Here is a 132,901-nt window from a genome sequence, read left to right as displayed (position 1 = left end):
ATCCTTTAATATTCATTTGTACGATTCTCGCCTCTGTATTTACATTACATCCTTGTAGTTTAAGTGATATTATAGTTGTGATTAATTTAATACAATATTTCATTATTTCATTCGTAGGTTATTTTTCGCGGAAGCAATTAAAACATTTTTACGAAATGTTATTCAAATTTGATAAGGAAATTAAATCAAAATGGCTTGTATCAAATAGTTTAAAGAGCAACTTTCTACAAATTTCTTTTATGGTGATCTGTTTTTTCGTATTCAATATATTATCCCGAAAAATAGAAAAGGTAACGGATATGTTGCCAGAATTATATCCAGTTGTTTTAAACCATATGATAGAATTGCATTATTATGGACATCTCCTCGGTCTCCTTGAACTAAGACTTCGGACAATCAGAATTTTATTATTATCATCATTTCCTATACCCGGTAAAGATATTAAAAATTTCTCTGAAAAACAATTTATTGACGACGAAGACGTAAATGTAATTAACCTACGTAAAGATAACTCTAATGTTGAAATAAAGAAATTGATGCAAATGTATAATCACATTATTGAAACATACGACTCTCTTTATGTTACCATAAAATGGCAGGTAAATATTTTTATTAATCAATATTTATTATCAAAATTATATTAATATAAATATTCGTGTAATTATAAAGTATGACTTAACTTTTGTTACAGGTACTAACGATACTCGCAACATCTTTCTTGACAATATTATGCATGTCATATATTGCAGCATTTCAAATACTAAGCAATTCAGTAAGTCAATTTTAATTAACTTTAATAATTACATTGTTTTCTTGTTTATTTTAAACAAAATGTGAGGGTTGTTAATAAAAGTCGGACTGTAGTCGAAAACTACAATTATTGTAATAAAATTATCGTAAATAAGCAACTCAGACAAAACAATATAACAAGCATTTCGTTGGTTAATTATATATTTTAGAATAAGTTATTTATTTTACAGTTTATATGGGAGAAAGCTTTATTTCACACTCTTTTATCAGCGTTCGAAATAACACCGCTGATAGTACCTTGTTTTTATTGCGAGAAGATTCGTATTGAAGTTCAGTTACTGAGGGCTTCACTCCATATAAGAATATTCAACAACGTTTTTGGTAAAATACTTATAATATTACAATTTTAAGTATAAAATGACACTTGCATTTTTAATAATTTTTACATGCCTCGTGCCTTGTGTTATAAAAAAAATGACTTGTTTCAAATAACAAGCCGTGGAATACAGTTTCGTTTTTTTTTCGTTCGTTCGTTTTCCCTACAAAGGGTCAGCAAAGTATGACTCTCCCATATGTCTTTATCTCAATCTCTTTACGGCCTTCCGACTATTGATACATTTTGTTTAATATCTTTTCAGATAAACCAAGCCGTAGCATTGCAAGTCACTTCGTTACGCTGACCGAAGTCCGCAGTCTGTCTTTCTCAGTGTTTCGTATGGTTGATATAAACGCATCTCTACCATTCAAATACGTTGGTCTGGTCACGTCCTATCTCGTTATATTGTTACAATTTGAAAAAGTTATACATTTAAACAATTGAATTGCAAAATTGTTTTTTAAGAAGAATAGGAAGAGAAATGGTTTATGGAAAGCTAATTCATTCAATGACATCCAGAAGAATGACTTCATATTTTTTAATTTAAAGTAGAACACTAGTTATATTAATTATATTTAAGTGTATTATAACGTTTCACTTGGTGTTTTAGCATTTCTTCAGATAAAACAGTTGTAGACGCCAGCAACAATAACTTCAGTTGCACGAATTGGCCGGCTCGCCCGGTGAAATACCACGACCACACAAAAGACAGGCGTCAAGTGGAAGTAATTCCGCCTGATGAGTGTGGTGCCAGAGGCCAATACATTGTCGTAGAGATTCGAACATTTCTATATGTCATCGTCAAATCAAGTCGCTCGCAACCTGTTTGTCAAGATTGTTATGTGAAAAGTTGCTGCGATTTTCAACATGGCGGAGGAAATCTAAAAAGTTGACATGTACGAGTATGCGTCGTCGATTCAACGTCGTGTGTACGGAGCAACGCAATTCTCACAATGCAACCTTACAATATTAGTTTCGACTAAAGTTATATTAATTGTGTGTTTTAGTACTTAGTGTTATGCAAATTATTGTGATTTTTTTTTTGAGAAAGCACATTTTATTGTTATCACTTTAGATTTTATCACAACATTTATCTATCCTAATAAAGTGTGAAGTAAAAATATTTGTTCTCTTTTATCATTACCATTAGATAACATGCCAAAATTTTTGTATAAAAACAATTGCTGTTATTAGCGAAAAATAAAACCGCTAATCATGGCTAATTAATTAACATTAGAGGCAATTCTACGTTTACTTGCATTTTAATTATACATTAGACAATTATATTAGACAATTTTACTGAATAATTATCATTGACAATAGCTTTAACCAACAGTGTGTAAAATTGGAAGTTGGTACTATTAATTAATTCAAAATGTAGAACAATAATACAAGAGAAGTTTCGTTTAAATACAATACTTCAAATACGATATTTCCAACTTAAATTAATCGAACCATTAAATTGTACCTGCTGCTGCAAAATGTACCTCAATTGTTTAAATTTAAAATGAGATTGACATAATGCTTTATACAAGTGTTTTCACAATGTAAATCCGCAACAAGGATTACAACTCTTTCTTCAATCATCATTTCTACATCTATATACTCGTATATAAAAGAAAGTCGTGTTAATTACACTATTTATAACTCAAGAACGGCTGAATCGATTTGACTGAAAATTGGTGGGCAGGTAGCTTAGAACCAGGAAACGGACATAGCATAATTTTTACCCCGTTTTCTATTTTTTATTCCGCGCGGACAGAGTCGCGGGTAAAAGCTATCTATGTATATAAAAGAAAGTCGTGTTAGTTACACTATTTATAACTCAAGATCGGTCGAACTGATTTAGCTGAAAATTGATGGGGAGGTAGCTTAGAACTAGGAGACGGACTTAGGAACTTTTTTATCTTGTGTGCATTTTTTTTCATTCCGCGCGGACGGAGTCGCGGGTAAAAGCTAGTATCCAATAATCCTAAGTGTTCCTTTCATCTAAGTGTTCAAATAACGTAATAAACAAAATAACTTCTAAGTAATACCGTGCCGTATATGTACGTCTAATGTAGTCCACGATATCTGTTTACACGTTGTTTGATAACAGAGTAACAAATTACAAACTTAGATTGATTAGCTGTGACGTCTCAGCCCTGAAACCAACCCTGAAATGTGATTTTGTACCGATGCGTAAATGTTTGCATTTTGATAAATGAAATTTTAAACGGAAATAAAAAAAAGAACTCATCTCTGACAACTAAGTTAAAAAATATTTCAACCTCTTCCAAATGAAACTTGTGGTAACCAATTTAAAAACCAAGAAGCTCGATTTTTATGCTCATATTATGCTCACCGGAAAAGATTACGAATCGGATGACGTCTCATACTTTAAACGGTCATGTTCGGGCTACAGTCGGTCAAAATGGAATGAACATAGTACATACAAAACCAAATAAATATTAACATATAGCAACTTTATCTCCGCCCTCCTGTTAATATGGCTACATCGTGAAGAAGCAGCTAACCTAATGAAAATAAATCGAATCTCTACATTGCACTGATGTTCACTAAAGCGATAATATAAAAATGATTGAATTTTGGTCACTTTACAACGTCTTTGTAACGTAATTAAAAATGCTTAACATTATTGCATATAAAACTATATTCAGCAGAGGTTTAAATTCACTTTGTCGGTCAAAGTAAGTCATTAATTAGAAACAAGCTGAAACTCGTCGTGAGCTGAAGAGTATTTAATTTTCAGGCGAATATCAGCAAGCTCATGAAATACCCTTGGGGTCATGAAATAAGCACACATAGTCTAAATACAGAAAGAGCTATATGTACATAAACGTCAAAGTCATTTATTTGGTATTTTTGCGAAAATATAATAGCCTTCTATCGTTATGAAAACAAAACTATAAATGCTGTTGAAAGATTTCAGATTTTCTAAGATACTATGATATGTGAACGAACTATTTTGTATTAATTCAACTCATATTTACGACATAACTATAATTGCTCCATAGTAATAATCAGTATTAGTTAACAAAAAAAAAAAAAACAGAAAAAGAGTTTATAACCAATTTTACCTAACATTTCCATAAGGTGTGACGTAATGGATTATTAAAAAAATCGCAGCCATTTAAGCTATCAAATTGTTCGTTAGCTTCGTTAACACCCTGTCAACGCGAGCGATGCGAAATGGTCAACAAAAAGCATTCACAAATATAATTGGGGCGGAAAAACATATATCTAGTATACTACCTGTCATCCGGGACTTCGTCCACGCGAAATTTAGAAAAGCTGAATTACTAGCCTATGTGTTCTCCTATATAATGTTCTACATCTATGTCTAATTTCAGCGTGATCCGTTAAGCTGTTCTTGTTCTGACAAACATACATCTGTCAAGAAAAACTCCAATTCATTGCACAGTGAATACTTTTATTCCATTTTCAACATTTCTAACGGTAAATTCCACTAGACGACTTATCACATCGACGGATATCCAACGACTGGCCGAGCTCCTGACTCAATAATCAAACGCTGTTTCAACCCCATCACTCTCAATCCATTCGCCGGAAGTTGTCACAAAAGAGTGGCGGGGTCGAGCAGTGCTGCCATCTAAGAAAACTAAAACTACCTTTTATAAAATTATTACACATCCATCAAAACATTCGCATTTATAACATTAGTTAGATTGGTGACATTGAAAACCTACATATAACAATAAAAGTTTCGCCACTTATGTACATTTAAATTAATAAACTATAAAATATTTAAACCATTTGCTGAAAACGTACACACATCATAGAACTTTCAATTTTGCATGCAATTATCACTTACCTGGAATTCCACTAGAAGCTTTTACAGAATCTTGAAAAATATATGATTCTTACGTTTATAAAGCAATATCTTTCATCATATGTTTATGGTCGTAGCAATTTTTGTTCTCTTTGTAAACGAAAAAAAACTACAAAAGTGAAAAACTGTCACCTCAACATATCTTTTGTGTGCGGAACTTGGAACACCAACCCTGCACTAGGTCGGGTTTTACTGTCATGGCCGACCCAGATACCTTTGTTGCAATAGTTGTTATCATTTGCCTCCATTTACTAAATGAGTCTGATTTCAAATAGATCTAATAGTATAAAAATCACAAACGATAAATTCATATTTATTTATAAAAGAAAGCAAAGATGTTTTTAATCACAATGTTGGTAGAAACTACTACATAAAGTTGTGAACTTATAAGCATATTATAATGAACAGAAATTCTCTTGACAACAATTTAACAAAACCAAAAGTCTGCTTCTCATTTTGACTGACCATTTGCCTTGTCATTAAAAAATGTAAAGTGCTTAAACCTTCAAACGTTTTATCAATTTCAGTTACTATTATTGAAAGTAGGTCAAATGTGTACCGCTTGCTTTTATTGTATGAAATACAGAAATATTTTATATCATTTTTCGTTGCGAAATAGATTGAAAATCTCGAGCAACGATTTCTATTCGTTGAATTGACGATATTGAACACAACTTCATTTTTAACGTGACAAAAAAAGAAAAACAAAATCACAAAACAGTATTTTATATTTAAACATTTTATAAATGTACCCATAAACTAAAAGAAACTTTTATATTTTTTATATTACGGTATGCACGCATAGAACGTTGGTTAAGTAAAATAATTAGCCTAAAAGAATGCTTCTAGAAGACAGTATTTCACGCGGACGAAGTCGCGGGCACAGATAGGTACTAATAAACGTAATTTAAAAGAATTCCATACAATACACATAAATTATAAAAAAGTTACTATAATTATTTCCAAGGACATGACTTAATTCTTTGAGTGTCCTTCAGATAAATCATTAAATCAATATGAAAGGATCAGACAGCAAATACAAATTTTGATATTATAAGGTAATACCAAAACGTCGAGTATTCAACCTCTTAGAGTAAATAAACCTCGTATTTTGTGTTAGACATCAAATAACTTTAGCAATCAAATTCGGAATTCTCAGGCGAGGTTAGTATACATATATAAACACAATTTAACTTTAACCTAGGGTTTTACACAAATAAAGATCAATAGAAAGTTTGAAAATAATTAGTTCTCTCATCATTGATCGTGCAAAAATTTAAAAATGTTCCGCCAAAAATCTGAACAGATACACTTTTTCACAAATGCAACTAACAAACTCTCCCAAAATATTGAGACGTAACTTATTACAGAATGAACCAACAGACTCTTGACAAATCCTTACTAATATTATAAATGTGAAAGTAACTCTGTCTGTCTGTCTGTCTGTCTGTCTGTCTGTCTGTCTGTCTGGCTTTCACGCCAAAACTACTGAACCGATTTAAATGAAATTTGGTACACAGATAGTCTAGAGCCTGAGAAAGGACATAGGCTATATTTTAACGCGAAAAAGGGGTTGTAAGGGGTTGAAAGGGGGGGTGAAAGTTTGTATGGAATTATCGTCATTTTTGCAGTTAGAAGCTTGAAACTTATTTTTAAGGCAGCTAAATTGATATGAATAAAAATGAAATAATTTTTTTGTAAAAATTTTACCCCCAAGGGTGCTAAATAACAATAGGGGGTGAAATTTTGTATGGCAGTATGTGAGGTTTTAGTGATTGTTTTGTTTAATATGTTTTGCTACCACCCTTACCAATTTTTAGTCTAGAGCCTGAGGAAGGACATAGGGCACATTTTAACGCGAAAAAGGGTTTGTAAGGGGTTGAAAGTGGGGGTGAAAGTTTAAATGGAATTATCGTAATTTTTACAGTTACAAGCTTGAAACTTATTTTAAGGCTGCTAATTTGATATAAATGAATATGAAATTACGTTTTTGTAAAAGTTGTACCCCCAAGGGTGCTAAATAAAAATAGGGGATGAAATTTTGTTTAGCGATATATGAGGTTTTGGTGAATGTTATGTTTAATATGTTTTGCTGTTACCCTTACCAATATTTAGTCTAGAGCCTGAGGAAGGACATAGGGCACATTTTAACGCGAAAAAGGGTTTGTAAGGGGTTGAAAGGGGGGGTGAAAGTTTGTATGGAATTATCGTCATTTTTGCAGTTAGAAGCTTGAAACTTATTTTTAAGGCAGCTAAATTGATATGAATGAATATGAAATAATTTTTTTGTAAAAATTTTACCCCCAAGGGTGCCAAATAACAATAGGGGGTGAAATTTTGTATGGCAATATGTGAGGTTTTGGTGAATGTTTTGTTTAATATATTTTGCTATTACCCTTACCAATTTTTAGTCTAGAGCCTGAGGAAGGACATAGGGCACATTTTAACGCGAAAAAGGGTTTGTAAGGGGTTGAAAGTGGGGGTGAAAGTTTAAATGGAATTATCGTAATTTTTACAGTTACAAGCTTGAAACTTATTTTAAGGCTGCTAATTTGATATAAATGAATATGAAATTACATTTTTGTAAAAGTTGTACCCCCAAGGGTGCTAAATAAAAATAGGGGATGAAATTTTGTTTAGCGATATATGAGGTTTTGGTGAATGTTATGTTTAATATGTTTTGCTGTTACCCTTACCAATATTTAGTCTAGAGCCTGAGGAAGGACATAGGGCACATTTTAACGCGAAAAAGGGTTTGTAAGGGGTTGAAAGGGGGGGTGAAAGTTTGTATGGAATTATCGTCATTTTTGCAGTTAGAAGCTTGAAACTTATTTTTAAGGCAGCTAAATTGATATGAATGAATATGAAATAATTTTTTTGTAAAAATTTTACCCCCAAGGGTGCTAAATAAAAATAGGGGATGAAATTTTGTTTAGCGATATATGAGGTTTTGGTGAATGTTATGTTTAATATGTTTTGCTGTTACCCTTACCAATATTTAGAGCCCGAGGAAGGACATATGGCACATTTTAACGCGAAAAAGGGTTTGTAAGGGGTTGAAAGTGGGGGTGGAAATTTTTATGGAAGTATCGCCATTTTTACAGTTAGAAGCTTAAAACTTATTTTTGAGGCTGCTAATTTGAAATAAATAAATATGACATTTAAAGTTTGCAAAAATTTTACCTCGACGGTACAATATTACAAAAGGGAATAGGGAATGAATGTTTATATGAGAATATATTATATTTATGTGAATGTTTTGTAAGTTTAATATGTTGCTGTATTTTTTATAAGTTTAAGTCAAAAACCACCACAACAACAAAAATCACGCCTGTAACCCAGAGGGGTAGGCAGAGACTAATGAACACCTGGCACACCTCTCTCTATATTTTTCTTCATCCATACATCAATGAATAGTACGACGGTTAGGTAAAATAATAAGCCAAAAAAAATACTGCCCGAAAACAGTATTTCACGCGGACGAAGTCGCGGGCACAGCTAGTTTAAGATAAATAAATACGGTTACCTATCCTTTTCATCTTGAGTAAAATTCAGCTTGGATTTATTTTAAGATAAAGTATATTACGTATTAAAGTCTTTACACCAGTAAACGAAAAAATTTATAATTCTTGTATAAGTTTTTATTATGTTCATAGTGTTCTCTGGATTTTTAATCTGTATTCGGTATTTCGTGTTTTAATGTACGATGTGAACATAATGAAAAGTGTTTTGATTAGGTTAACAAGTTAAAAAAAAATAGGAAAATATGGATTTAAAACTGGATGCGGAAAATATCTCACTAGTAAGGAGGACGAGTTTCGAATAAGTTGGAATCTCATTAAAATTTAAATAAAACCTTTGTTCTTTATGTGCTAAAAACAATTGTTTTATAACAACGGTTTGTCATATTTAATATTATAAAGACATATTGTCAGATACAATTTTCTACGATAAATAATACGAATTCTCTTAAATCATATTAACAAAAAAATGGAGACCAAATCCATAGGAGAAGAAAATAAATCGATAAGAACTCATAGCGATGAAACAAGGGTACCTGAAATATTTTCAAGCTCTGAAAAACTTACGCTATTTGAATTCGCTAACTTAAAAAAAACCTTTTCCGGTACAGAAATCATACGCACGTCCTCAGATATCTGTCGAATTAACTATCTGAGGCAGCAAGATAGTACCTTCTCCGGTTAGTTGATAAATTTTATTATTTATTTGGTTAGAGTTTTACGTACTTGTACATAAATTCTACAGTATATATAAAAACATATTAGACAGTGGAAATCAACACTAATGTAAATGTACTAGTGATAAACTCGTGACGAAAAAGTCACAGTGATTGAATTTCCAGAAAAAAACAAGGATATAACTATAACAACAACATCGGCAACATAACTAACGCCCGTAACCCAGGGGGGTACGCAGAGTCCACGAACCTCTTGACGCGGTCCTGACATACCCCTCACTTCTTCTACAATGGTACATCTACGCATACATGTTCGTCGATTTTGGGTGCTCTTAACCTTTTTTGAGAATTACATCAATCTAGATCTAGAAGGTATAAGTCCGTCTATGATGGTCCCGACCTACGCTGCCACTCACTTTCGCGCCATAAATTTCCTTTGACAACCCAATAACTGTTAAATTTTTATATATCTTTTTAAGTGTGGTACTCTGATAGGAAAAGTGTAACAACATTACTAATAAATTTAAAGGTGAATTTATAAACCGCTTTTCGATATAACTAAATAAAATAGTGTAGAAACGTTACAAACCTTTTAAAATTAATTATGAACTCAACTGAAGTCGCTTTTCAACATTCTAAAGTTCGTTTTCAGAGGAAAGTATCAAAGGACGCAATGATCTTCTGTTCGGAAATAGAACTCCTTCACAAGCATCAGTTCCACCTCAGACTAAACAAGTAGAAGATATACTCAAAGAGCAGGTACACTTCTTCCTATCAAACTTAAACTTGTGTAGCAATTTTATTTAATACTTGTATGAATACTTTCAAATAAAAATGAAAATTTAGTAAATTAAAAATCGTCTAAAAATAATTTCGTGGGATTTAAATATGTTTTTATTTCTGTCTAACCATTGTTTTATTTCTATTAGTTTAAATAAGGAACAAAATAGAAAACAAGGGTGTGTATTTAATTGAAAAACAAATATTACGTAGCAAATATAAGATTATTTCGTCTTCTCAGTTCTTCCCACACGTGACAAATTTGATGAATGAAGACCAATTATGGGGAAGTTTTTATCCGTTCTCCGAATTATATTCCGACGTGTATTCCCCCGTGGTGCATGTGAAGAAACCTGAGGACGTGCCTGAAGTTCCCGGAGGTGTACTGACACACGAATTAGTGGGAGCCTGCCTCAGCTATTTAAAGCGAATCCCATTACTGGGAGACTTTGTTTTTATAAAACTTGACCTTTCATCAAAGGTAACATAACTATGTTAAAGATTAGCATTTCATCTGAGTCAACGGAAATATGTGGCATGTTTTACGCAATACAAAAAAATTAAATATCATGTAAATATCTAAAGAGAATCTAGAGGAAAGTAAAGCACTGTAAAGGCATAAAAATCCGAACAAACGCAAAAAAAAGGAGGAGTGATAAATAAAAAACTTATTAACTATGACAAAATTTTAATCACTTTAACAAGCTTGTTAGTCTTTGTATATTTATGTTCAAAGAGTAAACAAAGAAAGCAATTACGAAACCCGTTTATTTTGTTTCAGACACTAACTAACATCGATATACTCAAACAATATAAGTTTTTGGTATACCTCGATCTGTCGTCAAACTTCTTAACGGATTTGTCTGTTTTATCATACTTGCCATATCTGCAGTATCTCTCCGTATCTTTCAACAGACTGAATACTGTTCTTAACTATGACACTCGTAAGTTTCCTTTAAGTAGTTACGATAATGCGCCCGCATTTCAATAAATATGGACTAGATTCAGTTGAAGTATTATATCTATTGAGCTTAAAATTAAAGAAAAGGGATGAACAGTGTCACACAGAAAACAAAGTTACTTTACACATTTCAATAAGTTACCGTTGAAAACTTATAATACTACTACTACGCGTTTTCATCTGTAGATATCAATATATCGTTCATAGAAATAGACATTCGCAGATGACTTGATCTTATAAGGTTACTTCTAACAAACGGTGACACGTAATAACGACGTCTTCACGATGTTTCACTGTGGGTTACCACTGTTGAATCAAAAGTATATATTACTAGCACTGTTTTTTGAAGGAGAAAGAAAAGATAACAACAAATGCTGTTTGTGTTCGTCAGCACGTGACGGTGATCGTAACAGAGGGAACTCACAAGTCAAACGTTAATCGTATTTACAGCGCAATGGTTTTTAACTGAAGTTCATTATAAATACAATTCCATAATAAGAATAAGAGATTTGAGTGAGTTTTGGTCGATCACTGTCTTGGACTTGTCGCATAATAATATAAAACGTATCAGTGGATTTGAAAATTTAAGGTATGATTTAAATAACATTAGTACAATAAATTAAACTGACGGTTTACTGTTGTTGTCATCTTATTTTACTGAATGATTTCTTACCCTTTGAAATTCTTGTGTAATGTCAATAATAAATCCATACCTAAGAGTATATGTAATTTGAATAAAGAAGATATGTCGATTTCCTGAACAAAATGGGTAAATTTTCTACAGTAACTCGTTGCCAATTTCCGCTAGCGTTCGCAATCGTCCGTGCACGTCACAAAGTGCCATGCGTTCCACTATGTGCAATAGCTGTGAAATTATTGCACATTTTCATTTAATTTTCTATATATTTTCGTCACCAATATAATATATAGTATATTTTAACCAACAGACATGAAAAAGTGTTAGTATGTAAAGTCTGCACTGACCGCTATAATCGCGATTCAAGTTGTTATCAAAATAAAACCTAATTGGAAGCAAACACATCTATATATATAAAAGAAAGTCGTGTTAGTTACACTTTTTATAACTCAAGATCGGTCGAACTGATTTAGCTGAAAATTGATGGGCAGGTAGCTTAGAACCAGGAAAACTTTTAAAAAACTTTTTTATCTTGAGTGCATTTTTTTTATTCCGCGCTGACGGAGTCGCGGGTAAAAGCTAGTTTTTAATGAATTAAAGTATTAAATGTTTTATTCCAGATATTTACGTCATCTCGACCTATCCTTCAACCACATACAGAGACTTGAAAATCTGAATCACCTCCGATTGTTGTGGTTGGATCTATCCTACAATAACATATCGAGTTTCGAGTTCAGTCAAAACACAGGCCTATGGACGCTTCTAGATCTTAAATATTTGAATATAAGCGAAAATAATCTGATATGCATGAAGATATTTTCAGGATGTTCCAGGTTACTGTATTTTTAGGTTATAAATTTAAAGACCAGAAATAATGTTTTTCGCCTTAGAACGATATTTGTTGTTTTGAAAAAATAATTTACGTTGTATGTTGTTAAAATGTGTTGAAGTTATCAAATCAAAAAGATTTTTATATAAAAAAATACGCGGCAAAAGCCCCCACGATAGGCACTCTAAATTATTTACGCAGAGAGCTTTTACTTAAATTGAAATTAGATCAAATCAATTTTCTTTTGAGGAATTTTCGAAGGTGATGACTTTGAGTATACTTAGCTTATTACATTTTACAATAATTGTGTACAGATACAATTTACAATTTAACGAAACATGTTAAAGAGATATCCATTTCTATTCATCAATTGCTAAACATAGTGAAATTATTTTAAATTAAAAGTACTTTTTAATTAAAAACTTTAATTAATCTAATTGTTTTTCCAACGTACAGATTGCATGAATTGTACGCGCGAAATAACAGGTAAATTTCAGATCATAGTAATTGTTCCATTAACATTTTTCACTTTTCATTTGTCTTTGATTCGAATTCGCCATTCAACTGTGCTTAATCTTGTAAAAGATATCTTGCCTTCTGGAGGGAAACTGGTTCATGTGAAACTTAACCCACTAAAACCTCGGTGTCCATCCTTCAAATCTCCCAAGAAATAAAACAGGATCGAAACTATTATGAAACCAACTTTAAATTTAAGTCAAGGCATAATTGGAATCATTAAAAAATTCTAGACTCGGTGTTCTCCTGGAGTTGGCGGTTTATCTCCGGCAAATGCGCCGCCTGACTATCCTGGACCTGCGCTCTAACCCCGTATGCTCGACTCCTGGTTACAAGGATGTAATCTATATCACATTCCCTTATCTTATCAATCTCGACGGTGAAGCCATCGACCCTATTAAACAAGTAATATTTTTTCTCATACATTGAGTAGAACTAAATAAAAATGAATGAACGTGAATTAAAATTGATTTTCAACCAAATAATGGTTGCGAAGTTACTGAATAATTGTACGAACTAAAAACCATTCTAGTTCACACAGGGACTGTACTGTACGGGATGAAAAACAACCTATTCACTGTTACGGTTTCAAATTTCATCGATATCCTTATAGTTATTCGAGAATTATATTTATCCATTTATACTTTATTTTTTTACTAATAGTACTTTATTTATAATTTATAGCAATATTCTAAAATGCAAATGTTGACTGATGTGAGAATATTCGCGTCGTGTCGTTTACTCCGGCTCTTATACATCGAGCAGTTATCGAAAGCGAAGGTGTCGCCGTTCACGCCACCGGCTGACACCACGGATGTTCCCCTGGTTGTCATTGTGGGCTACGATGCTGTTGGTAAAGGTGATTACTACCGGTCCCTACCTCGCTTAGCGCTTTTTATAGACTGCCTGGAAAACGATAAAATTCTTTGTCAAATTTTGCATGTTTGTTTCTTTATTTGTTTGACTTTTTGACCAAATTTAAAATGAAAACTCGAGCAAACAAATTTGACAAAAAAAGTGTTTTTTATAGAGGCCCAAGTTCTCATTGGGGTAACATAAAGATTGACATTAGTATTGTATTTTTATAACGGAAGGGAGCAAATGAGAGTCACGTAATTTCAATGATTAGACGCCCATCAATATATTAATCAATTATTATATCTAAGGTACCCTCGCACGACGTCTCGCCAAAGAATGCAGCTCTAACATACAATTAGGAAGACAACATACGACAGCTACACATCACTTCTCCGATCATTACATAGTTGTGTCGAGGAAAAAGTTTGATGAAATGATTATTGCTGGAGAATTTCTGACATACAGCGAAAAAGAGGGAGAATCGTATGGACTAAGTAACGTTTATATGTTTATTATCTTGACATAGTTCATTTAGAATGTTAGATAAGAAGTATCTCTTTTCTGTATGAATCTGATTACACTTTGAATGTTAAATGGAAAAGAAAAAAACTGTCTTATAAAAAAATCACCACAAATACGCTTACGTATTTTTATAAATTCAATGCAAATAACAGAAGAATTTAATAAGAATAGAATACAAAGAGTTAATCCCAATTTAGGGGAAATATTTGCAAATGTCCCTTTGACCGCACAATAGTAGACATTTTGAGCGGGAATAATTTGACGTCAATAGAGGTCCGTCACGTTCGGGATGTAATAAGCTGTGGGAAATATGAATAATAATAATAATAATTCTATCTTCATTTAATCCGATTGGGATTAGAAATGTGATGTACTGCGTTAATTAAACCATTTCGTCTAAGTATTTGGTACAAAGAAATTATGCCGAACACAGCTCGGGTCCCGCGGCACAACCGTAGAATAGACGTAAAATTTAATAAATAGAAATCAAATAAATGCTAGTCAATTATATAACACATAATTAGATTGTAAAATTTAATATTTTACATTATTAAATTTTATTGTATTTTATAGCATTATTTTAATTAGATATTAAGCAAAATTGTAAATTTGATTCCATAACATTAAAGAAAAAAAAAGGTGTTTGACCAAACAACGCAGTCGCCCAAAAAAACCACGAAGTGGCACTTACCAGCTCGATGACCCGTTCACTAACTGCAGGTTCCTGGTCACTCTGTCAATGTCACTCAAAACAAATAAGTCACAGTCGAACGGTCTTTAGGCGTCAGCGATGCTGCCTTCCTGATGCACCGCTGCCTTCCTGATGCACCGCTTCCCGAAAGCGCGCTATGCACGCGTCGTCGTCGAACCGAACGCGAAACCGTAAACTTAATAACTCTATACGCTATGAAACCGACGCGTTCGATGTAATACTTTCCGTCCAACTTCCATCCACTCCCGATACTAACTCTCAACTGTCCAATCACGGCCTTGCACAAGCCCCTGCATACCCTGCGCCCGAACATTGCGGTGAGCAATTCCTAACTACCCGCTTGTGTGGAAGAATAAAAACTGAGTCGGCTCACCTACATTAAACCGCTTATGCAATTTCAAAAATATATAATCATCATCATAATTGAACATGACCAACGATCGGTCCTAAAGGGTTTAATGTTTTTAATAATTTCATTATTAAAATTGGTTAAGAATATTGAATTCACCAATTACTAAAGATAAATGCAGAAAAGATGATTTAAAAGTTTTACGTATTAGCACTGTTTTTCGAAAATTTTAGGTCGAGAAGAAGCATACATAAATAAAGGAAAGGTGCGACTTACGACAATGGATTTAATTGGGGCCTTAATGTTGAAACTTCGAGGACGACGGCCATACTTAATTTTAGCATCATGCTCAGATAAATCTGACCTGTTTCACAGGCAACAAGAGAGAAAAGAGTATACACATTTAATTTTAAAACACAGTATTTATTAGAAAATTATTTAAGGAAGTCGCCAGCCTATGTCCACTGGGGGCTAGCCAATGTTCAAAGACCAAAGATCAAAGGGGGCTAGTAGAAAAAAAAAATTTTTTAAAGAAAAATTCTTTATTTTGCCATTGAAGCTATTGACTATTGCATTTTTACCCTTGGTCACATTTCCACCGCTGAAACACAGTTTAATGACAATATGTTCCGACAGTGCACTTTCCTTTTCTTCAGTAATTTATTTAGTTACAGTTGTATTTTTCACCGCAATATGTATAAATGGCCGTGTGTCTGATGAATACGTAATTTTATTTCACAGAGCCCATAACGAAGACAACGTGAAGAAATTATCCATGATGCTGCCACAAGAAATATCAACCCTGCAAATACTGTTATCTGGACGAATTATTATTACCGGAATTCTAAATGAAATCCTTTTAGTAACTTATTTTTAACTAAAATTCTTATGTGAACAAAAAATATTTTCGTGTTTATCATTATATCGTCTTCTTACAGACATTGCCAGATGGAAAAGACCATAGCGAATTTTTATATGCCTCAGAATGTTCGCTTAAGATGGACAGTGATACCAAACGTGGAGAAGAAAAAGGACATAAGAGTGCAAATAAATTCGACGCAATAACTTTGGTATGTTTTACGCAAATTGTTGAACTTTCATTGACAAAGTATTACAAACTAAGGGACGACTTGACATAAAGTTGGTAAAATGTGCTGTTTGTGTTTAATGTAGTAATTGAAATTTTACCTCCTTCCTATCCATTCTACATAATTGATTTATTTATCATTAACTCCTCAACCAATAAAAAATTTATTAAATATTGTCCAAAGTGATTTACAAAAAAAATCATTTAAAAATGAATCCGGAGAGAATCGATAGTTAGGTAACACATAAGTCAATGTTCCGTGAGAACTATTCTTCGATTTTGCTCGTCTTTGACTACGACATCTTTAAGTTGGGAGTAATATATTACGCTCAAATGACAGGTTGTGGTTACTACTAAAACTGTCTCTTGGTAATATATTACCATAAGTGCTTGAACTCAACCTTTCCTTTGTGAACTAATGGAATGACTTCAAATATCAAAATCTATACCCTGATATTTAAATTACTTAGTCTCAAATTAACAGTGTTTATTGAAACCATATGATCATTGGTTTTGGTTGGTTTCGTGACTGTATTAATGTGGAAGATGCAAGAAAGGTATCACCACGCTTAATGGAAATCTCTCGCTATCCCCCCTCTGGGCTACGAGCATGACTTGTTGTTTTTTTCATTGATGGCAAAAAACCAATGCCATTAAAAATACCATAAACTTATAATTCATACTAACCTCTAATAATAGTAAAAAATAAGATCGAATAGCTGCTTGTACTACCCATACTTATTATACACACTTTAGTTACATAACCTACTCACTAATGCCTTTCACATCTCAGTCGGGATTAAATATATTTTTTATTACAGAGCTCATCCTCTTTTAGAGGTTATGGTAAGAAATCTGAAACCAACAACGAAGCAGGTGGCGCCAGCATGTATTCACTGTACAAGTCGCAAGGCACCGGCGAGTACGTCAGTGAGGTAGACGGACAGATCTCCTTCCAGGAGAAGAATTTTAAAAGGTTCTTTTGTTTATCGTAAAATTTTTATCAAAAGTTAAAAATCACATATCACGGAATTCGCCAAAATAGTGAAGACCCATACACCCATAGACATACTGCCCATAGACATCTGTAATTTGCAGATGTTTTACCAACCTCTAAGCAACAGAAAAGTAGACGCACAAAATATATTTCCCTTTCCGTCCCACCCCCGTCAAATGCAGTTCCTCTTCCAATCCATTCCTTGTACGAAAAGGGTGGAAAGGAAAAGATGACTAAAAATAGGCCTCCGCCACACACACTCATAAGATGAAACACGAAATTGCTCCCACTTCACGCCTGTCTTCTGTATTGTCCTGGTATTACAGAGAGCGAGCCGATAAATTCGTGCGAAAAACTTTTCCGGGCTCTACCACTGTTAATTTATTTGAGTTACTTATAACGAAAATCCAATTTTTTAAATTTTTGTTTGCCGCGTTTGTTCCGGGTAATTACCGAAACGACTAGAACCGATTTTGACAGGACTTGGAATGGAAGGTAGCTGATGTATGCGTGAGCAACTTAACATTTTTTCTTTTAATTCCGCGTTGAAGAAGTCACGGGCACCGCTAGTTTAATAGTAGTTAATTTTATATAACTACTAGCTGTCGCCCGCGACTCCGTCCGCGCGCAGTTAATAAGCTTATATGACACGTTCGTAGATTTACCATAGCAGCGCCATCTATTGATTACTTACTCAACCCAGTCGAAAGGTATCGACATCTGTTAGAATCTTTTGGAGTTAACAGATAATTGTGACTGTCAAATAATAACAGACAAATAATTAGCAATAAATTAAAATTGCGACTATAATTTGAGATTTAAACTATCCTATCTCTCAAGTTGGATCGAACTGCACATGGTGTGCGAAATTTATTATAATCGGTTAAGTGGTTTAGGAGTCCATTGAGGACAAATATTGTGACACGAGATTTATATATATTAAGATAATACAGATTTTATTAATTTCCAAAAGTTATTTTTATTAAAGGTCGGATCATCGTGGAACAACACAAAAAGGAGATAAACAGTCGAATATTAATAAAAGTGTGGATTTTACAAAGTACACTTCATCAACTTGGAAAGGTAATCTATTTAACTGAAAATAGAACGGGCAAAAAAGGCTAAAAATATAGAAGGCGTAAATTAAAATAATAAAATTGTGAACTTTCAAACGTGTCTAATCGCTAACTAAGCCATAATCAACCACGCTGACCCAGTGCGGATTGGCGTTTGATATGTACAGATTGCATCACAATATTTTCCTTCAACGTAAGAACGTCGTATAAATGTACATATGAAATTCGAGAAACACTTTGATATATTACACCTGGACGTGTAACTTTCAATCTAGTCCGATCAGGCGCTTAACAAGTACGCCACACAAGATAAAACATGTAATAAGTTGAACATAATCATAGCATTTCATGATTAAATGTAAAATGCTCATTTATAGGAGTACCGGTGATGTACGGTAGCACAAAATCTTCGAAGTCCGTAACATTCACATCTCAAGATATTGACGACTTGGACGATCATGTGCCAGATGCGTCCGGACTTATGGTCGAGCCCCAACCCGACATTGATCGTAACTATTTTAATATACAGAAGTAAAAAATATTTTTCAATAGATAGTGATAGATGCGACCTGAACATACATATTCAAATTCTGTAATAGCGGAATTACAGCAACTGTGCACTTTGTGCCGTATTTTGCGTATTGAAGAGACAGATAATGGTGGTCCAATTCTGAACATATTTTTACTTTAATCGTGCTGTTTAATATCTTGTTCTAAGGGCGCCTACTGTTTTTCTCATATATTTTTTTTTTCATGATAAATATTCCTCTACAGCAGCGGAATATGCAAAATCGGGCAGATCGATAAGCACAAAGATCTGTACGTATTTACATCCCGAGTTGGATGGCCATGACTCTGACATATGGCTCGCCTTCCTAGTCGATGCGGGCCTTTTACAAGCCAGTGAAATAGCTTTGGAACCGTGTTAGTTTTTTTGTTTTTATATCTTCATTTTTAAATTAAAAAAAAAAAAAGAATAAAAGCTGGTTGGTTGTACTAAATCAGACATGGATAAAAAATATATATCTCAGTAATGACAAAACATTTTTTTTTTTCAAAATAGTAATAATTTTGAACAATCCAAACGTTTACTTTTTACACAAGAAAATAATCTACAATTTTGAAAATGTAGCTACAAAATATTTTAACAGCCGAATCAACACTTGGTCATGATAATAAAGATGAATTGGACTACTTGATAAAACAAATAGAACACCACAAGGTAAAAATTGTTATTTCAACTATAAAGCGATTATTTCAAAGAGCTATTCAAAAAATTTAATTTGGCTTTAGATAGCATCGGAATCTTACACTACAAACATCAGAGACGACTACGAAGATATTCATAGAAAAATACCAGGATTGTTTTGGAACACCGTAAGCTTTGCCTTTCTGTATCTTTAGTAGGTTTAACACATTCCTTGCCATTACGATATTTGCCAAGAATACCAATTTTAGACAAAAAATTTGATCGTTTAAAGGACGTTTTTGTATTAAAAACTACGATATTCTCTCCTTTTAAATGTCTTATAACCTAGAAACACATTCAGAAATTGAAATTTCAAAAACTTTAATGGTTGTTCGTATCAACGACCATGGCTAGAGCAGAGCCTGCCCATAGTAACGGAAGATTCCACAGCAACGATAAAAATATGTAGAGAATACGTGATATGTAGCAGGAAGTCTAAAAGATTGGGGCGCACGTAACACACACACACACCTATGAAGATCGTGTAAATGCTCATGCTTGGTCAGGCATCTAAGAACATATATAAGGCGAAATACACATCAAATAAACCTCTTCCGTTACCAGCATTAGGTGGTTTTATTTCCCCGTGCTCCGCATTGGGGGTGCACCATTGATTATTGCCGGTGCACCTCCCGTGCGAGTTGTTCTGTTGTATATCCGCAGTCAGTCCCCTATCCGGGGCCGATTTAGGACGTACATGTTGGTCCTTCGAGCGAATGGTATTTGATTAGGTTACTTTGTAGCATGCCATCATTTAGCTCTTTCAGAACTTAGTTCACCATCACTTAAGTTTTTTAATACATAGGTATCAATGGACAATCCTGATATTGCATTCAAAAAGATGAAGAGAATTATTCAAGATATAGTAAACTCACAGAAGCATCTTGAGCCAATGTTTGATACAGATTTTGGTAATATGGACCATCCTATAATTAAGAAAAGATTAAATAAAATATGCAGTCAAATAGCACCTCGGAGACTTTTCTTGTAAACGAAAACTAAATAAATAAAATATATATACAAAAAAAGATATTTGTTTTATTTCATAAACTGTAAAATAGAGAATTAATGATGGTAATTAATGTACATTTGACAAATGTAATGTAGGTAAAAAATTACTGTGAGACTGTACTCCTTTATTTTACTTTTATTATCACCTTAGCACTTTACAATTAAAAACAATATCTGACAATAATCATTTGAACACCATGGTATCGAGCATCGCTCCCAGATTCTGCACAATGTTGTTTGACATGAGCACATCAACTTTCTCTTCTAAATGCCTCTTAGGGTCCTGTTTACCAACATTTTTGATGGCAAGCTGTTCTGGTGTCATCTTTTCTTCGTCTTCTAGAGCCTTGTTGTAGTTCTTAGCTAACTCTAGCATTTCTGAAACTGTTGTCTCATTAACAGCGCAATGTTCTTTGTAGTCCAACAGGGTAAGACCGTCCATCCAAGACTTTTTGTGTAAATTTAACAACATTTTTTGTTCAAGCTCATTTTTTCTGTAATTTATACTTATAGAGTAGTAATGACGGTTGAGACCATGTATGAGAGCTTGTACAGATGGCTTCTGGAGATGTCCCAAGTTTGATGTTGTCTGTCTCGGCTCTTGACCGAGAACCATCATGTTGGGGTTGATAAGACGGAATGCATCAATGACTACTTTACCCTTCACTGATTGTATGGGATCTACAACAACTGCAACTGCACGCTCTGATAGAGCCTCAAATGACTGCTGAGTGTTTATGTCTACTCCCGACAACCAGCAACCAAAGCCTGGATGTGAGTGGTACCTGTAAAATATTTTTTAATTTTTTAACACAATTTATTAAATTTTTGAACAATTACATAAAATACTTTTATGTGACAAAAAGTCAATTTTTTATAGAATGCACAAGATAAACAGGATGTCATGTGACCAATTCTTAGGGATACAAAGAGATTTATCACAGCGATGTTTGCATTACAGTTTCAAGAAAATTCATCACTTACCATCCAACAACCATTTCAGGGCGACCAGTTTGCTTCAACATATCTAACATTTTAGCTTGGAACACTGGATCTACAGCCTCGACAGACACACCAGTCCCTGTCTGAGGCATTGCAAACACATCAATCACACGTACTGTGTAGTCATCCACAAACTCACCTGGAAATAAGAAACATATGAATTAATGCCAAAAATCATGTTAGATTTTTGGAAAATTTGTATTGATGACAGATGATTAGTTCATTTAATAATCTAAGCTTAAATTACAAACATGACCAAGCAAGTTATCTCAAAATACAAAGTATTAACTTGGTTGTATGATGAATTTAATTCAGAATGCCATGCTTTTTGTATCAAAACACACCTAAATGAATGTAAATATTATCACTACATCTTTTTTGGAATAAAATACAAATATACACAGGTTAATGACTCGCTTAATGTAAAAGTATAATTTAACCGTACCTAACATGAGACCCATGACCTCCATTGGTACTCCAGCCCGGCCATGTTTTAACATTTTCAATAGCGCCAACGAAGAAATATAAACTTGTTCAGCTGTATCAACTGCAGGCGCGTCGGTAGGAGGTGGCGCTTGGGATAGCCCGGTCATTCCTCCGCCAAGACGAAGAAGACGATCCATTGTCTCTTCGAAACTTCTAATTTCAAGAAAGTACACAAAATTAAACCTGTTGTACTGCAAAAACTAATAGTATGTAAAATTTAACGTACAATTTACTTCTAAAATGGAAAAACGAACTGCACTAATTTAATACTATTCACGAACTTCTAAAAAGTAACAAAAGATCTTGCAGAATGCTGAATAGATGACATATAAAATTCTGACAGCTTACGTTGAAAATGCAAGCTCATGAATTGTGCAAAGAGTATGTGACTACTTCGTAGTAAATGTGAATTTGTGTTAAAAAAATATTTTGGTTAATTATTTTTAAGCTCAATAAAATGTTGATAGCAAATTAATAATAATAAAATCGAAATGGTTACTTGAATCCATTTTAAACTTTCATATCTCGTATTTGCTTCATCATCAACCTGCCTGCCCATCTTAAAATCTATTTGTAGGTGAAAACTGTCTAAATGACAATTTATGCACATCTGTGGATCTAGGGTTGCCAGGTCGCCAAACCTACTAGCCGGACAGACCAACCAGTTTGGCCGGACATATGGGTAGAAAGAAAGGTCGGACACCCCATGTTATTTAGGATTTTGTCTCAGTATTAATAGGTACACTCTCGTTTCGGAAATGTAAAAAGCCTAACAAAAGCCGGATAACCGTTTATTTTGGCGGGACACGCAATCAAAAAGCCTACCTATGTCCGGCTTTATCCGGACGCCTGGCAACGCTATGTGGATCCCATTACAGGACTTTCCACAGATATGGGTTGGAGCACTAATTTTTGAGACCTTTTTTAACTTTGGTTTGGAAAAAATATTTTATTTCTAAATCTAGTTGACATTTAGTAAAATTACAGGTAATTTTATAATTAAAATATATTTCTTTAATTTCCACTTAAGCTTCACTATAATGCAGAAATTATCATATCATTGTTTCTGTTCTATGAGAAAGATTATGGGTCTGCTAAAATTTAACTTTTAACAACACATTTATAAAAATAAAACGATAGCTGGATGTAATATTTTGTTTGATTTTTTGTTAATTATTGATGTGAAACATCTATAGGATCACTTGTAAACCGAATCGTTGGCGTGGCGACGCTTGCCGTGGCGACGGGTCGCTATACTGAGGTATACATATGTAAACATATATATTATTATTATCATTACCATTATCATTATTATCATTATCATAACATTATCATCATTAGTATCATATTATCATTATTATCATTGTCATTAACATTATCATTATTATTTATTTATTTAATTATAATATTTAATATTTTATGCATATTACTTGTACACACACGATGTTTCACATCTGCCAGGCGTCCCATGACGGCTCACAATTTTTTTTTTATTACAATTGTATTGTTTTTACAATCTTATAACAAAATTAAAAAACAAATGGCATACCTTACATACAATTTTTTTTCACTGAACCTGTTTTTTAACTTTGGACAAAAAGCACAACTTCAAAAGCCACTTTTTTATAAGAGAACACTAACCATTTAACCACTGAAGTGCAGTGGTCAGTGGGTCTAATATTTCATTAGTCACACATTCCCGGAGTCAGGGACAATGCGTTTCTTGTTTACAATAATTTTAACATACTGCCAAGCTACTTTCAATAACATCACTTTGTAACTTTCGACATATCTTGAGTATGAATCTATCAAAAAGAAACTCATAATTCTTACAAAAAAAATATAAAATAATTTCCTATAACATATTACAGTTTTAACCATTTTTAAACAAGGGTTCCGAAAATATTTTTTTTTATTATTTACTTAAGAATTTTCTACCTCTCGTTTCATATTTGGTTGTAGTTTTAATAAAAAACATATTTTTTTCTTTTTGATTACTGTTAATTACTGCTAGAGCTAGAGCTACCGTTAAAAAAATTGTTTTTTAATATGGACTTACAAGTTTTGAAGAAAAAGCGTTTTAATCTACTTTTAACCAAATTTTCAACATATGCTTATTCGAGAGCGATTTTTATAAAAAAAAAAATGTACTACACTATCCAACTACCAATTTTAAAATGGTATCACAATAGCAGATTTCATTTTAAAAATGCGGGTCTTCTCCAATTCTGCGTAGCATCTCTCTGCAAAATCTTACTCTTATGCGATAATCCCTTGGTAGCAATGACTGCACCCTTTGATAATGGAATGGATCTGTCTTTTCAGTATACGATGCACTGTTTTACTGGATATTCCAGTTCTGCGTCTTAAGACGTGGACTGATGTTGAAGGATCTTCAACGACTAAATACATCTTCACCGGTATGTGTTTACGGTCGTCCTTCACTTGCACCGCCTACTTCTCTGCCAGGTATCTACCCTCTGTGTATGCGTTATACACTCTTCCAAAAACTCGATGATCGTGATGTCTCCCGTCGGCATATCTCTCCCGATAAAGCCGAGCTGCTTCTCTACCGTTACCTATGCATTCCCCGTAAACAAAATGCATGTCAGCATATTCATGCGGTTATACCGTGACATTTTCTTCACAACACAGTACGTTTGACCAAGTCGTTAAGCAAGCTAAACTCACTAGTAAACGTCACAAGTGTCGTAGATATCACCAAAACAACAAACAGAGCTGGGCATTAACTCGTTAATCCGTTAATCGTTAATTAACGAAGTTAACATTTTGCTTAACGGATTAACTTTTAAGTTAACTTCAAAAAGTGTTAACGCTTTTGTTAACTTCCGTTAAACTCAACTTCCGTTAATAAAAGTCCGTTAATCGTTAAATTAGAAACTTGGAGACGTGCTGTCATTTTGTTTAAATAACGTGCCACGCCACGCTCGTAAGTTCAACTATGTTGGGCGACTGTCGGCGACTCGAATGGTGAACCAACGAGTTGATAATTGATATATGTGAAGTTCGCGTGCAAGTGTGATGCATTAGAGCATCCGGGAAAGACGTGACCAACAGGATCAAAACAAAAGAAGGTTCGAAATAGTATATTTCATTACGAGTATATAAAAGCATGAGTATGTAATAGCCCACATTCCGAACGCTCTTCGCCCCTACAATACGCCACTTTTTGAGCAACTGTATTAAAACACTTTTTACTCGTGCCTTCTCTTTCCCAACTGTAAAAATGATGTCTATTAAAAAGAAAAAACCAATCACGAAGTTTTTACAAAAAAAAAAAAAATCATTGAAGTTTTTATGATTCATGCAAATATTTCTAAAAAGAAGCTCCTAATTTGTTACAATATCAGATTTAATGATTTGATTCAATGAATTAGGTTAGGTTTCATTTTATTTCATCTCATTAAATTTCATTATCAATAAAAATAATCTACTGAAACCTTGGCTGTTTGGGCATGGTTCCCTTTGCCTACCCAGAATGGGCGAAGAAAACAAAAAAATCTTTGTTTGTATTCTTTTACGGTTGGCGCCATTTTTCAAACATTTTAGTTAGTTGAGTTTATTGTGTTTTTAGCCGACTTCAAAAAGAAGGAGGTTATCAATTCGACTGTTTTTTTTTATATTATTCTAATAAATTGCTTAATTTTTTCGCAACCGTATTGAAATAGTTGTTTAGTACACGTGCGGAACTGTCATTACAACTGGTTCCTACTGTCAACCCTCACCTTCGGCTGCGCCTCGGCTCGGGTAGACATTTGTCGGAACTCTTTGCAATGACAGGCTTTCCGCACTCGTAATGAAATATACTATAATGCATTCATACTTGTCTCTAATACTAATGTGTTATAGAATAAATAGTCAAATTACTATTTTAAACAAGTGTCGCCACAATAAGTGCGAAATTAGTATGTATAATTTTGGTATGGTTAACTGTTAACGATTAACTTTAACTTGCGTTAAATTTTCGAGAATTTAACGCTTTAACGATTAACGAAGTTAATTTTTTAATTAACGGATTAACGATTAACGAAGTTAACTTTTCGATTAACTGTGCCCACCTGTGAACAAATCCATTCAGTAGGCAAATTTAACAGAGTCCGGTTTCAGGGGCAAATACGACGGAGGCAAAGAATAAACAGGATGAAAACAAAATGCATACAACGCACAAGTGACGAGATCGTACTAAATAATTTGGACATTTCTGGAGATTTCAAAGTTTGAAATAAAAGAGATAGCTTTCATTCACCAAATTACCTGTCCTCATCACTCGTACCATGCCTTATTCGACTAGCGAGAGATCATCAGCTGTTCTTTTGTTTAGAAACAGGTATCAGGTATTTACCCATTTCGCCCATTTTATAGAATTTTATACGTTTTGTAATAATATTAACGTAGGTAAAGTTTACAGTGTATTTTGATGAAAAATTCTTTTCTTGAAATAAAATTGGATAACTTTCGATTAAACAAAGTGATCTGCTATTGTGATACCATTTTGAAATTGGTATTTTCTAGGCATGTTTTTTAAATAAACAAGCCCTGATAGTGTAGTACATGTTTTTATAAAAATCGCTCTAGAATAAGCATGACATGTTGTAAATTTGGGTTAAAAGTAGATTAAAACGCTTTTCATTCAAAACTTGTAAGTCCATAATAAAAAACAAGTTTTTGCTCCACCATTCAGTAGTTATCAAGAAATCATAAATTCAAGAAATCAAAATGAAAAAAATAATGACTTGTTGAAACTATAATCTAATATGTAACAAGAGGTAGAAAAATCTTAAATAAATAATTAAAAAAAAATATTTTCGGAACCCCTATTTTAAAAATGGTCAAAACTGTAATATGTAGGAAATTATCTGCTTTATCGAATCCCCAACGGTGGAGTAATATTTATAACACACTTGTATACATAAGTGTTATAATTATGAATTATTCAAGATTTATATATCTACATGTTAGAAAGAGAAATAACAAAAACCATGCTATTAACATAGTAAAAAATTAACATATTTGCCCCATGAATTTAAATAGTATGGATACGACTGATTTGTTCAATCAATCTTTTGATCATGATCTTTTTTTTCGATTTTTTTTTATCTATTTAATTGCAAGTAAAATTAACTTTACTTTTGTGTTCTGCATGAGACTAAAAAAATCAAATTGAAAATTTAAATAAACAAAACACTCATACAAATGCCATCATTTCAATAGTAATTGTGCGCCTTTTCAACACCATAGTGCAGCATTTTATCTAGTACTTCACAACAATATGAATGGTATCTTATTCAGCCGTTTGTGTCCCATTGCTGGTCAAAGGCCTCTCTCCTCTCTCTCCATACTCAATAATACCTACCTACCTAAATATTTTTAGTACCTACCTACTTAAGCCGAGTGTGGTACGGCTCGTAACAAGTGAAAACACACATTGGCACATTGCAAACTTTACAGTATGTAACCGTACGCTTCTTACAGACTGCGCATTGGCGCTTAAGTCGGTCTGGCTTACCAGGCTTGATGAAGTCATACTGTGCAGGAGAGTGTACTGCTGCTGGGATGGGTGCTTTGGGTGCAGGGGGTTTATGCGCTGCCAACAAATCAGTTACTAACGCCTTCCGAAATTTGCGATGTGTCAATGTCCGATTTTTGTTAAGTAAAATGTAGGAGTTAAGGACACTAACGTTCAACAGTTTTCTAAAAAATTTTTTGTACCACACTCTTGTTCGTTTTCTCTCAATGGGATACATTGCAAGCTGCTGGTCTTTGCGATCTACGCCACCCATACATATATTGTAGTCCTGCACGACAGTCGGCTTCAGCGTATCGCCACACCTGGTAGTTGCGAGACCATGGTATGTTGAAACAAAAGCCACGAGGTTTTTATCCCTCCACAACATAAGATCCACATCTCCCGAGGTGCAACCGAACACTTGACCGACTGTCATGTCTTTTTTTGTAATACTCGCCAATTCAGATGGTACGAATTGGCGGTTTGTGCGAAGCGTTCCCACGCAGTCAAATCCACGGACCTTAAGTTCTCGCGCTAGTGCAGGAGAGTTGTAGAAATTATCCATCCATATTGTGTGCCCTCTATGCTCAAGACCATTTAAAAGTTTGAGCACGAGAGCTGGTACAATCCCAGAAACTGGATCGTCTTCTTGTACTCCCGAAGTATCATGACCAGCGTGTACTTCAAAACGCCACAAATAACCAGTTTGGGATTCACATAATTCGTATGTTTTGATCCCAACTGTCGCTGCTTTGTTACGGATGAATTGGTTTATATCAAGCCAACCCTTCCACATGGTGAGACTCTCGTCAAGAGCCACATTCTGGGACAAATTATATAAACGGGAAAATTTTGTATTGAGGTGGACTAATATTGGTTGGATTTTGTAAAGTTTAGCCTGCGGACGCGTCAACAATTTAGGGTGACAATTGGAATTATTATTGAAATGAAGGCATTTCGACAGCAGCTGATAACGATCAATAGTCATCTCCGTGGAGAAGCCAGGAGTTCTGAAAATATCTTTAGAGGTATTCCAGTACTCCTCTAATCGACTTTTGACCACTACGCCCATAGCCAGAACGATGGCAAAATACGTGTAAACTTCGTTTACATTCGTATCTTGCCAACGAGTAATCCGGCTATTAGGACAGATGGTCCCATTCGCCAACATGATCGTTGTCAGCTGCTGTGCATAAATGTTGGTTTCTCTGACAATAACTTCAATTATTTCACGATCCCATATGGCAGTAAATGCTTCGTATGGATTCGTGAAAGAAACCGCAGGGCCAACATTTTGCGAGAACGGTTCTCGCCTCAAATAAGGGTTAATTTGAGGCATTGAAAATGCTCTCCAGTCAAATTTAAATTTTTCGCTTGGCTCCATTGAAACTTCCAAATTAGGCGTCGGTGAGGCGGGCGACGGCGAAGCAGGCAGCTGCGAAGGAGGCGACGGCGAAGGGGGCGTTGGGTCACAAACTGATGGACGAGGAGGCCACTCCAAATTAATATTGATACAACCATTTTCAACTTCCTCATCCGCTTCGTCCACAAACATCCTTGCCACCCGGGCAACCATTACCGACTGGGTAACCCCTTCTTCTTCTTCGCCTGACTCCTCCTCACTGCCTGAAAGAAAAAAGATACTAGTCGTAGTATCCATTGTAATATAATATTTACTTCCGCAATTGCTGTTTTATTATTTAAAATTAATTAAAGAAAGATATCAAAATGCGCTTACCATAATTAAATAAAGCACTTTTTTCATCATCAAGGAGGGGTGACCTTATTTTCGACCAATGGCGATCGCGGTTTCTGTAAAATAAAACTAATATTTAATAACATAAAATATTTAATAACAAAAACTTATAAAATATGTTTGATTAATTCTTACACAGGCGGCGTGGTATTTGGTGTGCTTGCTCCACTGCTCGCACCACATTCAACGTAGCTGCAAAAAGATGAAGTTATGAAAAAGGGTACAAAAAAAAAGAAACAAGCAAATAGCTACTGAGAAGATGACAGCACCATAACAATATGCGGAGAAAGAGATGCAGCAGGCATGGGAGGTGCGGTTTCTTGTGCGCGAGACGTCGATGGGGTTGCCCCGTCAACCCCATCGATTCTTGCGTACCTGACGCATCGATGGTCGGAGGCTATCGAAGGCAAGGGGCAGGCCCTGGCGGTTAGTTTGGACGTGGCCAAAGCCTTTGATCGGGTGTGGCACAAAGCACTTCTTGCGAAGTTGCCTTCCTACGGGCTTCCCGAGACACTATGCGCCTGGATTTCCAGCTTCTTGGTGGGTCGGAGCATCAAGGTAGTCGTTGACGTGCCTACTCTGAACCGAAACCAATCAACGCTGGTGTTCCACAGGGCTGTGTACTGTCGCCCACCTTGTTTATTCTGCATATCAATGCTGCAATTTAGCAACATTCATTGTTATGCAGACGATAGCACGTGTGACGCACTGTACACGACCAGTGCCAATGTTTCTCAGGCTACTGTCGATGAGAAACGGACTAAACTTGTGTCTGAATTAGAGATCCTATTGGGTAAAGTCTCTGATTTTGGTCAACAAAATCTCGTTGAATTCAATCCCAAAAAGACACAAGTGTACGCCATTACCACTACAAAACACCTTTGTCGTAGATCTTCGTTTTGAGGGCACTCCCCTAGTTGCCTCAGCCAGTATCGGTATTCTCGATGTTGACATGTCGAGTGACGTTCAGTTTCGCAGGCACTTGGAGTCAAGCTGGCCTCCAAAACGCTGGATGTGCTCAGTAGGGCAAAGAAGTATTTCCAGCCGGGCCACCACCTACAAACTACTGCTCGCACCTCTGGGCGGGAGCACGCCAATATCAGCTTCTTCCATTTGACCGCATACAACGGAGAGCGAATCGAATCGTCAATAACCGAGCTCTTACCGATAAGCTTGATAATCTGGCCTTGCGGAGGTACGTCAGTTCCCTCTGCATTTTTTATCGTATATACCACGGGGAGTGTTCCGAAGAACCTGACAGACCGCCAGGTGCAGACCATATCATCTGGACGGCTGGTATTCCACAACAGTACGGTTCTCGCGAATTTTTTTGCCGCGTTGTGGAATGGTCTGTCCTAGGCGGTATTTCCAAACCAGTACAACTTAGGGTCCTTCAAGAATCAAGCATATATCTTTCTTAAAGGCCGGCAACGCATTTGCAGTTCTTCTAGTGTTGCGGATGTCCATGGGCGTCGATGATCACCTTGGTGTTCCCGCCACTCGTTTGCCCCTTCTCTTATAAAAAAAGGACGACCATAAAGTTTCCGATCTGAAAACAAAGCCATAGTTTTTTTGCTATTTGAAGTTAAATATTTAAATTAAAAACATAGGAATACCTTGGGTTTTTGACCACAGCAGCAGGGAGGACCCTCGCCCTTTTAGGATGAATTGCCATCTCCAAAGGTTTGCCCTCTGGTAGATCCTCCAGCATACCACAAAACATTCTAAAATAGTTATTTATATTACAGGAAATATTAGAAACTAGCTTTTTCCCGCGACTCCGTCTGCGCGGAATAAAAAAAAAGAAAACCGGGTAAAAATTATCCTATGTCCTATTCCTGGTTCTAAGCTACCTGCCCACCAATTTTCAGTCAAATCGATTCAGCCGTTCTTGAGTTATAAATAGTGTAACTAACACAACTTTCTTTTATATATATAGATATATCAATAAAAATTACAAAATTAATATGTATGTATATATATATATATATATATATATGTGTGTATGTATGTATGTATATATATATATATATATATATATATATATATATATTATTATATTTAACTTTATTATATATATATATATATATGTAATAAAGTTAAATAAATGTAATATATTTGGGTTTTAAGAGTATTAAGAGATTATTACGGTGCAGAAACCAAAGTCTTGTCACCACGTTGCCCAGCACGCGTTCTCACTCCTCTTATGCTGCTACGGGCTGTCATGCTGCCACGTCCACCACGTACACCACGTCCACCGCGTCCACTACGTACACCCCGTCCACCACGTACACCACGACCACCCCTTGCAGGCACAATTCGGCGCCCTCGGGTTTCGCCATTGTTGTCATTGGTAGTACTATTTCATGCAAATCAAAGCCAACCAAAACAAACTGAGTGCAAAATAAACATATCCGAGATTAAAGCGCTGTAAGCAATCAAGTCAATGTAAATGCATAAGACAATTTAAAAATCATTCATCAATCTAATAAATAAAATTCTCGTGTCACAGTTTTCGTCACCGTACTCCTCCGAAACGGTTTGACCGATTCTCATGAAATTTTGTGAGCATATTCAGTAGGTCTGAGAATCGGCCAACATCTATTTTTCATTTTTTTTTAACTGCGCGCGGACGGAGATTCTGTGCTGAAAGCAGTTTCTTTGACGAATCAATTTACAAAAAAAATGATAGATTTTTAAATTGTCTTTCTTGTGCATTTTCATTGACTTTTCATATATAAAAAACGTAATTTTACTAACAAAATCGCAAAAAATCTTATATAAATTTCAATAGCCTTATCGATATTAATGCAACCGGCGGCCATTTTGTGATGCAAATCTGTGGCAAGACCCAGAACAGGACTATTGAGCGTCTTCATATCTTTGAGCTCGGTATTTTCACATTTTCTACTAAAGTACATGTATTTTGGAATTATTAAATTTAAGTTTAATAAAATAGTGACCTAATATCGCAGATACGTTAAAGTTTTAATAATTGTTCTATCAAATATGACAATACGAAATCCACGTAAAAATTGTAACGTTACTTGGACGTTGGCTCTAAGGCTGTTTTCGACTTAAAAAGCGAAGAATATATCAATATAAGGAAATAAATTGAAATATTAATTACTGTTCCATGGTTATTCCTGTTGAAATCACACAAAATTGAAAAAGTTCAGCAAAACAAGCGGTAATTCGCGGCAATCGCTGACTGAACTGATCACAGTTTATAACAACAAATTTCAAGTTTTTTTGTACTAGACGACGTGCTAAATTATATTTGAGAGTGACAGATCGTTCATTCTAATACGATTTTTCAGTGTACGAAAGAGTAAAAACTATAAACACGTCAAAGTATGCTCAAACACAAAGGACCTCCGTGAAGTTGGCCCCTCACTTCATTTTTTTTTACCTTTTTTACGCAAATCGTTTGAGAATCGTTTGATAGGGTTTGATTCGATTTCTCTTCGATTTTTCTTTTTTTCCGAATCAAATATGACAATCATGCACTTAGTCGATTCAAATTTATTTTGTAGGGAAAGGATGATTATAGAGTGATTGAGAGAAAAGATAAATCGTTTGAGAGTTAATAACTTTCTGAAATAAATATTTCAATTTCGGAATCGAAAGTTGCAAATCGATTTTCCTTTTTTTCCGAATTAAATATGTTATGCACTTAGTCGTTTAAAATTTATTTTTCTTGAAATGGTGGATGTTGATGATGGGATCACTCTCAAACCAAATATACACTTATAGACTGATTCGGAAAATATTTATTCTTACTCAAACATATTGGATATAATTTAGTTGATACAGGATCATTATTAAATATGTATATAAAAGTTAAACAGTTATTTTTGATTACTATACATCTTACTACTTTGATAATAAAAAACGGAATTAATTTATTATAACATACGTCAAACTTAAGAAAATAATACTGACATTCCTAATTCAAAATAATTTAAACATACTACATAAAAAGCCAAGTAGGTCAGAATTATCAAAAGGAGTATGTATAGGTATATTCTGAGATTACCAAATCAACATTTTGTAGGTAGAGAATGGTTAGAGAGTGATTGAGAGAAAAGAGAAATCATTTGAGAGTTAATACTTTTCCAGAAATATTTCGGAATTGAAAGTTTCAAATCTCAAAAATTGAAATATTTTTCCAGAAAAAGTATAAACACTCAAACGATTCATCTTTTCTCGCAATCACTCTCTAACCTATCTCTACCTACAAAATAAATTTGAAACGTCTAAGTGCATGATTGCCATATTTAATTCTGAGTAAAGGAAAATCGATTTGTGGCTTTCGATTCCAAAATTGAAATATTTTTTTCACAAAAAGTATAAACTCTCAAAGAATTTCTCTTTTCTCTCAATCACTTTATAACCATTCCCTACATCTATCTATATATATAAAAGAAAGTTGTGTTAGTTACGCCATTTATAACTCAAGAACGGCTGAATCGATTTGACTGAAAATTGGTGGGCAGGTAGCTTAGGACCAGGAAAAGGACATAGGATAATCTTTACCCCATTTTCTTTTTTTTTTATTCCGCGCGGACGGAGTCGCGGGCAAAAGCTAGTATACAATAAATTTGAAACGTCTAAGTGCATGATTTCCATACTAAATTTGGTGAAAAATAAAATCGTTTTGCAACTTTCGATTCCAAAATTTAAATATTTTTTTCACAAAAAGTATTAACTCTCAAACGATTTATCTTTACTCTCAATCACTCTCTAACCATTCTCCACCTACAAAATAAATTTGAATCTTCTAAAAGGAAAATCGATTTATAACTTTCGATTCCGAAATTGAAATATTTTTTACAGAAAAAGTAAAAACAATAATGAGTAATAAAATAAAAACGAAATGATATTTCTTTTCTCTCAATTTCTCTCAAACGATTCTCTAATGATTTGCATCGAAAAATAAATAAAGTGTGGGGGCCGACTTCACACTAAAATTTGAAATTGTTCTTACGGAGAAAGTAGGAACTTTCAAACGATACTTCTTTTCTCTCAAGCCCTTTCAAACGATTCTCAAACGATTTGCGTAAAAGAAATGAAGTGAGAGGCCAACTTCACGGAGGTACTTGTAATTGGAATATAATATATGCCCTATGGAGGGTCGGCACAGTATGTACTACTCCTTCATACATCTCTATCTCAATTTAGTAATTGCTTAAAAAGAGGAATTTGCCGAATATTCAGAGAAAGATCAACGATTTTCTTTTTATTTTAAGACTAAAAGGAGGTAATGAGAATTTTTGCAAAAATTTATAAAATTGCGTTAAAGACGTGCTTCCACAAAATACCATAGTTCCTAAATGAAATCTTAATTCATGGACTTTTCATCTGTCAATTGACCGGTCGTAATATTGACACTGACATCTGTCGTTGAATGATTTCAAAGTTGAAAGCTTTCGGATTTTTCAATTTTACATTAGAATTAGATAAGTTTCATTGATTGAAAATATTAGCTCAATCCAAGCTATGGTATCAACAAAGACTGTTTTACCCGACAAGTATTCTGCGGGGCCCCATGGACTAGGTAACTTACATGTTTTCAATCTTTATAATTTTGTTTATATGCCAAATAGTTATTTTGTAGTTCTTTATAGGTGATCCTGAAGACAGATCGTTAAGAAAAGTGGAAACAGAAGTGTTAATACCAAAACTTATGAGAGAAAAAGCCAAAACAGAAAAATGTATAATGGAAGTTGCAGATTTTAATCGCTGTTGCAAAGAATCATCATTACTAATGGTAGTTAAATGTAGAGACGAAAATTCAGCTATGAAGTCTTGTTTAGCCAGCTGGTACAACAATGACGACTTTAGAAAGTTATGTACAGAAGAATATTTAAATCAAAGAAGTGAATACAGAAGAACCGGAGTGAAAAAAGCAATGAAAAGAATTTAACGTGAACTTGTTAATAGGTGTAAAAATAAATCTTAGTATTGTACAGTAGATTGATTGAATTTTGTTTGAGAAACCTAATAATGTTTGAGTGTAATTTAAACACAAAATTACTCAATTTCATCATTTATTGCAACTGGATTGTTCCTTGACAATAATACTTCACGGACACCATACTCTCTTAAGTCTTTAGGCAGCTGCAATTCTTCTTTATTAGGTGAAATTACTTCTACCATTAATACTTCCTGTAAAAATGTCATTTCATAGTAAGATGATTTTTACAAAGGATTTGGTGGCAATATTTTAAAATTAACAAGTTTAAATATTTGTAACAAGCACAGGTGGGTACAGTTAATCGAAAACTTAACTTCGTTAATCATTGATTCGTTAATTAAAAAATTTACTTCGTTGATTGTTAAAGTGTTAAGTTATTATAAAATTTATTGCAAACTAAAGTTAATCATTAACAGTAAACCATACCAAAATACGAGCGAACTTCACATATATCTATTATCAACTCGTTCGTTCACCATTCGAGCCGCCGACCGTCGGCCAACATAGCTGAACTTATGAGCGTGAGCGTGTCACGTAGTTTAAACAAAATGACAGTATGTGTCCCAGTTTTTGATGTAACAATTAACAGATTAAAGTAACGGAAGTTAACAAAAGCGTTAACAATTTTTGAACTTAACTTAAAAGTTAATCCGTTAAGCAAAATGTTAACTTCGTTAATTAACGATTAACGACAGACTTTATGTATATAGGAACAGAGAATGGAATGGTAAAAATACACCATAAATTTACTATGAATTTTGATCCGGACCCCATTTTAAAGGTCTTACCTTTACTGTAGTTGATGCTACCCTAAGGTGTCCAAATATTGAAATCCAGTCATATTCATCACCAGCATATCTTATTAGAACAATGAAATCAGCATGGTTTACACTTGGGCCTTCTTTATATAATACTATAAAAGAAAAAATACAATTTAAATCCGAACATTGGCATTGAAATGTCTATGGTGAATTTAAAACTAATCTCTGGTTAAGCTGTTCCCATTGTTTACTCTTGAATCTGAATAAGCCAGAATCAATGTATGGTTTTGATTTGTAACTTTTTATCTAGATTGACCTGACAACCTAGATATTATATAGTTTTAATGAGTTTTGAGCCATGCCTCAGAATTGTATAACTACACTACAAAATACTATTCTGAGATGTTACTGTGACCATAAGAAATCATTGCTCTCAAACCATTTTTCACAGAAATCATTGGGATGAAGAGTAGTACTTTGCTAATATTTAATGATTAGGTATGTAAACCATTTACAAACTTACAATAATCACCCCCAAACTTGATACCGGGCTTTACAACATAGCCTTTAGATCGAAAGTAATGATAAACCACATATTTTTCTAAAAAATATTTATCATCCTCTTGAAACGTTTTCCAACATTGTTCTATATTCAAAACATTGTCATCATTATTTAGTATTTGCAAACAACCCAGTCCATACAGTAAGAAAAAACTCTCTTGTTTTGACAACATTAGCTTCTCTTGCATTTTTATTTTATTAACGCAACACTTAGGTTTAAGATTTGCAAAGTAATCATCATCTTCTGAATCACTATTAGGCATAATTACAACTAAATCTTCTTTGTTGTAACTCTCCAGGCTAAACATATCACAATTATCTTCTTCGCCACTTTCTTCACTGGAAACAAGGTCTATCACATCTTTCTTTAAATGTTTTTCCCCATCACTTAATATTTTCGCAACTAATTTATTCACATCTTTAAGAAATATATCAGACTCTAAAGATTTTTTTGGATCACCATACTTTTTGTACCAACACATCCTTTTAAGGAACTGTCTTTTTCTCATCACAGCAGGAACATTCTGTGATTCCCTTGGCTTAGATCGTGAAGAAGTGCCTTTGCCAAAACATCCCATGTTGTACAGTAAGTTCATCTCATCAACAGATCTAACTTCGACACCAAAACCATTGTAATATCCTGTAAATATGATTTGCATAGAACCATCTAAAGGAAAACGTAACGACGACTCGACTTCCATTTAGAAATAAATATTCGGGTCAATACTTTGACAGATTAATTTTGTTTATAGAGAAGTCAGTCAGACAAAGGAACTGGCCAGTTCCCAAAATTTATTTATAGAAAAATGTGTCACGGGTCCAAAAGCAAATTATGAATCTGTAATACAAAATGAGAAGTTGTTAACTAAAAATTGATTATGAAGCAGGACACAAAATTTCAGCACTATTGTCTCAGTGTTATTACAAAATTTTAAGGAAATATGGCCCAAAAAGCACCAACAAATCCAGATGGCGACAGATACAACCGTGAGTAAAATCTAGATATAATTTGCTGCCATCATCCAATCATAACATAACCTAAGTTATGTTATGATAAACACAATAAATGCAGATAAGAAGAGTGACACTAAGTTGTGCTATTTGTAAAACCTAATATAAAAAAGTGTGTTTTATTACAGAGATTTAACCGCGCAATTTTAAATCATACTTGTCGCTTTAGCTAAACTAAATCCATTCTTTTATTATAGTACAGATACATTTATTTATAGGTATGTGTTAGATTGAATGGATTGAACAGGAATGTCGTAGCCATAGGTAATACATAAGTAACATAGCTTGGCAATTACTTTGTAACATATTTTTATAAACCAACTTATTAGACGTTTATTTTACACAATGCACCATGACTTAAAATATTTTTTAATTTGCGTTATAAGCAGGAATAAGAAGATATGGGCTGTCGATACTTTAAAATAATTTTGCATAGAACTACTATTAGAATTTTGCAATAAAAATTTTATTTTTATAATAAAGTTAATTTTATCTTGAAGCACTTGAGTCGTAAGAACCATTTTTAAATTTTTTTTAGTCAATTTAGGATCGCTTGGAATTAAAAATAATTATATTTGAATGTTCCTTTAATTTGACATTTAATCGTTTTGTCTTATGTTGCAAGACTGTAACGAAGCTGTCAACTACAGACCGGAATATTGTATCTTTCTCTTTTACTTTCAGCGAAAAGAGTCTACATTAGAGAAGGTAAGAAGATTTATCATTTCAGTATTGGCAAACTTCACGTAATATAGTCACAAGACCTCTCAGCTGAGGCAGCTCTGTAAATTTTCTCTTTTCCAAAAAAATAGTTCCAATTTAAAAAGTTTTATATTGCTATCAAGTTTTTCTTCGTGCATTAAAAAAGCCAAAATGGCTAACATTAACGTAGAAAACGTTAGCAAACTTATCCCTACGCTTGGGGACGATAAAATCGGTAAGTAGTTGTAACATGAAAAAAGGGGAAACGCAAAATAAGTTGAAATTAAGAATATTACCATTATTTTATTAATTTAAACAGATATGATTGCGGCTACTAGCGTGTTACAAATAAGGGCTAGTGAAATTCGCCAAACCCAGATCAACTGGCAGTCTTACTTGCAGTAAGTATTGATTTGTTGTATAATTCTTGTCTTATTGGATCTCTATGGTATTAACATTATTCTCTTACGTTAGGTCCCAGATGATCACTCAGCGTGATCATGATTACATAGTGAATTTGGATCAGCGTGGCCAGAAGAATTTACCAGACCAAAACCCTGAAACATGTGCCGATGTCTTTCTCAATCTTATCACCCACATCTCTAAGGATAATACTATCCAGTACATTCTTGTCCTAATTGATGATATTCTATCTGTAAGTATTTTGATATTCAATTGAAACTTAAAAATGTCTATTAAATATCAAAAAATATTTGTTTGTAAAAATTAATGATGTAAATTATAGGAAGATAAGTCGAGGGTGAAGATTTTCCGTGAATCCAGACATGGTAGCGTGTGGCAACCTTTCTTAAACCTGTTGAACCGTCAAGATGAGTTTGTACAACATATGACTGCTCGCATTATTGCCAAGCTTGCATGCTGGCACTCAAGTCTCATGGAAAAGAGTGACTTACATTTCTATCTGTCTTGGCTGAAGGACCAACTGAAAATGAATGTAAGCCTAATTTTTACTACTATTATGTATTTTTGCATGTCTGATTTTCTTGCATGGTTAAAATATGGTTTATAATTCAAATATTTGGTTTTATCCAATAATTACTAATGCTTGGCTGTCATTCTGTAACATCCCATGAAAATAGAGTTTGATTATTTTTCATGTTTTATTTGTTTATTTTTTGTCGATTTATATCTTAATATTGACAAATATTAATTTATTTATGGGTTTAGACAATCTTTACTAACATGGAACTGCTAAGTTTTCCTTTTTTTTCTTTGTTTTTCTCTTAAAGAACTTTTCATTCAAAGGAATAATATTTTTGGATTTTAAATGAAAAAAAAAAATCAAGACTGATTTTTAATTTTATACATAATGAAATTATTAAGTCGCATAATTGACTACTTTAATGAACTTTACATCATTATAGTATGTTTTTAATTTGACATATTAAGTGATCATTATGTAAGGATTTGCTCTTTTTTTAATCTGTTAAACTGAGCTTTCAATGTTATTTAAAATGAAAGTATTTTTCTATATTCTGTGGTATGTTTGGAAATAAACAATGTTTCTTTGAATCATAGTTATGATATGTTATATTGGTGTTTGATAGTACACCCATTAAGGAGAGTACAAAATTTCAAATTTGAAAACAATTAAGACAAATTTCTGTGATGTTGACGCTAGTTTTTTTATATAAGGTTAGATGTATATATCAAAACATTATTTTTCACATACATATCACTCTTTTATTTCTTTTATCATTTGGACAAATACATTGACTGCCTTGGCAATGTTTTCAACATATTTCTATATTGTCATTAAATTTCATTTCACTACAAACATTTTCTAATATTGCTTCTATTAAATTCACTTTACAGGAATAATTGTGAAATTTTTCAGCCATAGACTTTTTTGTTAGTGTTACAAATTCATATATTTCATTATTAAACATATGATTACAATGATTAAGGGTTTCAGATCAAAATTCGAAACATATGCTTTTATATTTGCTATTGTTAATTTTAATTAATATATTCAAATATATTAGAGTAAAAAATTGTGATTTTCCATACATAAGAATTAAAACATTTTGAAAAAATTCTTAGGGATTCATATTATCATATTATTTTTGTAACCATTTCATAAGAAAATGGCTTAAAAATTAAAACACTGACAAACATTTGTCCGGTGTCGGACCAAATAGTTTCGAGCATTGGGGGCCCTTCATCAGGGTGAGTGGGACTGGTATTTTGCAGACGAGGCCCGTCGCTCACTGTATGTTAGTGTTTAGTCGTTTTCTATATTACTTTACGATAATGTCTCACGAAAGTTTGAATAATTTAGTTTACACTTTTATCTTTTGTATAAATCATATTTGAAACTGAATCTATTAGACAGTGACATTTGAAATATATTGTAATAATCATAAAAATGTTAACTGCTAAATAATGAATTATAATGATATATGTTTGAAAGGCACTTGTAATTCATACATTATGCATCAGCGTTTCCAAGTCATGGTTGGAGCATTGTGAACTCGAGTGCATTGTGTGATTGAGAGGTTTGTTTTCTGGTAAGGCGGAGAAAGTGTCTGCCGAGTTAGAGCATGCTGAGCAGGTTATGTTGCTGCACGAGAAACAGCATTTCGCCGCCGATAAGCCCAAGCACAAGGAGAGGGACCATGAGGCAGCCCACGAGAAATATTCGAGTCTTTACAGCTCTTTTGATGAAGCCAAAACTCATGAGGAATTATTGCCCGGTCTACATAAGGTACATCTTGTGTAAGATGAACACAAGATCTGAATGTTTAAAGTCTACATTTAACAATGAAACCGAGTGATTAATTTTATGTTATTATTTACTAATTATTGTATTGATATTACCCTAAACTGATGGACTAACATTTAACCTTTTGAATAATGCATGCTGACATTAAATTTTCCATTAATCACCAAGTCTTGTTTTTTCGCTTCTTGCTTGATAGGTTTATGGCGTAATTGTTTTATACTATTGAATATAAAATGTACAACTTAAGGTAAGTGTAATTCAAGGTATATTTGTGCTTTTATTTAATACTTTTATACATTTTGTGTTAAAAGAGTTAACATAAAACCTATTTTGTAAATGCAATAACTTTTAAACTTGACTAATAGATTTGTAGTATATTTAAAAGTATATAAGTTTAAATAATTTACTCATAAATTAAGATCTTAAAAGCCGATTTATGATTTTCCTTTAATATGCTTTATAGATATCTCTGTGGGTATGTTTGTTATATGTTTACAATATGTATTAGTATCAGAGATGTACTGTATGATGCTACAATAGATATTTTTGTCTAATAAATTTTAACATGTTAAAAACTTTTTCAACTTTAGATTGCTTTTACTAATTCAATTTTTTATTTTATTGTGAAACCATTTTAATAGATTTTCAAATGAAATATGACTGACATTTTAAAAAACAACAATATTAATCAATATCTTAATGTCAAATTTAATATCAGTTAATATTTTTTATTGTATTCAGAACAATGACTACATCCAGTCGGTGGCCCGCTGTCTCCAGATGATGCTTCGTGTTGATGAGTACCGCTTTGCCTTCTTGTCTGTTGATGGCATATCGACTCTACTCTCCATCCTCGCGTCCAGAGTTAATTTCCAGGTTTGTATAATAAATATACAACATTCTTCCACAATTGTTACGTTTCAATTCGACGGCGAAGTTAAATAAACCTTTGATCATTAATTTCCATGTTTTGGCCATTGTGGAGTGTAACTTTCTTTTGGGATTTTGTCACAATTGTCAATGTTATAGGTATACTTATGTGAAAAAGTGTATTAAATATTGTAAATAAAAATTTATAGAATTTTATTAATTTTTGCGAAAAAAAATATCCATTATACAATACACAATTGTCAAAATAATTGAAGGGTTTGAATTTGGAGAAATTATAATTTTTTCATTTTCTTACTAATGTTATAAATGCGAATGTTTAGATGGATGGATGGATGGATGTTTGCAGGAAGGTATCTCGGGAACGGCTCAACGGATCTTGATGAAATTTGGCACAAATATAGAATATAGTCTGAAATAACACATATTACGTCTGTTTTTTAATACCGCGCGGACATAGCCGCGGGCGACATCTAGTAATATATAAAAATTGTTGTTTATTCCAGGTGCAATACCAACTGGTATTCTGCCTTTGGGTGCTGACGTTCAACCCGCTGTTGGCGGAGAAGATGAACAAGTTCAATGCCATCCCGATCCTCGCCGACATCCTGAGCGACTCCGTCAAGGAGAAGGTCACTCGTATCGTCCTTGCCGTCTTCAGGAACCTTATCGAGAAGCCCGAAGATCACCAGGTAAAATATGAACCATTTCATGTAATAATAAGGTATTAAGGTTTAGTTTATTAGTATTTTGATGGAGTTACTTACGTCAAACTGCGGTGTTATAGCATTCAATCTTAAATTTAAAAAATATTTAACGTCACTATAGTAATTTTTTTAATCTTTCTGTTTTTAGTGTTAGAGATTTAACACACACTTTCTTATTTCAAAGTACAAAGTATCTCAAGTGTTGCGGATATTTATGACCATTAGGCGACCCACTGCTTTGTTATTTTACAGTAATGTTATGTAAATATATCAGGTAGCGAAGGAGCACTGCATCGCAATGGTGCAGTGCAAGGTGCTGAAGCAGCTGTCGATCCTGGAGCAGAAGCGCTCGGACGACGAGGACATCATGAACGACGTGGATTTCCTCAACGAGCGCCTGCAGGCCTCCGTACAGGACCTCAGCTCCTTCGACCAGTACGCCACCGAAGTCAAGAGCGGCCGGTAATATTGTACAATGTTATGTATGTTTTTATGTAAGAAAATGTTTTATATGGTCAATTTGCCCAAATAATATGTTTTAATTTGAATTTAGGTTATTTTAACTAATTTCAAGTTTGTTCTTTGATTAAAAGATACTATTTTTATAGAATCTAAAGTTTTTCATCATCAGAAATGGTATTTTGACTCCATTTTAGATAAGGTTATTCGCTTTAAATAATAAATTGCAAGCAATGTTAGGTTAGGTTAGGTTAGATGAGTGAGAGGTGTTTAGATGTAGATGTATATTTTCAGCCTGGAATGGTCTCCGGTGCACAAGTCGGCGAAGTTCTGGCGCGAGAACGCGGCGCGACTGAACGAGCGCGGTCAGGAACTGTTGCGTACTTTGGTGCACTTGTTGGAGAAGAGCCGCGACCCGGTCGTACTCGCCGTCGCCTGCTACGACGTCGGCGAGTACGTGCGTCACTACCCGCGCGGCAAACAGTCAGTATACTTTTTTTTTATGAAGTGATGATTTGGTCTAAACCACAAAGGGGGTCGATATCGAACTTTGCTAATTCTCACTCTGTCTTCTTCTATTGACCTAAGTGAAAATTAATAATAATAGTAATAACAATTATTGATCTTAAAAGTAGATAATTTGGCCATTGGGGACCTGTGGTGACGGTTCATTTTGGAAAAGGGGGTCACTTGTCCAAAATAGTTTGGGGATCCCTGGTCCCTGATAGAGAATCCCTGGTCCTTGAAGACCCCCCACGTCATACTTGGATGGAAAAATTGACGCCGGCAACTTATTCCAATCCCACACATTTCCCATTACTGATTTTTTTGTCTCGTCCTAAAATTTGAGCCGCTGTAAATTTTGAATGGTGTTATAACCGTCCAAATGTGAATGGTGTTTCCACATTCATTTATAACTGGCCGCGTCTAAAAGGAAAACAAGGACTACCGTGGCAGTCTAAACTGAGATAACCAGCAATGTAGAAATTCTCAAATTATAACCAAGTTTGACCAGATAATGGATCCGTATTTTCATTACATAGTGATTATAAAAGTGCTTTACATTGACAGTATTATCGAGCAGTTGGGCGGCAAACAGCGCGTCATGTACCTCCTCAGCCACGAGGACCCCAACGTGCGCTACGAGGCTCTACTCGCTGTGCAGAAGCTCATGGTCCACAACTGGTGAGAAATTTATTTTTTACTTTCGCCTGATTGATTGTAGAGCAATAGTTTTCATGATTTTTGTAACATAATGTACTTAAACAAATTAACTGTGACAAAGAAATAACTACTTACAAAATAACCTGAACTAACTGTAGCAGGAGGACAGTGTTTTTTGTGTTAAATTAAATTGAATGTATGTAATTTTTTTAAATTATGAATGTTCCTTTCCAGGGAATACCTCGGCAAGCAATTGGAGAAGGAACAGATCGACAAGCAGACAGGCGGCACCGCCGTGGGCGCTAAAGCCTAATTTGCTTCGTATGTTATGGATTCAGAGTATTTAATTGTTGTTTGTTGGTCTTCAAAATGGGCTTGGCAATAGCAATGTATCAAATGTAGGCCCCAGATAGTATTACATGTTGTATATAAGCCATTTATTTGAGATATTATGTGTCATACTCAACAGTACTGTTTAAAAGAAAACCTGTATTACATAGTTGTAAATAAACGGTATATAACTGTTGTAACCAGATCACTGTTCAATTTATTATTTTTGATTAACATCTATTTTTGAACGTTTGTCGGCTTTTTTGCAAACACATTCCTAAGCAATGTTTATTGTTGGTAAATAAATATTATTTAACTATAACGTTGATAGATTGTATTGTGAGTTATTTATATTATAAAATTTTTAAAGTAGATGTGATATAGATTTTCAGGCTTGAACTGTTTCCCTTATTAACACGAATAAAATATTATAAACTCATAAAGCAAACTGTTTTATTTAATAATGTTTCAAAATCCTATGAAATTAACATTTCCATTTATTTGATCAAAAGTTGTTTGAATTATAGCTTCTGTCAGTTTATGCTGGCTAATGTGTATCAGTTTTATGATACCAAAAAATCTTGTAAATATAAAGGCTTTTTCAAGCAGACTAGAGTGAACCTGGATTTAAATTGGCCTGCTGGAACATTTCAAACATGCGGGTAGTAATAGTCGTACACTCTGTTTAAAAACTCTTTGCTGTGAAGTAAACACTTCAGAAGTAATCTGTGGTAACTGTTTTTTGCTACGAAATCTGTGGTAAATTTTGACTGACAGACGACAGCTGTTGAAATGACAGTTTGGCAGTAGCGAGAGAGCGGATTTAAGGTTTTGCTTGATTTTGGATTTTAAAGAAATATATATCCCGAATAATGGAAGATGTATTAGTTTTAAAAGACTATAAAACTGTCCCTGACATCGTACATGAGTATGGGCCTACATTAAAATTTGGTCACATACCTTTAGTTATAGATAATGGTTAGTTTCTAATATTGTCTTGCATTGTTTTGCGATTTCTTGAAATAAAAATTAACAATCCTTTCCATAGGTTCATACCAGTGTAGAGTCGGTTGGTCAATATACGATGAGCCACATTTAATTTTTAAGAATTTAATAGCCCGACCGCGTAAGGATCGATGTAAGAAAGATGCCGAACCACCGGTCACTCCGCCTATTCAAATAGGAAACGATATTATAAACATCGAAGCGGTGCGGTAAGTGTTTTTAATAAATTAAATAAAAAACTAGATGATATAATGATTATTGATTTATTATATTACACTACATTTTTAAAGGTTTCAGTTAAAAACTCAGTTTGATAAAAATGTAGTAACTCACTTTGAGGTACAAGAGCAAGTACTTGACTACATTTTCTCACATTTAGGCATTGATAGTGAAGGCAGTGTGCCTCATCCTATTGTTTTAACTGAAGCTTTTGTTACACCAAATTACTGCAGACAGTGTAAGTATAAATTAAGTTTTATCACATATCTTATCTCTTGTATTTTGTGACTATAATAGGCTCTTTTATACAAAGATAATTTAAATAGTACATAAGTTAAATTTCTCATTATTTATATAAATTACAACCTTACACAGGAATTAAACATCAAAAATAATCAAATCAAACATACTGTGGTTACTGGACTAATTGTTGTTAGGCATTCGGATAGTCAAACATCCGGAAAATCAAATGTATGAAGAATAGTGGGGTTTGCGCATATGTAGTAAATAATGTTATGTGTTTATTAAAAATAACAAATACATATTAATGAAAATCAAAGTTTATTAAGAGATATATACAACATACATTGTACATACTAAAATATTTTTACCTTAATCATGAAATTAAATATTTAGGTACATATAATTTCTCAACCTTATGTATTTGGTGATCATGAAATAGAATAAATAATATGTAAGTTTAATTTGGTTTAAAATATTTGGTAATTATCATTTGATGTAAGCCACTTATTCTTTTCATTACTGCTATATTATGAATTCGTTTCAGCTGTAGTAAACTCACAATATCACTCTGTTTCTTTTTCAAACCACTTGAGATCTGTTTCTATAATAATATATTGGTCGCAGTTGATATTCCGGATAATAGCGAAACCGTGTAACCGGATAATGGAGTATCTACTGTATTGTGAAATAATGTTTTGTTGAATGCAAATTGTTTTAGTGATGTCAGAGTTATTATTTGAGGGGTATGGTATACCTGCAGTCAGCTACGGAGTTGATTCGCTGTTCAGTATGTACAAGAATAATATAGGAGACTCTGCTTTGATTGTAAACTGTGGATATCACACAATACATATCATACCAGTTATTAGAGGCAAAGTTATTGCTCATCATGCTAGAAGAATCAATTTAGGTAAGATAATATGACTGTACATAAAATTAACAAAATTTAGATCTCTGAAAGTATAAAAGCTTCATTTATTCTTAGAAATCCTAAACCCATCCCAATATAATTAAAATTGTGTATATAACTTTGATATTACTTTTTGGTTTTGGAAGGCATTTTTGATGTGAAACATCTATAGGATCACTCGTAAACCGAATTGTTGGCGTGGCGACGCTTGCTGTGGCGACGGGTCGCCACGCTATACTAAAGTATATATACATATATATATTTTATGTGTTTAGTTTAATAATATTTAATATTATTTACTATTATTATTATAATATTATTACTATTATTATTATTATAATTGTTATAATTATTATCATTATCATTACAATTATCATTAGGGGGCGTCCATAAATTACGTGAGGTGTTTAAGGGGGGGAGGGGGTCGAGTCAAATCTCATCTAATCTTACGTTGGAGGGAGGGGGGGTCTCGGCAGATATCACGCAATTTTTTTTCTGATTGAAACAAAAAAAAAATATACTATTTTGGTCCATTTAATCCAGATTGTACATGCATAAGATTTAATCTTAAGCGTAATCGTAATACGATAAAGATCATTCACTAATTCGTTCAATAGAAAATAATTTATAAATTTATAAATTAATAAATCTCACGTGAGATTGGGAGATGGGGGAGGGGGTTGAATAAAATCTCACGACATCTCACCAGGGGGGGAGGGAGGGGCAGAAAATTAAAAAAAACACCTCACGTAATTTATGGACGCCCCCTTATCGTTATTATTTATTTAATTATAATATTTAATATTTTATGCATATTACTTGTTCACACACGATGTTTCACATCTGGCAGGCGTCCCATGACGGCTCACAAGTTTTTTTTAATAATAAACCTCTTTAGTGACTATATTTATAGCATTCAATATATGAACTTCTCATTAACGACTTCAGACATAACATTTGGAAAGCAGCTATTGGTATTTATCTACCTCAGGAGGGCTATAAAATATAGAATTTCTTTACTTAATAACTGTTTATCACCATTTTCTATAATTTTGCTAATTTTTGTTCAAGGTGGAAGTGAAATCATATGTTATTTACATAAATTACTACAGTTGAAGTATCCAGTACATGTGAATGCAATCACAATGTCTCGTATAGAGGAAATCCTTCATGAACACTGCTCAATAGCTTTGGACTATCAAGAAGAAATAAGAAAATGGGCAAACCCAGATTACTATGAAGCAAATGTGAAAAGGATACAGCTACCCTTTGTGCAGTCCACCAGTTCTTCGGGTCTTACAGGTATTCACTTTTTTTTTAGTTTTTGGAGAATATATATGTAAAAAACTAGTATTACATTTGCTTTAAGTAATGAATGTAATTTTAACATGAGTTTAGAAGTAATAAAGTGAATTAAAGTTGTTTGTGCTATTTTTGTTGTTTAAATATGCTTAATAAAACTTAGCCTCTAATTATTTTTAATAAAAAATTATTTATTTTAATTATAATTTTTTTAATAAACAATTTATTGTGTAATTTGGTAGCTGAGCAACAAAAGGAACGTAAGAGGGAAATGGCCCGCAGACTTTTAGAGATAAATGCAAGGAAACGAGAGGAGAGGTTGGCTGAAGATGAAGAACAGATGAACCAGTTGCTTGCATTGCAGGTCAGTTTCAATAATACTTGCATACTGCAATACAAATCAATATTTTTTATTTACATATCTTTTATTTACAGGAAATTATGGAAGATGGAGACACAGATGAATTCAACGAGGCTATAAAAGGTTTCGACATAAAGAACTATGAAGATCTACAGGTAAATATTGTAATGAAGTTATGTAAGTCAGGAAATCTATATGGAAGTAGAGTAAAGCTTCAAGTGCAGTTAAACAACAGAGTTATATATTATGCTATTATTAATTTTATAAATTTGTACACAAAGGCATAAAGAGTACTTAAATACTGTTATTGAATAGTTGATGTAAATATGAAGTAAGTTTATTGTATTGTCAGAGGCAAATATCAAATGTGAACGCGCGCATAGAGAAGAACAAGCAGCGCATTGCGGCGGCGGCGGCGGCGGCCAGCGCGGGAGAGCTGCCGGAGCCCAAACCCTCGGGCCGTCTGCAGCCTCCTGCTGACCCTGACGCCTTCCAGACCTGGCTCAATGACACGCGCGCCAAGGTAACTCCTCCACAACATACAACACACAGCAAATATTAAAGGTATTGGGTAGACCTGACCGGCAACGCCTCGTCGTACCACACGCCATTTACTATCTTCAGTGTGTGTAAAAATAAGAAACACCTATAAATATTACTACTGATTATTCTACAAAATTAATGTAAGTAATGCATACAAAATTATTTGTTAAGATGTCAAAAAGCGTTTTCATTAGTGTCGTTTTAGTATAGCGAATCTACACTAAGGGCCTTGTAAAGCATTAATTAATTGACTCTAAGTGTGGTGTGTGTGTAGTACCGCGAGGTGGTGCAGCGTCGCGAGGCTCGGCGCGCGCGTCGTGCGGCCATGCTGCGCCGGCGCACCGCCGCCGCCGCAGAGCGCATGCGCGTCATCTCGCGTCTCACCGCCGCCGGAGACGACTTCGGTACGCGCGACTCAGACTGGGACGTCTACAAGAGGTAGGCTCACGTCGCTCTTGGATACAGTAAACAACTACTGTCGCGTCTAATTGCTCGAATTATTTTGTACATAACACTAACGGTGTTAGTCTACTTAGAATGGTACGCAGAAATCTCGATTTTTTAGCGCGGTATTGCACATTCGGTAATGGATATTTCTCACATGTCTTTTATAGAGAAAGTCAATGTATTTTGATACATGAGAGTCTTAGTGACACAGAATGCTTTGAAGAGTTTTGTCAGTTTATGTTGTGTGAACGCAGCATCAGCCGCGAGGCTGACTCGGACTCGGAGGCTGACGGCGAGCGTCTGCTGGAGCTGGAGGAGGCGCTGCGCGAACACGAGCCGCAGCAGACCAGCAGCCAGCACCACCAGCTGCATCTCGCCATTGAACCACTCAGGTTTTCAACAATCCTTGTAGTCATACTGAGCTGATTGATTCCTCATACTTGTTGCCCCCTTTTTTTTTGTTAACCTTACAGCACCCTAATGACCTCGTACCATACATGTACAACAAAACCATAAATGATTCATTAAGATTAATCTATACTTCTTTTAAATATAATTTCACACATTTTATGCCTGGTTTACATTATCCCAGTACAGTAGCGCTGGCCTAGCATGGACTGTTTTGGCTCACTGGCGTCAGGTAGTGCTTACATTATGCCAGTTGTATGCCAGCGCAGTTTTGAGGGCAGCTGTGCCACTGTACTGGCATAATGTAAACCAATGTTTTTACTAAAAAAATCCGCTCTTTTTTATTAAAAGTTGAAAAATTGTGAAAAATTACCCGGTCAAAGGGTTCAGTTAATAATAAATCCATGTAATGTTACAGAGCTGCAGAGCTAATGTTCCAGCCGTCGATGTTGGGCAACCTGGAGGCGGGGCTGGCGGAGACCATGGAGTACGTGTTCAAGCACTTCAGTGCAGAGGACCAGCTGTTGCTGGCCAACAATGTGTTCCTCACGGGAGGCTGCTCGCGGTTTCCAGGTTTATTACACATTTATTTACACTTAATACGTGTTACAATTGACTTTTTGATACTACGCATTGTAAAACCAAAATATCATACTCACGTTTCGCTTAAATGTCATTAATCGTTGGTCTCTGAGACCAAAATCCGTGTATAAAACATATTATCTCTCTTTTTTCAAAGACAATTAGAGGGATGACGATATGTTTTGTACTCGGGATTTTGGTCTCAGAAACCAACAATAAGAAAACCTACTCTAAAGGGGGCACCTTTTTTGGAATTAGATTTAAAATCTATTTTCTATATAGTAGAATAAAGTAATAATCTCTGTGTAGAATAAAGATCTGATAAAATAACTTTAACTAGTCAGTGTGAACTTATTCGAATAACAAACGCTAATGTTATTGAAAATTATTTTTACTATTAATTTGACAATGATTTTGTATCTTGAAATTCTTGAACCATTTTTTGTTTCTTCGTGTATTAATCGAAAATTTAATTTTAAGGTTTGAAAGAGAGATTAGAAAGGGAGCTGCTAGAAATGCGTCCGTTCCAGTCCACTCACAAAGTGGTAATGGCGAAAGATGCAAGTTTGGACGCTTGGTATGGAGCACGAGATTTTGCGGGTAGTAACGAATTCGAAAAGTACTGTATTACGAAAGAGGAATATTATGAGATGGGAGCGGAGTATTTGAAGGAGCATCACGCAAGCAACATTTATTACAAAAGCCCGGCTCCGATCATAGACAATACCCTGGCCCCGGCAGGGGACGCTAATGTCGTCAAAGAAGAGATTGTAGTAGACTGTTAATCTTAATAAACTTATTAAATAAGAATTTTCTTTTATTCACCAGTTACATTGAACCTTTGAATTCGGTTTTTCACTACCAAAACATACGTTCAGAAATATTTTTAGTTTTTATATATACAAATGAAAATGATGACGATGTTTTTTCAATGATTGTTTCAACATTGGGAACTATATCGTTACACTAAAGGATATCGAGGGTAAGCAGAGATGAAATAAAAGAAATATCTAGCCACAAATATCATGGCACGTTTATTTTTCTCCACTACATGGCGACCTCTAAAAGAATCGTGACTTGTTATTTTGCATTTCATATAGTTTCTTTTTTTTTATTTGAGCCCCGCACGTGGGCGACTAATGAATAAATTTTACACAATGTATATTTTTCATAAAATTAAATAAACTCTGTATTTATTTTGATCTCAAAATATAAATCACTATGAATTGAAAAAAAAAAACATTAGAAACGCTTTGTTAGTTCGCTAATTATATAAGAATGATGATACTAATATAATAAAGAGTACATTTAAAAAATCACATTAAAGCATATACATAATGCTGACTACATACAGATCCTTACAGCCTCTTTACCTCTGTTGGTACACTAAAGGTAAACGATTACAACACCATTTTCAGTTTAAGCCGATGACGACACCTAAATCTTTTTAATTCTACTTGGCTACTTGTTAACTTGGTTGTCAGTCATGGGACTAAATACTGGACCAGCCATACTATTGAAAAAAAAAACAATACTGATTCAAATATGACAAGGTTTGTGCATCACAATATAAAGGGTGTTACTTTATATATACTAATTACATACTAAAATCTGAAATATATATAATTAGATAGTTAATTGAAATGAATTATTTTTTAACCAATGACCAATTACAAAAATGTTACATTTAAACACACAAATGTTTTGTTTTTAATAAACCAGTTTTTGATTATTTCGAATAAAATAGTTTGTAAAATGCTATTAAAATACTCTGATAAAATGCTTTTAACCTTAAACTATAACTAAAAAATAAACATAACACTTTCCAAAAAATAGATTAGTTATTTTTTTAGACATCCTGTAAATAGACTTTAGGTGTAATCAGCTCCTTAAATAAAAACTAATTATAAAATTTATCACATCTTTAGACTATAATAAAAGGAAACGTACGTAAAGGAGGCTGTAAAGGAGCTACTTTCATGTGCAATGTAAACACACCACAGTTAACAAATCTAACTTATATAGAAATATAAACTAGCCTAAAAATTTTAACAATACAAAAAAAAAACAGTTGCAATTAAAAAATATTGGTCATCAAAACTCTGTAGAGCTATCACTAAATGACCGCAAAAACACTATCATGCCATGATCTTTGTTCATTGGATTTTTAATAATAATTTGAATTAAAATGTATGTAAAATACTCCAAAACTTGTTTATCACGGCTCATAGCCGTTTAAAATATTTTCATTACACATATATTATCTACAAATCTTAAAAAATCAGTGACTTAGAAATAGCTCTCAGTATATAAAAAAAAAACGTTAAAATCCTTAGGCTGTACTCACGTATGTTTATGATTGAAGCAACGCAATATGTTGGCAAAGCGGAAGATCGCGTAATTCTAACGGTACAACTAAATATTGTTTATTGTATCTTAGACATAATGATTACATAAGATCACTGTTACATCTTCAACTCTAACACGATCTGTGAACCGCGGAGGCTGCGAGTCCGGCTTACAAACAAGACACTCTATGAGAACAAACATGCTATAGTTATTTTACAAAATGACCAAATAACTTTATAACATTCCAGATAATGATGAATATATACGTTTCAAACAATCAAACTGTTTTTTTAGCTTAGTTTGCTAAATTTAGCAGTTTGTTTACATACATTTTAGTTTGTAAATTACAAACATGAATATATCTCATAAATCATAAAATTAAAAAATAATAAAATCAATTCGAAAATATTTTGTAAATAATATAAAATATGAAATAAAAAAATTTACAATTACAAAAAAAAATTTGCACAATCGGACATAGATTAAAAAAATTATAAATGTGAGATAAATGAAAAATATTACAGTATACAAAATCGTAATATTTTTACAGATATCCTTTCAAAAGCACCAATTGTTAAGTTCACATAAAGTGTCTTATTGCGACGAACGGACATACAACACTGCCAGCAGTAAAACTATACATACACAAGGGTAAGGATATGTACGATTTCTTTAAACGAATTGTCTCATACCAAAACATTACAAGTTAGGTAGGATACAAAAAAAAACGAAGGTTGGTCCAACACCACAACCGATATCAACGACAAAACGTAATTAAAAAAAACAATCCAAAAATCATGCCAATATTATTTTTTTTTCTCTTTACTGATGAGTATTCTTATACGACGGTGTGGATATTTTTTTTGCAATTCAGTCTTTTTCTACGGTTGACAAAAAAATAAGTAGATAAAGTTTAAAAAAATATAAACAACTATAACCAAAATTTTACGATTACGTAAATCCAAAGTTCAGTATTACACTAAAGTAACTACAATCGGTATGTAAAATAGTTGAACAACCAAGATATATGAATCGCTTAGTTTTATATGTTGAAAAAATTATCATATCTTAAGCAATCCATACATCTTCGTAGCTATATAAAGGAGGGGTCCTAATCTTTTACCAAATACACTCCTATCACTACGACCTCACAATGAGGGTACATCGAGAGTTTATCTCGTAATTAGATAGGACCAAGTCACCCCTACTTCCCCTCCCCGCTCCGTTTATGATAAAAGTATTAAAATAATCAAGAATAAACAATGATATAGTGAACATATAACAACAAAATATATTATTTCTAAACATTGCGTATCAACGACCGCAGAGAGGAAGCGAGGCGGCGATGAGATATACATCTATATATTTTATATGTAACTAGTTTGCTATGTTGGTGTTTCTATTTCCAATTAATATCTATGGATAATACGACATCGATCGGTCTTTACATCTATTGACAAAATATTTTGACATAATTTTTCTCTTCAAGGATAGTAAATACAAAATGGTTGCATTACACTACTCATTAAACCGAGTTTTCTCTAGTTTCTCTAAATAATACTGTTCTCAATGGCTTGGTAAAAAAAAAACTTAATAAGAACAAGTTAATTCCAAAGACGCGGATAAATTTTAAACACTAGTGTCTCACCCACTGCTCGCATGTCACATGCAGCGGCAGCTAAATGCATCCGTCGTTTCGACCTTAAGTTATCGTGTACATACAGCTTTATTTAAATGATAAATGAGATATTGGCCTATTTTCTCGTGTTTTTATTCTTCAAATACAGAACTATCAAAATATAAAAAAATATTGAGGACTATCAAACAACATTCATATGTATATATTATTAATTATTATTATCATACTCGTGTATATCTACAAGGAAATTTCGACTTTATTACCCAAAGTATACATCTGCACTAAATACTCTATGATTAATTCCAATTTATGTTCACTTCAGTTCAGATATCGTCCGCACCGCTTTAGGGACGCGCCTTCGTATCGCACTACCGACTATCGATATCGAATCGATTTAAACTTCAATCGAATAAAGTTTCTAGCAATATTTACACTTCCCGCCCGCAGCAAATGGACACGCACACAACATCGCGGATGAAATAAAATGTCATAGAAAAAACAACAACACATTCGGAAACAAAACAATATAGTCATATAAAAAGAGATAAAGAAAACGGCGAATTCAAAAAGTGCAGTTCGCAATAAACATATGAGACTGAGTTCCCTACAATAAACTTGCAACCCTGACCAGCAAACTTAACTAAACTTACACTACCGCATCCTTTACATACAAATGGCACCAATCTATCTTTGATATCAATAATGGCAAACCATAAGGAACTTGGGATAATCGACCATATCCTTGCTAATATATCGATTTCCATTTTGATTTACCTCGAACATAACAAAATTGTCTAAACATAAAGACAGCCAATCGTCAAAAAAATATATCTCATAACCACTATCACTGCAAAGAAATAAAAAATTTTGAAAATAATCGAACAACTATTTAAATTCTATTCATTAATAATTGTAGTTGTAAAAACATTGTTATAAATAAAAATAGTATATAAGCTCTATTTAAACTTTTGAAATTTTACCAAATTATAGATTCGTAATCTTAAATTCGAAAGCTACAAAAGTATCGATTTTCAAACATCAATATCTAAAACTCGCTTTCAAGATATCGATATGGGAGAATCGATTTTAAAATATCGATATCAATCGGATGATTCAGTACCAACCATCCCTATAAGGAACCCCGTAGCTCGTTCGCAGCCCATACACTGGAAGACTACTGCACTATAACACTACTTTACACACTATTCGACACTCTAGTTAAGAAAACTATTGCTTTGAAATGAATTTATAAGAGGAGAACATTAAAACCGTATGCAATAAAAGTTAGGTGTACAATAGTGACAAATTATTTAAGAGCTGTCTACTTATGAATTTAGTACATTTTCTCTAAATTAATAATATGAAGAACTACTTCTTATTAAGTAAATTTAATTAAAAAAAATTACAATCGCAAAGAACGATTTCAAGTAAGGGAATAAAATAATGTTATATACATTGTTTAGAAACCTTTAAATAATTTGTCACAATTTTACAAAACTTTTGGAGTAAAACAAAAGTTTAGTAAGATGAGTTGTTTCGACTGATATTGCCTAACGTCGCTATTCGCTAGAAGGCACACAAAGTTTAGTAAGAAGCTTCACAAATTATACGCTCTATTAATACAAGGCCGAAGTGATATCAAAAAATGTCACGGGTCTATCTTATTGCCACACGAGAAGTCAGGGGTCAGAAACCCCACTATGAAAGTAACACGATTCATAAAATATTGCCAATTTTACGTTGCAACAGGCACTTCTCTGGATTACTCCAATAAACATCATATTAAATTTAATTTTGTGAAGCCATCATTATTGCCTCGGACGCTGCACAACTGATACATTTTGTACTTGTATTTTATTATTCCTTCGTATGTTACATCTGATTAATATTAAAGCATTCTTAATGATTATATGTTAGGAGTCTATATAACTACGAGCCCACATTGAAAATAGTTTCATTTTAAACAACATGTCGTATAAAATTAGTGAACTCCGTTAATACATGATCGTACTAAGTTAAAGCATCAGCTATAAGATATCGTTTACTCTACGTCTAGTGAAGTTTTAATGAAAAGCTATCAACCGAATATTAACAATTTAGAATTTCGAACCTCTGGTCAGCCATTCACGATTTCCAAATAAGTTTTAAATACTAAGCAAATTAGAATATGAGATCAAAAATTTAGGCCTAAAATCTACAACGATGAGAGTTTTAAGTAACGATTTACGAATGCCATCACGGGAGTTAATATGACAGTGTGATGGTAGGAGATAAATCACAGTTGTGAATATAATCACAATAGGCGGTACCGCTGTCACTCTCCCCCACTTCCAGAACATTCCGCACGAACAATATTGTAAATAAATAATTCAATAAAAAATAAAGGATTCGTATAAAAATGTGTAAAGTCCACGCTGAATATGAGAGGGCGGTCTCGCGATGTCTGTTGCTGCAATAGCTGCTCCTGTTGACTGCTGCCATCTTGTTGTAATATTGCACTCTGGCTGCACACTGCACAACCGACAGCTGCAAATACAACATTTACATTTATACATACATTGTTGCAAAAAGATAAAGTCCCTAAACCAATGTAATTACAATTCACTTTATCACAAAAACTAAAAAATTCTGTAACAACCATTTTTATATTTATTAATCAGCAATATCACTAACTATCTTTTACCCGCGACTCCGTCCGCGCGGAATAAAAAATAGAAAACGGGTTAAAAATGATCCTATGTCCGTTTCCTGGTTCTAAGCTACCTGCCCACAATTTTCAGTCAAATCGATTCAGCCGTTCTTGAGTTATAAATAGTGTAACTAACACGACTTTCTTTTATATATCACTAATGTATATTTTTTTAAATACCTATTATAAGGTGGCAAGAAAAATAGTGAAGCGACCGCTATCCGTAGTCATCCGCAATTGCAGATGCTTTGCCTACCTTTAATTGACGGAGAAACCGACTTACAGAGAATACTTCTCTTGGATATTCGTCTATCTTTGAATCCTAAAAAACTAGGACTAAAATTAGGCCTAGAGCAAGTATATTATAGTTTATTCTTACTCACCTATTGCGGTAATCAGTCGGCGAGACGCATGGGTACGGACATTGGCTGCGGGGTCGGCGTGTGCGGGGGAGGGGGCGACGCTACAACACAACAATATATTAATTATATAATTTTACTATTTTACATGTATTTCACAAAATATTACTAAAATCAAACAATTTTGTTATTTAACCTCCAATAGTTAAGAACTTATTTTCCCACTTTGGTGAAAATTGTCAAAACTAACCAATTTTTGTTTCCCGACAGGTAGTAAGGTTATATTTTTTTACAATTTCTCGTATTTAACAGCAGTACCACTTACATATGGAGGCGATGGACTGCGGCGACATGGCGGACATCTTGTTGGAGTCCTGCATCGACACCTGTGTACCTTGTGACGTCATGTAGCGGTTCACCATTGGCACGAAACTGAAAAAAAAAAAAAACACATTAACCATAGTAATTTTTTTAAAAATTTTCTTTTATATAAGGCAGGGATCCCCAAACTATTTTGGCCAAATTACCTACTTTTAAGATCAATTATTATTATTATTTTTTATTCTGACTTAGGTCAATAGAAGAAGACAAAATTAGAATTAGCAATGCTTTAAGTTCAATATCGACCACTTTGGGAATCCCTGATATAAGACATGCGAACTTTAAAATTAAACCGCTAGATGAAAAAATGGTTTATGTGTAGTCACCTTAAGTCACAAACGCCGGAGGTGTCAAAGTTGTTCGAGTTGTTGGCGTTGTTGGCGGCCATGTTGCCAATGCTGTTCGCAGACATGTTGCTGTGGTTATCTCGGTGCACGCGGTTGTGATGCCTGCACAAATATACAATTCATTAGTCATTTTTTTTATATATTACAAGCTGGCAAACAAGCAAGCGGCCACATTTGATAACTCGATATAGAGCGTAGTCTCGAGTAACACATGAAATTCATTTCACCCTTTTATTTAATTCTGTGCAGACGAATTCGTGGGTAAAAGCTAGTTGTTATAAAGATGACTTATATACAAATTTCTGTCACTAACCGTATGAGATAACTGTCGCGTACGAATGTCCGTCCGCAGACGCTGCACTCGTAGCAGGCAGCGGCTGAGTGCGTGCGAATGTGCAGCGCGAACTGAGACTTGGACGTGAACGTTAGCGAGCACCGCTCACAGTTCAGCGGCTTGTCCGCCACGTGCGACCACCTGGTCACAAATTATATTCCCTTAAAGTAGACTGTTCCACCCACATCTTTACAAAAGGGGCCTAAGGCAAGTGCTATCTTGAGGGGCATTAGAAGCATAATATGTAGCTCTTTTTGCGTCATTCCATATTTCTGGTGGCTGTTTTAGGCCTAACCCAATAATCAATTCTTAAGATCGATCGGAAAATTATTGTAAATATTTTTAAATTGTTAATATTTGAAGCAAATATTTTAATCTATTTGCTTCAAATTTAGTTAAAATTTCTTAAGATGAAAAAAAATGTATCGAGATCGCTTATTGACTTTCGCCATAATTAGTCATTCAAATATTCCTGCAGTAAGTTTGAAATAAGTCTATTAAAATGTAAACTGTGTTTAACTTTTGTTGTCCATACAAAAACTTGCTATTGGTCGATCACTCAAAATTTGGTAATTCCATATTAAATATAAAACATTTTGTTAAACCAACAAGCAAAGTATCTTACCTATGTGCTGTTACATAACTCTTCACAGCAAATCGTTTCTGACATATATCACATGCATATGGACGTTCACCTAAAGGAAGAAAAAATCTTGTTTTAAAAAATATATAAATGTTTAAAAGTTATTGGAATATATTGATGTTAAATATGGAACAGAATAGCAAATGAATGTTAAAAGAAATAATTACAATGAAAAAAGCATGATAGGAAAGCAAACAATTTGTAAAGACGGCAAGATGCAATGAGACAGTATGATCTGAAATCAATGAATTTAAGATATAAAATAATATGTTACTAAAACTGAGATGATGTAGCGCATGATAAAATATAATAAATCAGATAGTTGTCGGTGCCACATCATTGTGTCTAAAAATAAAAACATATTTGTGTTATCGCAGTTTGCCGTCTTCTGCGCAAAACATTCTCAAGTGCATTCAGTCACTCGAAAAAAAACATAGTTAAAAACGACGGCATAAGTACAGGACTTTATATCTTTTTTGCCAAATGCGTATATATACTTCGCAAACAGAAATATAAAAACTAAATACAAAGCCCTGTACAGACGAAAAACAGGCCGATTAGCATGGGCATACCGGTGTGGAGACGCTTGTGTATGTTGAGCGTGGACTTCTGTGTGAAGCGTTTGTAACAGACGTCGCACTCGAAGGGGCGCTCGCCGGTGTGCGTGCGCATGTGTATCTCCAGGTAGGGCCTGCACGTGAACGCGGCGGGACACTCCATGCACTGATACGGCCGCCCTTGTACTGACCACATACACACACCCTCCGTTACACACTAATCTCATATATCTTTACTTAGATCCTAACATGTGGCACCGACAACTGTCTTATTAATACATCGATAGAGTATGTTACCTGTGTGCGTTCGTTTGTGTATATTGAGTGTTGACTTTTGAGCGAATCTCTTGAGGCAGACGTCGCACTGGTAGGGCCGCTCGCCGGTGTGCGTGCGGTTGTGTATCTCGAGGTACTGCTTGCAGGTGAAGGCGGCGGGACACTGCAGACACTGGAAGGGCCGGCCCTGCACTGTGGGGGGCGGGAGGTTAGACAGACGGTGGCGGCGATGCGCCGGTGGGAGCAGCCGACCCCCGCGACCTAGCAGCCCACATATCGTTCATTTGTCCCTAGCGTCGAGCGGCGACGTACCTGAGTGCGTTCGCTTGTGGATGTTGAGACTGGACTTCTGCGTGAAGCGCTTCAGGCAGATGTCGCACTGATACGGCCGCTCGCCGGTGTGCGTGCGCGTGTGTATCTCCAGGTATTGCTTGCAGGTGAAGGCGGCGGGGCACGAGAGGCACTGGAACGGTCTGCCCTGGACTGGTGCCCAACACATACATTATAGCAGCGGCGAGCCCGCAAGGGCGCTACTCGCCCTCGCACTACGCAGATTGCGGCGCGGACTGGTCGCCGCTCGCCGCTCGCCGCGTACTCACCTCCAAACCCTCGCATCGGCTTCGCGCGACTAAACAACGATGCGGCGGCCGAAGAGAGATTGGAGAGGAGACGAAGACGGAGAGACAAACATTCGTGGGTGTGGGGCGGTAGGGGGCGGGCGGGGCGCCAGTCCGGCCGGCTGTGACCCACCTGTGTGCGTCCGTTTATGTATATTGAGGCTGGACTTCTGCGTGAAGCGCTTGAGACAGGCGTCGCACTGATAGGGCCGCTCGCCTGTGTGCGTGCGCATGTGAGAGTCCAGGTAGGGGCGACGTGCGAAGGCCGCCGGGCATTGCCCGCACGTGTAAGGACGCCCTTGCACTGCGCCCAGTGCACACACAAAAGCGAGTAACGCACGTCGCCGACGCTAGACCGCCCGCCTACTGGCCGATTCTCCCTCGCCCCGCGACCCACAATTTTGATATACGTCGGATACTGTGGCGCCAATCGGTGCGTCATAGCGGCGATTGCATTACCGCTTTTGTGATATTATTAATATTCATGAAGAGATATGATGAATTCAAAGTAATGGTGCGTTAAAGAACAACGAATCGCTACATAAAAAATGAGAATGTGACCGGCAGATTGAGAATGAAAGAGGGTTTGCGGACGAGTGCAGAAGTCGGTAAAGCGCGCATTCTAAGGAGTTACTGAACGGTCGAGATGTTAGTCGAAAGCAACGAGATGGCAAGCTATCGAAAATAGGGATCGTAAATGAACGGGTTAGGCGAGCAACGGAAAAGTAGGACAGAAGCATGATGCTAAATGAGAACGTATGAGACGCGTGAGGACGCGCAGGTCGACGCTACCGCACCGGAAGGAGTGTCGCAGTGTATAAATATATGTGGGCTACTAACCCGTATGTATCTTTTCGTGCAAATTGAGCGCGCACTTCTGCGTGAAGGACTTGAGGCAGACGGTGCACTGGAACGGCCGCTCGCCTGCGCCGCGCCCGCGCGGGGACAGAGAAACAAAACAAAACCACGATGGACAAATAATTCTCGCATCGCACTGTTCTGCTCCCGATCGACCCGACGATCTCTCTCTCGCTCTCGCACCACCAGACAAACAGACAGACAGACGCTACCATGAGGGAATTTACTTTTACTTGTCCATCAAAATAATACTCGCCTACTTTAACGAAAATTCTTACAACGTACACATGCTTGCTTATATTTTAAATGTTTGTGAATAGTTTTTGAGCGTGTGCAACCCCTATTAGAAAAGAAAACCGTTTTACACGCGACAAGCTTTATTAAAACGAATCATTCAAAACACTTCCGAATCGCTAATCGTAACAAAACATGAACGCGATAGTTGGGAGCCCTTTAAAACTATTCACAAATAAGGTATCTAAGCCACAACAGCAATAATGTAAAATAATTAAATAAACAACTATAACATGATAGATACATGTTTGAATTGTGACTTGGAACCCGAATGAATAATAAAAAGAATGAAGAGGGGACCCACCGGTGTGTATACGTTTATGAGTGCCCAGGCTGGACTTCTGCGTGAACCACTTGTCACAGATGTCGCACTGATAGGGGCGCACTTTGTTGATCAGCGATTGGATGTGCTCCTCTAGAAATACCAATACAAATCTACATAAACGGTCGCGCACACGCCAAGCCCACTGACCTGTGCCTACATTCACTATATGCTAACAAATTCATTGACTACTTAAGGAGTTTAGGGCAAGTTGCCTACCGGTATGTATCTTTCCGTGTCGGCCCAGGCTGGACTTCTGAGTGAAGCGCATAAAACAGATGTGGCACTGGTACGGCCGCACTTTCTCTAACAGGGCTCGTCTGTGCTCCTCTATAAGGTATACGATTTTCGATATAACATTTCGGCATTCTCTCAACACACAATTTCATATGCCTAATTAGTTTCTACGCATTCACACTCGCACTCAGGGGGAGGGAGGCTATGTCTGACACCGTTTAAGTCGCGAAGTGTCATCGGCCACGGCGTTAATAGTCAGTTTGTATAGGTAGAGACCCACCGGTATGTATTTTCCCGTGCCGGCCCAAACTCGATTTCTGGGTGAATCGCACAAAGCAGACGGCGCACTGGTAGGGGCGTTCCTTAGCCAGCAGCGCGCGTTTGTGTTCCTCTGAACGAAACCATCGCACACGTCAGATATGCATTTACCAATGTCAAGTTACAAAAGAGCCGAAAGGAAATGAATAGTATAACATAGGCCTGTGGGCGGTGTGGAAGATGCAACCCACCCGTGTGTATTTTCTTGTGTCGGTTGAGGCTGGAGCTCTGCGTGAAGCGCATCTGACAGAGTTCGCACTTGTGGGGCCGCTCGTTCGCCAACAACGCGCGCATGTGCTCATCTGAAGCCAGGCCACACCCCAACACGTTACCTCGCGACTGTAAGCCCGCGGGGGCGCGCAGTGGGCGGGGGGCAGTGGCACGCCCACCGCGAGCCCCGACCCTCCCCCTGTTTACCACACATCATCGAACCCTTCCTGACGCCCTGATACTTTTACATCGACTTCTACATGACACAACTCAAAAACTATTCACAATTTTATTTTAAGCATATGTATTGAACTATCCTGATTATATACTTTGCACCGGTGTCTTGCTTACGAACGTCATGCCTGATATAAAAATATAATTACATGCTATGTTAATGCTACTATAAAAGCTCCGTCCAGAGGCCTTTACATCGGGAATAGGGAGGGACATTCTAGTATTTACATACGATTCGAATACATAAATAACATATACCTAACATTTTATCATTGCACTAAATTATTTCAATAGAATTAAAATAAAAATATGTTAATACATAAAGCTATAGCTATAGTATATAAATAAACAATAATAATATAAAAATATGTATTCGAAATAATATTCTTGAAAATCAACTTTATATAAATACTTTGTTAAATCAGGGCGTTACCAAGCAAGTATGGACGAAATAAAAAATAATACGCGGAACGCGGTAACAGGAGGAGGTTGACTTAACCAGAAATATAAAATAAAACCAATTAAAAGCATGTTTTTCATCCCCTCATGGTAATAACATGGGAGTTTTTAGTTAAATTAATCAGATAATTTTAATAGTAGAAATGTATAATTAAACGCCTAACTTCCATAAAACTGGTTAAATAATATTTCATCCATTTCATTGAAAATATGTTATTTTGTGTCATTATTTATCTCTGGCCTTTAAAGTAACAATTGTTAATTCAAAATAATTTATCTAGAGATTTACCTGAACACTATTCCAAGAAGTTTAAAAAAAATCTGCTCTCATTTTACCCATTTCAACTCAATAATACTGTTAAGAGGGCCATATCTAGCTTTATTCTATATCAGGGGTCGGCAACCTTTTCGTCATGGATCAAAATCATTTTTTTTTTATCAAACTGACTTAGAAAATAATGAGATTAATTTTAACCAGAAATTTAACGAAATGAAATATTTCTTTTAAAACCATAGTAGATCCAAAGGTGACCCTGAGGCCAAAGTCCAAGGTGATTCTGGGGGGCTAAAGGTTGCTGACCCCTGGCTAACATATAGTGTTGTGAACAGTCGAAGTTATTTGTGTACTCACCAGTGTGTACGCGTTTGTGCGTGTTGAGACTGGACTTCTGCGTGAAGCGCTTGAGGCAGAGGTCGCATTGGAATGGCCGCTCGCCTGTGTGCGTGCGCATGTGCACCTCCAGGTATGGCTTGCGACAGAATGCTGCGTCGCAAACCTGACAACAACAAATTTACACCCGAATAGAAAACATTTGGAAACATTTCTTAAGCATTGCATACTAGCTATCGCCCGCGACTACTTCCGCGCGGAATTAAAAAAAAAACTTAATAAGTACCCTATGTGTTCTTCCAGACTATGTAATAGAGTCGTTCTGGGGATATCTTCAAACAAACATCCATTCATCCATCTAAACATTCACAATTATAATATTAATACAGAGTGGCTGCTTGCTCATTTGCAATAATATAAAAAGACTTGCAAAATGTCCTCATAATGTGTTAGGTGAACACAAGAGTATAATTAAAAAAATTGTTTGAACTTACCGTACACTGAAAAGGTTTATTTCCAGAATGAAGCTTCATATGAACATAATATGAAGATGCTGAAGACAAAACTTTGCCACAAACCTGAAAATGGTAATTTGGATTAAAACAACTTCAATTAAACTCAAAATTTTCATTTATAATCTAATAAAATTTATGATGGATCAACAGAATACTTCTATAGTACTTTTTATATTACACAAATAGGTTACCTTACAGGCTTGAGGCTTAGATCTTGGTAATTGTCCACCATTGGTCACCTCCATTTTAGTTTGAACTGAATCCATGTCCACTCCCATGCCCTTGTATAAAAATTACATATAACATTGGTTTCTACTCTATGTAATCAAAATATAGACAATTTAGTATTTTCTATGAAGACTTTTGTAAAATGTTGTGTATACCTGTGAACATTGTTGACCATCCATGTCCATATCGACCCCTTCATCATCCATACCTTTAAAGCTTAACTGCAACAATAACAAAATTTGTGTTAAACAAACATAGTTCTTATCGTGGGGTGTCATTATCAAAACACAATGTCCTCCGTTCTATCTTGGATAGCTCTATATCCTATGATACTTGCCTCGTCATCTTGTGCTTGCAAATCCTGTTGCTGTTGGTGTTGCTCTAGCATCTCCTGGTGTTGTACTTGTTGCTGTATTATGAGACTGTCTTTGGAATCTTCCTGATGGTGATGCTGGTTCATATTGATCACACCATGGTTTGAGTCTGAACGGATTATTGTTGGGGGTCCTGAGTGATGTGAATGGGGGGTGTAGAAGCTGAAAATACAAAGATTATTTAGAAAATACACATTTAAAATACAACTATTATTTCTCAGAAACATTGTTTAATTTTTAATTTTTTGGGGACATTCGATAAACTCTATTCAAACAATAAACCTTTGAGAAGATCTGTCTGTATTATCATGACTTGTAAGTAGTGTAAAACAGTTACCTCATAGGTTCAGCTTTGATCTGTTGTTCGAACATGGAGATAGTGGCGAGTAGGTCGCTGGGGGGCGGCACGGGGACCCCCACGCCCCGCGCCACACCCCCAACGCCCACACCCCAGTGCGCCGGGAAACTAATGGTGGACTATTTTACTCTCCCCCATTCTCAACTCCCTCCACCTACTTGAATAAATAAAGACGAAAATATTAATTATGTTACATTTTAATAAATTAAGAGATGTGTTAATACATGGTGACAACATGGATATGGGCAAATGTAAAATAATGATGCAAATATTGTGGCAAAAAAGGCTATGTACCAGTGCGGCTTCCCTGTGAATATCTTTCCATACTCAGAGTGAATGCCGCACATTGCAACAATACTTGCACCTTTATATGTAGCACAAAATTAAAACATATATAAAATTGTTATAATAAGAATTGTAGGAAAATAAAATGTACTAAAATCTCTGACCTACTCACGTCAGGGGATCACGAAAAAGAAATGGATATAGAATACTTTTTCTTTATTTAACATCAGTTTCTTTAAAGTTGCACAATAAATTCCTATTTACTAATTGTATCTATAAAAATGTAATGAAATGAAATTTCAACACTATAGAATTTAAAAACCAAGATGTCCAACTGAAACTATTACCTATTATTATAATCCAGGGAAGATTATGTAGTAAATTACCTATGTTATATTTGTAACTAGCTATTACCCGCGACTCCGTCCGCGCGGAAAAAAAAATAGAAAACGGGGTAAAAATTATCCTATGTCCGTTTCCTGGTTCTAAGCTACCTGCCCACCAATTTTCAGTCAAATCGATTCAGCCGTTCTTGAGTTATAAATAGTGTAACTAACACGACTTTCTTTTATATATATAGATAGATAAGATATTTGAAAATGTTAAGGCAACTCAATAAACAGTGCATTTGGTAAATTAAGCAAACTTGACAAAACTTGTCCAGGCAACATCCTCTTTTTGAGTATCTACAAGATCGTAAATGGTTTAAAGCTGTCAGCAAAGCAACTGTTATTCAATGGCTAATGTTTTTTGTTTTTATATTTGCAGACTAGCAGTTACCCGCTACAGTCCCTGGGGAATTAAAAAAAAAACATAGCCTGACACCCAGGGATAGTATAGCTTCCCAACAGTGAAAGAATTTTTAAATTGGTTTATTAGTTTTAGATCCTATTCAATGCATACAAATATCTTACCTCTTTATGATACAAATAATATTAGTATAGATCACTGTAAAAATTTACAAAATTCTTTAAACAATTCCAACTAAGACAATAGATTGTGCTAGGTTATGGTTAAATTTAATAGTCAAATAGCAGATTCTAAACTCTACCTGCTATCTACTTCCTATTCATTATTTTGTAGGAAAGGATGGGAAGGGGAGGATTAAAATAGGAAATTTAATTAAGTCAGTGACTTATAAAATTTGCAATATCTTACTGGATTTTTGAATACAAGATAATTAAATTCATGAATATTGTATTTAAGAATTTAATGATTATATTAAACCTACTACTTTTACATGGCTTCTAATAACAATAACAGATACATTCTTGAAAACTCATATGTTTTTTATTAAGTTAAATTTAGCTAAAAAATATACAAATTAAAGACATGCAACTTTACAATCTACTTAAGCATAAACATACATTTATAAATGGGTATCTTTTTTTATTAAGTAAAAAAAACTAAAAAATGCAGCTTTAACAACAATTTTAACACACATATTAGATGCACATTTTTCTAATAAGAACATAGGTTTTTGATTACAAAAAGCAAAATAAACAAATATTAACACCTGATTTTTTTTAGATGGTCCAAATAAAGACTTCACTGTATATTGGTTTGCAAGAATAAAACTAATTTATTGTATGAAATAAATTGTTCATTCATTTTAAATTTAAATGCCATTGACTGTATTGAACAGTTTATTCAGAGGAAAGGGAAATGTAAATCAAGTTATGACTGATTTTACTTATAGTGAAAGTACTTATTTATATTATTGTTTATACTTAGAGAACGCAAATTTGAACAAAACCTATCAAAAAAGTTTATTTCCTCAAAATTAAATGGCCGAATCTGTCTGACTGTCTCCACCCAACCTCCCCCCCGGCCATCAATAAAATGGCCAATTCGTTATTGAATTTTGTCGTCAACATACAAGAGAGGCTACGCGTCGCCGGTAGTTACGGAACCAGTATAAAATCACCAATAAGAATAATATAAACAATGAAAATATCAAAGCTTTTTAGAACTGTTAGAAATGAAAGTTATGTCATATTCTGAGCGTAAAATTAAATGTGCAAAACGCACTTTGTAATCGTTTAGATAGATTAATTTCTGTAAACAAACAACGCTAACTGATACATACGTATATGCGTTAAATATACTGTCACATTGCATACTTTTTGGAGGGAATGAGTTATAGGTTTAATATTTTTAATTACATTTTCAATTTACATGCAAAATTAAGTTTCATTATACTTATTGTCTAACGTTATATATAGCAAAACTTCAATTCTACTCACATAAGTATAGAAACACCTAATAATGGTGGCGTGTGCAGAAACACATAAATTAGAGCACTAATTACACAATTTCGTTAAGATTGGCCATTCGAATTATGTTTTTCTTAGACACCGACATAAAATGGCTGCTACCTCATTGTTCTGCGCGTTCGTTCGTGCGCATAGAAGCCGTGAACGCTTGGGGACGACTTCTCCGCCAATTAAAATTGTGGCGCGAAATTTAAGGTACTTTAATGGCCATGAATTATGATAATTTGCTAACATTATCATTTACGTACATAATTTTACTATTATGTAACAATAGAAGTAAGTGGTTATAAAAACGAGAATAAACGCTGGTACATAAAACCGAGAGTCGTAATCGTAGTTTTCAGGTTTTCTGTGTTGTATATTACACATAATTATGTTTTTATGTCGATGACGAAAGCCTTCTAAATGCTGATCGAATTGACTATCGGAATTTGTACTTATGTTACAAACCGGACAGCGATGCCTTTTCTGAAACTTTAATAATCTCTTACTCTTTGTCTTATCTTCCATTTGTTTAATTATTGACCTTCCAGATACGTTTGTTTTTAAAAGATAAATGTAAGATAATTTAAGCCTGAATAAGTAGAATTCAAAGTTTCCAAACCCATGTGTATGAAAAAAACTAAATATAAATCGGGTAGTCTGTGAATGTCAAGGTAGGTAAGTCGAAATTTAATCCACTTTTAAATATAGACGTGGGGTTTCAGTGTATACAAGAATTATTTCCGGATCCGGTAGTTCCTCAAATTTTATGATCAAAGGTTTTGTGCGATTTTATTTAACACGACGACAAATGCTAAGTACATATTTATATGTTTTTAATAATTACAAAGAAAAGTATGATTTAAATAATAGGTGACATGTATTCACTCGTGAACCCATTATTATCAGTCAGTTAGTTTATATAAATACATCTAAAAATAGAATAGTTATCAGGAACACACCGGATAACATTTTATAATAAAATTACTGTAATTTAAATTATTGTAGTTTCAACTCTATTTAAAATATTATAGCTTAAGTATATTTTAATATGAATTACCAATATCATAATAACGCACGTGTAATTGTAAAGAATATAGTTATTTAAGGTTGCCCTTAAGGATGCCTCGATGTTCATTAGTTTTGTCCGGTACAATTTCTGGAAAATAAGTGATTGGTGAACTTAAATGCTCCCGCGGGATAAAACTGTTCATTTAAATTTTAGTAAGGACGCCATCTTTTAGTTGTAAATACAAACTTCACGATTTTTATTAAAGTAAAAAAAATGTTTACACGTGTGCAGTGATGTAAATAATAATAATATAATAACTGCTAATGCTAAATTAAATGTGATTATACCATTTTTTTTGTTTTGTGTCATTTTCAGCTATATGGAAGTAAATGCATAAAATGTTTTTTTTAGTCTATGCTTTGTTTCGTTGTTGATTTATTTATTGCTTAGGTACGCTTTGACTTTTAAATTCAGTGTTTTCATCGCGTAGCATTTCCTAACTTTAAGGTATTAAATCGCGAATTTTAGATATTTTGCTAGAATAATACTTTCAGATGAGATAAAATAAAAGCTTTAAAAATAACATCGATTTAAAATTACCACACAAATATTGAATTGATCCTAGTTTTTTTTTCTCATAAAAACTTATACCGATGAAAAGCTAACTGCGAAAAAAATCAATCAAAACCCTTTTAAAATATCAAACGCTAAATGGTACATTTGCAACTTATTTTGAAAAATACCTGTTTTAGTTATTATCGTACTTTATTCAATAATTCGCTTTTGCCCGCGACTTTTTACGCGCGTAATTAAAAAAAACTAGTGGTTATTATAAATATAGCTTTTCAATGACAAAAAAAAATTAGAGCGGTTCCATAGTTTTTTGAGTTTAATCTTTTGCCGAAATATTAATCTTTCCTTTCCTTTATAATATTTTTAGTAGTGAAGTATAGATAAATTGAAGTAGTTTAAGTCCTGTCCGTTTTCGATTTTATTAAAAAGAAGTTTAATGATCTTAGTTCAATATTTTTGTATTATTCTCATCTTGTGCGATGAATTTATTTGTTTTCTGAGCATAAGTGGCTTAACTTAATAAATTAAATTTTAGTAGGAAATTTCTGTTCGTGTAGAACTAATTTTTAAGTTCTTTATGGCAACACAGTCCCTCCAAACTTCATTTCTTTTAGAAAATTGTGATCATGGCGGTAGGTTGATTTTCATTTACCGGAATTAAAAATCGTTTTGAATCTTAGATTTACCAATGAATAAACTGTTTATTTATGGTGAAATATGTGAAATATTTTGCTCTTTAAGTTATAAATAAGTTATTTATGGTGTTCTTGTATTTTACACAGTGTTATGTTGTTATAACCTAACTCGATGTTTCAAATGTTAGTATTTAAAATATGTTCAAGTGATATTGAATCATTATTGTTCAAATGGTTTTCAGCGTGTACCACCGCTCGCACCTAAGAAAGATAAAAAGGATAAGAAACCTCCTAAAGACAACTCCAAAAATGTTATGAGAAATCTTCATATCAGGAAGTTATGCCTGAACATTTGTGTAGGAGAGTCTGGAGACAGACTGACACGTGCTGCTAAGGTTTGTTATTAATTAATTTCTATAATTACTCGTTAGTAGATTTGTAAATGTTACAATTTTTCGAAGTGTAAATGTGTAGTAATGTTAGAGATGCACTAATTATCTTTAAAAAGAATCATAGAAAGTTATGTTTCTCAATATAAATGTGCTATATAAAATATTTTGAATTTGCAATTTCTGGGAACTATGTGTTACTTCTCGGAATACTAACAGAAATAACATTTGTATGTTAATTCAACAATCACATTGATAACAAAGAATTATAAGTAAAGTCATGATAACTGTCTGTTGTAGGTGTTGGAACAGCTTACTGGTCAACAACCAGTGTTCTCCAAAGCGAGGTACACTGTGAGATCTTTTGGTATCCGTCGTAATGAAAAGATTGCTGTTCATTGCACGGTCCGTGGAGCCAAAGCTGAGGAAATCCTTGAAAGGGGTCTGAAAGTAAGTAGTCAAATTCTTAAAGCAATTCTTAATCTCCAATATGTAGAATACATAGAGTATATATCTATAGTTATTTTTGTTATTGTTTGTTTTATTTATGTTATATCATAAAATGTCAATGTTTTAGCATGAATTGTTCAAGGATCACCATTCAATATGTTTTCCTTTGTAAATTCATGCAATAGTAAAATTTCATATTGCAACTTTTGAGTACTATTTTTTTACTGCTCAAAATACTAATGGAAATGACATTTAACAAAATTAAAATTAAATTTTGCTTTGCCATACAGATTTATTTATGATAGTTCAACTACATTTAACTATCTCTTATGTCATTATATTTTGTAGTATTTATATTTATGGAAATACTAGCTGTCGCCCGCCACTCCGTTAGCGCAGAATTAAAAAAGTACTTTACTAATTTAATAAGCAGCCTATGTGTTCTTACAGTCTATACTCTATATATATGCCAAATTTCATCAAGATCCGTTAAGCCAATTTGGAAATACCTTCAAACAAACATCTATCCATCCATCTAAACATTTGCTTTAGTAAGATAAAGTATTTATTTTCCTTTAATGGTAAATAAGTTACTTAGATAAAAAATTGTGATGTTTCTATTAATGTAAATTTTTGCTTACTTGAAATGATTGCAATAATGCAATGAAAATTACCTGAAAAAACAAACATTTAAAACAAGTTATTTATTGGTTCTACAAGTAAAAAACCTATATAATATTAACCTATACAGAACATAATGATCATGTCATATTTTTAAGTAGTCAAAAGCTCAAAAGGAATTAAAACAAAATGCTATTTATTCTAGGTAAGGGAATACGAATTGAGAAGGGACAACTTCTCCGCCACAGGCAACTTTGGTTTTGGTATTCAAGAACACATTGACTTGGGTATCAAGTATGATCCCTCTATTGGTATCTACGGTCTTGACTTCTACGTTGTTCTAGGAAGGCCAGGTATGTATACTTCTTTTTAAATTGTACACATTGCACATTTTAAAAGGTCTGCTAGTATAGTGATTCAAAATGCTTTTCGGTATTTTTATGGAATCAAACTGAACTGTTTTAACTTTCAAATATCCATCTCAGAATCATTGATGATGAAATTTGAAACAATGTAAGCTTTTAAAATGTGAAGCACATTTGTTCAGGAGTGAAAATTCTTTAACTTTTACTCTGTAATACTTGTGCAATATTAATCTTATCTCTTTGAGAGTTGTGACTGATTCATTGCTCTCATTGAGGCTGGGAACAGTTTTGTTAATAATAATGAACAATGAAAGACAATACTTTAACACCAATGCTATCAACTTACCCTGCAACTTCACTATAGTTAAAATTGTAGTGGTACCATTCATATGAATATTGTCTGGCAAAGATGCATTAAAAAGGTTTAGGATCATAATTTCTCTGGTGTTGTAGATGAGTGGTTTTTATGGTATTTGAGCTTTATAGGTCATGTGTTTATTTATGAAGTGTATTTACAAAGGCTCAAATTATTATTTAATATTTCAACCATTATCTTACCCTTACATTTTGCACTCCTGGTTTACTATGTCTTTATTTTTGTATGTTTTAGGTTTCAATGTTGCTCATAGAAGACGCAAAACCGGAAAGGTTGGTTTCCCCCATCGTCTCACGAAGGAGGACGCCATGAAGTGGTTCCAACAGAAATACGATGGTATCATCCTTAACAGCAAAAAAGTAAAATGAGGAGTAGTAATAAAAAAATTATAAAGATCCTACATTGTTTCATTGTTTGTACATTGTTATAAAAGTATTTCAAATGAAAAATAAATGAAAATGACTACACCAGAGGAAAACTTGTTGCATGTGTAAGATCATGATTCTTGTCTCTGTTTTTTAAAGTGAATGGACAGGAATACATATTACATAAAAATTACCACTGTGAATATTTGCCATGAACCATATCTCTGGTACTCCAGTCCTCTTCAACAATTTGCAAGAGATGGGAAATCACAATATATAGGCTATTTGCTAGTTTTAATAAATAGTGTGAAAACTTTCGACTTCAAAATATATTCTGGTTGAAATTAATAAAACTGGTCAAGTGCGAGTCGGACTCGCGCACCGTGTGTTCCGTACAAACCTGAAGTAATATAATAAGTAAAATTTGCGCACAACAAAGTGATCCTATAATGGTTCCGTTTTTTTCTTTCGAGGTAAGGAAAAATATAAATACGAAACGAGATTTTAACAGGTTTGGTAGTTTCTCTGCTTCACTGGATCACGGGCGGGATGTAAACTTCTATAAGGCCGTAAATATTTTATAATCTATCAAAATTGTCACTATGACAACAATCAAACATTTTGATTTTTTACGTGTAGCAAAGTGGACATATATTTTTGTAAATACAATCATGGCTGGAAACTTTAGAGGGTTTGACGATGAAGAAGATGTGCTGGCACCTAAAGAACCACAAGTCACGTCACAGGACCCCAATGAACGTAAAGCTGGAAGAGCCTTGCGTATTAAACGTAGACAAGAAGCTCTTAAAAGGTAAACAATGTAAATGTAAGGGGGAATCAAAAGTTACTGAATATTCATTAACTTTAACGCTTGCGTCAATTAAAAAGCGAGCGTATCACCATCTCAAAGGCCGGCGACGCATTTGCGATTCCTCTGGTATTACAGATGTCCATGGGCGTCGATGAACACCTTGATGTTCCCGCTGCTGGTTTGCCCCCTTCTCTTATAAAAAAAAAAATATAAGACAGCTACGACGTTCCTGACGACGATAATCCCTTATTCCTTACAAGGTCCCTAGGACATCGAATCTCGTTCTTTACAGCCGTAGAGGTCAAAATAAACAACGAGAACAAAAGTTTAAGTGCAAAACGGTATTTCTATAGAATAAAGTGTAAACAATTAAATATTTGGCTTAGAGCGGAACAAGCCGCCGAGGAGGTAAGAGCGGAGGAAGAACCCGGGCCTATTGAACAGGCGACTGCGACCGCTGCAGAGGAACTGCAGCGGTTGACGCTAGATGGAGCTGCCAAAGTCACAAATGTCAGAGTTACGACCGATGAGCGCGAAGTGCTTCGCCGTGAGCTGTTCTCAGAAAAGATGAAAAGTAAACATGATTTAATAACTTCTAACTTTTAATAAGTATTTATTTTATAATGGCTTTAAGACTAATAATTATTTTAACGCGACAATCGCATCGGTCGACTGGACGCACAACGGAAACGACGTATTTTTTTTGTCTTAATAAAACTAGGTAAACTTGCGAGGCTAATTTTTATTTATTATAATATAGATGCATTAGAAAAAATCGAGGAAGAGGCAGCAGAAGCACAAATACAATATGACGCTATCACGTCTAACTGGGATGCAATGTTAAAGATCAAGGACCCTTTGGACATCGACTTAGAGATTAGTGAGCAGAGAAAGAAATGCGACGCCCTTTTAGAACAGAAGAATAAACTAATCGAAGATTTAAAACTGGAATTGAAACGTACAGATGAGGCTTATTATGAAGATTTGGATAAACAAGTAAGTATCTAACTAACCGATAGTTTTCACTACCCAAAACATGTGAACAAAAACATATCGTCATCCCTTTCATTCTCGTTAAAAAACTGAATAACAACATGCTTTGCTAACAACTTACGATAGCAATACTCCTTGGTGAGTAAACAGTACCAACATTTAACAACTATAAAACGAAATAGTATTTTTTAAATTTAAAGACTTTTTTATAGGATAAAGAAATAAAAGAACTGTCGGACCGAATTGAGAAACAAGTGACGATAATGCAAAGGGCGTACGAGAAGCAATTGTCTCTGATAGAGCAAGCCATAAACATGGAGCGTGACGCAATGGTGGAGCACAATAATAAGCGATGGGAGGCGCTCTACAAGCAGAGGGATAAGGAAGAACTTGTACACATGGACTATAAATATGAACAGGTATAGATCCGATTCATTATAATACCTAATCGTTATTATATCGCGCGGCATCTATGCGATGATGACAGGTGAACGACGAATGATTGCCAGCTCAAATTAGAGGCTAACGGAAGCAAGCTTTAAATCTTCTAGGATTTCAGTAATACCAAATCGACTTTTTTTTCTAATTTTAGTTAGAAGAACATAAGAAGGAAGTGGAAGCCATCATGTGGGACCATCATACTAAATATCGCGAGGCAAGAATTGAACTTGAAAACTTAATTCAAGAATTACAAAAGGAACAAGAGAAATTAAAAACAACATGTCTTATAAATACGGAAAAAATCGGATACAATTATCAGGTATGGATGCACTAGGACTTCATTTAATACTCTATCTTATGGTAATCGTCATCCGAACTCAAAGTGAAACATTGTTATTTTGTATGAAGCAATTTAATTTAGTTCTCCGAATTATAGGTGCTGAAGAAAAGAGAAGAGGAAAACGTATTCGTTCGTTCGCAACAGAAACGTAAATTGAATAAGATGTCTGACGTTGCGAACAGTTTGCGCGCCAAAATTCGAAAAGCGGCGGAAGATGGCGCCATAGAGGAAATGAAAGCTGACGCGGAGATTATAAAATTGATGCAGGCGATGGATGATTTAGAGAAGAAATGTAGACATTTCTCTAAAGTGAATAATTACAAATTTACCCAAGTGTGGCGTATGTCTGAGTCGCAATGTGCGCAACTCAGCCGCGACATTCGTAATACAGAGGTGGCGCTGCACGCACACATCCTAGCGGAACCTCCGCCCCCGCCACCTCCTAAATTCCCTAAAAACCCTTTAATTAAATATGGTAAATATTTTTAAAAAAGCAAGCAAAAAAGTAAATTAGACTCTAAAACTCGTAAATTTCAAAAGATTTCCGACATTACATTTTTTATATTTCCTGTACCTGTTACGTTTACCTTATTTCACTTTACCTTATACATTAACTGAAAAAATGACATACCCTAGGAGCTGCCATGTATTGAATTCGAAATATTGATTATTTTTACAAATTGTAGAATATGAAGGGCCACCCATAGTTCGTCGTGAGACAAAAGAAGACAGCGCTAATGCCGTAACCAAAGATGCAAAGGATAAACTGGTAAACATAAGTAATTTATTTTATAACTAGCTATGCCTGCGACTCTGTCCGCGCGGAATAAAAAAAAAAATTGCCTATATATTTTTCCAGACTATGTTCTACATCTATGACAAATTTCAACAAGATCTATTGAGCCGTTCTGTAGATATCTTCTTATAAATATACACCCATCTAAACATTCGTATTTATAATATTTAGTAAGATTAACAGGAAAATAGGTCAAAACATGTCAATAATTTAACTTTACATTTTATTATTTTCTTTCGCTCGTGGGAATAATTTTCAATATTTTTTATTAGATTGAAAAAAAATAATGAAACTTAATTAATTTGTTAATAACAATGTTTCAGATTCAGCATATATTGAAATTAGTGTCGGACAATACTGGGTTTTTGGTGGAGGATCGATTATTAAAATTAATCGAAAAACATCAGCCTTCTTCTAGAAATTTATGCACTCTGGATTCTATATTTATGGTGAATGTTATTAAATAACTTAAATTCCTTTTTTAATTGTCACACTGTGTGGCCTGACGTTAAATGGCCAGTAGATATCACGTAGTAAAGATTTAGTGTGATATATTTGCACTAAGGATTTTTTAAGTCGCCATTTAATTATTTTTTATGTTTTTTTTATAAGGCATTGGAGATTCAAGCTGAAGAGGACATTGAACTTCTTTGCAAGACGTTTTTGAATTATGCATTTTGTCCGATTTGCGTTGGAATGGAGTTTGGAACTATGTCCGATTCTCTGGAACAACTATCTGGTGTTAGCATACCAGTAAAGGTAATTATTATAATTATAAATTTAATTTGTAATTTTTTAATCTGTAACATTCATCGTGGATTTCTGAGACCCAATATCCCCTTTTAAAATATATTGTTTTATCTGTTTTGTTTTGATAATGATAGGGATTAGGATGAGGTATGTTCAGAGCTGGGCATTAACTCGTTAATCCGTTAATCGTTAATTAACGAAGTTAACATTTTGCTTAACGGATTAACTTTTAAGTTAACTTCAAAAAGTGTTAACGCTTTTGTTAACTTCCGTTAAACTCAACTTCCGTTAATAAAAGTCCGTTAATCGTTAAATTAGAAACTTGGAGACGTGCTGTCATTTTGTTTAAATTACGTGCCACGCCACGCTCGTAAGTTCAACTATGTTGGGCGACTGTCGGCGACTCGAATGGTGAACCAACGAGTTGATAATTGATATATGTGAAGTTCGCGTGCAAGTGTGATACATCAGAGCATCCGGGAAAGACGTGACCAACAGGACCAAAACAAAAGAAGGTTCGAAATAGTATATTTCATTACGAGTATATAAAAGCATGAGTATGTAATAGCCCACATTCCGAACACTCTTCGCCCCTGCAATACGCCACTTTTTGAGCAACTGTATTAAAACACTTTTTACTCGTGCTTTCTCTTTCCCAACTGTAAAATGATGTCTATTAAAAAAAAACCAACCACGAAGTTTTTACAAAAAAAAAATCATTGAAGTTTTTATGATTCATGCAAATATTTCTAAAAAGAAGCTCCTAATTTGTTACAATATCAGATTTAATGATTTGATTCAATGAATTAGGTTAGGTTTCATTTTATTTCATCTCATTAAATTTCATTTTCATTTCATATCAATAAAAATAATCTACTGAAACCTTGGCTGTTTGGGCATGGTTCCCTTTGCCTACCCAGAATGGGCGAAGAAAACAAAAAAATCTTTGTTTGTATTCTTTTACGGTTGGCGCCATTTTTCAAATATTTTAGTTAGTTGAGTTTATTGTGTTTTTAGCCGACTTCAAAAAGAAGGAGGTTATCAATTCGACTGTATTTTTTTTATTATTCTATTAAATTGCTTAATTTTTTCGCAACCGTATTAAAATAGTTGTTTAGTACACGTGCGGAACTGTCATTACAACTCGATGGGTACCGGGAATAAAGCCGCAATCGTAAAAATGAAAATGTTCAGGAAAAAATATTTAATGAAATTATGGAATAACTATAAAACTACTGAATATCTTAAAATAAATTATATGTCACCTTGTTCGTTATTTTTTGCCTAAAGTACTGTTGCAGTTACAAGATTGTATATTTTATCCAAATAGGAAAAAATCGATAAAGATCATATTGCTACTATTTATGTCGAAAGGTTGTTCCCATAATAGCCACTTACAGCTTTGTTCCACGAAAAAAAAAATGAATGTTGATACAGTAATAATATGTTACAGCTTTTTTCAGTGTATTATAGGATACACGATGGATACAGTAACCATAGTTTGTGTTCTTATTCCTTGAACTTGATGAGCGTTTTGTGGACGGTATTCATATTTTACTGTATATTCATCGTTGTATGTTTTTTTTTTAATCTTTTATCTTTGCGTGAATATCTTATTTTTATTGACAGTGCTTTTATTATTATTATTTTTTTACTAGAAATATAAGAATGGATAATTTAAAGTGGTAGAAATAAAGAGCATTATGTTATTATTAAACAATCATTTATTGAATCAAAGTAGCATAATTAAAATGACAAATTCGTGACTTTATAAGACTTTTTTACTTATATTATCCATGAAAATTAAGAATTCCTAATAAAAAAGGTACTTATGCTTAACTTTAAAACTTGTGCTATTTAAATTAAATTATTTTATAAAATGTACCTACTCTAATTATAATAAACTAAGACTAGTTTATTAGGAACTGTAGGAAATAAACTCATCTAAACCAACATTCGTATCATCTTAACATAAAAAAAAAAATTGGGTACCAAAATATTTAAAGCAAAATCACGTCTAAAGACTTGACTCCTGTAGCGGATCCTGTACCTAAGCAGCTTCGTGGGTTCCACATGCCAAAGATTTATAGAAATCGTGATAATATTGTGGAATATCATGACTGTTACAAAGACTCAGTAGATCAGAGTACAGAGGTGATGTACAAATCTGTAACAACTATAGAGGAATAAAGCTCATGTCACACAGTATGAAAGCTTGGGAGAGAGTGGTGGACGGAAGAATAAGAGAGGAGAGTGAGGTAACTCGGAACCAATTTGGGTTTACACCAGGACGGGGGACTACGGATGCCATTTTTGCTATTCGCCAACTTTGCGAGAAATATAGGCGTGTGCATAAAAACCTGCACATGGTGTTTGTAGACCTCGAAAAAGCATACGATAGGGTTCCGAGGAAGGTTTTGTGGTGGGCTTTGAAAGTGAAAGGAGTGCCTGGGAAATACCTGCAACTTATTCGTGCTATGTATTGTCGAGCCAATACACACATCCAGTCTGCTGTTGGCGATAGTGACAGGTTTGGTGTCTCGGTAGGTCTACACCAGGGTTCGGCTTTAAGTCCGTATCTCTTCCTCCTGGTAATGGATGCGCTAACATCAGACATACAGGAGGAAGCACCCTGGTGTATGCTTTATGCTGATGACATCGTGCTTGTCGGGGAGGATGAATGCGAGGTGCAGAGCAGGTTGGAAAAATGGCGAGATAAATTGGAGAGTCTTAAAATCAGCAGAACCAAAACTGAACATTTGTTCTGCGATTTTGGTGGTCCGACCAGCTTTTCTCCAATCGCTTTAAATGGTGTTGACCTACCAACCTGCTCCGATTTTAAGTACCTCGGTTCACTCGTCCAATACGATGGTGGTGTTGACCGGGATGTGAAAAGCCGAATAAATGCAGGTTGGATGAAACGGCGACAGGTCACCGGTGTGACTTGTGATCCAAGAATGCCACCCAAGCTTAAGGGACAGATCTACAAGTCAATCGTAAGACCTGTCTTATTGTACGGATCTGAATGTTGGGCCACCAAGGTTTCGGATGAAAGAAGATTGCATGTAGCTGAGATGCGTATGCTAAGATGGATGTGTGGTGTGACAAGAAAAGATAAAGTTAAGAATGTGCATATCAGAGGAAGTTTGAAAGTAGCGCCAGTTATCGAGAAATTGAGGAGCAGAAGGTTAGCGTGGTTTGGACATGTTATGCGGAGGGATGATAATCATATAAACAAAAAAGTAATGAGATTGAATGTGGATGGCTATAAAGGTAGAGGAAGACCAAAGAAAGTATGGATGGATTGTGTGAAAGAGGATATGCGTAAGAAGGGGGTAAATTCAGATATGACGTCTGATAGAGATGTATGGAGGAGTAGTACATACTGTGCCGACCCTCCATAGGGATAAGGGCAGGTTGATGATGATGATGATTTAAGTACATGTCATTTGTAAAATATCAGAAAACAAAAATTTTGATACAGGTACATTAATTCGAATCATGAACAGATGACTATAAAATTGTAAAATAATTATTGTAGATTATTATCTTCAGTAACACAAATAAAATAACTATAGTTTGGTAGTCTTGTGCGTGATTTAATATTTGCTGCCATTGAGTAACGACTCAACGATAGTTTAGTAGGTACAGCAATGTTTAGTGCGAATCTGTTAACATCAAAGTAGGTACAGTAATGTATAGTGCGTTTAATGTTTACATGTTTTATTCCCTGGAAGAAAGCCGTAATTACAATTGCTGGTCTAAAATTGAAACAAAAATTTCACTTTCAACATAACCGTATTGTTCCAGTAATATTTTTCTAAACGTTTACCAGGAACAAACAATTAATGTACAAAGTGATTTTTCTATTTTTGTCATTTTTCATCAGAATTAAGTAAAAAAAATATATAAGGTGTATTTAGGTCCGTAGATACCGAATCTGACTTAACCCGAAGACTGTCGCAATATCCATTGCGACATTATTCCAACTACCCATCGAACTGGTTCCTACTGTCAACCTTCACCTTCGGCTGCGCCTCGGCTCGGGTAGACATTTGTCGGAACTCTTTGCAATGACAGGCTTTCCGCACTCGTAATGAAATATACTATAATGCATTCATACTTGTCTCTAATACTAATGTGTTATAGAATGTACAGTCAAATTACTATTTTAAACAAGTGTCGCCACAATAAGTGCGAAATTAGTATGTATAATTTTGGTATGGTTAACTGTTAACGATTAACTTTAACTTGCGTTAAATTTTCGAGAATTTAACGCTTTAACGATTAACGAAGTTAATTTTTTAATTAACGGATTAACGATTAACGAAGTTAACTTTCCGATTAACTGTGCCCACCTGTGGGTATGTTTTATATAGACATTTTGGTCTCAGAAACCAAAAATAAGTGATAATACTTAATAATAATTGTTCTATTTCAAGGACGAATCTCATCCTAGTGTGTATAAAGGAAGTAGAGGTATGAATTTTTTATATTGTGTGTATTTTGTTTGTTCTTTTGCTATAAAAGATATCTTTTTTATTAGTAGCAAGTTTACATTTATTCATGAATAATTTAAGTACTACCTATGTTTAGTTGAGAGATCGTCAACGAAGGTGAGAAGCAGCGTGATTGCCCGGAGCGTATCTGCCTCCACGTCTCGTTCAATACACGTCGGATTCAAGTATTTTTTTATTTTTTATATATCTAGCTATATATATAAAAGAAAGTCGTGTTAGTTACACTATTTATAACTCAAGAACGGCTGAATCGATTTGACTGAAAATTGGTGGGCAGGTAGCTTAGAACCAGGAAACGGACATAGGATAATTTGTACCCCGTTTTCCATTTTTTATTCCACGCGGACGGAGTCGCGGGTAAAAGCTAGTATTAAATAAAAGCCATTTATAACGAAAGTATGGAGCTTCCTGGGCGACATTTCAGTTTCAGTCATGTTTATCTTTAGCCTAGTACTTTAGAAACCAGCTTGTGTATCGTTGAAGATGAGATCGCTGCGACAGTAGTCGAATAGCGGGATTCAAACCCACGACTGCTATCGGTAGTCTATACCCTTAACATTAAAGGTTCCGAATGTTTTTGCTTAGTTAATAAAAACCGTTTGTGATGCAGGAGTCATGAGTTGTCATCGGAGGAACGCGAGCTGATGCAGGAGGCGGATGAGATCATACAAAAGTGTGGTGAACAACAAGGTTAGCTCTGTAGCTTCTGTCGTAAGTCGTAATCGATCTAGTGTTTAGCGTTAAGAAACGTGACCTAACCAAAGGTTTTGATAAAATAAAAACGCGTAAAACGACATTGTTATCCCTTTCATTATTTTTGTAATTATTTTTAATCTGTATCTTTAGAATACAAAATAAAAGATTTTTTTTGTTCATATCTATTGTTTTCTAACGTTTTTTTGCAAGATTAAAGTCATTGACGCACACACTCTTATTTAAAACGTACGATAGACGTGTTGTCACATGATATTAGGAAGTTCGACTGCAACGGGCATCACTTCCGAGACGGGAGCGTCTGCGCCGGGCCGGCGTGCGGGCCGGGGAGTTACCGTCTCCTCCTTCCAGACGCTCGCCATGGACAAAGACCATCCATTCCTCTGCCCAGGTATAAGAACAAAAATAAAACTCACTACAGTAAAAGTTTAAATAAAGCATTATTGTTTGGTCAATTTGACCAAGCCTTCGTATACATTTAGCCATTAAAGAAAGATTACTGATTTAAATTCATTTTCAGTGGGACATTTGCTTGAAATCGAGCCCATGCAAGTTCTGACTGCCCTCAACGAATTCATGTCTGTATTTGTTCCGCCCGATAGGAAGATATTAAACGACATTTTGTAAGTTAAATGAAATAGCAAAATTCTCATAATATAACGAAAAATTCAGCCCTTGTAATATTTACTGATATTAATGTCTGTCCGAAAATAATTGCTTATTTATAAAATATCGTCACATTAATTCTATCATCTGTGTTGTAGAGATAGTGTCACACCTCCTGATTTCACAACACCGTCTCGAAGATTGACGCCAGATGAAATCGAACAGTATTGGAGTCAATGCAAAAATGTATTTTCACCTGAAAAAGATCGTTTTTGGGAGGGCCTGTTAGCTGGACTAAATAGTTACCTGCCCATATTACAAGGTAAGGACAAACGTTATTATAAATGTGCTTGCGATGGGACTGGCAATTTTTTCATTTATAATTTTCTTTCGCTTACCTGAATTTTTTTTTTTTTTTACCTATGACGTTTTTGTTTCTCTTTTCACAGAGCGCGAACGTCTGCACGAAGAAGTGGTAGAGTTGAGAGATCGCAACGCGGCGCTCCGTCGCCTGGTGCGCGGCGCCCTGCCCGAGCTGCCGGCACCTCGGCGCCGCAACCTGCGACGTGTCTTCACTGCTACCATGCCTGATTTAGCGCCTTCGCCCGCGTTCCCTCCAATATCATAAATTATTGTTATGAAATTGTTTATGCCGAAATTAAATGAAGACATGAAACGTAATGGTATTTCCTTAGGCTAGAAAAAATTATTGAAGATTTAAGCGTTTTTTATTTACTTATTGTGTCTTCAACAGCTGATCAGGCACCACATATAACCTGACACCAAAATGAAATTAATGCAGAAAATACAATGCCAAAAATGAAATTTGATTTTACTAATATTGATCGATTTGATTAACTCAACAAGTAAACATCGATGTTCATTGTTAAACCAAATGGCAACATTAAAATAAAATCAACTTGTCATGTCATTCTGTGCCAATTCGTCATTGTCAAACGTCAAAACTCAAAAGTAGGTTTGAATTTCGTTTAGCTTGGCTTGTGTTGTAAATTTTAAAAGATTTTTATTACAATTTATAATTTTTGTTTAGAGGAAATTACACAAACAGAACGCATGTGTCTAGTTGATCACTGGTCCGTTTAAAACTATATTCCGTACTCGCTTTTGTTATATCTAAATTTTTACTAGAGGTTTCAATTGTTTCAGTTTGCATAATTAAAAGTACTCCAATTTAACTGTCCAAAATGATACGATTAATTTTCCATATCGTTGGTGCGATACAATTTTTCTATGGGTGTTATTATGATCATACATATGTAAAAATTCCGAGTACTTCTACTAATGTGACCCCATTTGCTGGAAAATTAAAATATTTAACATTTCTGAATGCAGTAAGTAATTTTTAACTTTATTAAAGCAAAACATTTTGTTTAATACGATATTAAAATAGTTTAAATATGTTGAGTTACAGATTAAGATACAAGTTCATGTATTGTTTCAGATATTACAAACTGTGTACTTCACTATTGCAGTATCAAATGATATATTTGGAACAAATGAGCCGGCACCTTCACACAAACCGGTGTTGAGGCGCATCAAAGATACCATGTTTAGTACCTTAGCATTTCCTATGGCTTTATTTGTTGGTGTTACATTTTGGGGGATATATGCTGTTAATAGAGAATTGATTCTCCCTAGAGCTATGGATCCTTTTTTCCCAATTTGGCTGAACCATGTGATGCATTCAAATATTGTATTGTTTACTCTTATCGAACTTGCCACATCATTTAGAATGTATCCTAGTAAGAAGAAAGGTTTGACAATATTATGTACATTTATGTTGTCCTATGCAGTTTGGGTTCACTATATTTATTTCAGAACTGGTAGCTGGGTATATCCTATACTTAATGCACTTAATTGGCCACTAAGAATAGCTTTCTATGTGTTCAGTTTAATCTTTATATGTGGCTTTTATTCTTTGGGCGAGAATTTAAATAAGCTTGTGTGGTCTAAAGAAGTAGAATCCACAGTTAAATCTGGAAAGAAGAAAGCTAAATAATGGCACTTGCTATTCCTATATTTATTTTAATTTATCATAAAGGTGCATACACTGCTGCTCAACACAATTAAAAAAATCTTATGTAATTCAAATAGTAATCTAAGAAAATGACCCCAAAAGCAATAATAGTCATACAAATATGAAATTTCTAATAATGATATTATACTTCTGTATGAATTCATAACCAATATATCTCAATAGTATTAGGGACTAGACTAAAAAAGCATTCCACTAAGAAATTTTTAATTGTGCATTATTTTTATTTTTCACTAATTAAAAAGTTATTAATCTAATGCTGCTGGGACTGCTTTGATGCTGGTGAAAATATATGGCACAAACATTAATGATGAATGAAGTCAAAACACACTGTGAATTGAATAAAGCATGCTGTCTCAGTTTTTTAATAGTAATAAAAATATTGATATGAAAGTTATGTCCATGAAATGACAGTGGAATGAATTAAAACATTCTACTGTTTTGTACTTTAAATACTCAATGATAATTTAAATACTTAATAAATAATTTATGAATAAAGTAAAAAAAAAAAAATGAAAATATTACAGTCAACATGATCAAGCATTTTTTTTTATATTTCTGATATGAAAGATTTATCAAGTAATTGCTATCATCACATAAGCAAATTGTTATTCTATAAAAAATTTACTTAATATGCAAAACCATTGTTCTTTTTTATTTTCAAGAATTAAGTTCTATAACTCTGTTCAATAAAAATAATTATTTATCAACAATAGCAATTACTTTTTTATGTAATTGGCTTGATCATTGAGATTTCAAAACATCTCAGTATTAATTGCATTTTATTAACCTCTAATTTTTAATACATAAATGATTACTAATTTTGTATTAGTGGTTTAATTTTTGTTTTGAATGGTAATAACTGATAATTATAATAATATTGACTAGCTTTTTGCTGTTTCATAAATAGAGCTGATGTTTTGGCCGCCATTTTTAAATATACGAGAATACATTAAATGTGGCATTTTCCACTATTGCATTATTATAATGATAACTGATATTCAAAATAGTCAAGTAAGTTATAAATATTTTGTTTTTAATATTATTATAGAATAAGTTTTTTCCAGTTTTGTATTTTTATTTCTAATTGCTATTCAAATTAATATAGATACATTTTGTCTATTTATCTTAAATTTTCCTTAATAATTACTGTTAATAAAAGGCTAAAGAGTGTTGGCTAATTTATAAAAATTATACATACATTTTAAGATGTTTACCATAACTTATGGTATGCTTTATCATATTACATTTATAATGGCTCTTTAAAATATTCAGATACAAAATTATTAACATCTTTTCAACTTACAATATATGTTGTTAGTATAACTAAATAGTAAATACGGAAAAACAATATTGTATATTTACAGCACAACATTCCCTTCTGTACGAGACGTTTATTATTGGCAGCAATTTGTGTTAACTTAGTCCATAACCTAACAATATTTCGATAATCATAAATTGATCATTTTGAATTATGTTTTGTAATAACTGAACCATACCTTTGAACTTTACATTTCTGCTTTCTTGTTTTTTATGAACATTCTTATTTATTCATGGTATAGGCCCAAATGCGCAATGTCATTTTTATTATAAAGGCATATATAAGTAGCTTCATAAAATTAATGTGTTCGTAATTGCCGCGAAATTGTTCTGGTGACGTCACGGCGTGAGTGAGACAACGTGGGAGCTAGTTGTGAAAGAGAAAGAATTGTGTACTTGTCTGAAACTTTTGGAAAACTGCACAGCCATCTTTTGCTAAATTCAGCCAGTGTTCAGGTGATGAAATTATATAGATAATTGAAGGTGTTCAGGTGTTTCGTAATAATTGGTAGCTTGTTATTGTAGCAATGTTGAAAGCAATAATTTTTTACATTAAAATGCAATGCAATATTGTCTTTTATTTTTTTCCTTGACCTTGAGAAGGAATCGTGAGACTTCAAAACCTCTTTTCTAATAAGAGACTAGCCGCGTCTGTTGTTTATTTGAAAATAACACCATCGTCAGTACTAATGTAACTTTGGTAAAGAAATTGCATTCGCCAACATTGTGGTCTATGGTGTCTTATAATTGGTAATATAACACCAACTAACAAAGGTTTGCGAAATAAAAAGTCAAACTTTGAAAGCAACCTATATATTATTAAAGAATACGTCACTAAATAATATTACCTCAAATAAAATACAAAATGGATCTTTAAGTACGTTTCTTACGCGATACATTTTACAATCACAGTACAAAAGGACATTAATAAATTTCATTGTTTACGGCCAACATTTGAACAAACATTTTTAATGTTAATTTAATTTGATAATTATTAATCCAAATATTGCACATAATATATTAGCCGTAACATATATATATTTATTAAAATTCGACTAGATAATAAAATTATAAAGCAATAATTAAAACTTATAAAATGCTCATAAACACATTCATAATTAACTTAACTGTATATTTTAGGGCTAATTATGTGGCAGTAGTGAAGTTGAAAAATCTAGTTATGGTTTTGTGAATTAGAAACAAGTTGTAACATACAGTCGAACCTGGATAAGCTGAGTCCAAGGAATAGAGACATTTTGGTCACTTAAAGACGTTTCTCTCTCACTCGAATTAAAGCTATTCGCTTAAGTAGGTCGTCCGTCGGGACAGGAAAATAACTCACAGAGGTTGACTAGCGTCAACCTCTGTGACTGATCCAGATTCTACTGTACATTAATTCACAACTTCAGAGTTACTATTAATATAAGTAATGTTTACAATCAAACCTGGATAAGCGAGAGTTATTGTCCGATTCTGACGGACCACCTTCATAAGCGAGAGACACGGATAAGAGAGAAACCATTATAAGCGAGAAAAATATCACGATATTAGAGTTTCCATGAAACACACATACAAAAAGATTGTTATTTCTTAAATTATTCTTTAAAAATGAAAAGATCTGATTTTTGTAATATTTTTTTCGCCAGAAACACACTGTAATATTGAAATTAACTAAATTCAGTTAATATTTGTGAAAGCACTTAAACGTATGGTTACCATTGTGTAAATATAGATAGAATGACAATGTAGTTTTATCTGTGAGGATTACTTGTATTGTGCAATAGTGCGATACAGAAATGTTTTAATTTATATAAAAAAATCTCTACAAACTGAAGTGTCTGTTGTAGCATTGTAACAAACACACAGATCTTGAATAGCTTAATATTTAAAGTTGAACAGTAAGACAAATATTAAAATACTTTTTGTAAGAGAGAAAAAACATGCAAATTGATGAAAAATGACAAAACTTATATAAAGAAAAAATACTTCATTTTCTTTCGTAAAAATTTCACATCTCTTTTACTAAATCTAAGATTGAACAACTCTTAATTTGTCTAGCGTTTTCTAACCTACATACAAATGGTACGTAATGTCCAGTTTAAATGTTTTTTTGTTGTAATTCTATATTCATTAGAACGAAAAATTGTAAAATTATATTTTTTTTTTCGGTGGAGTTGATTTGTTATGTATTACTATGAAAGCCTACTTTTTTATAATAAATTAGCAAAGGAACATTAAAAAAAGGAAAGAAAACCTTTTCTTTTGTGTTTTTGAATTTTAAATACTGAATTTGTTTGAAAATCATTAGCCTTTTTATTTACATAATTTTTGAAACAGCCTCTTTATCTTATTTATTAAGTTAATAAATTACATCTATATATAAACAACTATGTGTTTGAATTGTCTACGAACTATTTATTTCTGGTTGGTTAATCTTCGTTTGTAATATATTTTTTTAAATCCTACCATTAAATGCAAATGCAAGATCACAATAACCAACTTTTTGTTGAAAATTGAACCTCGGCACTGTTTTATTTGAGCTCAAACATTTCAGAGCACAATTTGATTTAAATACATGTTAATAATACTGTGATTTGGAAATTTACGGTTTTCTTTTTTAAACCCTTTATCCACTAGCACGACAAGTTGCACTATTGTTATTACTAAGAGGAGTTATGTATCAATTCCACTAGCACAGTCTCTGCTCTTAAAGAAACGACAATCGCGCTGCTAATCTCTTAGTGGAAAGTGGGTCTTAGCCAGCCTAAAGATATCTACAGAGTGTTACATTTTGATATAGTCTTTTTTATCACCTAATGACGTTTCCGATTGAATTTAAGCTGAATACATCGTACTACAGTGTACTTTAATGGGGGATGCGTAAAAAATATTATTCTGTGTTTCAAACTCTATATCGGTCAGTTTATTATAGATACAGGATGTACCCTTGACATACATCATATTAATCAGTGCGTTTAATCCTATGAAAAACATTGATAGCGTAACAACATAATATAGGCACATTATTTGTGAAGAACACCTCGTATAATACTTTTAAATCACACTACATTCATTAAATAAGAATTTTTTTTCACTTATCAGTTATGGAATGTCTAATTTTGGTCAATATTAAAATTTGGAGTGCTTTTGTCAAACTTATCGTTATATCTGAGATCATAACTTAAGTAATATATTTTTTTAAACAATTATATAATTGTATTTCTTAATCGTACACTAGTTGACTTACGGTAATCCGACAAACGTTTTGCAAACTGTCCAATTATAAGATTTAGAATTATCCCAAAGAATTTTCCATAAAAAAGAGTATAAATTTGAATCCGACCAAGAAATTATTACGAATCGCGACCTCACAACGTGTGATGTCAAAATTTTGTATAATGAAAAGGAATGGATGGATGGATGGATGTTTGTTTTAAGCTATCTCCGAAATGGCTCAAGGGATCTTACTGAAATTTGGCACAAATGTAGAACATAGTCTGGAAGTTTTTTTTAATTCCGCGCGGACGGAGTAGCGGGCAACAGCTAGTAATTAATAAAAAGATAATTTTCGAATAAAAACAAATGTATACTAATAAATAATTTATAAATCAATAATTTATTTTTCCTTATTTAAAATGTTCAGACTTCGTATGTTCTGCGGTTTGTTTGTCGGAATATGTCGGATTACCGTTGTCGCGTATAACACGGATACAATTTCATAAATGTATATAAACATATAATAAAATTATGTTTTAATCTTACGAGAAGATTTAAGTCCATTCTTCTTCCATCCATTGGCGACGACATCACCGTTAGTAGCTCGACTCGAGAACAAACTCGATTTGGTCTTCGATTCGTACAACACATCCGATTCCGTCTCCGTTTCTGACACATCTTTGCTTGTAACTGTAATATTAGAAATGTAAATGTTTGAATGGGTGGATGCTTTTTTGTAGGCATCTCCAAAACGGATTTCGATGAAATTTGGTATAGATGTAAAGTCTTGAAGAACACATAGGCTACTATCATCTCCCTGGCCTTTTCCCACTCAAGTGGTATCGGCACACAAGGTTTTACAAATCTTAAAGTTTTAGTTTAATTTTTTACGGCCGGCCGCCTGCCTGTCGCTTACCTTACTTGGGAGGAAAACATAGGCTACTAATTAAGTTTTTTTTTTAATTTGCCCAGACGCAGTCGCGGGCAGCATGTTAGTTGTATAACCTCACTTCATGAATAAATTTATATACAGTATGTACTAACACGTTAATATCTTGATATTAGAATTCTGTCACATTCCTAATCATTAGAATCAATGGGATAGAACAAATGGGTTCTCTTCATTATAACTGGTAATGTCGAATAATTTTTTAGAATTTTTTTTGTAGATAAATAATATAAAATAGTCAATCTGGTTAAATGTTTTTTAAACTAATCTAATTATTTTATAACTGACAAGGTTTGTCTTCTTCAGCGCGTGGCAGCAGGCGATAGTGTGAGCGAGGGCGTGGTTTGCGCGGCGCACACATGCGACGCAGCAGACGTGCGAGTGCGCCGCAAGCACCGCACACACCACACAGCAGACCCACACCACCCAGGCTTGCGTACACTACTGACCAATCTGAAAATAAACCTAGATTTAATTCATACTGAAAGAGTTGTATAGACGTAAAAAGGCAGCAACGCATCTGCAATTTATTCAGTGTTGTAGATTAGGGTGGGTCAAAAAAATCAACTATTTTTTTTTTTACAATTAATACGAAAAAATGGGTTACTAGGCACCTTAAAAAAATTCTCACCAAATATGAGCTCTTAATTTTAATAGGAAGATCCTCCGCGTCGCAGTTTTTAATTTTTTTCTCAGTCCAATAGAAAAAATTCATTCCTCATCATTAATTGGTCGTACAGAAATTTTTTTTTAAGAATTTTGTAGGAAATTTAATGCTCTACAAAAAAGGTATCTTATGTTTTTTCCGTAAACCTCACCATTTCACTAATATTGAAGATTTAAGATTGATTATTTTAAGTCAAATGTCACTTTTGTTTATAAATTTTATAACTCGACAAGAAATGGCTATTATTGAATGCGCAATAGAAATTTTTGTAGCAAATTAACTGCTCTATAAAAATGGTATCATATGTTTTGGCGATTAAATTAAGCGTTCAAAAGATATTCATCATCAAACTTTCATGTATACCGATTTTAAGAGTTTTTGATTAAATAATCGAAAAATTTCAATTTAATCTATCAGTTTTGAGAAAATTTACACGAAAAAAATTTTTTTTTATCAACTGAGAAACTTCAAAATGTTTTTCAAGCTTTTTTTTATGTGTAAGTATTTTTATCTACATTAAAAAAATAAATTGTACATTATTTATCGCTTAGTTAATCATTTATCAATAAAAAAATAATAATGTACAATTTTTTTTTTAAATGTAGATAAAAATACTTACACATAAAAAAAAGCTTGAAAAACATTTTGAAGTTTCTCAGTTGATAAAAAAAAATTTTTTTCGTGTAAATTTTCTCAAAACTGATAGATTAAATTGAAATTTTTCGATTATTTAATCAAAAACTCTTAAAATCGGTATACATGAAAGTTTGATGATGAATATCTTTTGAACGCTTAATTTAATCGCCAAAACATATGATACCATTTTTATAGAGCAGTTAATTTGCTACAAAAATTTCTATTGCGCATTCAATAATAGCCATTTCTTGTCGAGTTATAAAATTCATAAACAAAAGTGACATTTGACTTAAAATAATCAATCTTAAATCTTCAATATTAGTGAAATGGTGAGGTTTACGGAAAAAACATAAGATACCTTTTTTGTAGAGCATTAAATTTCCTACAAAATTCTTAAAAAAAATTTTCTGTACGACCAATTAATGATGAGGAATGAATTTTTTTCTATTGGACTGAGAAAAAAATGAAAAACTGCGACGCGGAGGATCTTCCTATTAAAATTAAGAGTTCATATTTGGTGAGAATTTTTTTAAGGTGCCTAGTAACCCATTTTTCCGTATTAATTGTAAAAAAAAAAAATAGTTGATTTTTTTGACCCACCCTATTGTAGATGTCCATGGACCTCGGTGATCTCTTTTAATTAAAGGTTCTAGTACTCGTTTGAACCTAGGATGATAGTAAAACCACAAAATGGTAGGAGCAGTTTTCACAGCTTCTTTCTTTTCGTCACATTACACATCGCTTCATATAAAAAATAACGGAAACTTTTGTTAGCTGACCACAGTCGGGCATAGCGTCAGGGTCGAGCTGTGTGAAGAGGCTCTGCATCCAGAAGGCGTCGCAGCGGCAGGTGCGTGTGGCGCGGTCACACACACCGCGACCCGAGCACGTGCTCAGACAGCGCAGTGAGCGCACGCGCGCCACCCCCGCGCTCCCCCCCACACCGCTCACACGCAGCAGCCCCAGTGCGCGGATACCCTCCACCGGCACACCCTACACATAACAACCCGTGATATTTGAGCAAAGAAAATGACATTTTAAAACAGTAAGAAAGTTACGTTTATTGATACAATAATAAATACCTTTTCCGATAAAAAGAATATAATTTGCGTATTTCCTGAGTCGACTTCGCCTCGTATTTCAGTGACGTTAACTTTAATATCATCTTTAAGGAGTAAGGTGATCTTCTGCACGAGGCCGTCGAGCTGGTTCTTGGTGAAAGCGGACACGGGCGTGTGTAATGTCATCTCCAGTAGATTCATCTCCAAGGGGTCGGGTTTGACTTGCACGCTCACCGCGTCCCTGTCAGACTCCCCTTGGTCGTCTGTCACTGTTAGCTCAAACACGTATCTCCCCGATTCAATGTTTGTTAACTGTAAATAATGCAATAAATAAGAGTTAATTATAACACCTATAGCATAGTTATTGTGATGATATAGAGCGAGATGTCCTTCGACATAAGTACAATCAGTTTCATATTGATAGTTCATACTAACCCACATATTATAAAGATATTAATTAGTTAAACCTCGCTAATGTCGCAGTATTAAACATATACGTACCATAAGCACCGGCTGTTTGTCAGAATTAAGTATAACAGTGCCTGCAGCGAGACCGGCGCCGACACGTGTCCATTTCCACGACACGATACGGAAGTCGTCGTGCGACTTGCTACCGTTCAGTACGAGCACCGATATTGGTAGAGTTAGTACTTGGTCCCCGCCCGCATCCGCCTTCGGTGGACTGTTCTTATCTGATAGTACAAAATTGTATAACATTGTAACACAATTTATATGCGTATTAAATTAGTTCACCATTAAACATTGTATTATGAAAATAGAATATAGATTGAATTACTTATTCATTTTTACCGACGGTGTACTTATTTTTAGGGTTCCGTACCTCGTACCTCACTTTGTTGTCCGTCTGTTTGTCTAGACTTTTTTCTTAGGAACACGTGTAGATATTAAGCCGGAATTACTATCAAATACTGAGTTCTACTATTCCTTGAAGTTGTAAGAAAATCAAACTTCTAAATAAACGCAATCAAAAGATACAACCGTTTATGTCGCTTTTCTCAAATTGTCGACATTTGCAATTGTCGTGACGGGTGAAATTTTACTTATATACCTACCTAAAGGTTAGTACGGAACCCTCGGTTTTCTATATTCAATATTTAAAATGACATTGTGAACTTACTTTGAGTGACGGTAACGGTGACATTTTTGGTGGCAGAGTTTCCATTGTCATCTAGTACAGTGAGAGAGAAGACGTATTGTCCTTTAGTGAGGGAGGTGGCATTGGCGACGGACTCGTTGAAGCGGAGTACGGTGGCGTTGTTGGGTCCGGACACGCAGCGCCACGTGTACGCGACGATACGGTGATCGTCATGAGAACCAGAACCGTTCAGTATCACCCATGTTTGCGGTAGCGAGATGAACTGAAGTTATAAAAGTTTAAAAATATTGTTTTTAATCTATTATTTTTGATTGCAGTCATTAAAAGAAAAACGTACGTAAACCTAAAATCTCAAATCGTAAAATCTTTTACCGCGAGTTTTATCACTGAAACCCTGTACAAAAACATCTTAGTTTTATTAAAGCGAGTGATAATATTTTTTGTACTAGTGTTTTTACTTAATTTGCACTTAATTATATACAAAAATTCAAGGTCTTAAACAGCTTTATTAAACTATTAACAGCAGACGTACAGTTTTAGGAAAATTCCATAAATCTAAATAAAAATCACTGAACACCATTTTTAATCTGGATCTGTTTAGATATGGTAATTAAACTAGTTAGCATAATTCATTACAATTTTATTTTAGATATTTCTCTCTGATCCGAGATCTCGCTCGTGGAGGTCGTCCGTCAAGTGCGGACAATGACTCTCGCTTATAGAGGTTTCTATCTTATCCGAGTTTCTCGCTTACGGAGATCATCCGTCTGGACCGGAGACTCTCGCTTGTAGAGGTTTCTCGCTTATCCATATTGGACTGTATCTTTAATTTAAAACATTTTCATCATGTAGTATTGAAGACTTACAGTGTCAGGTCCGGCGTCAGCGACGGGGGGCGTGTTGGTGGGGGGCTTGACGAACACGTGGACGTCAGCTGTTGACACCTGCCCCGACGAGTCCGTCACTTTCAGTACGAATGTATACACACCCTCTGATAGATTTGATAGCTATTGACAAAATGTATAATTTAATTATAGATTGACGATCGTGATTTACTTTTACTTTACTTTTATCTATTAATACAATGTTTTACTAATGCAGTTGAATCTGGATAAGCGAGAGTCCAAGAGCACGTGATATTTTTCTCGCTTATGGAGGTCATACGTCGGGACCGGATAATGTCTCACGCTTATCCAGGTTTGACTGTATTTGATATTGTTATTGTTTTTATAAAATAAAATTTGAATTTTCATGTATTTAGAATAATACTACTATAACACTGTTAGGAGCGGCTTAAGATTATCTACTAGTTGCACAGTGCCCTTTCCCCACATCCTTCTACATCCCACTATACCTAAAATTGTGTTCTGATCAGCCACTTGTATGATGTTCCGAGTTGCCAAGGTGTTTGAAATCCTCAATACCTAGTCGTGTCGCAGACACTAATGCAACAAATTGATATTTCGAAAATTGTTTTCCCGTTTTGAGTATCTTTGTATGGAGAAATCCGAATGCCGTTTTATATGTATGTATATTATAGCAAAGACCTGTAAGTATGGAGAATGTGTGTTCTGCATATCCACAGCTTTGTTCTCATCCTCAGCCGATTTAGTCCACTCCCAGGAGGTGATCTCGTGGTCGTCGGTGGAGAGGCTGCCGTTCAATGTCAAGTTGTTGTTCGGTAAATATATTATAACATCTTGACCTACAATATAGTTAGAGTTTGAAGTTAAACAAAAAAAAAATTAATTTTTTGAAATTTTTTCTTGGACCGTTTAAGAAAATATATTCGAAAATAGTTATAAATATAATATGATTGAAAAATACCTGTTGAATATTTAATTTAAAATATTTAATAGAAAATACCTGCATTTGCTTCTGGTGGATAGTCAATATGATTCAAAACAGTTATGTTAGCGGTTGTAAAATTTTTGACATGGTCGGAATCTTCTACAGTCAGTTTGAATGTATAGTTGCCAGGTTGTTTCAAATCTTTCAACACTAGTGTGGGTCCATCTTGTAAAGGTGGTTGGTAACCAATAGGTCCAGCTGTTAAGTCCCAATGCCATGATATTATTGCATCATCATCCTAAAATGGAAATTAAATGGTAGGTTACACCAAGTAATTTATGTTTGAGATAAGTTTTAGCAGTCTGCACAACTATCGAAACACTATTCACAAATCTCATTATATTATAAACTAGCTTTTACCCGCGACTCCATCCGCGCGGTATAAAAAATAGAAAACGGGGTAAAAATTATCCTATGTCCGTTTCCTAGTTCTAAGCTACCTGCCCATCAATTTTCAGTCAAATCGATTCAGCCGTTCTTGAGTTATAAATAGTGTAACTAACACAACTTTCTTTTATATATATATATATAGATGAGATTAGATGGATGTTTGTTAAAAGGTATCTCCGGAACAGCTCTGCGGATTTCGATGAAATTTGCCACAGGAGTCGCGGGCGACAGCTAGTTTTGTAATAAATATGAAAACGACACCTTAATAGGTTAATGGTTACCGGTACGGACCTCCAACATTACGATCGTCGGTTAAAGTCCCACCTTTTAGTACAATGTGAACCATATTCTAGTACAACTATTTTAAAATAAATACAAGATTTTTATTGTAACTATTCTTAAAAATAAAGTTGTGTTTGTTGATGTTTCAACTAGCTGTCGCCCCAACAACAAAAAAAAACGCGGAATTAAAAAAATTATATTAGTAGCCTATATGTTCTTCCAGACTATGTGTATATGTCCATATCTATCCATAATTAGATTTTTTGGAATAATCTGCCAATTAAAAAAAAATATATATATATTATTGTATAATTTTGACTTACCTTACTGGCACTGCCATCTAGTACAGCAACGGAATTGGGCAGTTTCACTGTTTGTACTTGTGGTGTGATTACCACTAATGGCGGAGTGTTTATACGCTTCGGTGGTAAAACTGTTACATTAGCAAAACCTTCACCGTATGAATTTGTACCATTGACAGTCACCTTGAACCTATACTGGCCTTCTGTTAAATCTGTTAGTGTAACGGATGGTCCATTCTGATTCATGTTACCTGTAAATTTATAATAACAATTATCAATTCTAAATCAGTTCAATTAATAATTAATACTGAAATAGTTTACAATAAAAACTGCAAAACATAAGAGTATGTACTTGGCGAGTTGTTAATTTAATAAAAATTATATAGTACCGGTGAAACCATCCTTAGGTTGATCTACAAGTGTCCAAACATAGTTGTAATGACTGCCTGTTGTCTTTTCATCGGGAATTGTATATGCAGCCAAAGTAACCTCATTGTCCGGAAGTTGCACCTAAAATTATATAATACTAGACACATTTATGACCGATAAATTGAAGCTTTTTCATATTGATAAGTCTGTATGTGACAAAAATGCTATTACAGTAGAATCTATGTAATCTGGCATTATTTAAACCAGAGAAATATTCAAATGTTCGGATTGGATGTAACGAGTTGATTGTATAGAAATAATACTGATAAGTAAACTAAAGCCTTTCATAAAGATAATTCTACAATTTAACAATTAAATATGATAAGTTTTGAAGTAAGATCATAATGTAGCTTGCTGAGCGCATTACGTGGCGTATATAGTGAGAGGGGTGAGGAAGGCGCGAGATTATTGGATGTGTCAGCCTTTTGAAGATTAATGAGATTCTACTGTACCTGTTTTGATAATATTGAAACGGTTAAATTTTGCCTTGGTGCTGGCATGTCAGATTTAGTATCACCGAGTTTCGCACCAGCCATCAAGTCGTCATCCTTTTTCGCATCTATTGGTATAGTCGCTTCTTTGGAGTATGGTCTTATTGATTGAACACAAGTACCTTGGGAATTCTCTTCTGTGCCCGCTATACATTTACATATACCATTACGTAGTTTCAATCCGAGTGACACACATTCAGAGTTAAATGGGCAGTCATCAGGTTCTCCCACAACACAGGGTACTTTTTCCAAAAAGTTGGACGCATCCATTATCATTTCATTATCAGAATTCTCTCTAAATTTGCTGAATGTTTGAGTACCCTCATCCTCATTGTTGGGTAAGTTGTTAAGGAAATGAGAGAGAAAATCCTCATCTTCCGTCAATAGGTCAGTATATCGGCCTGTGTAAGGTGGGTACACTTCATCTTCCTGCGAGAAGTTGTTAGTTACTTCTCTGTTATTAGATTGATCTAAAATGTCTATCCAGTTTTCTGTGAACATAAAAATAATAAATATTCATAGTCACATTTGTTAGATACCTGTTAGGTTGATAAAGTTATATGTTTTCTTTACTATTGTGTGACTAAAATATAACATACAATTCAAAGGTATTGATATAAATTCTGTAAAAAAAATTAGTGGGTTACGAAATTCCATGATTTGCTATGTATGACACAATTTTAGGTATAGCAGGACTAAAGTGATGTGGGAGAAGGTGACTTGTGCAAGTCACTTTGAGCCACCAAAACATTTAAATGGCCTCTAACACATCAATAAATAAGTTTGTATAGTTACCATTAGGCAACACAGGTTTAATTAATATCATTGCAACATGTGAATCCCACTTATGTGGCCCAGCTCTTGGCAGTGGTAAGCAGAGTTCATCACTAACACATTCTATATGGTAGCATCTAGATTCCACAATAAAGGCAACATTGCATGGCTCAGCGAGGCAACATGCCATCACACACTGCCTTACACCTTTTAATTCCTTTTTTTCTGAGAAATTTCCAGCTGTGAGATTTCCTAAAACCAAAGCATTGATTTTAAAAATAATCTAATATGTAGTAATGTTTTATACATTAGTGTGATAGTAAATAAAACATTGATTCATATTTTTTAACTTATTTTAATTGAGCAGTAGTTTTTCATGGCTTGATAATATACATAATATGAATATAAAAAAAATAATCTTTATAATACACTTACCAGCTGGTGCGTAGTTACCAAAATATTTAGGATAAAGTTTTGGACACATATTTTCATACTTATCATTCCAAGGTTTGTTAAATTGCGAGGATGATATTCTTATATTCACAATAATAAATATAGCAAGTATTTGTACAGTATTAGTAATAACACACATTATAGTGCACAAATATTAATTCAACAAACATAAAATCGGTAGAAATTTATAGAAGTATTGTTCAGTTTGTTTCCGTCCTGATTTAATAAAACCGCTTTTAATTGTGCTGCAGCATTTATCTCATTTGGAGGAAATTAAAAGTTAAAGATAATATGTAGTATAAGCGTGGGTGTAATGATAAAACACATATCAAATGTTTTGAAACAATAATCATGAAAAATGTTTCTGTTTATAACAAACGAATACGAATTACGAAAGCAATACGATTGACTTTGACTTGACAGTTGACAGCTGCTGTAACGCAGATAATAAAAGTGAATTATTGACATTCGGCTTAGCGTTATTAATGCCTAGTTTTTGGTTTATATTAAAACAGAACAGTAGGACAGTGGCGCTGGCATACAACTGGCATAATGTAAATACTAACTGACTAACTGGCATCAGTGGGCCAAAAAAGTCCATGGTCCAAACCAGGTCAGCGCTACTGTTCTACTACATTGCATAATGTAAACCTGCATTAATCCATGTGGCGAAGACAAAGGTCAAGTAATAGAACCTTCTCCACGAAAAATAAGGTCTAGCTAAAGACATTTTTAGATTAGCCATTGATTGATGGTAAATAGATGAGCAGCAGAGCAGTGGAGCGCTCTGGAGCACTCTTGCTTAATATTACATCTCTTAATATAATTTTCTTATCGTACTTTATTTCAGTTTTTTTTTGTTAATCTTATGATTGGTTACTTTGTTTTTTCACGGAGTTGCCTTCCTAATTAAAGTGATAAATAACATTGCCATGCAATTTGTATAACGTTTACTATTTTATGTATATTAAATTCTGGAATCCGATTCACCCACGACACACGATTTTTTGAATCTACAAAATGGGGGCAGGGCAGATCGGTGGAATTTCGACACTATGTAAATTTTTCAAATATGTATTATTAGTAGATAATTTCTAATAAAAGTTACAATTGGAACACTTTTCATACTACTAATACTAGTAATGTTTTGGGGTTTTTCAAATTGATCAAACGTAAAAAAATAATTGTTACAGTGGAAATGGATTTTAATAATGCCGCGGGTTTTCTCGGCCAGAAAGCCGACAATAATGAGGCACAATTTATCGTAAGTTTCCTTTTTTAGAAAATTCAACGTTTCAAAAAATAATAGAAGGAAGCTATAATGTAAAATTTTTTAGGTTTATTACTTGTCGCACGCTATGATTTTTTGCACTGGTGTCATATTAGAACCCCATGTTGTTCTCACGCCGGCGAGTTGTGTCTTCGGTGAAAAATATAGGTTCGATGTATTTGCTGGTAGCCACATGTTTTTAGAAAGAACTGGGATTAGTAGGACGGTGAATAACCTTTGCATACATCAAGGTAAGTAATACTTTTGGGCTATAAACACGTTTTACTTTGCTCGTTTCAATTTTTCAAAGTCTTTGGATAAAGCGATTTGTTGGGTAATTATTATATAATTTAGTTTTGCACGTAACTTCACCTACCGACCGAATAGCCTCTATAGCAAAATTGAACAACATAGCTTTAGTAATAGCAGTTTGATTAACGCCACGGAGCGTCTTTACTTATATAATTACAGGATACAACCATTCGATGCGATGGAAAGACTGTCAGCCGGATAACCTGGCATTACTGATATTAAGCGAACAGTTTTCGTTTCATCAGCCAGAGGAAGGTGCTGATTATGTCGTCAATAAGGTCCGGTACGGATCGGCGGCGCCTCGCGTTGAAACTAGGCACAGGGATCGCTCTTGCCGAATTTACGGATGGGGAAGCAGGAGAGGCGTAAGTACAATACCATAAACTAACAACTTGTTGTTTTAACGTATATTTCTTTTAAGTGATTTTTTTTAAATAATAATAAACATTTTAGGGTTTCTTAGTCCCGGTGTTAATTCATCTCTATCGATTGGAGATTACTCTGTTGCCGTCAAAATATTGCATTAGCTTGTGGAATTATGACAACAGATATCTTTGCATTCGTCAGCCACGTTGTAAGGTACGATGTCATGTTTGGGGCAACCCATCAACCCAGTCATCGCGGCACAGTTTGTACCGCACCTCAGCCGCGGTGACTGGGTTGCTTTATCATTTTAAATCTCTTATGAATACTAAACATGTTTACGAAGTAATACAAATTTAGCAACCAATAGGGATATAAAGAAATTAATTACCTACGTATTTGGCGTTCCTAGCGCACTTCACATCTTTCATGTGGAAAGGAAACTACTATCTTCATAATACGAATCGTAAATACTTATTGAAATAAAAAAAATAACAGCTTCTTTGAGTTTCACGAAAAAGCCAAATTAGGCTAAGTATACAAAAAATACTATAAAATTTTAATCATGATGTTTAGATAAAATTGTAAAGTGTAAAAATGATAATAATTTATACTTGACAGAATGATAAGTACGGAGCGTTGTGTCCGGTAAGTACGATTTTTTTTATTTTATCTCGTAATAGAGTTAAACTAAACTAAACTTGTAATGAGCAACTACATCCACCTGATGTTATGTCAATATCTGTAGCTTTATTGATTTTACTTTGCTAATACAGTAATATACCATGCCACAAATATTTATGGTGTTCGACTTATGTAGGTCTCTTTCAGTGTATTATAAAGTCATGTTTTCAAGGACGATATTGGTTCGGTTGTCGTGTGCTCTGGCTTCGTCCTCGGCATGATGACGTCGCGTCTCGTCGACCGACCGTGCGGAGTCGGCTTCCTCGATCTGACGAAGTACGCCAAGTTCCTGAACTGTGGCGTCGACGACTCGCGTGACGTTATCGACCACGAGGCCATCATGGAGTTCGACTACACCACGGAACCTCTCATGACACTTTATACAGTTTCACCCGATAAGGGCAAAAAGAAGAACAGTCAAAATGAAACTGAAGAGACAACGGAAGTACCAGAATAAATATTTTTATTAAAACAAAAAAAAATCACGTGATTAATATAATAAAACCATGACAGTAAATAAATTAGTCTAAAAGATAATTATTTGTAATTCATTACTCATCGGACATACCTTAAGGTAGGATTTTCAAAACATTCACATAAGATATGATTTTAAGTAAATTTTTCAGCTGTAACAAGGCGGCGATTTACTATACAATTACGTAATCTAAGCAAAATAAGGTTTCATCTTTTTGTAATACGAACTTGATGTCCGTTAATAGGGAACAATAGAAGTTCCATTTTCAATGGTCCAATTTCTTGTGCATTGATTTTGTATGATCTAACAATGCTCGAGATTATGCTCTTCATTATTATCATGCCAAAATTTCGACCTGTAATAAATATTGCCGAATAATTAACACTCCTTAGGTGTATACGAAGCTCTGTAGCCATATAGAAAAAATAGGCCAAATGAAATGTTAAGAATAAATAACACAAATGAAATGTTTTTGGTACTTGCCGATGCAATTTCTGTATCCATAACTAAAGGGTAAGAAAGCAGCAGGATGTCGGCCAATAGATCTTTCAGGCAGGAACCTGTCGGGATCAAATTCATCAGCATTCGGACCCCATTCTGCTTTGGAGCGGTGAACCGCAAATGCACCAACTACCGCGCTCGTCCCAGCAGGCAATGTTACTCCACAATGAGCTGAAAATTATTACCTGTGACTAAAAATGGTCATGATATTTGTGCCTTGTGCAAATTATAGGTCAATATAGATTTCTATTCAACATATTATCCTTCTTTGTCGTTGTATCGCTAGAGGAATGTGTGATGGGAAGTTTCGGTGAAAAGTTCTGGTGTAACCTAGCTGAACTAAGTGGTCAAAATTACAAGTAACGCTTACGTAAATATAAGTCCCTGTCAATGTTTCGAGCTACGATAGGCACCACGCAATACAAACGCATGCTTTCCTTTATTACCCTCTCCAAGCAGTGCATGTCCTGAACATCTTCTTTTGTAGCATTTCGTCTTGATTTACCGAAGATAGAAAGTTGTCTGAAAAAATATACGTTTATAATGTTGTGAATTCGTCAAGCTATAATCTCACTATATCTTACTTCCTACTAATAATAACAATTCGAAATGTACTCTTGATAGACTTCCTCTTGCACGTTGTGATGTAGGCCAAGCAGGACGAGGGTATAGGCTGTGACCAGCGCGGTGGTGTCGTTGCCAGCAATGGTGATAGAGTCGATGTGCTCTCTTAGCTGCTCGTCGGTGAACTCTATCTCCCTCCCGAATAACATGTCCAATACCACACGGAGCTTGCCATCTGTTAACGTGTAATGTAACGTGTAATCGAAGACCTTTGTTTAATATGAACTTACGGTAATGAAAAAATATTTCGAGGCGATGTTTCTGGTTTACTTTTAGGGTTTTTAATTAGTAGGACACGCAACTACTAGGCTAATGTCACATTGTTAAGTTACCTAATGGTTATTAAATTAAATAAATTATTTCGGATTGGATTCGGATGGCGTTTTAAAAGTCGCCCCGCAAAATATTGTTATGTAGACCGGTATAATAGTCCATTGTTTTATACATCTACATGTGTCTACTAAAAGTTTAATAATAATATAATAAAAGTTATATTTTTAATTCATACTATTATTGTTAAGCGTAAACACACGCTTCTGTATAATGCAGGATAATAGCAATTACTGCATATTTTTGAATCATTGTTTATGTATTAAAAAGCCGGGAACAGCTAGTTTAATATTATTTATAAATTGATAAACCCACGAAGCAGGTGGAATGAGAGCCATTAATTGGATAGAGGCGTGAAATTTTATAACTTACATAAATATAACAAATTAAGAAGGGAATAAATATATAAAATGCTCGATAAAAATGAAGTCACAAGACAAAACTAGCTTACAATAAAACCTTAGTGTTCAAGGTCATAGTGTACAACTTTGTTAGTGACAAATACAAAAGTTGTCAATGACAAGTTTATATTAACATTAACATAGTTTGACTTATCGTGAGGTTTTACGAATGTAGCATCTGTATACAAATAGATATATTGTTATCTCGGATTTATTAAAGATACTGAGCCTGATGAAAATATTCCTGTTCATTTGTTACAGCAGTTACCTACGGACACCTATGATTTAGCTGTAATGTCGAACATCATATGTACCAATATTATAAATGCGAAAGTTTGGATAAATAAATGGATGGATAGAAGTTTGTTACTATGTATCACGTATCTCTATAACGATATAAATGGATCTCGTTTAATTTTGGTATTTATGTGAAAAATAGTCTGGAATACCATACATGCCAATTAAGTTATTTTACTTTAATCCGCGCAGTCGGAGTCGTGGGCAAAGACCAGTTAATAATACGAGTTTAATGCCATATTATATGACTAATTCCAAATAGAAGATGTTCTCAACGAGTTTGTCTTAAACTAAGTAAGTTAATAAGCAAGGCGACTCTTAGATTGCTTTAGCGTGAAGTACCCATTGTTTATTAGAACCGCAATACAACAAATGTACATAAAATTTTACATCATAAGTATAAGTGAGTACTTATGATGTAAAATTTTATGTACATTTGTATTATTTTACGATTATATCACTTACGTAAGCCATATCTGTACTGAATTATATGTGACATTGTTGTCTACAGGATTTGTATGTACATAAAGGTGAACTCGATTATCTGCTAATAACAAAAACAATTTGCATGTAATAATAAGGTTTTTTTATAACTAATAAATTAGTCCTTGAGCACAAATCCACCTATTGGGTAGTGATGTGGTGTGCGTTTAGTAAATACATTGTTGAACATTTTACTTAAGGTTTGTATCACGAAGTATTTTGCGCAATAGTTTACCTTGTGTACTTAACTAACAAAAATAACTAAAACATACCTGAATTATCATTTTTTTCCCTAGATTTATTTCGCTCGTATAGTAATCGTCGTTTTCGGACCGCCTAAAAATACACATGAAAGTTAACAATTTTTTAAATGAATAAATATTATACCTATTTTGTCAATAAATATTTTCATTTTTCACCTAATTATTTGTGATATATTCTGCACGCGACGTATTCAGCGCAGAATTAAAAACATATTGTACCTAATAAATATCTAGTCTATGTTAATTAGTAATAATGTAGCTATCTAATGGCAAAAGAATTTTTGAAATCGGTCCAGTAGTTTTTAAGTTTCCTGTGTTTACTTAATTTTGGCGTTGGATTGGAAGGAAATATAAAACTAACCTCGTCTGTAAACTTATGTGTAAGATCGATGCTTTCGCTTTGTTCTTTAGCGTACGAAGTCAAGTTGAAGAGCCAGTCGGGTTGGAGCCACACCTTGAAGAAGCGCATGTTGAGTATTGTCATGACGGTATGACGGGCGCGAAGGTACGGCGTATCTGGGGAGTGTTGGATGTCCATCCGCTCACCCATCGCTGTTTCTGTTAACAAATTATACTAGCGGTCAACTCAGTTTATACTTAATTATATCTTCTATCACACAATCCTTTCATATATTATCTAATAGAAGCGTATCTAATAAATCCTAAATAGCCTTGGAACTTTGTATCAATGTCAGTGAAGTCACACTTAAATGAACAACCTTTGTTTTTTTTATAAAAGTCAAGATAGTTACAGCGTCGGTGGCTCAGGGGTTAACTTGACTTAAATCTGCAAGTCCTGGGTCCGAATCCCGCCATGCACCAATGTGTTTTTCGATTTACATATTTACATTTATCCGACGTAATTACGGTAAAGGAAAACATTGTGATGAACATATGTCCTGCGCATACTGCGAAGAAAATCAATAAGTGTGAAGTCAACTAATCTGTACTAGGCCAGCGTGATTCACAAGGCTCCAAGCCCCTAATAGTGAGCTGATGAAGACGTTGATCAAGTTAGTTACACATAACATGATAATATTGGGGGTTATATTAAATACAATGCACGTAATAACAAGAACGTATAGCTAGTACATATTCTTACCTATTTGTTTTGACAAACGTGATCAAACAATACTATTGCGAGATTCGAGATTACCTTCTTATAAGATTAGCAAACAAACTGAGTACTACGCCTTCTTTTTAACTAATATAATACGCATACGATATTTACGGTCAAGGTATCAACATCCCAATGTATTCAAATATTACGAAAATACTTAATATTTCATGTTACACAAGTTCCATCTAATGTGGTGGGCACCACTAATAACTCTTCGAACTTTTGACTTATTCTCTTTCTTTCTAACTTTGCCTTTTTTGTTTTCCTTAAACGTTTCGCTGCGATTTTTTTCTGACAAAAAAATGACAGCGCAAACGTAACGCTCATCGCGGCAGTAGATAGGAAGATGTGGTCAACAAACAAAATAACTTTTCCTCGGCTCTTTCGATGAGTTAATAAATAAAAAGTGTTTACCAAATACAATGTCCAGTGTACAGGCGGTTACGTATCGAAATATGTCGAAGTATCCCTTGTCGATTTGTTCAGAAAGTCTTTCAACCAATATGTCTGCTTGTTCGCCAATTACTCCTAAATAATCCTCTACGACTTTATTATTAAACACTGGTAACAGTACTTTTCTATGAGATTTCCACGTGTTAACTGAAATTATACAATAATATTGATTTATTTTCTATAAAATATTTTTGAAATCTTTAATACTGTTTGGTACTTACGTGGGGCGACAAAAAGTCCATGTCCGAGCCATGCCCGGAGAAAACGGTATACAACATCTTTATCTAAACAATTCTCCAGAATTACTTTCGCGTCTTCCGCGTTACTTACAGCTGGAAAATATTAATCAGTTACATTTTTCGTTTCCAATCGTAGCGTTAAATGAATGTATCATAAGAAGCACCGTCTAAATTATATCTTGGATGAAAATAAAAGGCAGATTTACTTATGCATGGACTTGCTCTTAGGTTACTCACCTACGTAAAGTTTAGGACCAAGCCAGAGTTTTACAGCTCCTTTATGTTTATAGCTCAATACTGCAATTTCATCGAGAGTTTTGACAATTTCTATTAAAAAAATCAATAGATGATTATTCAATTAACATCATATACATATTATAAGACGAAAACCTTCTAATACGCGTATGATGCGTGATTCCAACGCAATAAACGTACTGTAGCGAATAAATAAAGCAAACAAACACTATTTACACTTCTCACTTATATGTAAGTGCTTGTTACTGTAAAATAATAAGCTTGGGCAATCCAAAGATATACCAGTGAAGCCTAATTTTTACTAACAAGATATGGTAAAAGTCTTTAAATTTTGTTACGATTATTTACCACTATTTATTTGATAACTTTCAAGATTAGATTACTATTAATAATATTACTATTAATATTAAGAGTACTATTAATAATATTATACTAGAGATAATTCTCGGTAAATGTCGATAAACAGCTGTTTACATTTTAAAGGGAATTAGATTAAATATTTAAATTTCTTATTTAAAATTAAATTATCTTTTTATTTTATTCAGCCGTTTATCGATATTTAGCGTGTTCTTGAAGGAATTCTTACGATTATCCAAGTGAAATGGAAACATCTTAATCAAACTTTTCAGACTATTATCATAACTAGTTGGTAAATCTGAACTTACCGGAATTCGTGCTTTTACAATAACATAATATGTTCGTTATATCTTTAGACTTTTACCAGAATTTTTTTTTTGAACATTAAACGATGGCCTAAGCGATATTCATGCTTTAGATTTATTGTTCACTCCTGGTTGAAATTTAAACTTACGTTCAGAGTTACCAATGAATAGCGTAGCATTTCCCAGTAGAGGCAGAGTGGGTGGGCTTGGCAGGGCGGCGGTGGCCCGGTCTAAACGTCTGGCTCCCGCACTCCAATACGTCCAGTAGCAGCAAGCGAGCACCAATAATACTACAAGGATTATCATCGCCTTGCCTTAACCTTAAAGGAAATTATTAATTTGTAAGATTTTGTATTCCTTTTTTACTTTACTTAATTTCCCCATATTTACAATTTAGTTTCGTACAATTTTTTTGCAGTTTGCGTGAACAGGCGGTATACTTAAAAAATCCTAATTTATAAAAATATATATTAGATCGGATATATAATTATTTAACAAACCAAAATGCATATTTCGTATAATATAGTTAAAAGAGAATGATCTGCTTAAGGTTATATTTATAAAATTAGTAATTCAAATTTTACCTTGCGAACTACAATAGATTTGTACTACAAAAATGTCTGACTAGAGAGCGTGTGATGGTAGTGTGATGTTAAACAAGTGTCGACTGTGACTATTTTACTGGCTATGATGTATTGCCTATTTATGCTATTTAACTGCCATGGAACTTTAACAGATCAAATATTTGATCATACCATGAGCAATCATAGTCACTTATAAAGCTATATGCGCAAGTTTTTCTTTCAACTGCTGTCACAATATTTGCTAGGGAACAAGTTGATGATTTTTTTTTTATTTACAAATAAGTATTCTGTTATAAATGTACAATATACACTATAGCGGAATTTATAAAACGTCCATTCCATTGAGAAAATAATTTTTCTAGTCTTTTGTCCCAGCGTAATAACTTTCAAAATCAAATTAAAAGATTTTGAAGAAGAACGTTAATAGTTATGCGAACGTAAAGTCAGTAGGTAGAAATTATTTTTCAAAGGAATAATTCATATTAGATGTTGTCAACTGTAACTATTACTGTGGTCACATAAGAAGGAGACTTCCGGACTATATTGGAAATTTGACACTGCAAATTCTCGGTTGCAGACCTAGGATGTTGTATTTTTTTTAGAAGGAGCTGGCTCGAGGTGGCCAAGCGTAGATGGTGCTTAGCCTGAACCTCTCTCAGGAGCTTTGACTCGGGCTATTACACCCACAAAAATCAGCTTTACCTAATAACCAGAACAAGAATTTAGAAAAATAAAAGAAGTTTGTTCTGACTAATGAGCCTAAAGTAAGATATGATTTTTTTTTGGCTTAATTTTTACGGTCGGACGAAGTAATCATAAGCTAAATAATTATAGCTTAATACTCAAAAGACTTCTAAACATAAATTTGTAATAAATAAAAAACTATAAATAAAACGATACAATTATTTTACCACACATTATGTGGGAAGCACTCAATAATCAATCAATACATAGTATAAAACAAAGTCGCTTTCGCTGTATGTCCGTATGTATGCTTAGATCTTTAAAACTACGCAACGGATTTTGACGCGGTTTTTTTTAATAGATAGAGTGATTCTTAAGGAAGGTTTGTATGTATAATAAATGCATAATATAGTAGAGAAACACTGATAAATTTAAAGTTTTCTAATGTGATGTCGTAAATAAGCACGTTTTTTTGCGCTTATATTGCAAACGCTGGCTGAACCCTACGAGATAGACCAAAATAATGTACTACAGTATTGTTCACCTTAAAAAGTTCAACAAAAAAGTCCGCGATGGTATATGTCTATCTCTTAGGGATAACCCAGCATAACCATTTTTATTCTTTTACGAAGTGATTTTAAACAATACAGCATTAATCCTTATATCCATTTAAGTACCTTAAATAAATTGTGCATTTATTCTGTAGTAGGTATATTTTGCATTGCACCCGTGCGAAGCCGGGGCGGGTCGCTAGTTAAAAATAAAGTAACGAAGAAAAGAGACTGAGATGGAGTAAAGAGGGATGTTACTCATTAGGGGTACGTCTAAGTACTACATCTAAGGTTACTTCGGAAATACTCTGCGTAAGTCATTCATTCAACTCAGCTCAAAAAATGTAGGCCATTCATACAACAGCTGTTTCTGCTTCCTGCAACTGGATCTCGGTATGAAGGCTGCAGTTAGTTTCATTAGACAAATCTGGTTCTGATATATGTACACTAGCCAAAGACTTCGACTGCGCTGAATTGAAAAAAAGGGCGATAACAATCTCACGTGTTATTTAGTTCTGTTCTGTATCTATGCCAAATTTCAATAAGATGTGTTGATCCGTTCCGGAGTTATCGAGTATATAGGTGAGTAAGAGAAATAAATGAAACCGTACACATTTCCTGGATAATGGATAGCCTATGTGTTCTTTCAGATTGTTCTATGTCTGTAACAAATTTCATAGATATTCTTTTCACCGTACTGGAGATACCTAATAATAAACTTTCAATTTAACATACATCTAAACTTTCATATTTCTAATATTAGTAAGATGGGTAAGAGGCTCCATCCATGAAAAAATAAATTGCAATGGATTGAGAACAGTAAAAATTGATAGTATGCGTGTGGCAATACTTTTTGATGTATTTAATTAGTAGTTGATTGAAGAAGACAATTAAATAAAAATAAAAAAGTTGACTCATATCACGAACGTGTGAAATTAACTCAATAAAATGTCTTTGAAACCAATTTCCACAGCAATTTTTAAGGAAATTAAAAAATACTTTGGTACGACACACTCACAATTTTATCCTTCCTTCAACTTCATAGCCTCATAGTTTGTGGTTTGTCTTTGTCTGTGGTGAAGTGATCAAACATGGCTGGCTTGGTTCGTTGGCTATGTAGCTTTCGGTAGCGATCTTTCCAAACTGTAAAGTTAGCATTCAATAGGTTAGATTAATTTGTTTTATTTATTTGTTATTCCTCTCATTTAATAATTACATACTGACAATCAAAACTTTTGTGTTGTGTAGTGGAAGTGCAAAGTGTATAATGTCAACCTGTATTTTTTAAAAACAAGGTAAGATGAAAAGAAACCTCAACCTTACCTTAATAACGTTCTAGCAACTTTGTTATGAATGATGTAGTAACATAAATGTTTCTCTAATTAGGTATTGAAGTTAAAACATGGATTTCGGACATCCTCCACCGAATATGAGCATGCCTCCTCCCGGCATGGGTGGTCCAATGGGCCCACCGGGTCGTAACAACATACGCCATAATTTTAGGCCTTTCAACTACCAGATGCGCTTCCCACCTCAGGGTCCCCTCAACATGACTCAAGATGATTTCGATGGTAAACGTCTCCGTAAATCTGTTATGCGTAAAACTGTTGACTATAATGCTGCTATTATAAAAGCTTTAGAATGTCGTGTGTGGCAAAGAGACTGGCGGGACAGACACGCACTGCAACCGGATGCTATGTATACTCCTGACCTGTTACCGCCACCCTCTTATCCTGATAATCCTATTAACGCTGTCACAACACGTTTCGTTAAAACCGCCACTAACAAAATGCGATGTCCAATCTTCGCAGTAGCGTGGACGCCAGAAGGTCGTAGATTAATAACTGGAGCATCTTCCGGAGAATTCACATTATGGAATGGACTTACTTTTAATTTTGAAACAATCTTACAAGCTCATGATTCCCCAGTAAGATCTATGGTATGGTCGCATGGTGAAGGCTGGATGGTAACTGGTGATCATTCCGGCTTTATCAAGTATTGGCAAAGCAATATGAATAATGTTAAAATGTACCAAGCTCACAAAGAAGCAGTAAGAGGAATTAGTTTTAGCCCTAGTGATTCTAAGATTGTTACGTGTTCTGATGATGGCACATTACGTATATTTGATTTCTATAGATGTCAAGAAGAAAGAATATTGAGAGGTCATGGTGCAGATGTAAAGTGTGTCCAATGGCATCCAACAAAAGCTCTTATTGTATCAGGAAGTAAAGATAATCAACAACCAATAAAATTGTGGGATCCTAAGTCTGGAACTGCTTTATCAACTCTTCATGCACATAAATCTACAGTAATGGATTTAAAATGGAATGATAATGGCAATTGGCTGATAACTGCATCAAGGGATCATTTACTAAAATTATTTGATATACGTAAACTTGGAACAGAACTACAGGTATTTAGGGGGCATAAAAAAGAGGCCTCAAGTGTAGTATGGCACCCTCATCATGAAGGATTATTTTGTTCTGGAGGTTCTGATGGAGCTATTCTGTTCTGGAATGTAGGAACTGATAAAGAAGTTGGTTGTATTGAAGGTGCTCATGAGTCTATTGTATGGACTATGGCATGGCATCCTTTAGGACATATATTATGTTCAGGTTCGAATGATCACACATCAAAATTTTGGACTCGAAATCGTCCTGGAGATCAAATGAGAGACAAATATAATTTGAATACTCTACCACCAGGTGTCCAAGATGACAATGATTTAGAGGAACCAGCTGTTATACCTGGAATGGGTCCTGAAGACAAAGTTGAAATATTTTCATCTGACACTGATAAGGTTATACCTGGCTTAGATCTGGACACAACCTTTGTGCCAATGGAATTTGAAAAGAAAATAAAGAAAGTACCATATAGTAAACCTATACCAAGAAACTTCCAAGCACAGTGGAATCATGGTCCATCAGTAGATGATGCTGCCAGTGAAGCTTTAACTCAAGCTTTAGTGGAGTCTGTGCCTGGTGCTGTACCACTTCAACAATTGACACCATCTGCTATTTATATCTATGGTAAATTAATTACTGTTGATGCTGGCTCCAAACTAGAGAAGGCAATAACAGAAGGACCTATTGCTTTAAAAAGATACATTGCAACTGGTGAAATAGAAGAGTTGCATGATATGATGCCTCATTTAGAACATGATGCTGATGATGAAAATTTCACACCATTTGAATATCCTGTCCATAATCCCGATTCTGAAAATCCTGATGATGAAGATAAAGAAAAAGAAGATTACATTGATGACCAATTCTATGATGAGGAAAATGATGTTTCTCTTACAGAACAAAATAATGAAGAACAGTATAATAATTATGACAATGGCTCAGATATGAACAACATGGGACCGATGAATAACATGCCTCAAATGGGCCTAATGGGACCCCCAATGGCTATGAATATGGGGCCTCCAATGGGACCAATGAATATGCCACCACCCCACATGGCTGGTATGCCTCCGATGGGCAATATGCCACCAATTGGTAGTATGCCTCCGATGGGTAGCATGCCTCCAATGGGGAGTATGCCTCCTATGGGCAACATGCCTCCTCCTTTTCCTGACAATGGTTACACTAAGAACCATTATGATTCCAGTTTTGAGAATCAACAATTTTCTCAACAAGATGATGAAGAATACAATGAAGAAGATAACTTTGAACAAAATTATGACGAGGATGGCGATAATGGTATGAATGATGGTTTTAATAGAAATCAAAGGTGGGGTGGTAACTATAGAGGAAGAGGACACGATTATGGTAGAAATCACGATCGTGGTAGATCACAAGATAGAGGTAGGGGCCGCGGTATTAATGGCCATCGTGGAAACCGGAGAGGTAATAGTAACCCACGTGGTTCTCCCTGGACCCGTAGGGGTGGTGGCTCTCATCGTTCGTTTAGAAGGGGCAGCAAATCAATTTCTAACTAGCACATGTTTTTGTAAACGCATGCACAGACTATAAATCTTTCATGAATTCAAAATGTAAGTGTCTTAGTGTAAAAATATAGTGAAGGCGATAAATTGTTGTACATAATTATTTTCGGCTTTTGTTATTATGGTAAGATGAAAACATAATAAATTTATATTATGTCAAAAAATTATTTTGCAATTACATACAGGTGACCTCCTTTACGTGGAATTTCCGGTGAGTTGATCAGTTACTTTTGTTTGTTAATTATAATATTGATAAAGGCCTTAAAATTATGTCATTGCTATGCCAGGTAATTTTACACATGGGAGGTAGTAAATCATCTTACGAAAGCTGCAGATTGGAAGAGTGAAGAACTGACCGACATTTTAGCAGAGCAAAAAGCAGCCAAGGTGGAGAAGTTTCTCGACGTTTTTATAGTAAGAGACTGGTATTTTCTTGAATTTTGTTATTAATAAAGAAATAAAAATTATTAAAAAAAATAAACCTAATTACCTTATGTAAATTTTAGTATAAATTTTTGTTTCTGTGGGAATAAATGCATAAATAAAGAAAACCTGTCCAAGGGATATCCTATCCTTGTTTTCCAAATCGGTCAGTACAAAATTTTAAAAACTTTTTTTATTACTTATATAGATAAATTAAGCTGTTAGGGAGCATGTTAAGTATTAAATGTTTTTATTTAGTACAATCTTAGTGTTTTACGAGTTCTAATGAATACATTTTACTAAAGTTGCATTTGATATATTTTTAGCCACAATAAACCACTTAATGCTTGTATATAAATAAGCAATTTGATCAAAATATATTTGCCAGCTTTTTGAAATAAAAATGTCTGCCAAACCATTGCTACTAAAATATTTTTGGTACATAAAACAACATTGTTTCATTAGTCGTACCAATAGTTATGAAAAACACTCAATTTATTATTCATTTTCGATTAAACAATTTTACAGGTATAAATAACTTATGTTTTTGTACTGACTTCCGATGCATATCCTTATCACTTTCCTTGGACTATAAACCAAACTAGATATTGGTTTCTGTAACATGTTTAGTGCTTTGATATAGGATTTTCGTTTATAGCCCAATTTGTAGCAAAATAAAATTATTAAATTTTCAAGGGTTTCATTTGCAATTGCCCTCTAACACCTACATAAATAAAGGAACATTTATAAAATCAAAGTGTAGTTTTCATTTAATTTTTATTTTATTTCAACCCTTGAAGCTTATGTATGTGCAGGTGCTAAATGAGATGCATTTGTTTCAGATGTTTTGGAGATGGGTGTACTGGCTGGCGACAGTTTCAGTATGTACGGCGAGCCAATATGATTCAGGAGGGGATAAAAATTCTATAACAGACATTGGAGAAAATGCGACAGAACGCTTGGAACCCATTAATGGCACGCCAAACTTTAGACTGATCAAACCGGAGAAAGTAACACAATGGTTTCCAGAAAGAGAAATAAAACTCGATAGTTGTGTGCGGAAAGCAAGATGCGAAACATTAGGCAAAAACATATGTTTAGGTGTTAAATTACCATACGATAAAACTAGTGTACACCTCACTTTCTATGACACCCAAAATAAAATACAAAATCAGTTGGAATTGTACAGGGAATTGATAAATGTGCCAAAATGTTGGGCGGTGATTCAACCGTTATTGTGTGCCGTGTTTATGCCAAAATGTGAAAGAATACTTGGACAGGACATGGTGTATCTGCCCTCATATGAAATGTGTAAAATAACAATGGAACCTTGCGCTATTTTATACAATACTTCATATTTCCCATCATTTTTGAGATGCAATACAACAAGGTTTCCCTCAAAATGTGATAATGCAGCTAGAGAAATGAAGTTTAATACATCTGGAAAATGTTTATCACCTTTAATACATACTGATAAAACTGTACATTTTTATGAAGGTAATTTTTTTTTACTACTAGCAAAAGTAAATGATTAAATTCTATGAAAGATTTCTAATTTACAACAATTTTATTTAATTAACTCAGTGTTTTATCTGAAAATAATTTTTATATTACTGTAACAGTTTTTAACTATGTTCCAGGTATATCAGGATGTGGGCTACCGTGCCGTGACCCGCTGTACTCAGTGGATGAACACCAACAAATACACAGACTGGTGGCGTGGGGCGCTGGGGTCTGTTTGGCTTTCAACCTTCTGACTGTTGCCACATTCCTTATCGACTGGCGTAGCGCTAACAAGTATCCTGCGCTTGTCATTTTCTATATTAATGTGTGTTTCGCTGTCGCTTCAATGGGGTAAGAATTAGGTTATTGTAATAATTTTCTGTCATAATCAGATTCACTAAGTTGCTTAGTGTAGAATTAGTGGGAATTAAATACAAGCATATATTTTAATTGATAAGTTTATTTTTATATTATTGTTGTAGTTGGCTGGTGCAATTTGGAGTTGGATCTAGAGATGACATAGTATGTTCAAAGGATGGTACCAGACGACGCGGCGAACCTTCCGCTGAAGAAAATCTCTCTTGTGTTGTTGTTTTTGTCTTGGTAAGTTGTAGATATACTACAATAATAAATAAAACATATAACAAAATTGTATTAGTGATTATGTTTAAATAGAATCATTTGTGAATTGACTAAGTCCTCGGAGATCAATATAATTGACTGATTTCCGTAACATTTTTCCAGAAATAATATTTATACATTTGTTTTTAATAATTATCGTCTTTTGCAAATGTGTTGTCATTTGCTGACAGTATCGTAATCTGACCTAATTTTACTTTAGTATCCCAAATAATAATTTGTTCAAAGTAATAGTATTTATTAGATATTTTTGTTTCCAGGTATATTATTTCATGATGGCGGCATGCGTGTGGTTTGTTATTTTCACATACGCATGGCATATGAGTTTTAGAGCATTAGGTGAGAGCACATATATTTAATTTTGTATTTTAACTAATGAGTAAACATTAGTATGAATATCAGATTTATTTTTAATAGTATATGTGCAGGGTGATAAATAAGTTAACTGTCACATAATATTGCTTAAATAGCACATTGATTACAATAATAATGTCCTTCTAATCCTTTAATAGACAGAGAAGATAAACCGAAAAGCTAAATCCACATTCTCTTCTCATTCTTTCCTTACAAAAAAATGTTAGGTACTAGACTCTCTAAAGAAATATTTTTTTATTGTATTGGGGAAATTTGATTATCTAGTTCATTGCAGGTAAAATACAAGACAGGATAGATAAGAAGGCGGCGTACTTCCACCTGGTGGCGTGGTCGTTGCCGCTGGTACTGACCATCACCACGATGGCATTCGGCGAGGTGGACGGCAGCAGCGTCACCGGCATCTGCTTCGTTGGCTACGTCAACCATCCCATGCGAGCTGCCCTACTGTTAGCTCCGCTCTCTGTTGTGTTGATACTCGGTGGATACTTTCTTTTACGTGGTATGTTGGATTTTTTTCTAGATTATTTCGCTCTTAAGGCTGATGTCTATATTCAATTAAAAAAAATTGCAACTGTTTTATTCAATCTTAAAGATGCTTATAGTATGTGCTGGTCCAATAAATAAGTTTTGTATACGGGAAAAAGTTTGTATACTCAAATGTTTTTGAGAATACTTTTATATTCTTTGTTTATGGAGGTTGTTCTTTAGAAGATTATAATATTATCTAATTTATTTTTTGTAATGACGTAGTTATTGTATGTTGTAGGTGTATTTTCACTGATCGCGGTGCGCGTGTCGAGCAAGGACGTTATCTCAGCGCGCGCCGCCAACAAGATCCGGCAGACGATCACTCGCTGCTCGCTCACCGCCGCGCTCGTCGCAGTCTTCATCACCGTCACCGTCGCCTGCCACTTCTACGAGTTTAGAAATGCAGACTCCTGGAAGGACGCTTTCATGAAGAATATCATGTAAGTTAATAACTATCGTTGAAGAGTTGAGTTTACTGATTTCTTAATATTGATTGATCATGATCCATTTCTAATTTTAAGTACATTTACGTCTACTATATTAAATAAAAACGTGTACGTATTCCAGCTGTCGGCTGGAGGCGCTGAAGGAGTCTGAGATGGAGTGCTCTGTGGGGGCGCGTCCGTCAGTGTCGGTGCTGCAGCTGCGGTTGCTATGCTGTTTCGCGGCCGGCGCGCTCATGGCCTCCTGGACATGGACCCCGGCCGCTGCATCCGCTTGGAGGCGCTACATGGCCAGGTTTGTGCTGCCGAGACTTTTGTACAAAAAGATAGTCTTCATGTTATAGTACAAGGTGCGACAATAGAAACTCACGATAAGGCAGCTTTGGTTAAGGTCTAAAGCAGGGATTGCCAAAGTGGACCCCAAAAGGTTAATATCAGTTTCCTAGGGGTCGACAAAAACGAAAATTGATTTTGGGGGTCGATGAGGTCTAAAAATCGACCCCTATTAATAATATTTTGCTAACTTAAAGCATTGCTAATTCTCACTCTGTCTTCTTCTATTGACCTAAGTCAGAATGAAAAATAACACTCTGTAGCAGCTGTTTTAAGTTATCGGACCATAATGAATAAGGGGGTTGATCTTAAAAGTAGGTAATTTGACCTTGGGGGTCTGAGGTAACAGTTCATTTTGGAAAAGGGGTCACTTGTCCAAAATAGTTTTGGGGATCTCTGGTCTAAAGGCATTAGTGAACCTTATTAATGTAGTGTAATTGTGTTAGAAAGTGCGGTTGCTCGGTGGAGGCGGACGGCACGCGGCGCGCGCGCAAGGACGAGCTGATAGCGCGCGCGTACCGCCGGCGCGGAGAGTTCGCGGCGCGCGGCCGCATCTCCATCTCACTGGGGGCCTCGCGCCAGGACCCAGTCGGCCTCGGTCTCGATCGCGCACCAATCGACTGCCACACTGACGACAAACACGAGAGGTACACACTCTACAACATGCCATACTTATGACATCCTGCCTTAGACAGAAGTCTGTTCTCGTCCGCGGCTAATATTATCACAATTATAGCATAGCTACCATTACTTCATACACTAAAACTACTAAACTCTAGTAATGACATTGTTTGGAAATAACAGCTTATAACTTAGTTCGGACTTTAACGCGGCTGTTGAATTTACTGACATTTAATTATTCTATCTGTATTATTAGTTCCAATCCTCACCACCGTTACTCACCGCAACCATCAGCGCCAATATGGCGAAAATCAAATAGGCACAAAATACCATACCCTGTATATGTAGGTTAGAGACTATAACGATAACTTATTGTAATTCATATTGATTTATTTATTATAAAAACAAAAATGAAAAAAAAAAACATATTCAAACATACGAAACTTTAGTATTCTATGAGGCCATGGCAATAACAAAAGCGATACTTCCACGCAATCATTTGCGTCCATTAACCCCAACTAAATCTATTCGATGCACAACGACCCGTAGCTAATGATAAAACGAGCCTTGCTTTTAGACAGGTACTTTTTATATTCAATTACAATAGACTTGATGCGCTTCGCAGACGTCGGCCGTTGTAAAATGTACAAGAATAATTATTTATTAGGAAACAACATTTCTCAACTGCAGGATAATTAAAGACAGTTTATAAATCTTCGCTATGCAAGTTCTTCATATCGAATAATTATTTATATTTAATTTTCATTCTATTGTATTAATAATAAAATGTAAGATTCAGCGTAATTTTTGATATAATTTAATATACAAAAGGCAACCAAGAAAAGTTTTTTATAGTTAATGTTCACAAAAGCTCTATTCCATTTTCAATATTACGAATATTAAAAAAAAGGCTAAGTATAAGCAGTGTCAAACTTTTAGGTGGCTCAAGGTCAGTGCGCATTGCGCCTCCCACTGCTGTGCGAATTTCCAAGCCTATTACGAAGATATTTAAAAAAAATAATACGAGTTTGTAATAGGTTAATATTCCCTTTACAGTGGTGAATTATCATCATCATGGGCGGCCAACTTGCCTCGCTTCGTGCGGCGTCGCGACGCCCTCGTCCTGCCCGCACATACCCACCATTCACTCAGCTCCACTCCCGACAGACGCAACTCTCAGGACTCCCAGATCAGCATCAGTCTACGTCACGTCTCCGTCGAGTCACGTCGCAACTCTCTAGACAGTCAGCTATCTGTTAAAATAGCCGAAATGAAGACAAAAGTTGGCAGACGACGAACAAAACATAGTAAAGCGAAGCGAAAGGCTCGAGCTGCGAACGCGCGGAAAGAAAGTACACCCTCTATAGAGAGTCAGATAAGTCGATACTGGCTTCAAGCTATGGCAGCTAATAATGACCCCTCCAGAGAAGAGGTCAAATTCAGCTTCGATTGAGTCTAATACTAAAGTTAATCCATTTAGAATACCTATACAGTAAGGTAACCGCACAATTCTATTTTCGACACATTAACTAATAAGTTATTTAGAAATTCTGGTAATATACAAACAGGTCCGTAAGTTGCATTTAAACTTTCACCTTATTAAAGGATGGATTTTAATTGAGTAACAAAACATTTCATTGACCTCAAAACATTTCTAAATTTTTTTTTAAAAAATATTCAACAATAGTACAAATATAACGTTTTTAATTATGTGCTTCCACTTACTATGGGCTTTTAATGTTAAAAAAAAGTTTGATATTTCCTACTATTATTACTAGCTGCTACTGATATTGTGGGTTTACACAAGTTGAACTGAAATTCTTATTTTTACAGACAATTTTATCCAAATATGAAATTATAGTTATATTTTTATAATTGACGGAATGTATGAATGAAGTAAATGGATTTAGACACTGACAAGTTTATGTGAACATGATTCTAATGAGTGCAAAATTTATATCATTTTAAAATAGGTAATGACTAAGATTTATTAAGTAATAAATATAAGTTATGGTTAAGAGAAAAAGTTCAAATTAATTATGACTTGATAGCTTAAAACAATTTTGGTGACTCAAAATGCAGTTTTACCTCATTATCCGACCATTAAAAATAACAATAAACGGCAAAAGACTGATCAGAATCTCTTATTATCTTATATTCATAAAAAACATGTATTATTGTGCCATATATGAAAAATATCTTCAAATGTCTCGCAGTATGCCAAACTTTAAGCTTGTTCGTATATTTTTTTATATGAATTTTTGAATATTTTACTCTACGGTATTTATAGATTTTTTTTTAATATAAGTGATAGATGTACTATTTTTTAAAAGGTAACACTGAACGACAATTAGTTTTAAAGTTGTACAAAGATGGTAGATGGTTGTGATAAATAATTTCTGTTGTGCAAAATGTTGTGAAATACCAGTGTACTGTGTTTGCAGCGCAGTGATGTATCCGTAAGTGTGATGATTGAACGTTGTCTAAGTAATATGACTAAGGGATGTTATGAAAGTGGAAAAAAACATTAATATAGGATTATTTAAACATTTTTTAACGACTTTATATGCGAGAAAAATCGTTGCTCACCTCAATGAACCAAGATTGCGATGTGAATGTTGTGAAGCTATTTTATGAAGCGTTGTGTAAAACAATGTCGGTCACGGAGATTGCGTAATTACCGCCTGCAATGTTTGGTTAACTTTGCAACATGTTGGCAATGTTAATTACCGTGCGTTTTTACTACTGAAATACTGGAACAAAACATGTTCTTTTTTTTTTCAAAGAAATTGAGAAGGGTTTTTAAATATGTTTGTGTTACGATAGTAGACATCCGCGGTAAGCATATGATTGGATATTACCTCTTAAAGTCTGCGCCAGCTTTAAATTTTGAATTTTTCGTGTATTGTAATGATTACCAACAATTTAGAATAATAAATAATTTTAATCTACGCTAAAACGAAGTTTTATTTAACCTTTTTTTTGTATCAAATATGATCTATTATTTCTTGATCATCGTTTTTAGCATTATCATTAGTGATGCAACGGATGTCTGTTTCCGTTTCCGCAAGTGCGGAAGTTCCGCGTGCTTTTCAACATCCGTTTCTGCTTCTGTTTCCGCAACTTTTATAACGGAGATAAAACGGAACTTTACGACGGCTGAGAGATCGAATGCGCGGCGCGAGACGCGCAGTCCGTGCGTGGCCTTTCGGCACTTGTCGCATTTGTTTGTTTACGTACTTTTTCGTGAATTTAAACGCGTAATATTTCTGCTGCTGTTTGAAACAATCAGTTTCTCTTGCTGGAGTTAACTGTCTAGTTGTTGTCCATATAAAGTTTGACAACTGGCAAAATGTGACTATTTCATACTTACGAGTTATTAAATGTACTTTTGAATAAGTGATAACCATGTCATATATCATCATCATTATTATCATCAGCTCACTATACATCCCCACTGAGGGGCTCGGAGCCTGCTCAAATTAGGGGTGACTAGGCCATAGTCAACATATACACACACATACAGGACATACATATATTTAAAAAATATACATACATAACATAAAGTTCAGCCTTAGCTTCATGTGATACAAGATATTTGTATGTTTGCCTCCGTACGAACGTGGTACTAATCACTACAACACTGTAAGAATGAAACTAATACTCTTTTTCGTTAGTTGACTATATTGCCAGAGTGGCCACACAAAGCAACATGAACTCGCTTCAAACGCCGGCGGCTTACTGGCTACTACAAAGTGAACGGGCCCCTCGCTCGGATCCGAGGGGGAGGCGCCGCTACTAATAGCACTGTCCACTCAGATCCGAGTGGTCAGCAGTGAATGTATTAATAAAGAAATATATTTGTCGTTTATCAACACGAGTGGTTTGGCGAACATTAATTTATAAATAGTGTAATTTTGTATCTTGAAAAAAAAAAACGTATTTTAACTTATTGCAGCACAATAAAAATACATATATTGAAGGCTAAAGGACACCGATATCCAATGCCTTAATAAATTAAAAACGAATACAAACTGTTCTTACCAAAAAAAAAATTTATAAATATGTTTTTTTTTATTATTTACACTTCTGTTTCCGCTTCCGTTTCTGCTAAAATTTATTTTTGACATCTGTTTCCGTTTCTGGTTCCGGTAAGACACTTCCGTTGCATCACTAATTATCATTTAAAGGATGAAAAATAAAACAAATTTTTAATCATTCCTTGTTTATTTAAAACAAAGGTAAATGGAGGGTCACAAAAGAAAAAAAATCCGACCAGCGATTGTCAAACGATAAGGAGCAGAAAAACAAAATACCTAATTAACTTAGGTAATAGATTCCCTAGATAATACTTAATTCCAATACTTACGATTTAATAAATACTCTATTGTTTAAATTGCTATTATGATAGAGCAGGCAAGATAATGCAAAGGAACCAACAATAAATATTTAGCCTCTACAAGGTCTTAAATCTCTTTAATTTGACATGCATAGAAAATTAGTAACAAATCATTGATCATTCCCATAGTGAAGTAATCATTTAATAGTTTACGATATTTGAGGAAATATTTTGATCAACATTTGATGGTATTTTAATCAATATTAAACATTAATTTTCTTTGGATTTCAAATCAAAAAGAGTGCAAAAAGTTACTGTGGCTTTAATATATTTAATGTAATAAATAGATCACAAGCACTAATCACAGACATAGCTTTAGTGGCAAGATTTAAGTAACTTTTTCATATATTTTTTTAATGAACTAATAACTTATGAAGATAAGTCTGAATAACAAAAAAAACCTAAGTAATTATTACTTATGTAGATAGATGAATACTAAGTATAAAGTTAGTGTTATTCGAAAACAATCTTCAATGTTATTGAAAGTATATTAAAATTTTCATAATGTTTTTTAAATTATGCGAGATTGTCATATTTTCTCTTATAAATAATGTTCTATGACATGCATTGTAAAAACAACAAATAAAATTAGAATAAAATATAAAAGAGGAACAAATCAGAGGAATAACGCTTAAAAATACTGTCATATAATACACGTAGTATATAGTAAAATGTACTCTTGGATCCTAAAAATAAAGTCGAAATTGCACAATTTAAAATTTCAGGAATGTATCTTTGGCGCTTACAAACTATAGAAAATAAAATCACAAAAATGTCTATTATAATTCGTATCAAGAAAATTTAGTCTAAAAGATTATACATCTTATAATCTTTGCTAAAATGATCATGTGCATTACATGCTATAAAGTAAATAAGTATCTTCTAACTTAAATAAATAAAGTGCTCTCGAAAAACATTATTATGACATTATGTATTGTCTTTTAAGACATGCTCAATAATAAGTAGCAAATAATGATGTAGGGTACTTATGGGAGAAATAATTATCACACTTTCACAGCAGTTCCCCGAATCAACTTATGTTGCTCTGGCCTTGCGAATATTCTTTTTTTCGGCTTCGGTAAAGCCGAGAATATTTTCGATAGCATTGAGATGACCTTGATGATTCTCTGGGTCCGTGAGAAAATAATATATTGCTGACTTCAGGAACTGGAGTGTTATTTCGGGGTCTACATTTGACTTATTGCCTTTCTGCGACTCCACAATACGACGGTACATTGCCTGAAAAATAATTACATTTATAGGTGCAACTACAGGACATAGAGAGTGCTACTAACATATTAAAAAATTAGTATGTTATAAAGGTGGTATGAAGGCAAATAAGACAGAGGTATTAGGGTCTATAAAAGCTACAATTATGGAAATAAGGAATGAATTTCAAACACTAAATTACACAAAATACTACAAAACTACTACTTAAAGTAAATGCTTCATATACCTATATGGATATTCTCAAGCACTTTTGAAACCCAAAAACCAAAAGAGGCTGTTTCATAATTTCACATGCAAATAAATTATTATTAGCATTAAACTAAACTTGTGTTAAAAGTAAAAAGCTACAAGTTATTTATGTACCTAATACTTATTTAAATAAAGCAGAGTTTTTATTATTGTTAGCCTTTGAAGTACTTTAAAAATGATTAATAAAGCTATTAAATTTGCTAATAGTAAATAATGTTAAAACATGGAAGTTATAAATCTATGCAGGGCAATGGAATTAATTTGTTACACAAAAATTTGTTTTTTTGGACGGACATTGTATTACAGTACTTTGTTATAAAAGTTTTCGTAACATCCAGTAGATTAACAGAATCCAACACCAACTTCCACCTATGAGAAATAAAAAAATTTACTCTTAACACAAATAAAGATCTCTGACCAGTGCGGTGAAGCAAAGTGAAAGAAATAATACAAAAAATGTGAACAAAATTTCTTTCTTCCGATACAAATTTCCAACCTTGCGAGCTCCTAGGACCCATAAAGAAACAGCCTCCTTTGCACTTAGAAGTGCTTGTGACTTTGTCGAGCGGTCCGTTGTGAATGCCGAATCCTGTAATTCACTACACATTAAAGCTGTTCTTGTTAATTGCAACTACATATGTCATCTATTCTTTTTTTAATAGTTGACACCAATAATGTCACCTTTTTGCTGATCCTCAATACTTTTTTTTAGCACCAACAACAAATATTAGCATATCTAATAGAGAGAAGAATGAAAGTTATATTGTAATTTTAAATATTGGAAAATACATGATAGTTAATAATAAATTAGCTAAGCCTTTGATTAATAGGGAGGGTTAAGAGATAGTGAAAAGTTCAATGCAATTAATCTATTGTTAACTTACTCTGACATTTTCGAGCTCAGTCTGGGTAATTTGCAACTGCGTCAATAATTCTTCCACTGATACTCGGTTTAGCTGACCTTGTGCTACATCAGTTTCACTTTCCTGCCAAAAAATTAATTCATTTAAATAATATGTTACTAAAATTCACAAATAAAGTTAGAAAAGTACTTTAAAGATCACTCTCTCACTTTGTCTGTTTCAAATTTAGCAGCCTCAACTCCTTTGTTGTACATCTGTAGGTACATTGCACGGTGCCTGCCTTCTTCATCCTCAAGCTGTTTGCTGGCATCCTCCAACTGTTTCTCCAATGTATGAATTCTCTCTTTAGCTTGCTCATAATTAGGCAGTAATTCTGAGTAGCGAGTGTTAACATCTGCCAACTTCTGTAATAATGCTTCAACTTTATCATTATGGGCTTTTTTGATTTCCTGTGTGTCCCCTACATGCGATCTCATCATAGTCTCAATCTTATTTTCATAATAAGAAATAAGGATGCGGCGTTCCTCTTCACTATCATTGCCTTCGGTCATGCAAGACACATCATGTGTGAGCAGAACAGACTCTTTAGAGTGTAGTGATGAATTTGTCAAATCTTCAAAATGACCAGAGTCAGTGAATGAACCTTGCATTTCATTGCGGCATCTTGTGGGTGTCTGATCTTTAAACAGAGGACTGTCGGTTACATCATACTGTCTGCATGACTCTTTGCATTTGATACTCTCCTCTATTGAGGCTTCACCAGCATTTTCCCTTATTGTCACCATTTCACTAGAGTTGGATTTCTCATCAGGGGAACATATTGAAGCTTTGTACAATCGTAGTTCTACTACTTCTTTTGTGAGATGGAATATTTCGCTGTCCTTTTTTTCCAAATCCTTTTTAGCTTGGCAAAGTAAAGCTTTTAACCGGCGGATCTGTTTCTGTGCTCTTTGTGTTGGTGTAAGATATTCGTCTCCTGCCAGGCCAGCATGAGAAGAGCAATGAAGGACATATCGCATAGACCTGCCGCTGAAGGTGGTTCCATTAAATGGGGCATAGCCTGCATCAACTGAGGCAGCAGTGGCGGCACTACCATAACTATGCAAAGATTCATCATCAGGTAAATCTTCTGGTGACCCTGGTGGTGTATGAGCTGAATCAGTCATACTCAGATTCCTATCTAAGCAGGGATCCTGTGGTTTAAGGCAAGATTTTCTGGGTTTGCCCTGATTATTTGAATTAAATGACTGAAACAATAGTCATGCTGTTAGATGTTTAAATGTGTTATTGCAATGATTGAACTATTTATTTGTTAATATGTTATTAAACACATTCAATTTGTAAACACAATTTGTTATTATTTGCTTAAGGGCTTTAAAAGCATTAAGTATTACTTACGATTGTGTTAATCGCTTTTAAAATTATATGTGTTTTTTTGTTATAATGAAGACACATCGACATAGTAACAAGTTGTTCCAGTTTCAGCGCAATACTTACATGGCTCCGAGGACGATGGCTTGGCTCTGGTAGTCGAGAGCCATCGCTTCGGGTTTTGTGGTGTGAATTTTCCGTGATTATTGGTATTAATTTTCTTGTAGATAATGGTGACCGCTGCACCATTTTCTCGCCGCGCAGCCGCAGTGAGGAAGAGCGTCGGAAATTGCCGATGACATTTCCCGTGCAGCAGTGGTCATCGTGAAACTCGAGAATTCTACGGCTTGAATTTCTACTCATTTTTTTCATTAATGAACATTGACGTTGCGTGCTGAAAAATGTAACAGCTGGTAAGATATAGCACAAAAGAAAAAAGAGGTTATGTTAAGCAAAACAAAGTAGAACAGATTAAAAATAAAATGGATTGTTCACATTTTAACTTAACCCAATTAAAAGGATAAACAAACCTTATATTTGATACACTCAATACTAAATTTCATTAAAATTATAAAAGTACTGCACAGACTCTTAATATTTGCATTAAAAATCTTATAAGAATCAAATAAACAAGAAACACAGTCGTTACATTTAAACTAAAAGGTATTATTTAACGTTACGTATAATTTTAAAATGACATTTAATAAATTGCAGCTTAAAGACTTCAATTAAAATTCTACCATTTAAATAAAACAACTATAATTGTTTATTATTAACGACCAGTATTGAAGAGTGCACAGTGTGCAGTATCGCCGATGTATGTTTGTAATATTAGCCAACTGTATTGTGGTTTATAACTAGGTTCAAATATCCAGTGAAATCAGGTCACTTGCAGTATGTATGTAGCGCCTACTTTGTATACGTACGTGTGGTAAAAGTATTATATAACAGAAAATGAAAAAATAATTACATATAATCGTAGGTATTTTAGTAACATTATTTATCTGAGTTAAATCAATACATGCATTTTTATGGAAACTTAATTTTAGTCTCCTGGACACTGGACAAAATAAATATAATTAAAAGAACAGCCTATTTAGTACCCTTTTTGGTCCTGATTACGGTATTCCTTGAGAATATACACGTATTAAAAATTTATATTCAAAAAACATGTTATTCAGGTTTTTTGAATTACTGGTGGTTATACATAACAAAAATAACAGACAAATAGAAATATAAAAGTATTGTGGCAACTTGTTATGAAATAAATCCGAATAAAATAAAAAACTTTGAATATTGCCTAATCGAGCTACTTATTTATGCAGTAGTACCACATCGTGACGTCGCGGAGTAAAAGACATTGAAGTTTTTCCCTTTCATGTCTGAGGTGAGAGATAACGATCAAAATTTTTTCTCTTCTTCTTTCTTTTATCCTACCCTACTCTGCTTTCTAAATCTATATCTATATATATAAAAGAAAGTCGTGTTAGTTACACTATTTATAACTCAAGAACGGCTGAATCGATTTGACTGAAAATTGGTGGGCAGGTAGCTTAGAACCAGGAAACGGACATAGGATAATTTTTATCCCGTTTTCTATTCTTTATTCCGCGCAGACGGAGTTGCGGGTAAAAGCTAGTATAGGCTAAAACTTATACTCGATTCGTCTTTCTTGGATATTAAGTGTACACTTAATATATGTAAGATGAAAGATGTTGATGGTGCCTGATAATTTTATTCTTAGTTAATATTATATTGTTTTATTCTATTTTTATTATTATTTCTATTGTTGTTGTTTTTATTTCTTTTCACTGTTCGTGTGCATCCTACCGTTTTGGTTTACTCAGGTTAATTTCTACCCAAAGGATGTCTGGCAGAGATCGCTGCTTAGCGATAAGACTGCCTTTTGTGAAATTCCTGATATACTTTTTTTTTTAACTCCATGATAGTGCACAACAAAGTATATTGGTATTTGTATTTATAATATAAATTACCCTGAGGCCTTGGGCACTTATTAGGTATAGAATTTGCCCACAACTTTATCCGCGCGGAATTAAAAAATCTAGTAATAAATATAGCCTATGCCATCCAGGGTTAGTGTAGCTTTCTAACAGTCGGAGCCTATTAAAAGCAAACAAACAAGCAAACAACCAAATCTTTCCTCTTTATGTAATATTAGTATTGACACGCTTTTCGCTAGCTAAATCGATGGCTGGGTCTATTCGGAAAACGTTTGGAACTATGGGGTGGAATTTTTAAGCAAATGTTTATCCAGAGCTAAAACAATGTGTAATTTTTAGTAATTGGTATGATTTTCAACAGTAACATATTTTGATAAATACGCGCGTCTTTTTAGGGATTCGAAGAAAAAGTAAGACGACTTTTATTACTTTTTCTTCTTCTATCGAATCGAATAAACGTTTGTAAGTTAAATCGCGTGCAGGCGATTGTTTGTTCAATTCATCGTTATTAATCATTTATTTTGCATAATGTAGACATGCGACAACTTTCCTTTATTATACTACTCTTTGCTCGACTGATTGGCTCAGTTGTTGTTATCCGTGTTTTGATCCATCAAAAATAAAGTGAGATACCAAAATAGTACCATTTACTGATTTGGAATGTCGGGAAAAAAAGTAATCTTTAGCCCGACGTGCCAACCCAAGCGCCGGTACTATAAATATAATTTGAAAATATCTATTAACTACACAAGACTTGTTTTCTAATTGACATTTCAGATATAGTTTATATGACGTAAGCACGATGTTTACAATTCAAAACTTTGGTATTTCAAACGAATCGTATTTACAAAATAATGTTAAATTTTAAGACTTGCATACTTTGCTTGTTTAGACGTCGTTACAACATCGAGTGCGGTATTGCACAACAGTCTGTGAAACAGCTATTCAGCACAACAACCAGTCAGCCATGGTTTTTACCTACTTCTTTCGCGATTGTGCTGTGTCATCGAACTTATTCCGGTTTTTAGATGCTCTACATACAACTTAGAATCATGTTTTACATTTTTTTTAAATGTTGCGATTCATTACTGTGTTACATTATAAATGTAATTTCGACTTACTTTTATCTTTATCTTCTTTACGAATTAAACTAATTTGTATATGTGTGAATATAAACTTTTTGTACGTGAGAACATATTTCTTTGTTCAACCTTTTACTTGATACATCGTTTACGTGTTTACGTGATAACCTTGATGTTTTTATTTGTAAGCAAAAAAGAGCTCGCTTACATTTATGTTGGAGGCAAATTAAGTTACATACGCATACGTAAAATGTTACAAAAATAACGCGAAAAAATAATTATAGCATTATTAGTAACAACGATAACATTTATATTAACTGCTTAAAATGTTTTTATTTTTACAAACATAATATTAAATGTTGTAATTATTAAGTAAATTAAATATGACAAGGGAAAGATATGTACATACGAGGTACTTATTTTACGTTATGCCTCATAAAATATAACACGCTATGCAATTTACTGTCTATAAATTGAATTTTACATTACACTTCTTACGTTCACTTTTACTTATACAATTCATACGGATGTTTGTTATTTCTCCGAGTAGGAAATTAATGAAAAACACATACCTTTTCAGTATTAAATAGATTTTTATAAATGTTATGTAATATGAAATTAATCACTATTATTATTATTCATTTTATGTTAGTAACAAAAATTGTCAAGTATAACATAAATAGAATTAAGTTATATTTAATTATTGTTGATATTAATTAATTCATTTTGGCACACACATTAAATGGCAACACTATTAAAGGGTAGTTTAAAGTTAATATAAAGTTGATTTAAAAATACTTCTACTCTATAGTAATAGTTTAAAACTATTTTAAAAGTATTTCCAAATAAACTTGGTCAATAACTATAAAGTACTTACTAATAATTGTGCGCTGTGTGAATTTTTCAACTTGCATCATTTTCATTAGAAACACATTTTTCGATTCAGCAGCAGTCATTGTGCACAGAGGTTTTATAATTTCGTTATATGTTTATAGTTCGTTCGCACTATATTATTCGATAGAAAATCTTAGAAATATCAACTCGAATCGCAAATTACATAGAGTAAACCATTCACGTTAACTTTTACGCTAAGAATGTTGCGGCGAGCAGTCGGAGCGCAGTGCGTGCTTGGTCAATGTTTGTTCACGGTTGCTTGTGCGCGACACTAGCGCCGTGGTGCAACCAGCGGGAAACATTAACATCGGAAAGAGTTTCCATTGTTAACAGTTTCAATAGACCTCGACGTTTTGTAGCACACGATTGTTACGAAATTATCATTTTTTTAATCATATCCAACAAGTGACTTACGCTAAGTAATCGTTTTATAACTGTACATTGAATCAATATGTCACGCCATCTGGCTTAACGGCTTTCTCACAGATTCCTATCCATACATACATTATACAATTTGATATGCTGGTGTGAATAATTGATATGATATGCATTTATGGATAATGAAATAAAAAAGTATTTTAGCGTAGAATATGGAAATGCTAAACATTGGCACGGGGTGCTACGTTAAAGGTTCTGTTTGGTAATACTCTACCAATAGAAATCGTTTCACTGGCAGCAATGCGGACGGAAATTGTGGCGGCAATTCTTTTTTTCATCGTCAGCAATTACGACATACTCTGATAACGATACAAACGTGTACTGTGAATAGATTAGGCACTGTGTTAAGGTTTTACAGATTTCACATAGAATTCATTGTATTTGTGAATGTATTAGTGGTATAACATATGTTACTAATTACATACCCGCAATTTTTATTAAATAAAATAGAATACGTTCAAACTGAACTACGTCTGGACTTCAGTTATGGGAAAATAATTCGCACTATCATGTTACAATCAATAACTATATGAATTACAAATGAAATGTGAATACACAATATCAATGGCAACTGAAACGGTATTAATTATCGGTTTTTATTTCTTCTGCCACGTTGATATACTTAGCAATGGTATTTCCGAACGGATATAATTTAGAGTCACCATCAATACTTTCATACATCATACATCCGTTAAGATGCAAATGAATGGTGTTTTTATACACATAAAGTCATTATCCCCCTTTATCTTTCCTTTCTTTTATGGCGACTTGTTTGAAATTAAATCGTTTTTATGCTACCACATAGATATTTGGTCTTGATACTTAAATGTTTTTTTTACTTTGGAATCTAATTAAAATTCCAAGGTTAATTCCTGCCAATGAATTTAATACCTTGAAATTTGATACGAAGAAAGCCGTAAACAGAAGTAGGTCATTGATATGTTTTTTTTGTTAGGAGTTAACTTATCGTTTTTTTTGCCATGAAGTTTCCATGTTCAATCAAAATTGGTTAGTTTACAGAGGTAAAAAAGAATTTATATAATACATAATTATATAAAATCCTGGAATGGAAGTCACGGAAGGGGACCAGGAGCGAGGTACGCCCTGCCCCTAGGTGGACTGAAGGCATTTGTGAAGGCCTATGTCCAGCAGAAGGCAGACAAAGACAATGGTGATGATATCTACAAAAATGTAACATTAACTCACCTGTAATGATTCATTTTTTTAATGAATAAAACCTTGCCACAGTTTGTTGCAATGCACTCGTTGTTATCCGCCGGTTGCACTAACTCTAATTCGTCTAATTAACACATTTCCTTCGTAAACGTTACGTACTCTGCACATTTCGACAAAACAATTTTTACATAACTGTCTTACAACGTGGAATTGTTCATAACAATATGCACGACCTCTTTTAGACTAAGTTTAAGTGTGATTTTATGTTAAACTGGTTTTCTTTTAAACCTTATCTATAGATATCGTATAATAAATATTCAATTGCGTCCATTGTCTTTGATAACGACAGTTGATAATATTTGACGCATGAACTTGAACATTTTTTTCAGTATAAAATGGGTGCATTTGTGTACATGAAAATTGGGTGTAGGTTATGAAATTTTCAATGACAATTAAAGTTTGTGGCGTAATAATATTCGTAAATTAGCGACGATTTAAGATTTATTTTTA

At 34.2% G+C, this 132,901-nt stretch overlaps 17 protein-coding genes across 40 annotated transcripts; 10 read left to right on the top strand and 7 right to left on the bottom strand.

Moving 5' to 3' along the window:
• Window positions 1-8,969: 8,969 nt before the first annotated feature.
• On the top strand, window positions 8,970-20,741 carry LOC106720929. The gene is made up of 20 exons (XM_045681368.1): window positions 8,970-9,180; window positions 9,830-9,936; window positions 10,199-10,438; window positions 10,739-10,901; window positions 11,369-11,507; window positions 12,176-12,388; window positions 12,841-12,870; window positions 13,134-13,305; window positions 13,585-13,759; window positions 14,067-14,252; window positions 15,575-15,734; window positions 16,083-16,203; window positions 16,280-16,411; window positions 17,250-17,404; window positions 18,414-18,508; window positions 18,879-19,010; window positions 19,276-19,425; window positions 19,653-19,723; window positions 19,795-19,878; window positions 20,556-20,741. Exons 1-20 carry the CDS (start codon window positions 8,970-8,972, stop codon window positions 20,739-20,741), a joined length of 2,922 nt encoding a protein of 973 aa, XP_045537324.1.
• Window positions 20,742-20,835: 94 nt separating this feature from the next.
• Window positions 20,836-22,607, bottom strand: LOC106720951 (26S proteasome non-ATPase regulatory subunit 14). Its single transcript, XM_014515757.2, has 4 exons — window positions 22,476-22,607; window positions 22,209-22,402; window positions 21,746-21,902; window positions 20,836-21,546 (listed from the first exon to the last, which is right to left on the bottom strand). The coding sequence occupies exons 2-4, from the start codon at window positions 22,384-22,386 to the stop codon at window positions 20,946-20,948; spliced, it is 936 nt and encodes a 311-aa protein (XP_014371243.1). The 5' UTR covers window positions 22,387-22,402; window positions 22,476-22,607; the 3' UTR covers window positions 20,836-20,945.
• A 4,486-nt stretch (window positions 22,608-27,093) lies between these two features.
• Window positions 27,094-32,846, bottom strand: LOC106721045 (piggyBac transposable element-derived protein 4). Of its 2 annotated transcripts, XM_045681147.1 has the most exons (6): window positions 32,663-32,846; window positions 31,682-31,891; window positions 31,149-31,256; window positions 29,668-29,724; window positions 29,515-29,588; window positions 27,094-29,402 (listed from the first exon to the last, which is right to left on the bottom strand). In XM_045681147.1, the coding sequence occupies exons 1-6, from the start codon at window positions 32,668-32,670 to the stop codon at window positions 27,649-27,651; spliced, it is 2,211 nt and encodes a 736-aa protein (XP_045537103.1). In that variant the 5' UTR covers window positions 32,671-32,846; the 3' UTR covers window positions 27,094-27,648. The 2 variants fall into 2 exon arrangements, with proteins under 2 accessions (XP_045537103.1, XP_014371394.2); XM_014515908.2 differs by lacking the exon at window positions 31,682-31,891.
• Window positions 32,847-34,925: 2,079 nt separating this feature from the next.
• On the top strand, window positions 34,926-35,511 carry LOC106721017 (COX assembly mitochondrial protein homolog). Its single transcript, XM_014515848.2, has 2 exons — window positions 34,926-35,092; window positions 35,163-35,511. Exons 1-2 carry the CDS (start codon window positions 35,035-35,037, stop codon window positions 35,459-35,461), a joined length of 357 nt encoding a protein of 118 aa, XP_014371334.1. The 5' UTR covers window positions 34,926-35,034; the 3' UTR covers window positions 35,462-35,511.
• A 34-nt stretch (window positions 35,512-35,545) lies between these two features.
• LOC106721016 (tRNA-splicing endonuclease subunit Sen2) lies at window positions 35,546-38,182 on the bottom strand. Of its 2 annotated transcripts, XM_014515847.2 has the most exons (4): window positions 37,972-38,182; window positions 36,797-37,474; window positions 36,301-36,425; window positions 35,546-35,703 (listed from the first exon to the last, which is right to left on the bottom strand). In XM_014515847.2, exons 2-4 carry the CDS (start codon window positions 37,428-37,430, stop codon window positions 35,569-35,571), a joined length of 894 nt encoding a protein of 297 aa, XP_014371333.2. In that variant the 5' UTR covers window positions 37,431-37,474; window positions 37,972-38,182; the 3' UTR covers window positions 35,546-35,568. The 2 variants fall into 2 exon arrangements, with proteins under 2 accessions (XP_014371333.2, XP_014371331.2); XM_014515845.2 differs by lacking the exon at window positions 37,972-38,182 and having other exon boundaries at window positions 36,797-37,560.
• On the top strand, window positions 37,691-45,142 carry LOC106721015 (V-type proton ATPase subunit H). 4 transcript variants are annotated; one of them, XM_014515840.2, is made up of 12 exons: window positions 37,691-37,821; window positions 38,530-38,553; window positions 38,867-38,948; window positions 39,022-39,202; window positions 39,293-39,502; window positions 41,084-41,275; window positions 42,035-42,169; window positions 42,688-42,873; window positions 43,163-43,350; window positions 43,642-43,830; window positions 44,419-44,532; window positions 44,746-45,142. In XM_014515840.2, the coding sequence occupies exons 1-12, from the start codon at window positions 37,776-37,778 to the stop codon at window positions 44,822-44,824; spliced, it is 1,626 nt and encodes a 541-aa protein (XP_014371326.2). In that variant the 5' UTR covers window positions 37,691-37,775; the 3' UTR covers window positions 44,825-45,142. The 4 variants fall into 4 exon arrangements, with proteins under 4 accessions (XP_014371326.2, XP_014371329.2, XP_014371327.1 ...); XM_014515843.2 differs by lacking the exon at window positions 41,084-41,275 and having other exon boundaries at window positions 44,746-45,141; XM_014515841.2 differs by lacking the exons at window positions 37,691-37,821; window positions 38,530-38,553 and adding an exon at window positions 38,589-38,782.
• A 516-nt stretch (window positions 45,143-45,658) lies between these two features.
• Window positions 45,659-51,646, top strand: LOC106720928 (actin-related protein 5). The gene is made up of 12 exons (XM_014515733.2): window positions 45,659-45,819; window positions 45,890-46,055; window positions 46,137-46,303; window positions 47,027-47,218; window positions 48,290-48,520; window positions 48,763-48,884; window positions 48,956-49,036; window positions 49,234-49,404; window positions 49,699-49,862; window positions 50,126-50,263; window positions 50,698-50,852; window positions 51,342-51,646. The coding sequence occupies exons 1-12, from the start codon at window positions 45,714-45,716 to the stop codon at window positions 51,644-51,646; spliced, it is 1,998 nt and encodes a 665-aa protein (XP_014371219.2). The 5' UTR covers window positions 45,659-45,713.
• Window positions 51,647-56,709: 5,063 nt separating this feature from the next.
• Window positions 56,710-68,946, bottom strand: LOC106721031 (zinc finger protein 271). 15 transcript variants are annotated; one of them, XM_045681237.1, is made up of 22 exons: window positions 68,601-68,946; window positions 66,049-66,226; window positions 65,675-65,873; window positions 65,493-65,558; window positions 65,301-65,390; window positions 65,089-65,172; window positions 64,616-64,760; window positions 63,273-63,383; window positions 63,044-63,154; window positions 62,746-62,856; window positions 62,509-62,619; window positions 61,893-61,976; window positions 61,186-61,356; window positions 60,748-60,918; window positions 60,457-60,627; window positions 60,175-60,345; window positions 59,585-59,654; window positions 58,939-59,100; window positions 58,605-58,727; window positions 58,223-58,329; window positions 57,922-58,001; window positions 56,710-57,375 (listed from the first exon to the last, which is right to left on the bottom strand). In XM_045681237.1, exons 2-21 carry the CDS (start codon window positions 66,081-66,083, stop codon window positions 57,934-57,936), a joined length of 2,361 nt encoding a protein of 786 aa, XP_045537193.1. In that variant the 5' UTR covers window positions 66,084-66,226; window positions 68,601-68,946; the 3' UTR covers window positions 56,710-57,375; window positions 57,922-57,933. The 15 variants fall into 15 exon arrangements, with proteins under 15 accessions (XP_045537193.1, XP_045537194.1, XP_045537197.1 ...); XM_045681238.1 differs by having other exon boundaries at window positions 61,186-61,269; window positions 68,601-68,944; XM_045681241.1 differs by lacking the exon at window positions 63,273-63,383 and having other exon boundaries at window positions 68,601-68,945.
• A 1,807-nt stretch (window positions 68,947-70,753) lies between these two features.
• Window positions 70,754-73,431, top strand: LOC106720952 (60S ribosomal protein L11). Its single transcript, XM_014515758.2, has 5 exons — window positions 70,754-70,829; window positions 71,075-71,227; window positions 71,522-71,671; window positions 72,498-72,645; window positions 73,268-73,431. The coding sequence occupies exons 1-5, from the start codon at window positions 70,824-70,826 to the stop codon at window positions 73,399-73,401; spliced, it is 591 nt and encodes a 196-aa protein (XP_014371244.1). The 5' UTR covers window positions 70,754-70,823; the 3' UTR covers window positions 73,402-73,431.
• A 516-nt stretch (window positions 73,432-73,947) lies between these two features.
• Window positions 73,948-84,040, top strand: LOC106720969 (dynein regulatory complex protein 1). Its single transcript, XM_045681367.1, has 17 exons — window positions 73,948-74,209; window positions 74,596-74,783; window positions 74,970-75,205; window positions 75,415-75,621; window positions 75,795-75,962; window positions 76,080-76,458; window positions 76,670-76,752; window positions 77,103-77,228; window positions 77,392-77,538; window positions 80,037-80,227; window positions 81,972-82,008; window positions 82,110-82,213; window positions 82,660-82,739; window positions 83,023-83,154; window positions 83,284-83,386; window positions 83,528-83,691; window positions 83,819-84,040. The coding sequence occupies exons 1-17, from the start codon at window positions 74,001-74,003 to the stop codon at window positions 83,995-83,997; spliced, it is 2,733 nt and encodes a 910-aa protein (XP_045537323.1). The 5' UTR covers window positions 73,948-74,000; the 3' UTR covers window positions 83,998-84,040.
• Window positions 84,041-84,389: 349 nt separating this feature from the next.
• On the top strand, window positions 84,390-85,528 carry LOC106720982 (androgen-induced gene 1 protein). Its single transcript, XM_014515792.2, has 3 exons — window positions 84,390-84,463; window positions 84,537-84,721; window positions 84,832-85,528. The coding sequence occupies exons 2-3, from the start codon at window positions 84,575-84,577 to the stop codon at window positions 85,387-85,389; spliced, it is 705 nt and encodes a 234-aa protein (XP_014371278.2). The 5' UTR covers window positions 84,390-84,463; window positions 84,537-84,574; the 3' UTR covers window positions 85,390-85,528.
• A 4,831-nt stretch (window positions 85,529-90,359) lies between these two features.
• Window positions 90,360-99,764, bottom strand: LOC106721054 (dyslexia-associated protein KIAA0319). Its single transcript, XM_014515919.2, has 14 exons — window positions 99,346-99,764; window positions 98,932-99,162; window positions 98,098-98,627; window positions 97,606-97,726; window positions 97,238-97,467; window positions 96,258-96,480; window positions 95,939-96,096; window positions 95,258-95,398; window positions 94,413-94,653; window positions 93,776-93,966; window positions 93,296-93,586; window positions 92,993-93,206; window positions 91,199-91,363; window positions 90,360-90,651 (listed from the first exon to the last, which is right to left on the bottom strand). Exons 1-14 carry the CDS (start codon window positions 99,500-99,502, stop codon window positions 90,491-90,493), a joined length of 3,054 nt encoding a protein of 1,017 aa, XP_014371405.2. The 5' UTR covers window positions 99,503-99,764; the 3' UTR covers window positions 90,360-90,490.
• Window positions 99,765-100,322: 558 nt separating this feature from the next.
• Window positions 100,323-102,475, top strand: LOC106721051 (lectizyme). Its single transcript, XM_014515916.2, has 7 exons — window positions 100,323-100,420; window positions 100,557-100,627; window positions 100,701-100,884; window positions 101,105-101,310; window positions 101,399-101,524; window positions 101,930-101,956; window positions 102,165-102,475. Exons 1-7 carry the CDS (start codon window positions 100,384-100,386, stop codon window positions 102,447-102,449), a joined length of 936 nt encoding a protein of 311 aa, XP_014371402.2. The 5' UTR covers window positions 100,323-100,383; the 3' UTR covers window positions 102,450-102,475.
• A 77-nt stretch (window positions 102,476-102,552) lies between these two features.
• LOC106721050 (cytochrome P450 4c3) lies at window positions 102,553-108,772 on the bottom strand. Its single transcript, XM_014515914.2, has 11 exons — window positions 108,680-108,772; window positions 108,245-108,415; window positions 107,416-107,505; window positions 107,161-107,271; window positions 106,901-107,086; window positions 105,728-105,924; window positions 105,376-105,439; window positions 103,584-103,767; window positions 103,339-103,490; window positions 102,951-103,139; window positions 102,553-102,822 (listed from the first exon to the last, which is right to left on the bottom strand). Exons 2-11 carry the CDS (start codon window positions 108,399-108,401, stop codon window positions 102,674-102,676), a joined length of 1,479 nt encoding a protein of 492 aa, XP_014371400.2. The 5' UTR covers window positions 108,402-108,415; window positions 108,680-108,772; the 3' UTR covers window positions 102,553-102,673.
• Window positions 108,773-110,996: 2,224 nt separating this feature from the next.
• Window positions 110,997-113,961, top strand: LOC106721013 (pre-mRNA 3' end processing protein WDR33). Its single transcript, XM_014515837.2, has 2 exons — window positions 110,997-111,209; window positions 111,301-113,961. The coding sequence occupies exon 2, from the start codon at window positions 111,317-111,319 to the stop codon at window positions 113,855-113,857; it is 2,541 nt and encodes an 846-aa protein (XP_014371323.2). The 5' UTR covers window positions 110,997-111,209; window positions 111,301-111,316; the 3' UTR covers window positions 113,858-113,961.
• Window positions 111,396-120,371, top strand: LOC106721014 (protein smoothened). 2 transcript variants are annotated; one of them, XM_014515838.2, is made up of 10 exons: window positions 111,396-111,485; window positions 115,129-115,783; window positions 115,927-116,140; window positions 116,272-116,392; window positions 116,689-116,767; window positions 117,078-117,302; window positions 117,570-117,771; window positions 117,899-118,069; window positions 118,554-118,754; window positions 119,785-120,371. In XM_014515838.2, exons 1-10 carry the CDS (start codon window positions 111,474-111,476, stop codon window positions 120,179-120,181), a joined length of 2,277 nt encoding a protein of 758 aa, XP_014371324.2. In that variant the 5' UTR covers window positions 111,396-111,473; the 3' UTR covers window positions 120,182-120,371. The 2 variants fall into 2 exon arrangements, with proteins under 2 accessions (XP_014371324.2, XP_014371325.2); XM_014515839.2 differs by lacking the exon at window positions 111,396-111,485 and adding an exon at window positions 114,047-114,277.
• A 3,602-nt stretch (window positions 120,372-123,973) lies between these two features.
• On the bottom strand, window positions 123,974-132,651 carry LOC106721033 (protein quick-to-court). Of its 4 annotated transcripts, none has more exons than XM_014515885.2 (6): window positions 132,422-132,651; window positions 126,967-127,234; window positions 125,679-126,716; window positions 125,491-125,592; window positions 125,103-125,195; window positions 123,974-124,366 (listed from the first exon to the last, which is right to left on the bottom strand). In XM_014515885.2, exons 1-6 carry the CDS (start codon window positions 132,433-132,435, stop codon window positions 124,163-124,165), a joined length of 1,719 nt encoding a protein of 572 aa, XP_014371371.2. In that variant the 5' UTR covers window positions 132,436-132,651; the 3' UTR covers window positions 123,974-124,162. The 4 variants fall into 4 exon arrangements, with proteins under 4 accessions (XP_014371371.2, XP_014371372.2, XP_014371373.2 ...); XM_014515886.2 differs by lacking the exon at window positions 132,422-132,651 and adding an exon at window positions 130,761-131,049; XM_014515887.2 differs by lacking the exon at window positions 132,422-132,651 and adding an exon at window positions 127,371-127,393.
• Between the last annotated feature and the right edge of the window lie 250 nt (window positions 132,652-132,901).

This window comes from Papilio machaon, chromosome 15, assembly GCF_912999745.1.
Source record: "Papilio machaon chromosome 15, ilPapMach1.1, whole genome shotgun sequence".
NCBI classification, from domain to species: domain Eukaryota; kingdom Metazoa; phylum Arthropoda; class Insecta; order Lepidoptera; family Papilionidae; genus Papilio; species Papilio machaon.
The sequence above is the reverse complement of the archived record's forward strand: the minus strand, read 5'-3'. Positions and strand labels throughout refer to the sequence as shown.

Excerpts from the sequence above, each read along its gene's own strand:
- LOC106720929 (XM_045681368.1), top strand. The coding sequence starts at position 8,970 with ATGGAGACCAAATCCATAGGAGAAGAAAATAAATCGATAAGAACTCAT. Across the intron at positions 10,439-10,738 it reads AACTTGACCTTTCATCAAAG|ACACTAACTAACATCGATAT; the intron begins GTAACATAACTA and ends ATTTTGTTTCAG. Across the intron at positions 11,508-12,175 it reads AGTGGATTTGAAAATTTAAG|ATATTTACGTCATCTCGACC; the intron begins GTATGATTTAAA and ends GTTTTATTCCAG.
- LOC106720951 (XM_014515757.2), bottom strand. The coding sequence starts at position 22,386 with ATGGATCGTCTTCTTCGTCTTGGCGGAGGAATGACCGGGCTATCCCAA. Across the intron at positions 21,903-22,208 it reads GGTCATGGGTCTCATGTTAG|GTGAGTTTGTGGATGACTAC; the intron begins GTACGGTTAAAT and ends TCTTATTTCCAG. Across the intron at positions 21,547-21,745 it reads CCTGAAATGGTTGTTGGATG|GTACCACTCACATCCAGGCT; the intron begins GTAAGTGATGAA and ends AATATTTTACAG.
- LOC106721045 (XM_045681147.1), bottom strand. Across the intron at positions 31,257-31,681 it reads AAGACTTTGGTTTCTGCACC|AATGTTTTGTGGTATGCTGG; the intron begins GTAATAATCTCT and ends TAACTATTTTAG. Across the intron at positions 29,589-29,667 it reads CCAAATACCACGCCGCCTGT|AAACCGCGATCGCCATTGGT; the intron begins GTAAGAATTAAT and ends TTTATTTTACAG.
- LOC106721017 (XM_014515848.2), top strand. The coding sequence starts at position 35,035 with ATGGTATCAACAAAGACTGTTTTACCCGACAAGTATTCTGCGGGGCCC. Across the intron at positions 35,093-35,162 it reads TGCGGGGCCCCATGGACTAG|GTGATCCTGAAGACAGATCG; the intron begins GTAACTTACATG and ends AGTTCTTTATAG.
- LOC106721016 (XM_014515845.2), bottom strand. The coding sequence starts at position 37,535 with ATGGAAGTCGAGTCGTCGTTACGTTTTCCTTTAGATGGTTCTATGCAA. Across the intron at positions 36,426-36,796 it reads CAAGTTTGGGGGTGATTATT|TATTATATAAAGAAGGCCCA; the intron begins GTAAGTTTGTAA and ends TTTCTTTTATAG. Across the intron at positions 35,704-36,300 it reads TAGCATCAACTACAGTAAAG|GAAGTATTAATGGTAGAAGT; the intron begins GTAAGACCTTTA and ends ACATTTTTACAG.
- LOC106721015 (XM_014515840.2), top strand. The coding sequence starts at position 37,776 with ATGGCCCAAAAAGCACCAACAAATCCAGATGGCGACAGATACAACC. Across the intron at positions 43,831-44,418 it reads CACTACCCGCGCGGCAAACA|TATTATCGAGCAGTTGGGCG; the intron begins GTCAGTATACTT and ends TTACATTGACAG. Across the intron at positions 44,533-44,745 it reads AAGCTCATGGTCCACAACTG|GGAATACCTCGGCAAGCAAT; the intron begins GTGAGAAATTTA and ends GTTCCTTTCCAG.
- LOC106720928 (XM_014515733.2), top strand. The coding sequence starts at position 45,714 with ATGGAAGATGTATTAGTTTTAAAAGACTATAAAACTGTCCCTGACATC. Across the intron at positions 45,820-45,889 it reads ACCTTTAGTTATAGATAATG|GTTCATACCAGTGTAGAGTC; the intron begins GTTAGTTTCTAA and ends TCCTTTCCATAG. Across the intron at positions 50,264-50,697 it reads CTCGCCATTGAACCACTCAG|AGCTGCAGAGCTAATGTTCC; the intron begins GTTTTCAACAAT and ends GTAATGTTACAG.
- LOC106721031 (XM_045681237.1), bottom strand. The coding sequence starts at position 66,083 with ATGTTCGAACAACAGATCAAAGCTGAACCTATGAG. Across the intron at positions 61,977-62,508 it reads TCATAAACGTATACACACCG|GCGAGCGGCCGTTCCAGTGC; the intron begins GTGGGTCCCCTC and ends GGCGCGGCGCAG. Across the intron at positions 60,628-60,747 it reads CCACAAGCGAACGCACTCAG|TGCAGGGCCGGCCCTTCCAG; the intron begins GTACGTCGCCGC and ends CGCCCCCCACAG.
- LOC106720952 (XM_014515758.2), top strand. Across the intron at positions 71,672-72,497 it reads TCCTTGAAAGGGGTCTGAAA|GTAAGGGAATACGAATTGAG; the intron begins GTAAGTAGTCAA and ends TATTTATTCTAG. Across the intron at positions 72,646-73,267 it reads CGTTGTTCTAGGAAGGCCAG|GTTTCAATGTTGCTCATAGA; the intron begins GTATGTATACTT and ends TGTATGTTTTAG.
- LOC106720969 (XM_045681367.1), top strand. The coding sequence starts at position 74,001 with ATGACAACAATCAAACATTTTGATTTTTTACGTGTAGCAAAGTGGACA. Across the intron at positions 74,784-74,969 it reads GTTCTCAGAAAAGATGAAAA|ATGCATTAGAAAAAATCGAG; the intron begins GTAAACATGATT and ends ATTATAATATAG. Across the intron at positions 83,692-83,818 it reads TTACCTGCCCATATTACAAG|AGCGCGAACGTCTGCACGAA; the intron begins GTAAGGACAAAC and ends CTCTTTTCACAG.
- LOC106720982 (XM_014515792.2), top strand. The coding sequence starts at position 84,575 with ATGATACGATTAATTTTCCATATCGTTGGTGCGATACAATTTTTCTAT. Across the intron at positions 84,722-84,831 it reads ATTTAACATTTCTGAATGCA|ATATTACAAACTGTGTACTT; the intron begins GTAAGTAATTTT and ends GTATTGTTTCAG.
- LOC106721054 (XM_014515919.2), bottom strand. The coding sequence starts at position 99,502 with ATGTGTGTTATTACTAATACTGTACAAATACTTGCTATATTTATTATT. Across the intron at positions 94,654-95,257 it reads CTGACGCCGGACCTGACACT|TTCATCTCGCTACCGCAAAC; the intron begins GTAAGTCTTCAA and ends TTATAACTTCAG. Across the intron at positions 93,207-93,295 it reads TATTCTTTTTATCGGAAAAG|GGTGTGCCGGTGGAGGGTAT; the intron begins GTATTTATTATT and ends TGTTATGTGTAG.
- LOC106721051 (XM_014515916.2), top strand. The coding sequence starts at position 100,384 with ATGGGGGCAGGGCAGATCGGTGGAATTTCGACACTAT. Across the intron at positions 100,421-100,556 it reads CGGTGGAATTTCGACACTAT|TGGAAATGGATTTTAATAAT; the intron begins GTAAATTTTTCA and ends TAATTGTTACAG. Across the intron at positions 101,311-101,398 it reads GATGGGGAAGCAGGAGAGGC|GGTTTCTTAGTCCCGGTGTT; the intron begins GTAAGTACAATA and ends TAAACATTTTAG.
- LOC106721050 (XM_014515914.2), bottom strand. The coding sequence starts at position 108,401 with ATGATAATCCTTGTAGTATTATTGGTGCTCGCTTGCTGCTACTGGACG. Across the intron at positions 107,272-107,415 it reads TGGTCCTAAACTTTACGTAG|CTGTAAGTAACGCGGAAGAC; the intron begins GTGAGTAACCTA and ends AATATTTTCCAG. Across the intron at positions 103,768-105,375 it reads GGAAAAAAATGATAATTCAG|ATGGCAAGCTCCGTGTGGTA; the intron begins GTATGTTTTAGT and ends ACACGTTAACAG.
- LOC106721013 (XM_014515837.2), top strand. The coding sequence starts at position 111,317 with ATGGATTTCGGACATCCTCCACCGAATATGAGCATGCCTCCTCCCGGC.
- LOC106721014 (XM_014515838.2), top strand. Across the intron at positions 116,768-117,077 it reads TATGAGTTTTAGAGCATTAG|GTAAAATACAAGACAGGATA; the intron begins GTGAGAGCACAT and ends AGTTCATTGCAG. Across the intron at positions 118,070-118,553 it reads TGGAGGCGCTACATGGCCAG|AAAGTGCGGTTGCTCGGTGG; the intron begins GTTTGTGCTGCC and ends TAATTGTGTTAG.
- LOC106721033 (XM_014515885.2), bottom strand. Across the intron at positions 126,717-126,966 it reads GCCATCGTCCTCGGAGCCAT|TCATTTAATTCAAATAATCA; the intron begins GTAAGTATTGCG and ends CTATTGTTTCAG. Across the intron at positions 125,196-125,490 it reads CTGAGCTCGAAAATGTCAGA|GATTCGGCATTCACAACGGA; the intron begins GTAAGTTAACAA and ends AGTGAATTACAG.